The following is a 144179-nucleotide window of genomic DNA, read 5'->3' as shown; positions in this document are numbered from 1 at the left end:
GAGATTAGCTTCACAGATGTGAAGAGGCAATTGCAGTGGCAGCTTTCTGATCCCTGGGATCACAGTCTCGGTGGTGTGTTCTGTTCTTAAACTCAACACTTCCAGGGGGAGCTCCTGAATCCCCACCTTCCGACTGTGGTATTCCTCTGGCAGGACAGTTCAGTGGTGATGTTCTGGGGGTCACTGGAAAGGACCTAGCTTATTCCACTCTTATCAGCCTCCCCAACAATTCTGTAGGCACCCGATTCCCTGTATTAAATGCTCTTGTGGCAGTGGTTTGTTTCCTGCAGCTAAACTTTACTGATATAATTGAAAATATGGACTTTCAACATAGAGAAACTGCAAATCTTATTTTAGAATCATAAAAGTAATTTTATTTACTTTATTTAATCTATCCTATATACTGTGTGCTACCAAAGTAAGTGTTAAAGGGTTTAAAAATTGAGGATCATCTATGAGCTTCTCTTCCACATGTGCTAACAACTACTGGCACGTCAAAACATACACAGCAAACCAGGGGCAGCATGTTTAACTTTGTTTTTAAAGTTTATCCAGAACATAGAATGAGTGAATGAATAGGTATTGGGGATTATTTTCAATAACTAATATTGTTTTTTAACTAATGAAAGTGAAATTGCCTGGCAGGTGGGTAGTGGCTTATTCTACTCTCTAAGAAATGCCTGGTGACATCAATTACAAGGTCTGACAGAAACAACTAGGAGATTCCATGTTTCACTCTCCTCAACTCAGCAATCTGAAATGATTCTCAACAGGCTGGGAAACCCATTAAAACATCTCCTGGCACATAACAATAACAGGATCATTACCTTTCAATCATGGTGATACTGTGGGAGATGACAATTCTGGCTTTTGTCTCTTTTTACGTTGTTTGCAATGTGAATTTGACAGTGAGTGAGTAAAAGGGAACGCCACACGAGCAATTATAAATTATAGCCTTTGAGTACCACCGAGCACACACTTGATATGTTTGTTTCTGAGGCAGCATTTTATATTTATTTAATCCAGTGACATTTTTGTGTGTGCTTTTAGAAAAGAAACATTTGGAGGTGGTGGTGGATAAGAGGGCAAATGACTGAGAAGTCACAGCTCTCTGCAAACACAGACACACAAATTTACAATTATGTGGCAGACAACAAACAGCAACAAACATCTAATTCTGAGTTTTCAGAGATTTACTCAATATTAATGGGGTTGCCATTGAAGGCAGAATAAGGCAGAATTGCTTTGACTCTCAGGTCTATTAAAAACTGGTTGGAGCCTTCCAGTTCTTGACCATATGTGAATTATCCACTTGGTAGATTATTGTTTCCTTGAAATTCAGCCAGCATAGCCCCAAGTGACCTGTTCTGCCTAAGTTATATTTAGGAAACACTAACTTATTTAAACATAGACTATGCAAAACCTTTATAGGGTGAATATACCCAAGATAAAAAAAATATATATATATATACATACGTATATGTATATCTGTGTGTGTATAACATTTTTAAAACTAAAGGAAATGTTTTTTGGATCATCAAAAGTTTTGGAATTAAAATTTTTTTGAGCTGCCAGGGCCCTTAAAGTCTTCTTGTCCAAAAATTTCATTCATAGCTGAGAAAACAGGCGTAGTGAGGTTTACTGACTTGCCCAGAGTAACAGTTAATTGTGGAATTAAAATGTTTACATCATATCTTCCCTTCCATTAGCGTGCACATAAGTTTTTGGAAATATTTTTAGAATTCTCTGCAATATGGGGGAAATGATCCACACAGGAGCTCCCTAAGAACGGAGCTGGACTCCAGGGGTGATGGGTTAATGGAGTGTGTGGCTGGGGGAAAGGGCCTGCCAGGTGTTCCTTCACTCAGCTTTGTTGCCAGTACGACAACAAGTTTTCAGAATCTGTCCTCACTCTCTTATTCTACAGATCGCTCAGATTGCTTATTACTTTTGTGCTATCTCTTTCCTGCAAGTAAACCTTGTATAGCTCCCCTCAGTTGCCTTTTGTGAACTATGGAATCTTAGGGAGAAGCTAGACCTACAAGGAGTCTAGAGAGACAATGGCAGGCTAGCAGAGAGAATGCACTGCAGCCCCAGAAGGGGAGAGTAGAGTAAGGTTTGCAGTGTATATTTAATGCTGCTGAGCAGCTGGGTGCCAGGGATTGTGAGAATTTACACCACTAAAACTGCTCAACAGTGATTGGTGGGGCTCTCCTAGGAGTGAGCAGATGGAGAGAGAGGAATAACTGTCTATGCAGCTGGTGAATGAATTCCAGAAGCTCACCTCAGTACCACTGGCTGCCTTTCAGACTAAAGACCCACAACTGGGGGCTTCAATGTATTTGCAGATGTACTTAGATTTTAAAAGGAAGTCTGCAGCACCTCACATCCAGTAGGATGGCTACTATCCAAAAAAAGAAAAACAGAAAAAGAGAAAGGAAGGAAGAAAGAGAGAGAGAAAGAAAATAACAAGTGTGTTGGCGAGGATGTGGAGAACCTATAACTCTTGTGCACAGCTGTGGGAGTGTAAAATGACACATCCACACTGAAAACAGTGTGGTAGTTCCCCAAAAATTTTAAAATAAAATTACCACATGACCCAGCAATTCCATTTCTGGGTATATACCCAAAAGAAGTGAAAGCAAGGACTTGAACCTATGTTCATAGCAACATTACTCACAATAGCTAAAATGTGGAAACAATCCAAGTGTCCATCGACAGATGAATTGACAAACAGATGTGGTATATACATACAATGGAATATTATCCAGCCTTAAAAAGGAATTAAATTCTGACACATGCTATAACATGGATGAACCTTGAGGACATTAGGATAAGTAAAATACACCAGTCATAAAAGAACAAATACTGTGTGATTCCACTTATATGAGGTACCTAGAATACTCAAATCTTTAGAGACAGAAAGTAGAATGGTGATGGCCCAAAGGGCTAGGGTAAAGGGGAAATGGGGAGTTAGTGTTTAATAGGTACAGAGATTCAGTTTTACAATATGAAAACAGTTCTGAAGATGGTTGCACAAAAATGTGAATGTACTTAATGCCACTGAACTGTTAATATGGTAAGTTTTTGGTTCTATGTATTTTACAACAATTTTTTTAAAAAGGAAGTCTGCAGTATTCCTGCATTGTGTAAATTGAATTTGTAAATAATTTTTTTTAATTAGAAATGAAAATTGCAGCTTATCTGTCATTCATTCTCTTCTTTATTCCTCCCTTCTTTCCCTTCTTTTTCATGTCTCCTTCCTTCCTTCCTGCAAACATCTGTAAGCTACTTAACATGTGCTAAACATTGTTTGAGGCCCTGGGGGGCTCAGACAAAAGATACCATGCCCTGATCACAATGCAGCAGTGGGGAAGTGCCCCAGGTAAACAGACATTATCATGTGACCAAGGCTCGGATAGAGACGTGCTCAGATTGCCATGGGAGCTCAGAGAAGGGACACCTAACACATCCTTGGAGATGAAGAGGAAGCTTGCTGGAATTTGGAATTCCTAAGTAGCATCTTGAAGGGTAAATAGAAGTAGCCAGCTAAAGAAGGAAAAATCTGATCTGTCATGACAATATTAGTGATAGCATATGCTACAGTGAAAAAGCTACAATTCATGTATTAATTATCCAATTGGTGTTCATTATACACTAGGTGCCAGGCACAGTTCTATGTGCTGGAAATATGGAGATGAACAAGATTAAAGTCCCTCTGTCACGAAGATTAGGGGAGATAGCCAATGAATATATAGACAAGTAAATACATAGTATATCAGAGTATGGTAAATGTTCTGGAGAACAATAGGGCAGGGGAAAAAGAAAGGGAGGTTTGGGATGACGGAAAGAATGTCACTAATTTTTAGATGGTGGCTGGAGAAGCAGTCACTAATAGATTGGCATTTGAGCAGAGGACTAAAAGCAAGGGGGGAAGGAGCCCTGTGGGAAGATGTGGAGGCCAAGGGAATAGCAAGTGCTAAGTTCTTGAGGTGAGAACATGCCACATGTGTTAGGAGGACAGTGTGGCTGAAGTAGGAGGAGGGAAGGGAAGAGTACTGGGAGAGGAAAGGATGGGGGTTGGGAGGAGGACAGTGTTTCCATTATATAGGGCATTTGAGGCCATGATAAGGATGTTGGCATGTACAGTATGTAAGATGGAATCCATTAGCGGGCTCTGAATAGAGGAATGACATGACCTTACTCAGGTCTTAAAGGGATCATTTTGTCTGCTCTGTTGAGAAGACTGGAAGAGGCAAGGGTGGAAATGGTGTCACCAATTAGAAGACTATGGCAAGAATCCAGAAGAAATTGATTGGCTTGGACTGGATAGCAACAGGTGAAACTGTCATATTCTAGATATATTTTCTAGATATATATATATCTTGAAATGGCCATATTCTAGATATATTCTATTCTAGATAGATTGGATATCAGGTGTGAAAGAAAGCAAAATTGTCATGAGTGAGTCCCAAGTTGTTGGGCTGAACAACTAGAAGCATAGAGCTGCTATTTACTAAGGTTGGAAAACTGCTGGAGGAGCAGGTTTGGGGTGGGAGTAGGTGAGGAATCAGACATTTGGTTTTGGACACATCAAGTTCAAGTTTCTTGTTAGACATACGTGGAAATATCAACTAGCTGTTACATATAAAGATCCAGAGTTCAGGGGAGAAATACAGCTAAAGATGTAAACTGGAAGTTCTTGGCTTGTATCAGTTCAAAGCCATGATGGTGGATGACATTCCCCAGGGAGTTAGTGTAGATGTAGAAGATGTCTAATAACTGAGCCATGGGACACTTAGGGGTATTCCAATAGTCAAAGATCAGGGAAGTGAGGCAGAACCAGCAGAGAAGACTGAAAAGTAACAGGCACAGAGATAAAAGGAGAACTGAGATAGTCTTCGAAGTCTAGTGAAAAGATTTGTTTTGAGGAGGAGGGAGTGAATAATTGTGTCATGCTGATGACAGGTCAAGATTGATGAGGGCTGAGATTGGACCATTGGACTTAGCAGCATGGAGGTCAGTAGTGACCTTTTCAAGAGCTGCTTTGGTGTAGTGGTGGGAGTGAGTGCTTGGTTGGAGTGCAGCTGAGAGAAAACAGCTTTTAACTACTTGAATTTTCTATGCCTTGATTTCTTTATCTATAAAAAGGGTATGTTAGTACTTTCCATATGGAGTTGTAAAAATTAAAGGAAATAACATATCTTAAGTACCTAGTAAAGGTCTAGCATATATAAGTACTTAATAAGTACAGTTGCCCCTTGATTCCAGGACCCTCTGCAGCTTCCAAACTCCATGAATGTTGAAGTCCCTTATGTAAAATGGTGTAGTATTCACATATAATCTAGGCATATCCTCCCATATACTTTAAGTAATCTCTAGATTACTTATAATACCTAATACAATGTAAATGCTATGTAAATGGTTGCCAGCATGCAGCAAATTCAAGTTTTGCTTTTTGGAACTTTCTGGAATTAAAAAAAATTTTTTTTGACCTATGGTTGGTTGAATCTGCAGATGCAGAACACGCAGATATGGAGGGGTGACTATATTAGCTATTTTTATTATTTGTATTTATTTTATTTAATTTTTAAAAGATTTTTTGATGTGGACTATTTTTTTAAAGAATTTATTGAATTTGTTACAATATTGCTTCTGTTTTCTGTTTTGGTTTTTTGGCCACGAGGCATGTGGGATCTTAGTTCCCTGATCAGGGATCGAACCTGCACCCCCTGCATTGGAAGACAAACTCTTAACCACTGGACCACCAGGGAAGTCCCTATATTATTATTTTTAGATTTCAGCTATTCCAGGGAAAAAACAGACATTTACTTATCATCATGTTAAGTTAATCAACTTTTAAAAAAACTTAGATAAGAATTGACATAGTTAACTGACCATTTTTCTCTTTTTTATATTTCTTTTCTTTAAATACAGAGATAAAATGAGGGTATATAGGCAAATTCAAGAAAAGGGTGGGGGAGAAGGAGAGGAATTGCAGAAAGATACAAATAAAGGAGAGAGAAACACCTGAATGTTATTGGTGGGTATTTTTGTTTTAGTTTGTTTTTTAAGATGAGAGAAATAACTATGGATGGCAGAGTAAATTATCCAGTCGAGAGGGAAAAATTAATGATACAAGAAGGGGAGGGGATGTCTTTCAGAGGAAAAGAGGAATGGGATCTGGCACCCAAGTACAGAACTTGGCCTTAGGAATGTAGCCAATTGATCCATAACCAAAGGAGAGGCAGGGTCTACAGGTATAGATGAAGGTGACTGAATAGATGTAGACACTATATGGAATTTTTCTTCTTATGGTTTCTTTCTGCTTTTCTAGTAAGACATGAAGCAAGATCCTCATCTGAGAGGGAGGAGGGGCAAAGGTATTGGAGGTTTGAGAAGAAATGTGAAACGTAAGATAGTCATCTAAGAGATGAAGAAAATGAATATAATAAGTAAGGGTTAAGAGGGGCTAACTGGAAGTACTGAGGGCCTAATTAAGGTTGATGGTGAAAAATTTAAAGTGAAACCAGTCAGCATATTTCCCTGTTGTGTTTATGTGTGGATGGTGGTTCAGAGAAGGTGGGAAGTTGACATTATCAGGGTTAGGGTTTTGTCAGGTGAATCCAATGGAAGGAGAGAGGAGAAGAGATTAGATGGATATGCAAAGAGTGATTATAGGGCGGAACTATGTAACAAGGGTGGGAGAGCAGGGAGGTGAGGCCATGAGGAGGTGAGGGATCAGGAAATGGTGGTAGAATCCTGACAGAGTACTAGAGGGAGGGCATGGGAAAGTTGGCAGGTGGGCTCAGAGAGTAGGCTTCTTGAAATAGAGATGATAGAGAGGTTGTGGTTATTGGTAGCAACAAGACATGCTCGTGGAGGAGATGACTCAGGAAGTGTGGAGGACTAGACCATTGGAGGAAAAGAGAAGCAGAGATAAAAGCTTTGGAGAGGATCACCTGCATGTCTTCAAAATTACCCAGAATTAAGACAGGATTATCTTTGGAGAGTGTCAGTGAGACAGGAGCCAAACTTTTTTTTTTAACATCTTTATTGCGGTATAATTGCTTTACAATGGTGTGTTGGTTACTGCTGTATAACAAAGTGAATCAGCTATACATATACATATATCCCCATATCTCCTCCCTCTTGCGTCTCCCTCACACCCTCCCTATCCCACCCCTCTAGGTGGTCACAAAGCACCAAGCTGATCTCCCTGTGCTATGTGGCTGCTCCCCACTAGCTAGCTATTTTACACTTGGTAGTGTATATATGTCCATGCCACTCTCTCACTTCATCCCAGCTTACCCTTCCCACTCCCGTGTCCTCAAGTCCGTTCTCTACGTCTGCATCTTTATTCCTGTACTGCCCCTAGGTTCTTCAGAACCAATTTTTTTTTTTTTAGATTCCATATATATGTGTTAGCATACGGTATTTGTTTTTCTCTTTCTGACTTACTTCACTCTGTATGACAGACTCGAGGTCCATCCACCTCACTACAAACAACTCAATTTTGTTTCTCTTTATGGCTGAGTAATATTCCATTGTTTATATGTGCCACATCTTCTTTATCCATTCATCTGTCGATGGACACTTAGGTTGCTTCCATGTCCTGGTTATTGTAAATAGTGCTGCAATGAACATTATGGTACATGACTCTTTTTGAATTATGGGTTTCTCAGGGTATATGCCCAGTAATGGGATTGCTGGGTCGTATGGTAGTTCTATTTTTAGCTTTTTAAGGAACCTCCATACTGTTCTGACAGGAGCTAAACTTTTTGAAGAATTAGGGTGAGCGACCTGTAAAGAGGTTCAAACTTTGGGAGGGGGAGAGTTTAGGAAGAGGGAGGAACAGTGGTCTTAAATCAGCAATAAAGAGCTTGCAGATTGCCAATCCTACCTCTAGGCCCAACAGAACACTGGGATGTGGCAAAAAAAAAGCAGCCGTCACTAGAGAGAACTATAAAGAAAGCGGTGCTTCTGGGAACAAACCAGTTTTCATTCAGGTCAAGAAGGTGAAGGGAATATAAAGAATTTTGCTGATGATGGACCGGGAGTTCCAGGGGACACAATGGAAGTTTTCTTGTGTTGTAGAGGGGGAGCAGACAGGATCATATTTTAAAATATACAGAGTAGTATGGGCATGCAAGCTGGAAGATACAGTTCTGTCCTGTGGCGATCTGGATAAAGATGAGATTAGTGCTGATGGCCTTCCAGGTAGACTGTGGTAGTGAGGCTCTGACTCTGGTGTGGGAAGAGGAGATTATGGTCTTGACAGGAGCACAAAGGCTCTGAGCTCTGTTGTGGATGGTGAGGAAGAGGATGGGGGAGGTGTAGTGCTACCAGAAGCATGGGGCTATTACAGGAATCCAGACAAGGGATGATCATGGCTTGGGTTGTGGTAGTAAGAAGTAGCTAAAAAGAAATGTATTTTTGAGACAGAGTCCAGAAGAGTAGCTGATAGATTGGATTGATGGGGTAGGGGTGGGGGAGGAAACTGAGAGAAAGAGAAACAAGGATAGTTCCTATGTTTTGATCTGAAAGAGGTGGTATCATCTACTAAAATGTGGAAGACTTGGAAGGAGGAATGACATTAGGTGAATAAAGAAATCACTTTTCGATATGTTAAGTTTGAGTTGCCTATTTGACATTTAGATAGAAGTGGTGAGGAAGCTATTGGATATATGTCTGATGATGTGGGCAGTGGAGCTTGGTGACCTTGAACAAGGTATTTAATTTCTCTAAGCCTGTTTCTCAACTGGAAAATAGAAGTATGTATTATTATTATCTATGTGATGTGAGGGTTAAATATGGTAATACCATAAAGTGCTTAGGCTAGAGTTCAGCATTTGAAGCAATGCTCAGGAAATGTTTAATTATCCCCATTGAGAGAAAATGGAGGTCCTTCGAACTTAAAGTAAGTTTTCCAAAGCTGCTGAGTAGTGAGCCTTAGAGCTGGGACTTGAATACCAGTCCACACTCTTCCTATTCCACCAGTGACTCAATTAGATGTAATACTCATTGTCAAGCCTCTGCAGCCAGGGGTTAGAAGATTTTAGCTTAGTATTGAGGCAGGAGATAGATGGGCCCTAGGCTGAACAGTTTCTCCCCTGTGGACAGAAACCCCAAAATAGCAGAAACGCCATAAAAGCAGGATGATGGAGGAGGCTGGGCCCTGCCCAGATAAGAGATAAAAGACCACGTATTCCTCATTCTCAAAGTCAAGGAGACCTTCCCAACTACACATGTGCAGAAAGGCTCCTTGGAGGTCAAAAAGGGAAGGGGCGCCACCTCATAGTAAGTGATGTCAACTACCCATAGGCCTCTTCACTAGAATCCATCTTGGCTAAGAGATGCGCATGCACGCAGGGGAGGACCCCGAGATAAACCAAATACAGACTCAGAACCAGACAAAGCAACATGATTGGTCAAAGGAAACCTGGAAGAAATGCCCCATAAAAGTGATTCAAACTACCACAAGGGCGCGAATCTCTCTGAGCCCGCCGTGTGTCTATCCACAGGTACTCCTTTCCTCCTAATAAGCACTTTACTTCACTACTTTCCATCTCTATGTGGAAATTCATTTCTACACAGCTGACAGGCCAGGGCCTTGTCACTGGCCTCTGGTCCCTGGTGGTCTGGTGGCTAGGATTCAGTGCTCTCACTGCCACGGCCTGACCACAACCTCTGGCGGGGAACCGAAATCTTGCTTCAAGCCGCTGCAGGCGGAGGCCACCAAAGATCAGTATCAAATCCGATAAAGGGATATACCCCATTCTTACACTGCTTTCATATAAGGTGTCCCACTTTTTTCTCCATAGAGTTATGATATAGGGAGGGGAAAGCATAGACTGTGGAATCAGACAGACCTGGTTCAATCTCACATTATAAAATCAACGATACTCCAATAATTTTTTAAAAGTCTCACATAATTTTGCTCTTAGATTATTCAACACAATGGCAGATTCGGGGGGGGGTCATTTTTTTTAAAAAGAGGAAAATTATTAAGTGTTTATTCCTTAGCTTTCAGTAGCACCAAATTCCATCTGCATCAATACATACAGATGTATAAGTATAAACTACTCTTTTTTTAAATGTTCTTAAGTAACTAAAGCATCTACTTTTCCAGTTAGATAATTACCTCCCTGGTAATTACCATTTTCTAATACTAGTTCTAGACTATTCGCCTTTATATGTCAACTTTAGACATCCTGGAGTCTTGATAATTTTCTCTACCAAAGAGGAGAAGGAAAACAATCCTCTCAATGAGACTCACCACCACTACTCAACCAACCGTCAGAGAGAATCTGCCTCATTTTCCTGTGAAATAAGGCTTAGATCTCAGAAGATGACAGAGTTTACTCAGAACAGGAAATGAGCTCTTAGAGACCTTTGGGAATACTAATTGCAATGGATGAATAATTTATCTCTAACAGTCTTCAACAAATATTCATTGAGGGAAATCTTATCAAAATACTATAAATTCTTGCTTCTGGTTAATCCTGCCTACAGCTTGTTTAATAAATGGATTCAGCTTTAATAACTTCAGGAAAAGGAAGCTTATTTATTTAACCACTATCTCTTGTCTCTAGGATGCAAAGATGCAGGGATCTTGCTCTCAAGGCATACTCTGTCTAGTGGGGGATACAGCCAAGAAAACAAAAAGATACAGTAGAGACTGACACAGGGCATAACAGATGCTTAAGATGTAATAGGGGCAAGGCACAGAAGTGGGATCAGCCTCTGTGGGGATGAGGTTGCTGCCAGGGATCAATGAAGGCTTTCAGAGAATGGCATACCTATGTTGTAAAGGAAAGGCCTTAAAAACCTAACCTGACAAAACTTCCATTTTAAAACTGTTTTATTTAATAGAAATGTCTTTTTATAACTTTATTCACTACTCAACATTTACTGGGGACCTACTCTGTGCCAGGCAGTGGCCTAGGTCCTGAGAATACAGCAGTGAACTGGGCAGAACTTTGCTCAGTCTGGCAGAGACTGACACTAAGGAAATAACTGTAAGTGTGAAGAATGTTGTGAGAGAGAAAGAGCAAGATCTGTGGCAGAGGGGAACTGCCCCAACCCAGGTGAGAGACATGAGTACACAGCTGAGCACCTGGGTGTTTGCCTAGCTGGTGTGAGCCCTGTCTTCTCCTCAAAAGTAGAGTCATTCTCATGGTTTTTCTGAATCCCCTGCAGGACCTAGCCCAGGGCCAGGGGGTTGTAGTTAACAGCTCAAAACCCACTGCCTGACTAATTGGGTCTTTTTTATTCTTGGGAAGGCACTTCTGGATCTTCACCATTCTGAAAATAATCTATAGTTTTGTATTTAAGTGCCAGAGAGAGTTCTGATTAAATTCTACCAAATAGTTTTTACTAAGTGTTTATTAAAGTCTTGTCTGGTTAAGAAGAACATAAGACTATAGGTCCTGAGATGACTTAATTTCACATTGAGAAAAGTTCTGTGTTTGAAACTCTAACTCTAGCCAGCAATCTTACAAATGCCCATCACTGGTCAGGACACGATAATTATTCAGGGGAATTTTTAAGGAAGGTGGGTAAGAGGTGCCATCACCAGATGTCAAGGATGGTATTGATATATTACAGAAGCTCCTCAACTTACCAACTTCCACTTTACAAATCAGAAAGATAATAATCAAAGCCTGAGCCAGAGTATAAGCTGGTAAAGTCTGCCCCTAGAAGAGATGGCATTAATAGTAGCTAATATATGGTGGGCCTTTCAGGGCCTGCTACAGTTGTACACTTAGTAAATGCTTGTGAAATTCATTGAAAACAAAGTTAGCTTTCCAACCCCCAGATCTCAGAGGTCATTTCGTGTAGGCTTTGCCAACCAGTAGATCATAAAGTTTTGTCTGGTATCTTTAACCAAGATATTACCAAGATGAACTTTCACACTTTGTCAATAGCTCTGTTTTCCTGGAACCTCCATCAAGGAGGGTAGCTGTGTTGACAGCCCCACACCCACATCCCACTCTTACTCATCCCTACACTCATGATATGGCTTCACTGTCAGCCCCCCAGTCCCATCGGGACTTTAGGGTTACAAAGACACTAAAAAGTGGCAGAATAATGAGGGAACATTCTGGGGTGATGATAATGTTCTATACACCGAAAAGAGTGTGGGTTTTACATTTGCATATGTAAAGGCGTATGGTTTTGTCAAAACTCTGGAATGGTACACTATAGATTTGTGAATTCCATTGTATGCAGATTTTATCCAAAAGAACTGTAATAAAAAAAAAAAAAAAGGACTTCCCTGGTGGCGCAGTGGTTGAGAGTCCGCCTGCTGATGCAGGGGACATGGGTTCGTGCCCCAGTCTGGGAAGATCCCATGTGCCGCAGAGCGGCTAGGCCCGTGAGCCACGGCCGCTGAGCCTGCGTGTCCGGAGCCTGTGCTCCACAACGGGAGAGGCCACAACAGTGAGAGGCCCGCGTACCGCAAAAAAACAAAACAAAACAAAACAAAAACTCTAGTAAATGATATACATGCTGCTGAAGTGTTTCAAGATGAAGTATATGGATGTCTGTCAGTTTATCAAAAATATCAGATAGACTGATGGATAGACAGAGGGATAGGTAGACGGATAATTATGCAAGGAGGCAAATACGGTAAAAATGTTAATTGTAGAATCTAGGTAATTACATGGATGTCAATGTATAATTTGATTTTTCTGAAAATTTTTCATAGTAAATTTAAATAATTTATAATTATTTAATGATATGTAATAAATACTGGTAAAATAAATAAAAATTTTAAATTACTAACTAATAAAACATTTGAAATTTTTCATACTAAAATGTTGAGGGAGGAAAAAGTGGCAGAATAGTCCATCCTAGGTCAACCCAGTCTAGGAAACTAATGCTCAGAGAGTATGTCTGATCTATTATTCCATTATTTAAGATCCCCGAGGGCTCTCCATTCCCTGTACAATAAAATTGGAGCTCTTTGGCTTCGCACACAAGGCATTTCATAACCTGTCTGCTGACCAGCTCTCTGACCACATTTTCAATCCTCCAAGCATAAGAGCAGAGCTGTAATGACACATGTAGGCAACTGAGCCAGCTAATAATTTGGTGCTCCTTCAGTATGATATTTTTAAGCTAATTTTTACTTATCAAAGCAATATAAGTGCATAATTTAAAAGGTCAAGTAGCACCAAAACGCTTATAAAAAAACCCAACACAGCAGTATTTTCACATAGCTCTGTCCCCCCCGCCACCATCCTATTATCCAGAGACAATTTTTTTACAGCTTTTATATTGTTTCTATTTGCCTCCAAGTTTCTGGGTATGTGATTCTCTCTATTAATCAAGTTAGAGATTATCTATCAATTTCCTTTTTTCTTTCCACATAATTTTTTTTCTTTTTTCTTTTTCTTTTTTTAATATTTATTTATTTGTCTGTGCCAGGTCTTAGTTGTGGCATGCAGGATCTAGTTCCCTGACCAGGGATCGAACCCAGGTCCCCTGCATCGGGAGTGTGGAGTCTTAACCACTGGACCACCAGGGAAGTCCCTTGATTTCCTTTCACTGTGCGATTAGCACTCTTACTCTTCCCCTGCCCCTTCCTCCATCCTCCCAACACAGTTGTATCATACTTTTTTGTTAAACTCATATTCGGTGTTAATTAATATGACTGTAAGTATTGTTTTCTAGTGAGTCAAGAAGTGTATGATGATTGAATTTTCTTTCTTGTATATCTTTCAGTTTCTCTTGAAGTTGATAACTGCCTCTGTTTTTTCATTTGCCTAGATTTCATTGAACCAATCATAAGTGTTCCCATAGCAACCAACAGTTCTATAATATGCTTCTCACTAAACATTTTCACATGACCAAACCTGTTAGATAATCTGGTAGTTCTGTTTTGTTTCCCCAACAGCATCCTTCCTGGAGCCCTCTACTCCACTTAATTTACTCAGGTTACTTCTAGACCTACCACATCACCTAGTCTATCTGAGGTCTTCTGGGATGTCCTTTTGCTATCATCCTGGAGATACCCTTTGCCTCACTCCTGTGTTGGATCCTCTGTTCCTTGGATCCACTATGTTCTTTCCTGGTTTATTTCCGCATTTGGTGGAACATATCATCCAGTAATTTCTTGAGAAAGGATATGTGAAAGGAACATCTTTTTGAGATTTCGCATGTATGAAAATGCATATATATTATCCTCGCACATAATCAACGGTTTGCTTGGGTGGCTGGATCTAGAATTCTAGGTTTGAAAATAACTTTTATTCAGACTTTTAATGGTATTACTCCATTAGCTTCTAGCTGTCAATGTTGTTGTTGAGAAGTCCAGTGTTATTCTTTTACCCAGTCCTTTGGAATGATTTTTTTTTCTCTCTGAAAAGATTTTCCCCCTTCTATTATTGTTCTGGTTTGTAACTTCCATATTGGAGGTTCTCCTCGGATCTCCAGTGATCTTTGTCTATCTATTTGTAACTTAAAATGAGATACTTTAAAGCTGTTTGGAACTGTTCATACGAGGGTAGGCTTATCCTCTGGTGAACTGTAAAATGAGAAGGTGGCTAGCCAACTTTTTCATTTGGTATCCCTAAATTTTAGCATAGGTAGGTCTCTTTTTGGCTGGTGCTCAGTTTCTCCCATGGGAGGAGAGAAGAGTGGGAATGCTGCTAGAACCTGGTAGTAGGTCCTTCCCTCTTTTCAGATTCTAGCATCTCACTGCCAGCTCTCTCCTGTACCTGGTTTCCTGAGACTAGCTCAGCTTCTTGAGAGACCCTACTCTCATTTTTGAGGGTGGGGGAAACAGCCCCTGTAGAGTGGGTGGGAACTTAGAGGTCTAGCCATTCCTTATACACTCTTTTTTTTAAAGATTTTTTTTTGTATGGACCATTTTAAAAGTCTTTATTGAATTTGTTACAGTATTGCTTCTGTTTTATGTTTTTTGGTTTTCGGCTGTGAGGCATGTGGTATCTTAGCTCCCTAACCAGGGATCGAAACCACACCCCTGTGCTGGAAGGCGAAGTCTTAACCACCGGACCGCCAGGGCAGTCCCTCCTCACATACTCTTAAACAGTCCCTGCTCCACTCCTTTGCCTCACCTCTGCCTCACCTCTGCCTCACAGGCACCTGGTGCCAGCACCCCTGAGCCTTCCTGAAGTTGTGAGGAGTGAATCAGCTCCTTCTGGTTAACATGGCCCTGCACAGGAACTTCAGTTTGACCTGCTTTCTCTTTGGTTCAGAGTCACAGTTGTGTCCTAGTTTTACCAAAGATACACTCTATGTTCCTTATTCTTGTTTTTCTTATTGTTTAGGGGAATTTTCGAGAGAAAGGTGTAGGGGGCAGAACCATCTTTATTCTGTCATCTTAAAACTAGAAGTCTTCCAACTGGATATTTAGTGGGAAAAAAGCAAGTTTTTCCTTTACTCTCACACTGCTACCACACTCACACTTCTGATGCCAGGTGTGTGGGGTTCCCCTCACTCCACACACCAAGCAATTCTGTGATACTAGCTGGGTGTCCTACAATTTAACTCAATTCCAACACTGTCTACCTGGGATAGTATCAAATCCCACAAGTTAAGGGCTCAGTCCCACGGGACTGCCCCCCCCCCATTTCAGATGCTAATCACAAATAGTAAGTACCCATGATACCCACAATTTCTGTCCAACTTGGCTACAAATTGGAGATTCCCATGACCTCCTCTCCCTTGGATTCCATTATTTGCTAGAGTGGCTTACAGAACTCAGAGAAACACTAACTTATGTTTAACATTTTATTAGAGGATATGATAAAAAGATACAGATGAAGAGACATTCAATACATAGGGTCTGGGAGGGTCCCGAGAGCAGGAGTTTCTGTCTCCGTGGACTTGGGGTGCGCCACCTTCCTGGTACATGGATGTGTTCACTGACCTGGAAGTTCTCAGAACCCCATACTTTTGGGGGTTTTATGGAGACTTCATCACATAGGTATGATCAGTCATTAACTCCATTTCTAGCCCCTCTCCTCTCTGGAGAATGGGAGGTAGGGCTGAAAATTCCGATCTTCTAATCATGGCTTGGCCTTTCTGGTGACCAGTCCCTATCCAGGAGCCCATCAAGAGTTACCGTTATTACCCAGAAAATTCCAAGGGATATAGGAACTCTCTGTCAGGAACCAGGGTCAGAGACCGAATATTAGAACAAAAGATGCTCCTAGTACAATTATCACCTAGGAAATTACTAGGGTTTTACGAGCTCTGTGCCAGAAACTGGAGGCAGAGACTAATATACATATTTTCTATTACCTTACAGATATTCTTTATTATTTATTCAAGAAATTATTAGAGGAGAGGCTGCGGGGGCTGCATGGGAAAAGAGGACCAACAGTGAAAGAGATGCTAAGCTCTGCCTCTGTTAGTAAGTCTTACAAGTGGAACTAATTTAGGCCAAAGGGGAATGTACTGACTTATATAACCAAACCACTGAAAGGACAATGATGGCTGGATCTTACTAGAACTAGGCACTTGATCCTTTCAGGACTTTCTCTAGAGATAGCTACATTCAACAAGTGGTGGTGAATGACGTGCTCATACCTTGATATTAGCACCCACAGAGAGGAAAGAACTACTATCTATCACTCAGCTATTGGAAGAAAATATCTAGAGAAATTCTTTGACTGTCCCTGCTTGCATCATGAACTTGCCCCACAGTGGCCTGGGAAGCTCCATTTGGGAGAAATGAGGAGAAAAGTGGCAAGGGTCTAAAAGAAGGGGAAGCAACACCAATGTTCCCTGGGGGCATCATTGGTGTCCTGTATATTCACTGAACTGTTGACCTACAGCTCACCACTGCCCCTAAATGGGCTTCTCCTTTGACAAGGTACCCAGAAAACACAAGATCCATTTATTATCTCACTTCCTTCCCAAACTTCTATGAGCACCGACTATATGCCACTGGATACTGGGAATAAAAAGATGAATAAGACCCAGTTGCTGACCTCAAGGAGCTCACAGTCTAATTGTCAAGAGACTTATGTAAACAAACAATTGCAGGACAGTGCTGTGAGTGCAGCAATCCAGATGCTTAGAGAGAGAGAGAAGGCTGTAACTTCCTCTGCAGGAGCAGTATTTTGGAGTGGTGATACAAATTGGGTTTTGAAAAAACATAAATATGAGATCACCAGCAAAATAGGAAGAGGGAAGACATTCTAAGCAGAGGAAAAAGAATCATTTATTCATTTGTTCCAAAATATTTTTTGATTACCACTAGGTATCTTGTACTAGGTAGGCATTGGGGATACATTTCTGAACAAAATGGTTCTTGAAGTTTGTCCCTGCTCTTAAAGTTTGCAGTATGATTAAGTCAGACAATAAAATTATCAAATGAATAAATATCTAATTAAAAACTGTGTTAATCACCATGGAAAAAAAGTATAAGGTGCCATAAGAACCCAACAGGGTTCAGAGTGGGACAGGAATGTGGGGGGAGGGGTCACAGGATGCAGTATCAAGGACCCATGGCCATTTCCATGTGGCTGGATAGAAACGGAAGGTCTAGCTGTCTTGGACAAGGCAAGAAGTCCATTGCTCCCATTTTGCCCTTAGGCTGTTCCATATTCATAAATAGTTCTTCAAAACTCTTGGAAAGAGAATTAGGAATTCTAGAGTTTTTCTCTTCTTTCACCAAATTTATCTTATCTGAGAATTTCAAACTTCCATTTGAAAATTATGGATATTCTAGTCAGACCTAAGCTGTCATATTGCTGCCTGCTGCCTCCATCAACATGTCTGAGTCCATCTGGGGTTTCTCAAAATCCTTCAGTGGGTTTTCTTTTGTAGTTTTTGTTTTTTGTTTTTTGTTCTTTACTTTCTCCAAACAACTGTGTCATCAGCTGCCTTCTCCAATGTATGGTTTTTTTAAATTTAAGATTAATTTTTTATTTAAATATACATATCATACAAAAGTTTTATCTCATAAAAATATGCCCCATATTAAATAACTTTAAAGATACATAATTATTTATACATAATGCTTTCAATTTAGTTTATCCATTATTGTGAATCCTTTTGGTCCCTGAACTTAACTTGGGTTTCTTTTTCATTTTTTTGTTTTGTTTTGTTTTGTTTTTCGCTGCACAGCTTGTGGGATCTTAGTTCCCCAACCAAGGATTGAATCCAGGTTTTCAGCAGGGAAAGCACAGTGTTCTAACCACTGGACCACCAGGGAATTCCCCTGGAATTTACCTTTGTTTCCTCTCCTAAGGCTGGATGCAGCATACAACTGCCCCCATGGGGAGGAGCAAGAAATCAAGGGTACTAAGGAGACCAGTCTGAGTTATCACTGATGATGTCAAGAGGCACTCAGCAGAACTCATTTATGTTATTCAAACGTAAATGAGAAAATAAGCAATATGAGCAACCTTCAATAGGTTGTTCACATAAAGTATATTTCATATCACAAAAGATTTAAATACACCTAAGTTACTTAACTACTTCTGAGTCCTTTGAAGTAACGTCAATATTCCAATTTCCACATTTTGTTAAACTTTCTGTTGAATGTGTTAAGCACTCAACAATTGGGGATTTTTTTTTTATTAGTTTCTGCTTTATAACAAAGTGAATCAGTCATACATATACATCTGTTCCCACATCCCTTCCGTCATGCATCTCCCTCCCTCCCACCCTCCCCATCCCACCCCTCCAGGTGGTCACAAAGCACCGAGCTGATCTCCCTGTGCTCTGCGGCTGCCTCCCACTATCTATCTACCTTACGTTTGGTAGTCTATATATGTCCATGCCTCTCTTTCGCTTTGTCACAGCTTACCCTTCCCCCTCCCCATATCCTCAAGTCCATTCTCAAGTAGGTCTGTGTCTTTTTTTTTTTTTTTTTTTTTTTTTTTAAGTTTATTTATTTATTTTTTTAATTAGTTTCTGCTTTATAACAAAGTGAATCAGTCATACATATACATCTGTTCCCACATCCCTTCCCTCATGCATCTCCCTCCCTCCCACCCTCCCCATCCCACCCCTCCAGGCGGTCACAAAGCACCGAGCTGATCTCCCTGTGCTCTGCGGCTGCTTCCCACTATCTATCTACCTGACGTTTGGTAGTGTATACACGTCCATGCCTCTCTTTCGCCTTGTCACAGCCCACCCTTCCCCCTCCCCATATCCTCAAGTCCATTCTCAAGTAGGTCTGCGTCTTCATTCCCGTTTTGCCCCTAGGTTCTTCATGACATTTTTTTTTTAAATTCCGTATATATGTGTTAGCATACGGTATTTGTCTTTCTCTTTCTGACTAACTTCACTCTGTATGACAGACTCTAGGTCTATCCACCTCATTACAAATAGCTCAGTTTCGTTTCTTTTTATGGCTGAGTAATATTCCATTGTATATATGTGCCACATCTTCTTTATCCATTCATCCGATGATGGACACTTAGGTTGTTTCCAGCTCCGGGCTATTGTGAATAGAGCTGCAATGAACATTTTGGTACATGTCTCTTTTGGAATTATGGTTTTCTCAGGGTATATGCCCAGTAGTGGGATTGCTGGGTCATATGGTAGTTCTATTTGTAGTTTTTTAAGGAACCTCCATACTGTTCTCCATAGTGGCTGTACCAATTCACATTCCCACCAGCAGTGCAAGAGTGTTCCCTTTTCTCCACACCCTCTCCAGCATTTATTGTTTCTAGATTTCTTGATGATGGCCATTCTGACTGGTGTGAGATGATATCTCATTGTAGTTTTGATTTGCATTTCTCTAATGATTAATGATGTTGAGCATTCTTTCATGTGTTTGTTGGCAGTCTGTATATCTACTTTGGAGAAATGCCTATTTAAGTCTTCTGCCCATTTTTGGATTGGGTTGTTTGTTTTTTTTGATGTTGAGCTGCATGAGCTGTTTATAAATTTTGGAGATTAATCCTTTGTCAGTTGCTTCATTTGCAAATATTTTCTCCCATTCTGAGGGTTGTCTTTTGGTCTTGTTTATGGTTTCCTTTGCTGTGCAAAAGCTTTGAAGTTCCATTAGGTCCCATTTGTTTATTTTTGTTTTTATTTCCATTTCTCTAGGAGGTGGGTCCAAAAGGATCTTGCTGTGATTTATGTCATAGAGTGTTCTACCTATGTTTTCCTCTAAGAGTTTGATAGTTTCTGGCCTTACATTTAAGTCTTTAATCCATTTTGAGCTTATTTTTGTGTATGGTGCTAGGGAATGATCTAATCTCATACTTTTACATGTCCCTGTCCAGTTTTCCCAGCACCACTTATTGAAGAGGCTGTCCTTTCTCCACTGTACATTCCTGCCTCCTTTATCAAAGATAAGTTGGCCATATGTGCGTGGGTTTATCTCTGGGCTTTCTATCCTGATCCACTGATCTGTCTTTCTGTTTTTATGCCAGTACCAGACTGTCTTAATTACTGTAGCTTTGTAGTATAGTCTGAAGTCAGGGAGCCTGATTCCTCCAGCTCCGTTTTTTGTTCTCAAGATTGCTTTGGCTATTCGGGGCCTTTTGTTTTTCCAAACAAATTTTGAAATTTTTTGTTCTAGTTCTGTGAAAAATGCCAGTGGTAGTTTGATAGGGATTGCATTGAATCTGTAGATTGCTTTGGGTAGTAGAGTCATTTTCACAATATTGATTCTTCCAATCCAGGAGCATGGTATATCTCTCCATCTATTTGTATCATCTTTAATTTCTTTCATCAGTGTCTTATAATTTTCTGCATACAGGTCTTTTGTCTCCTTAGGTAGGTTTATTCCTAGATATTTTATTCTTTTTGTTGCAATGGTAAATGGGAGTGTTTTCTTGATTTCATTTTCAGATTTTTCATCATTATTGTACAGGAATGCCAGAGATTTCTGTACATTAATTTTGTATCCTGCTACTTTACCAAATTCATTGATTAGCTCTAGTAGTTTTTCGGTAGCATCTTTAGGATTCTCTATGTATAGTATCATGTCATCTGCAAACAGTGACAGCTTTACTTCTTCTTTTCCAATTTGGATTCCTTTTATTTCCTTTTCTTCTCTGATTGCTGTGGCTAAAACTTCCAAAACTATGTTGAATAAGAGTGGTGAGAGTGGGCAGCCTTGTCTTGTTCCTGATCTTAGTGGAAATGCTTTCAGTTTTTCACCATTGAGGACAATGTTGGCTTTGGGTTTGTCATATATGGCCTTTATTATGTTGAGGAAAGATCCCTCTATGCCTACTTTCTGCAGGGTTTTTATCATAAATGGATGTTGAATTTTGTCGAAAGCTTTCTCTGCATCTATTGAGATGATCATATGGTTTTTCTCCTTCAACTTGTTAATATGGTGTATCACATTGATTGATTTGCATATATTGAAGAATCCTTGCATTTCTGGAATAAACCCCACTTGATCATGGTGTATGATCCTTTTAATGTGCTGTTGGATTCTGTTTGCTAGTATTTTGTTGAGGATTTTTGCATCTATGTTCATCAGTGATATTGGCCTGTAGTTTTCTTTCTTTGTGACATCCTTGCCTGGTTTTGGTATCAAGGTGATGTCGGCCTCATAGAATGAGTTTGGGAGTGTTCCTCCCTCTGCTATATTTTGGAAGAGTTTGAGAAGGATAGGTGTTAGTTCTTCTCTAAATGTTTGATAGAATTCACCTGTGAAGCCATCTGGTCCTGGGCTTTTGTTTGTTGGAAGATTTTCAATCACAGTTTCAATTTCAGTGCTTGTGATTGGTCTATTCATATTTTCTATTTCTTCCTGAGTCAGTCTTGGCAGGTTGTGCATTTCTAAGAATTTGTCCATTTCTTCCAGGTTGTCCATTTTATTGGCATAGAGTTGCTTATAGTAATCTCTCATGATCTTTTGTATTTCTGCAGTGTCAGTTGTTACTTCTCCTTTTTCATTTCTAATTCTATTGATTTGAGTCTTCTCCCTTCTTTTCTTGATGAGTCTGGCTAATGGTTTGTCAATTTTGTTTATCTTCTCAAAGAACCAGCTTTTAGTTTGGTTGATCTTTGCTATCGTTTCCTTCATTTCTTTTTCATTTATTTCTGATCTGATCTTTATGATTTCTTTCCTTCTGCTAGCTTTGGGGGTTTTCTGTTCTTCTTTCTCTAATTGCTTTAGGTGCAGGGTCAGGTTGTTTACTCGAAATGCTTCCTGTTTCTTAAGGTGGGATTGTATTGCTATAAACTTCCCCCTTAGAACTGCTTTTGCTGCGTCCCATAGGTTTTGGGTCGTCGTGTCTCCATTGTCATTTGTTTCTAGGTATTTTTTAATTTCCTCTTTGATTTCTTCAGTGATCACTTCGTTATTGAGTAGTGTATTGTTTAGCCTCCATGTGTTTGTATTTTTTACACATCTTTTCCTGTAATTGATGTCTAGTCTCATAGCATTGTGGTCGGAAAAGATACTTGATACAATTTCAATTTTCTTAAATTTACCGAGGCTTGATTTGTGACCCAAGATATGATCTATCCTGGAGAATGTTCCATGAGCACTTGAGAAAAATGTGTATTCTGTTGTTTTTGGATGGAATGTCCTATAAATATCAATTAAGTCCATCTCGTTTAATGTGGGATATTTTTAAAGAGTTAATTTTGGATGCACTCTCTCTTCTACTATAAAAAATAATTAGTATTTTTTATTTCCATTTGGCAAATCAAAGCTGCCCATTTTTGTCCCTGTATGTGATATTATCAAGTTGTGGTGAGTCACTGGTCTATTCTGCAGAGCACTGGCTTCCTGGTTACACCAGGTTGAATTCCTCTGATTCATACTCTTTAACATCTGCAGTGTCCAGACTCACATTTAAAAGAGAACACTCAGAACAGCTTATCAAATGCTTCCCCTACAGATGATGTCCTAGGAGCACCCAGACCAGCTACCAAGGGTCCTCAGCAAAGTTGCTATGGTATGTCCTTAGTGCCTTCCCAAAGCCTACGGCTTTGCCTCTCCCCATGTCCTTTCTCCTCATTTGCAGTTTTCATGCTCTTAGTTCTAGTGAAGAACTCCTGAGGTGGCATGAAGGAGTCATTGAGAGAGATGAAGAGAAGCATCTTGGAGTGACACTGACAGTAAATGATTCTTTGGCTCTGGGAGTACTTGAAAGTCTACATGTCCACATCCAACTGTATTTACACATCTTGAAAGACAGGCCCTCAGGGAAGGAGGGGTGGGTCTGTGGAAAAAGATAAGGGAGGGAAGAGGTCCAGAAAGGAGGAGCTCAGATGAGAGCTCCACCCTCAGGAGCAGAAGGGGAGCCATCAACACTTCGAGTAGCAGATAAGGGTAAAGTTGGACAACGTGTAAGGTTTTTGGAGACTTCATAACTTCCTCATGTTGTTAATTTTTTTCTCCTTCTGTTTCCCCATGGTGACCCCAAGAAAACCCTTAAAACTGAAAGGGTCTGTGTACTTATTTTGGTGCACAGCAACACAGGGATACATCCCACTCCACATCCACTCTTGGAGAAAAATGAGAACCAAGAAATAGAGTAGTTGCTAACAGCTCAGAAAAGAAAAGCAAGCAAGCTGAATTTCTCAGATCTATGGGAAGGAGAAAAGAGGTTTAAGGGGTTGGGTCATAGAGTCTAACTGGGAAGAGAGCTGTAGAGTCCCCAGTAACCCTCCTCTTCCCATTGCCTGTCCCCCTCTAGTACTCTATGTTTTCAAATGTCCTTTCCTTCCTCATCCTTAATCCAAACTCCCACTTGGGCAAAAGAGGAAAAAGGAGTGCCTGGACCACCATGGTAAAATCGAGGAAGGCTTTGGAGAAGAGGAAGCCACATATGAGCTTCTTAATTTGGCATCATCTCTAACAGAATTCTTGTATGATTGCACTCTTCTGGGTCAGCATCCATGGGATATCCAGGGAAAATATCATTTTTCAAAAGGAATAGCTACTTTCTATTTAGAGCTTAAAAGGAGAATGTAGGGTAGAGCCAGTCCCAAGAGAAATATCCAGTGGAAGAATTCTTAGCGTCTCCTAGCTGCACTTCAGAAACCATGATTTCCTTGAATGTATTCCTGAATGTGATTATATTAGCTAGACACAGATGGCAAACATTTCATGTTAATGACTGTAATTTGTGTTCCTTTCACCTTGCCACTTATATCTGTTATTAGAAAATGAAGACCTCAATCAGCCCATTATAAGCAGGAGGTCCTTTTCTTCAACCCTCTAAATCCATCTCCAGACCTGGGTGTTCTTCTGATCTAACCGCACATGTTCCTTCCAATCTTCTAGGATGCCCTGTCATATGCATACTCAAGGGAGTCTTGAGTAGCACTCGGGCTGCATGCCATTTCCTAGCTCCTCTTCTCCTTGAGTTTGGGCTGATGGCTAAAAGGACCTACCCTTTGAGGGTAGGTCCTTATGGAGTTCTGGCTGTGAAGGTGGCCTCTGCAGTCTGACAGCCTGCAATAGAACACTTGCCCCCTTGACTAATAGCATTACCTTGAGCAAGTGTCTCAATTCCCAAAGCCTATAAAATGGGGATCACACACTTGACATGGCCAGCTGACAGTGCTACAGACTTGACTTTTGCGAAAATAACAACTGATACAATAATCCCTAGTTGGTATCTCATTTACACAGCAAAGACAACTGACAGTCCTCATCCTGAGTGGTCACTTCACCTAAGTGGGCAGAGAGCACTTCCATCCAGCCCAGCACTTATACAACACCTAATTGTTAAAGCCAGATAGTGCCCGCCAACCATAGACACTTCAAGGCTTTGTTTTCTTAATATGGAAGAAAGCTGGTTTGTGGTATTCAGTTTTAAAAGATGCGGTAGTCAACCCCAAAATGGCCCCCCAATGATCCACACCTCCAGGTATTCATGCCCTTGTATAATTCTTTCCTACTTTGCATCAGAGTTGGTCTATGTGATGAATTGACAGCAGAAGTGATGGGATGTCACTCTTGAGGCTAGATTATAAAAAACATGTGGCTTGCTCTCTCTTGGGTCAGTGGATGCCAGCCACCATGGCTTGAGGCAGCCATGTGAAGAGACTGATGAGGCAAGGAACTGAGGCTTCTTGCCAAGAGCCATGTATGTCAGCCATCTTGGAAGTGGATCCCCCAGTCCTGGTCAAGCCTTCAGATGACTGCAGCCCCAGCCAACATCTAGACTGCAACCTCATGAGAGACCCTAATCAGAACTATCCCTCGAAGCTGCCCAGATTCCTGACCCTCAGAAAGTATGAGATAATAAATGTTTATTGTTTTCAGCTGCTAAGTTTGAGGTAACTTGGGGAGGGGTGGTATATAGCAATACATAACTAATACCATACACTTTCTCTCTCTTGAACCTGAGCCCCCATAGTCAAATCTCTGTGCTATATTCCTGCCTAGCAGTAAAAAGAAACGTCCACTTAGAGCTTACTCTGTGGTATTAACAGTACCTATATGATCAGGTTGGGAGGACTGAGCAGGGTAATACATGTAAAGTGCTTAGTGTGAGCCTAGCATGTGGTAAGCACGCAACCAATCTAGTTATCACTATTCTGCAGAAACATAGGGTAGTTGCTGTAGATCTTGGTGTCTGGGACACTTAGGGCTTAGCATAATGAATGAGGACTTAAAGTTAAGGGTGCAGGGAAGGAACCCCTGAGGCACATTTTCCCACTTCTAGTAGCTCTTAGGGGTCAGCCCTTAAACTGCTGCAGCCAGGGTTCCTTCTGTGAGAGCAGGAGGGACAGATCAGAGGAGAGACATTCTTTTTGGCTGGCTCCTGAAGTGACTAAAGCAGTATGTTAAAAGATAGAAAAAGTTTATTAAGTGGAAAAAGAGAAAGAAAACAGGAGTGTAAGGGAGTGGATTCATCTTTTTCTGCTTCTTAATTTTGCCCAGGTACTACCTTGTTTATTTTCAGTTTCCACTGGGTTAAGTAGAAGTTCTGCTCAGAAATATTCCTTATTGTGCACAACTATGCACTCTGTAACTTAGAACAAAACACAGGTCCACTGTCTAGCATCTGCTCATGGCCCAGGCCATCTCTGGTATGAGCTGTACACAAATGTGATGGGCTCTGGGTGTTGCACACCAGGAGGCTTATCACTGGGTCATTTGTTCCTAGGGGAGACACATCAGAAGGGAAAGACAGTTTTTGAAAGACTAAGAATAAAGTGAAGAATATGAAGGACAAAGTGGAAGTTTGCCAATCAATGTGCCAAACTAAAGTGATTAGGCAGAAAAGAAACTGAAGGACAATTGAGAGCCAAGAGTGGTCAGAGACAGGTTAAAATAAAACGGGTCAGTTGGAGCAATCTTGGAACTAATTCTGTAAATGTGGCTCATACACTGAATCATTATCCTGAAATACCCTAGAGTATAAACTTCACGGTTTTTATCTGTTTCAATTACTATGATGTTCCTAGTGCCTACATCAGAGCTCAGCACATAGAAGGAGCTTGATAAATATTTGTTAAATAAGTGAATGACTACGACTAAACATAGCTCAACAAGAGGGGTAAATATAGAGAAACCTATTATTTAAGTATACACACAGATTTATTTCTCAAGTTAAACACTTTCGGTTTACACAGTTTTTCACTGATCTGCCTGATATTTCAGTCGTCAATGTGCATTATGCAGCTCACCAGGCTGCAAATTCTTGTCCCCAAACTTTGAGCTCCACTCACTTGTTAGACAAATTAGAAAGAATATTTTAGCTTTGTGGGTTACGGAAATAGGCAAGCTGGCTGTTTCAAATATGTTTTATGAGAAAAATATAGCTTGAGTTCATAGGTCAGTAACAACATATTAACATAGAATTAATTGTCCTATACTTACTTCGAGGATTGTAAGCTATATCTTTCAGGGGTAGAAATACACTCCCCTGCTCCCTGTGACCTACTGTTAGAGAAACTGCTTTGATAAGACAAACTGCTTCACTCAGCCTAAGGCTCTACAGGGTCACTGCATTACTGTCATTCCATTTGTACAAATAAAGAGGAAACCTAAAGAATTTTGATATCTTTTCTGTCACTTCTGGTATGAAAAAGGGAAACAAACTGCACTTATTTAACTAGGATCCTTTAGTCCTTCAGGATTTTGAATCATTTCAAAAGTCTCTTGAGAGGTAAACAAATCTCTCTACACAGAGATACTGGCAGCATAAAGTTCAGGTCAGAGTACATGTAGGAAAGACTCTCCACAGTTACTCACAAGTTTCATTGATTGTCTGTCCACAGCCAAATTGGTCTGAGCTTCCTCATAGCTCAACTTGGGAACAGTACAGTCATCCGGAGCCATTCTGTGCCAATGACAACCATCTGCTTCCCACGTGCCCTTTCTACTTGGACAAATAAAAACAATCACCCCACATGAAAACCCATTAATTCATATTTCTTCAAAGACACTTAGCCCCACCTCAGAACAGTAACACATCTGACAACCTTGGAAGTATTTAGAACGTCTGTGCATTTTCACAAGAAAAATACTCCTGGTTCCTTTTTTGGAGACTTTTATCTTCCCATCTGTCTGTAATTGGATTACTCAAATGATGTACAAAGACTGGGTAAACAATTATTTACTTGAGCCCTGGCTTATAGCACTAAGTTTTGACCATAGAGATACTGGTTTAAAAGGACACAGGATTTGTTATAATCCTATTATTATTTATGTTCACAACAGGTTTCCTTATCCTCATAGATAATCCACTCTTTAAGTATTAGGGATCTGAGAGTGGTAGATAAAAGAAGTGAACTGAATTCACTCATTCAACAAGTATTATTGTGCTTACTATATGTTGGCTTGGTAGCAGCACTGGGATACAGGGGTGATTATATATTTACTGAAGTTAGACACTGTGACTTTTTCACTTTTTCCCTCCTTCAGAAAGTACTTGTATCTATGTATCTATATATCAATTAATTAATTTTTACCATTATCTGCAGCATGGCACCAATTTGCACTATAATTATTTTTTAAGGGCAGTTTTATCATTTTTATGCTTTATGCATTATAAAGCTTGGACAGTTGGCCTGAGGCAAATGTATTTAGTTCTCTTTTCAGTCCAAGATTATTTTATCAAAACAAATAAAGCCAGGAAAACACCTTCTTTGAGAATCAATGTTACTGTTGTCACAGTACTATAAAATTTGCCACTTTAACACTATTGATGAAATAAATAACAATGGTTAAGTAGTAGCCAAGTTCCCAGAATTATAGAAGCCTGGGAATTGCTTAGACAAAAAGAGCAGGTGGTGAGAAAGCTCCAACATCAAAAAGAGAACCACAGGGCCTCCCTGGTGGCTCAGTGGTTGAGAGTCCGCCTGCCGATGCAGGGGATACGGGTTCGTGCCCCGGTCTGGGAGGATCCCATATGCTGCGGAGCGGCTGGGCCCGTGAGCCATGGCCGCTGAGCCTGCGCATCCGGAGCCTGTGCTCCGCAACGGGAGAGGCCACAACAGTGAGAGGCCCGCATACCGCAAAAAGAAAAAAAAAAAAAAAAAAAAGAGAACCACAAAGGCAAGCAAAGGTTTACAGCTTTGGCACTGCCCTGCCTTTGAGAAATCACTCTAGAGGGCAAAGGGCACTAGGGTGATTACTACTTTAAAATTAAAAGCATCCCTAGAGAAGGGGGTATGAGAGACAAACCTTATTATGCACATACACACACGTGTACATACATACACATACACATATGTGTATATGCCTACATATGTACATAAATATATAAAATAGTGTATATCTGAGGGAAAGTAATGGGGAAAAGTACAGGAATCAAAGAGAAACTATGTGAAACCCCTCCCACCCCAGGATTTTGAAAGGTTCTACTTGGCTTTTGAAGAATGTACCTCAGTGAAGGGGAGAGCAATCAGAAAGCACTCACACATGCTGAACCTGCTTTGTTTTTTCCTTTCTTTTAGTTTGCCTACCACTAAGCAGCAGAATGGGCTGGGAATTCTTTTTAGACAAATGGCAGTTTAGCCCCTGCTACTGCTGGAAAGTTAGTCATTTTAGAGTCCAAAGTCTGGGAGGGAAAGAAGTACCTCGGGTTTTCCTTAGGCCAACTATTAAAATGGAAGTTTCGTAAGAGCACAAACTTGCTCATAGCTATAAACCTGGCAGAAAGGACAGCACATAGTTGGCCCTCAAAAAATATTGTTAACTGAATAAATGGATGAATTAAAGGATCAGTGAATGAGATCAATGAGTACTGAGTGTTTTCCATATGCAGTGGAGAATACAGGAAATTATAAGACATAATTGCTGCCTTTAGGAAGCCTTGTAACCAGATAGGGACACAAAATTAACAATCATAAAGTAGTTGGAGGACAATACGCAATAGTAGCAATAAAACCACTATTGTTTTGACAAAATAATCTTGAAAGTTAGGTTATGAGTGGTTCAGTCTATAATGCTCCTAAATGGCTTGGAAAACAGAGAGATGATGCTGAGCTGGGCCTCAAATAATTGATAGGATTTAAATAACTGCCTGCTTACTAACCCCCCCAACTCCACTGGCATCTTGGGGGGTTTTGAGGCACATCCTCAGAACCTCTTGGGCTGGTTCATTCATTCATTCATTCATTCATTCATTTATTTGCCACGCTGTGCAGCTTGTGGGATCCTGGTTCCCCAACCAGGGATCGAACCCATGCCCCCTGCAGTGGAAGCATGGAGTCTTAACCATTGGACAGCCAGGGAACTCCCTTGGGCTGGTTAAAATAACTTAAATTTGTAAGAATGTGTTAAATTCATCTGTCAGGTCTACTTGCAAGTACAGCCCTGTTTTCATTAAGATTAGAGGAAAGAAGACAAAGGACGATTTTGTAAAATAAGTATGGTGACCGTATATTTGGAGATCCAACGCCATGTGAAACTGAGACTCCATAGAAAAACCTGTGCTCAATACATACTTGCACACTGTCTGATATGGATATCATGGCCCTCTTCTCACTCGTCACAGGGAATGTGTTATTGGTTACACAGTGGACTCTCGTTCTTTGCTTTAATTAGTACTTCAGGAAAGTTAGCTTTCAGAGATCTTTGCTGACAACTTAAAGACTGATTTGTCTTTAAGGCCTGTAAACTTGTCTCCTTTGTAGCTTAAAGTCAAAAGATCAATAGATCAAATGGATAAAAGTCATTTTGTTTGTCTAATCGAATGGAGTGAAGCTGTAAACTTGAAAAATATAGGATTCTACAGCTTCTCGGGGAGATTTTATGATACCACCCTACTAATGCTGCCACACTTATACCTACCTATGCTTTCCCAATTTTGCTTAATATTACTTTTTGCAGAAATGTGGTTGGATGGTAAAACATGTTTCTTTTTTACTTTGCTGGCCTCTCACTGCTTTCTTTCTATGCTGTTCTTAAATCAGGTTGCAGACGGAAATGTACGTTTGTCTATTAAGCCAAGAACAGGCTTTGCTGAATTTAATGGGAAAATGTGGTCACACTAGGTTTTTTGGAAGACACTGAGAAGTGTCCTGAAATGAAATCAGCATACAGCACAAGTCTCTACTAAAGCTCTTTATGTTTTGCACTGCTCTTAAAAAACAAAACAAAAACAAAAAGACAAACTTTTTATTGAAAAAACAAAACAGGTACAGAAAAACACACAAAACAAATATATAGTTTAATGAGTTATTACAGAGCAAACACTTTTGTAATCACCATCCAAGCCAAGAAATAGAGCTCTGCCAACTCTCACCCCCACCCAAAAGCCCCTCCATATACTCATTCCGATGATAACCTCCTCTCTCCACAAAAGTAGCCACCATTCCGAGCATTATAGCAATCATGGCTTTCTTTACAGTATTATCACCCCAGTGTAATAAGACATCCAAGTGTACATTCCTGGACTATTATTTAGTCTTATCTGCTAAGCAATGTTTTCTTTTAAGTCTCTTTTAATCTATAGGTTCCTCCTCCAATCCTTTTCTTTACACCCTGTTAAAGAACACAGATCACTTAACCTGTACACTCTCCTACACTCTAAATGCTGCTGACTGTACACCCATGGTTCAACAAGTTTCTCTGTCTTCATTTCCTTTATATTGGTTGCTGGATCCAGAGGCATGATTAGATTCAAGTCTTCCTCTGGGAAGACTAGGTGCTGTGGTCTGAATGTTTGTGTCCCCCCTAAATTCATATGTTGAAATCCTAACCCTCCAAAATGATGGTATTAATAGGTGGGGCCTTAGGGAGGTGATTAGGTCATGAGGGAGGAGGCTTCATGAATGGGATTAGAACTCTTATCAAAGAGATCCCACAGAGCTCCCTAGAGCCTTCCACCATGTGAGGATACAATGATAAGTCTGCAACCCAGAAGAGGGTTCTCACCCAACCATGCTGGCAGCCTCCAGAATTGTAAGCACTAAATTTATGCTGTTTATAAGCCATCCAGTCTGTGGTATTTTGTTATATTAGCCCCAGTGGACTAAGACAATAGATGATGATGTTTTCTTTCACCAGGAGGCACACATCTGGTTGTCTCTCCTTTTGTGACGTCAGCAGCATGTTGATGCTCAGTGACTATACCCATTAATTTGTTGAGGGTTGAAAAATGGTGATACTCTAAATCTGTTATTTCTTTTAAAATTATTAGCCAGAATGCTTTTATAAAAAGATGCTTCCCCTCATTTACTATTAAGAGACACAATGGCACTGTTCATATAGGAAAAGTAGGATAAATAGTTGATTCTTTTGCACTGTCAGTTTTCAAGACAGTGAATTAGCTCTCTATTGACCTCTACTTTAAGGAGGTTGACTACTTTAGTAGATATTAAAAATTATATTCTTTTCTTTAGGTTGGCTCCTAGGCCTTTGGCTATGACCCCAGTAAATCTTAATAACTTCTTCACTATCTAGTATAACAAGGCACTTGAAGTTTATCCTGTATATTTACTGCCTACTATAGGTTGAATTGTACCGCACCCCCTCCCCCATTTTTTATGTTGAAGTCCTAACCTCAGTACCTCAGAATGTGACTTTATTTGGAGATATGGTCTTTACAGAGGTGATTAAGCTAAAGTGAGGTCATTAGAGTGGGCCTTAATCTAATCTAACTAGTGTCCTTATGAAAAAAGGGGGAAATTTGGACAGAGAGACACATGTAGAGGTAAGACAATGTGAAGAAACATAGGGAAAAGATGGCCATCCACAAGCCAAGAGGGGAGGCCTGGAATAGATCCTTCCCTCATGACCCTCAGAAGGAACCAACCCTGCCAATACCTTGATTTCAGATTTCTAGCCTCCAGAACTGTGAGACAATATATTTCTCTTGCTTAAGTCACTCAGTTGTGGTATTTTGTTACAGCAGCCCTAGCAAACTAATACACTACCCAAGAGCTGAAAGCAGCCATTTCCCCGAGAAGCACAGGTTTCTTTTAGGGAGAAATGATATTTTCAAGATCACAATCTGGCTGCTATGTATGCTCATGACTACAGGATTTGTCACTGTTTCTAGGCCTCTTCAGTGGATGGAGACATGAAAAACCTTTCTATTATAAAACAACACACAGCTACAGAAAAACATATATTTTAAACATAAAATAACTCTAAGTTAATATTGATATTTTCAATTCAAATTCAGGACAGTAGATTTTTCTATGTAACCCCTCCTATATTTAGTCTTCCACACTGGAAATGCTGGTACTCAAGGGCAGAGGGTAAAATAGAATTCAAATATTCCATAACTGCTATTTATATTACCCTGCTTTATATACATCACAGGCTCAGAAAAACACAAATAGAATTACTGAGAACAGACAAAAATTTTTCCCATATTCCTCTCCCCATTCTCCTCCCAGTTTTAATAGTTGTACTGTATCTACATTGTCAGAGAGCCATTACATACCATACTCTCCCTTTTAATCCTTATTTAATCCTAGTCATACACATAATTATTTGTTTAATGCTCATTAGCAGGCCTAATAGCAATGTCTCTTTAGTCAGTTTGATTGTCCAAAGCTTGTTGTCTAATAGACTCCTCAGTGAGAAAATGAGAATGATATACTCAGAGTTCTTGCATGCTGATAAACACTTGTCTGTGCTTTTTATACTTGATGGTCAGCTTTGCAGTTTATCCTTGATTCTCATTTGTTTTCTTTGAGTGCCTTAAATATGTTATTCCATTTCTGTCTGGCATAAAGTGTTGACAAGTCTGATGATAATCTCATTGTGTTTGTCATATAAATCCCATGTTCCTTTTGCCTATATACCTAAAGGATTTTTTCCTTTTTTCTTTAAAGTCCAATAATTTTACTAAATTATGTCTTGGGGTTGTCCTGGTGAATACGCTCAGATACATGGTGCACTCTTTCAACATGTAATTTAAGTTCTTTTTTCTTTATTATTTCAGCAAAGTTTTCTTGAATTATGTTTTTTAGCATTTGACTTGTTCCTTCACTTTGATTTCTTTTTTGAGGACTTCCTTTTATCTTTATGTTGGATCTTTGTTGCCTTTAATTTGTCACTTTCTCTTGAATTGTTTCCAAATCTTTTAACTTCTTTTTCATTTGAAAAATTCTTACTCTTTTCATCTTTTATTTCCCTTAAGATATTATTTATATGTTCTCTTGTGTTCTTTTTAGTTAAGACTTCATTTCTAAAGTGATTTTTCTTTTATTTTTAATTTTACGTTTAAAATAAAATGTGATTTTTTTTCATGTCAATATCATTTAGATTATCTTTCTTAATACCTTTTAGATTATTGTCAAATTAAAGCTTATGGTCTCGATGTATTCTGTGGACACATGTTTCTGATGTCCTTTCACTGTTTGAAGTGATGTCATTCTGCTCCTTATTTTTCCTCCCCCTTTTTTGGTATAGTAACTAATTTATTGTCGATTTTTATGTGAAAAGAGATTTCTGAATTTTTAGAAGGAGGCATGGTTCAGGGTAGCTTTGCTAACCTCACAGAGCTCCCTCTTTTGTTTCCATGAAGGGTTAAAAAGTGTTAACTGCTTGCTTCCTGAGATTTCCTGCCAGTGGTTCTTCTCTTTCCTTTGTCTATATTGTCTTTATCTTGATTAATTTTGATTCTACTCTCAGAAGGCTGGGTCAGGCTCTATTCTGGAAGGGAGCCCTAGCTGGTAATTCCATAAGCTTATTGAGACCAATCTGTTCTACTCCTTCCATCCTCCCTGTAGGCCTCTCACATTCATCTGCCATTGGAGTAGGGGAAACACCTCCCAATTTCAACTGCTATTCACAAATTGGTGTTTTGCTTTTCCAGTAAATATCTATTGGCTATTTTTTCTACTCTGTTTTCAGGTGCATCAGAGGCCCTATTGCCTTCCTATGCTTTCTCCCACACAAATGGAAGGTCTTGTGGATTTTGGTGGCTTGTTCTCATTTGCTTGTAGTGTGGGTTTTCTGGGGATACCTTATCACCTAATTTTATGGCAAATGTTTTTGGTTTTGCTATCTAGTGGCTCTAGGTATTATAATATGGGGATTTGGAAAGATTAAAAAACTATGTCACTGCTGCCATCATCCCAGAATCTTCTCATTCTTAAAACATTTTTAAATGTATATTTAAAGCACAACAAGGGGGCTTCCCTGGTGGCGCAGTGGTTGAGAGTCTGCCTGCCGATGCAGGGGACACGGGTTCGAGCCCTGGTCTGGGAGGATCCCACATGCCGCGGAGCAACTGGGCCCGTGAGTCACAATTGCTGAGCCTGCGCGTCTGGAGCCTGTGCTCCGTAGCGGGAGAGGCTGTGATAGTGAGAGGCCCGCGCACCGCGATGAAGAGTGGCCCCCACTTGCCGCAGCTGGAGAAAGCCCTCACACAGAAACGAAGACCCAACACAGCCAAAAATAAATAAAAAATTAAAAAAAAAAAAAGAAATAAAGCACAACAATATTGTCCAGCACACAGCCCATAATAAGATGGTGTCTTGACCCAGCAGGTTGCATCAGAGATCTTAGAGCTAGACAGAGCTTCAAGGAATCATCTGGTCCAGCACCCTGTGGTCAGGCAAGAAAAGCATCATCCTAAATTCAGAATAGGTAGCAGTAGCACTCCAAAATTAAGCACAAAGTGGAACCTACTATTTAGTAGCTTTAAATTTTGATGTTTTCTTATAGTGTTCATATAAAAATCTAAATATATAAATACCTACCACAGAATATTATTCATTCAAACTAAAATAAACTTCAACATACAAACAATTCAACAGTGCAAACAGCAGGTTTATGTTACATTGGGTATGGATGAGTGTTAAAATGTCTGTATTGGTTATAGTCGTGAATTGGAAATATTAATTTAAAATAGCTATTTAAACCAAATCTGAAAATCAGCTAAGAGTAACATCCAATTCAATCAGTTCGTGAATAGCTTTTTGAGTGATCCAGAATATTTTAATGCAAATTCTTGTGAATTAACTGGGGAATAAAATCTCTGGTGATGGTAAAATATTGAATTAATGATAGAAGGATCTTTTTTTAAAAAGAAAGACAGCTCTCCATAATAACAAAAAGAAGTAACTTTAATACAAGATGAAAATAACCTAAAAGCAAACAGAACATGTCATTAATAGAGTCCTTCATTATCTAGCATAGCCTGTAATAGAGAAAATGGCAAGTATAATTCTGTTATCTTACCATAGGCAGTACACACACACTGTAAAATCCATTTCTTCATTTTCTGGTTGAAAAGATCATTGTAGAAAAGGAGTGCCAGGGAGTGGAGGTCATGCTGATTTATTGGCAATTAAACCTGCAGGATTTCTGCACTCCCTTCAAAACAAAGTATCTGAGCCTATTCAGCCAGGATGATTATATAGTGGGCTATCTACTAAAACCCAGGAGTCTTTCTGTTAGTGCACAACAAATACAATTGACTTGTCTGTACTTAGAAGATTACTGCTATTTTCTGTGCAGATTCATGTTGTATTTTCCTCAAATAGCCTAAGCCCAAAGAATTACCTTGTTCATCAGTTTAATAAGCAGACTCTTACCAAGTGGTATATAATTCTGCTTGGGTGTATAAGAACTTTGGTACAAATAAAAATATGGACTCATTTAAAGCAAGGGAATGTATTACTGAATCAATATAATCTCTCTATGGTGCCTCAGCCCCAGCTTAATGAAATATTTGAGATAATATTTTGAGGGTTTGATGCTTATTATGGACTGAATGTTTGTGTCCCCCCAAAATTCATGTTGAAATTCTAACTCCTAAAGTGACAACATTAGCCAGTGGGACCTTTGGGAGATAATTAGGTCATGAGGGTGGAGCTTTCATGAATGGGATCAGTGCCCTTATAAAAGGGACCCCAAAGAGCTCCCTTGCCCCTTCTGCTGTATGAAGATACAATAAGAAGTCAGCAGTCTGCAACCCAGAAGAGGGCTCTCACCAGAACCTTTCCATGCTGGCACCCTGATCTTGGAGTTCCATCCTCCAAAAGTGTGAGAAATAAATTTCTGTTGTTTATAAGCCACCCAATCCTTGATACTTTGTTATAGCAGCCCAAACTAAGACAATACTAGTGCATATTAACTGGCTTTTATCCATTCCATGTCTAGATACAACCCAGGTTACCTAGGCTAGCTGTTTAGACCATGGATGCCATTTATATACAAACATTCCCACTTGTCCTACAGATGGTGATAGGTAGGCTTAGGTGCTAGGAATGAATCTCAGCAACACAGGTAGGCGAGAAAGAGAAGGAAGGTAGGAATAGTTAGTTGAGAGTGGGGAAAAGTGATCAGGTTAACATTTCTGCCTCTGCCCAACCTCATTATACCTGAATTGCTTCTACTCCTTAGGAATAGGAATATGGCCACTGTACGTTGTACCATATAGGATCTGCCTCAGGCACTTGCCTGCCTCCACCATTCCTACTTTCTCTTCCTCCCTACTGGCCTGTATTGCTAAGGTCTCAATTATTCATCCATTCATTTCATTCATTCATTCATTCAGTAAATATTTATTGAGACTTTAATATACACCAGTTACTATTCTAGGCCCTTGCAAAATAGCATGGCTCTGTAATGCATCTGTTTTTAAAAGTTGTTTTCATTTATAAAACTTTAAATAAAAATGATATATCTATTTTAAAAAATATAGAAAATGAAGAAGAAAATTTAATCTGCATTATAATCTCAACAAATACTATTAAGCATTTCACTGTGTATCTTTTTGGTCTTTTTACCTCTTCTAATGTTTTTAAGTTGAAACATTACAGGCATACAAAATGTTAGAGATCAACAAAATAAGCACCTATGGACCTATTACACCATTTAAAAAATAAATTATTACACAAATTGTTGAAGGCCCTTTCCCAGTTGTATTAAACTTTGTCACTGTCAGGGGTTACCACTATCATGAAGGTTATTTTTATTTTTTACCACACTGACAGGTAGTATTGTAGTATATTTTTACTACATATATGTGACATATAGGACTGTTTTGCATGTTTTTAAAACTTTATATGAATATCATTCTGAATATACTCTGCAATTTGCTTTTATCCCATATCATTGTTTTTGAGTTTTATTCATGTTTGTGTATATAGCTCCATTTCATTGATTTTAACTGTTGTATCATAGATATTCCAGGATGAATATGCTGCATTCTTTTTACTCATTTTCCTATAAACTGATGTGTAAGTTGGCTCTAATATCTTGTTGTTAAAAACATGCAATGACCATTCTATTCATATCCCCTTGAGCACATAAGGGGGAATTTCTCTGGGATATATACCTAGGAATAAAATTGTTGGAACAAAGGCTGCAAATTATCTGGATATTACCAAATGGCTCTTCAGAGTGGTTGTATTAACTTATACCTACCACTAATATAAGTGTAATGTACTCTTAAAGTGTAAAGAAATATAGCCATACTCACACTCATGCACATATTGTATATATATGGGTGCGGATGTTATATGTATATATCAGGACTCAGAAGATCCAAGCCTGGATATTCCCACCTGGTTCTCTTTCCTTCTCTTCTTTGCCCTGATCCAATTTCTCTCACCTCCCTGGCCTTCAAGGCCCTGCTCCAGTCCCTCAGGAGGCCTTCCTTATCAACACCCCTCTCCAAACCCTGACTTCCTGAGGCAGCGCCTCACATATACTCAGCATCTATGATGGGTATTTAGTGTTTCAGAGGTCTATGCTCTAGCTCCACATCATATAATCAGCTCCTCAAAGGCAGGAGCCATTCTGAAGATTTATCAGCACCTTCCAGAATCCAGTGCCACATTCATAATGGGTTCTTGAAGAGATTGGTGAATTGTTGTTAGACTGAAGTCAGTTTCCTTTTGAAACCAAGCAGGACCCTGTGGGGCCCTCCCTGGTACAAAAGACTTTCTGTGTCCAACATTTCTTGTTTGTGGGAAAAAGGCTTCCAACCTCCTAGACCTTCCCTGAGTTCCAAAGGGCAGATTCAAATGGTTACTAATTAGGAAAGTAAGGGAATGCAGAAACAAAAGAAAAGCAGTCAAGAAACAATAGTGCAGCTATGGGGCAGGGTTCTGGTTCCTCCTCGGGGTGGGGGGGGGATACGTATAGCAATCTGATATTTATCTCTGAGTTCCTATAGGAACTAAGGCCCCCCAGGTGGAGGATGGTAACTTCAGGCTGAGCATAAGCACAGGGAATCCAGACTGGTTGGAATCAGAAGGGGGATGATTGAGATTCCTGGAACACCACCCTGTTAACTTACCACCAACCAATCAGAGGAAGGTCATACACCCTGTAGCCCTCCCCGCAAATTTTGCCTATAAAAACTCTCCCCCAAAGACCGTCACGGAGTTTGGGCTTTTTGAGCACAAGCAGCCTGTTCCCCTTGCAATAAACCTTTCTCTGCTCCAAACTTCAATGTTTTGGTTGGTTTGGCCTCACCATATGTTAGGCACATGAACTTGGGTTGAATAACACTTTTCGTCCCCTAGAGAGGTCAGATTATATTCTTGGAGTGACTTTCTAGGAACAGCTATCCTCCCCAACTTTGGTGATAACCAGTTAAGATGCAGATCCACACACCTATGGCTCCAATAATTTCATTCCCCTGTGTATATCTTAGAGAAATGCCCTCATTTTTCTTACATTCCTCCTCTTACTAAATTCTCAATGAAAGCAACAAATACAGGCTAATCTTCTTGAATCCACTACAAGTGATAAACTATTCTTTGAAAACCATAGCTACATAGAGGTAAGCATATACAAGTTCACAGTTCATCTTTGTTCAACTTAGAAGAAATCTATACTGAGAGTTTTTAGCCTGGTCAGTTACCCAAGCACATTCGATTCTTAGTCCTGGGTCTTTGAAAAGTCTTCACTCTCCTTCTGTTCTCTATTTCTAGCTATCTTCTAGTCTTCTCCCCCTGTGTCCTGAGCAATATGCCTTTTTTGCCATGTCTACTCCCAAAACTTGTTGTGTTTCCCTCCACAGGGTATCAAATTTTTAGATTTGTTTTTTTATCAGAATTTACTGAACCTTCTTTTTTTTGTTTGTTTTTGTTTTTGTTTTGTTTTTACTTTTTTTGGCCACATCATGCAGCATGTGGGATCTTAGTTCCCCTACCAGGGGTCGAACCTGTGCCCCCTGCAGTGGAAGTGAAGAGTCTTAACTGCTGGACTGCCAGGAGAGTCCCTGAACCTTCTTTCATTCTGACAGCAGCATGATGTAGTGAAAAGAAAGCAGACTTTGAAATGGATAGAACTCTTCAAATTCTTTGTACAAGTGAATCTCCACTCTATCACTTTATCGTGTTCAGCAAGTTATTAAACCTCCACCATTTTTCAGGTGGGGAAGTTGGTACCTCTGTCTCACAGCTGCTGAGAGGATGAAATAGGACAACATAGGTTAAGTGTGTTTACCATAGTGTCCTGCATATAGTAGGTGCTTGGTAACTCTTAGTGTCATTCTTCTTATTCTCCTTCCTCCCTCTTGTCTTCATTCCAGAAATTCTATTACTACTAATTAATTATTTTAGACTCCTAACTGACAGATATTTTAAGTCCCTTGTCCACTGTAAAGGAGTGTATTAGGCACTTTGTCCCAGGAGAGAGAAATCTGATGCAAACCTGTTACCCAGGTATATAGTGGGGCACTGAAATGGACACTCTTTCATCTAACCAAAACAATCTTACCAGCTGGGCTAAGGGACCTAATGAATATTTGCTTGTCTCCTAAAAGGAAAGAAATGTTTCTCTCCATGTATATTTTATACATATGTATTATATATATAATTTCCAATAAATATATACAATTGTCCAATAAATACACCTATATATATCTATACCTACATCTATATATCTATATCTATATCTATCTCCTTACACTGGTTTTCTTATACACATACTGTCTTAGTCCATTCAAGCAGCTATAACAGAATACCATAGACTGGGTAGCTTGAAGAACAGAAATTTATTTCTCATGGTTCTGAAGGCTAGGAATTCCAAAATCTAGGTGCTAGTAGATTCAGTGTCTGGTAAGAGCCCACTTCCTGTCTCATAGACCACCATATTATTATTGCTGTGTCCTCACATGGCCAAAGAGGGTAGGCAGCCCTCTGGAGGTCTCTTTTATAAGGGCACTAATCCCATTAATGAGGGCTTCGCCCTCATGACCTAATTACCTCCCTGAGTCCCCACCTCCAAAATACCATCATACTGGAGATTAGGTTTCAGTGTATGAATTTTCAGGGGACACATTCAGTCTTTAGCACATACAAAAAGCAATGGCATCATTACACCAGAGATATCCTGCCTCTCTCCACAGTTAATGTGCTTTTTACTACAGGCCTTCTAAAATATTTTTAGACTATTTTAGAATAACATGTTATTACTTAGAATATTTAATTACTTTTTTTAATAATAAAAATCTCGAGGGACTTCCCTGGTGGCACAGTGGTTAAGAATCCACCTGCCAATACGGGGGACATGGGTTCGAGCCCTGGTCTGGAAAGATCCCACAGGCCATGGAACAACTAAGCCTATGCACCACAACTGAGCCTGTGCTCTAGAGCCCATGAGCCACAACTACCGAGCCCACATGCTGCAACTACTGAAGCCCATGCTCCTAGAGCTCATGTTCCGCAACAAGAGAAGACACTCCAAGGAGAAGCCCACGCACCACAGTGAAGAGTAGCCCCCGCTCACCTCAACTAGAGAAAGCCCACGCGCAGCATCGAAGACCCAATGCAGCCATAAGTAAATAAATAAATTTATTTTTTAAAAAAATCTTGATACCAGTAAGATTGCCTCAACACAGTGCAGTTAATTTCCTTCCTATGTGTATCCATAAAGTAAATTCTTTGAAGGGTAAGCAGCTAGAAAAGAGCTAGTTCATTCTGAATTAGTTAAAAGCTATTGGAAAGTCTCAGCCACACTTTAACTTATCAAAGTAAAAGAGCTATCCTAGATCACCGCAGGACTAGATAACTTGAGACTAAGAAAAAAAGAATCATTCATTAGGAAGTGTGAGAAATGTCTTAGGGTTGATTTTGTTTAAATGCCAACGTGAATTGATCATTAGCATTAGCGAGAGCCGTGCAAATAACACCACCTAAGAGGCTAAACCAACATGGAATTGTTTCAGAGCAATTAATTCACTTCCAAGCTTCTTGTATTAACATCACCTTATTTCCCTAGTGTAGATAGACAATTTGTTTTAAAAGTCAATGAAAAATTGTGATATTCTGCCAACAAGATTACAAGAGTGAAAAAACAACCCCCTAGTCAAATGCAAATTGTAGTCATATTAGTATGCTAATGAGCTAAGTGATAAACTGTGGGTCAAATTTCCTCCTCTTCAGCTTAAATAGCACTTGAAAAGGTTTATTTTCTAAATGTTTGGGAAACCTAGGAGAAGCAACAATTAAGGTTTATTACATGAATATTATCTGTTCAGCGATATGAAAAATTAATAGATGGGACTAAATTAAAATGAGACATAATTCTTCCTAGTGATTTACAGGTTATTGAGAAGCATGGCTTAAAGGAAGCATACGTAACTATTCTAAATTTGGAGTGAAGTCTTTTCGAAATTTCTTATTTAACAATTAAATTAAAAAGGTCTGTTTTGTCTGTTTTGAAAGGAGATATGTTATCATGAGAAGGAATGTCTAGAGATGTAAATTTCTCTTTCTTGACCACTTATCAAAGAAGACTTTCTGGATTGAACCTACTCCCATCACCAGATTTCACCCTCTCACAAAGCAGTTATGTGCTTTTATACAATTTTTCTATAAATATTCACTACCTTTTATATATTTGTGTTCATTTTATAAGTTCCTTAAAATCCATAGCAAGTCTGATTGTATTTTGCAGCATCCAACTCAGCTCCTTGTCTGAAGACCACGCTCGGGAAAGCCAGGTGAAGACCCAAGAGGGCCAGAAGGTGAGGTGGTAAGAGCCTGAAAATGGGGTCACATGGATGCCGCTTCTTTTCTGTGTACCCATGTCCTTTTATCTTCTCTTCCACTTTTGCAAGCTGGGCAAGTTACAAAATCTCCCTGGGCCTCAACTTTTACGATTCTAAGAGGGAGATGATAAAGCTTTATGTCCAAGGCAGTGGTCTGAACCTTGGCTGCACAATGGAATCACCTGGAGAACTTTAAAAATACTGATGACGGGGTCCGATCCCCAGAGCTTTTAACTTCATCGGTATGGTTTTTGCCAGGGTATAGGGAGTTTTAAAACTCTCTAGGTGATTGTAATGTACAGATGAGGTCAAGAACCACTGCTCCAAGTGCGTTAAAAGAATTAAATAAAACAAAGAAAAATAGTACCTGATATGTAATAGATCAAAAATCATTTGTTTTCTTTTTTCTTCTGTTGGTTTTTCTGTTTGTACTGGTAATTGTATTTGTTCCTGGCTGGAAGCTAAGGGACAGAGGGAGAATTTCATTCAAAGATTTGTTTTATTTTATTTTATTTTATTTATTTATTTATTTATTTTTTTGTGGTATGCGGGCCTCTCACTGTTGTGGCCTCTCCCGTTGTGGAGCACAGGCTCCGGACGCTCAGGCTCAGCAGCCATGGCTCACGGGCCCAGCCGCTCTGCAGCATGTGGGATCTTCCCGGACCGGGGCACGAACCCGTGTCCCCTGCATCAGCAGGCGGACTCTCAACCACTGCGCCACCAGGGAAGCCCTGTTTTATTTTTTTTTAACTTTTTATTTTGAAATAATTTTAAATTTACAGAAGAGTTGCAAGAACAGTACAAAGAATTCTCATGTACCCTTCACCCAGATTCACCAATTGTTAACAATTAATTACATTTGCTCTCATTTTTAAAAAAATTTTATTTATTTATTTTTGGCTGCATTGGGTGTTCATTGTTGCCACGGGCTTTCTCTAGTTGCGGCAAGTGGGGGCTACTCTTTGTTGTGGTGCCCGGGCTTCTCATTGCGGTGGCTTCCCTTGTTGCGGAGCAGGGGATCTTGGCGTGCAGGCTTCAGTCGCTGTGGCTCGTGGGCTCTAGAGTGCAGGTTCAGTCGTTGTGGTGCACGGGTTTAGTTGCTCCGCGGCATGTGGGATCTTCCCGGACCAGGGATCGAACCTGTGTCCCCTGCATTGGCAGGCAGATTCTTAACCACTGTGCCACCAGGGAAGCCCCTGCTCTCACTCTTCCACATTCTCTTTATACATACAATTTTTTTTCCTGAACCAGTTGAGAGGTAGTTGCAGAAAACATGCAACTTCACCCTAAAGAGCATATATTTATTAAGAACAAAGGCATTCTCCTACATAACCACAGGACAATTATTTGGAACGTTTAATATTGATACAATACTCTTATCTAATCTACAGGCCATATGTAATTTCTCCAATTTTCCTTATGTCCTTATGGCATCTCTCCCATGCCCTCCACTGCCACATTCAGGATCCAATCCAGGATCATGCATTACAGTTGGTTGTCATGCTTTTTTAGTTTCTTTTAATCTGACATAATACCTTCTGCCTTTCATGATATTGACATTTTTGGAAACGTACAGGCTAGTTGTTTTGTATCCCATGCCATCTTTTTTGTAAGTATTTATTTAATGATTTTTAGTAAATATATAGAGTTGTGTAGCCATCACCACAATCCATTGTTATAACATGTCCATCACCCACCAAAAATTCCCTTTTCCCCACCCCCACAGCCTTAAGTAACCACTAACCTACTTTCTGTTTCTATAATTTTGTGTTTTCAGAATGTCAAATAATAGAAACATACAGAATGTGGTCTTTTATGCCTGACTTCTTATACTTAGCCTAAAGTGTTTGAGGTTCATCCATTTGTAGCATATCCCTGTAGTTTGTTCCTTTTTATTGCTGAATAGTACCATTGTATGGATGTACCACATTGGTTGCAGCTTCTAAGATGGCCCTCAATGATCCCTGCCTCCTGGTTTTCATGCCCCTGTGTAATTCTTTCCCATTGAGTATGGGCTGGACCTAGCAACTCACTCCTAATGAACAGAATGTAGTGGGCTGTCACTCCTGAGATTAGGTTAAAATCTAATTAGGTTAGAATTTAAAATAAAAAGACTATGGTTTCCATCTTGGGGGCTCTCATTCTCTCTCTCTTTCTTGAATCCCTCATTCTGAGCTGCCATGTTGTGAGCAGCCCACACAGCGAGGTCCACATAGCAAGGAACTGATGTTTCTGGCCAATAGCCAATGAGAACCTGTGGCCTGCTAACACCACATGAGTGAGCATGGAAGCAGATACCCCTCCTCTGCAGTTGAGTCTTCAGATGAGACTGCAGCCCTGGCCAGCACCTTGACTGCAACCTTAGGAGAGACTAAGCTAGAGTTACCAACAAAGCAAGATCCAGATTCCTGACCCTTTGATTTCTCACAAGAATGGTGAGAAAATAAACATTTGTTGTTTTTAGCCACTACGTTTTGGGGTGATTTGGTCATAGCAATAGATAACCAATATATCACATTTTGTTTATCCATTCGCCAGTTGATGGACATTTGGATTGTTTCTAGGTTTTGGCTCTTATGAATAATATTGCCATGAACATTCACATGCATGTCTCAAAGGACTTTTCTTAGGGACTTCCCTGGCGGTCCAGTGGTGAAGACTTTGCACTTCCACTGCAGGGGGCACAGGTTCGATCCCTGGTCAGGGAACTAAGATCCTGCATGCCATACGGAACAGTCAAAAATTTTTTTAAATAAAAATAATAAATAAAAAGGACTCTTCTTATGGCACCAAGTTCACCTGGCTTGTACTATTCCTACAGTTCCAAATACAATTTTGGTTTTTAAAAAATTTCCTTGCTTAAAGCAGTCTCTTATCTTATCAAATAAAATTGTGCAATTTATCACCTATGCCCTTCAGTAATATTTTAAGTCAGAATACAGTATGTTGGAGAAATGAATTGACTTAACTTTAAAAACCATTAGGGTCCAATCTATACTAACTACCTCCTGATAATCAGATAATTAATGTTTCAGGAATTAAAATATAATTTAGGGATAGCAGTGACTATTTGTTTTCTTTTATTTTATGCTAGATATGTGTATAGGGTAAAGAATAGTTTTGTGTCCTGGAAGATTTAGGGTCATTCTTTTGCCACTTACTTGCTCTCCAAAGCACACGCCTCTTAAAAAAAATTTTTTTTAATCTACTATTCCTGCACAGTGGTACCTGAACTCCTTTAATTCTTAACTAAAGATACAGTTACCATGACAATGTGTTCAGTATTTTCTTTGCATAGCCAAGATGTGGACCATTTTCTAATAGTTAGTACCTAATGAATCCTTACCATGTGCTGGCACTGTTCTAAACCCTTCATATACATTCCGCTTCTTTTAATCCTCACAATGATCTTAATCATCACAACTCCATGAGGTAAGTACTCCTAACAGGATGAACCCTTTGCACAATTCTAGGTGATGCTATTCATGTTGTAGTCTATATGAATGGGATTCCTGGAATTGTATAGTGCTAGGCTGTCTACTGGTATTATCTATTAGACTATCTACTTTACAGATGAAGAGGCAGAGAAAGGTTAAGTATCTTGCCCAAGTTTACCCACTTTGTAAGTGGCAGAGCAAGGATTTGCATCTAGGTTATCCGGCTTCATCCAGGGTATGAACTCATAACTATTGCACTCTTCTGAAGAATCTTAATTTTTGGTTTAAAAAAAAAAGTCATGTTAGCTATGGTCATCTTAGATGATTATTTCTAGGGCATTGTTTCTCAAGGAGTGGTCCTTGGACCAGGAATATCAGCATCATCTGGGAGCTTGTTAGAAATGTGAATTATAAAGCCCCACCCCCATCCCAGATATATTGAATCAGAAATTCTGGGATGGGACCCAGCAATCTGTGCTTTAACAAGCCTCCAGCTGATTCTGATGCACGCTCAAATTTGAGAACTACTGTTTTAGGAAATAACTTAGTTTTTTTTTTTTTTTTTTTTTTTTTTTTTTTTTTTTTGCTGTACGCGGGCCTCTCACTGCTGTGGCCTCTCCCGTTGCGGAGCACAGGCTCCGGACACACAGGCTCCGCGGCCATGGCTCGCGGGCCCAGCCGCTCCGCGGCATGTGGGATCTTCCGGGATAGGGGCACGAACCCGTGTCCCCTACATCGGCAGGCGGACTCTCAACCACTGCGCCACCAGGGAAGCCCACTTAGTTTTTTTAAAAGGAAAAAGTATTTTAAATTTTTTTCTATTTGTTTTAGAACAAGTTTTATTTCAAGTAACCTACTCAAATTAGTTCAAGTGTTTATTATACTCTTGATGTGTGATTTAAGAAATACTGATCTTACAGAATTCAATGAGAAAGCAAGGGTGGGAACAGGGCAGTCACCTTTTCCAGCTCCCCTATGAAAATGATGCAGCTAACCACTCCCTAGGTTTCTGTGTCTCCTCTCAAATGTTCAAAAAGGAGGATTTGATTGGTTTAGCTACAAAACAGGGTGCATCTCCTTGGGCCAGCCAAGTGTCTGCCCTTTGCTTACTTGCCTAAGTCCAGGGGAGGGGTGGGATCACATTGTACAAACAGGCCAGCAAGGGCTCTACTGTGATGGAGGCAAGAGTCAGAATCTTTTAGAAATACAGGATGGGTAGAATCAATTATCTGCATCCCTAACACACAACTTATGTTTAAAATTATATGGTAAAAAGAAAAGAATGCATTTAATTCCATCACATTTGTTATTGAACAAGTGGCATTTGACATTCTTAATTGGTTTGGGAAAAGAAGAAGATATGGGCCTGGCTAGAGAGCACAAGCCCAATGCAGAGCAGCAGTGGGTGAGATTCAATGAATTTCTCCATTAAGGGGCAACACAGACACCCAAGAAACATCTAGTAATAATTAAATAAAATAATAGGGCTTCCCTGGTGGTGCAGTGGTTGAGAATCCGCCTGCCAATGCACGGGACGTGGGTTCGTGCCCTGGTCTGGGAGGATCCCACATGCCACAGAGCAGCTGGGCACCGTGAGCCATGGCTGCTGAGTTTGCGCAACTGGAGCCTGTCCTCCACAACGGGAGAGGCCACAACAGTGAGAGGCCCGCGTACCACAAAAAATAAATAAATAAAATAAAATAAATAAAATAAAATAATAAAAAGGAAAATTATTTCCTATGCCCAATTAATGGAATTAAGGTTAGCATTTTTTTCTCTTATGAGATCTGAAGATATTTTATAACAGAATGTGAAATACAGTATTTATTGATGAGAAAATAAAGCCGATGGTAGTTCAGACTTGTTTAAAGTGACATCGGGACTTCCCTGGTGGTACAGTGGTCAAGAATCTGCCTGCCAATGCAGGGGACACAAGTTCAATCCCCGGTCCAGGAAGACCCCATGTGCCGCGGAGCAATTAAGCCCATGTGCCACAGCTACTGAGCCTGCGCTCTAGAACTCGCGAGCCACAACTACTGAAGCCCACACACCCTAGAGCCCACGCACTGCAACTACTGAGCCTGTATGCTGTGACTACTGACGCCTGCACGCCTAGAGCCTGTGCTCTGCAACAAGAGGAGCCACTGCAATGAGAAGCCCATGCACTGCAACGAAGAGTAGCCTCCACTTGCTGCAACTAGAGAAAGCCCTCGCACAGCAATGAAGACCCAACACAGGCAAAAAATAATAAATAAATAAAGTGACATCATCATTGACGGAATTATTCATTGTATCCAGCTATTTCCTGAACAGTGTATATAACCTTTGAATAAATGACTGGGACTATTGTGGCTGCCCTTTTTCTACTATGTTGCCATCTCCCCAGCCACAGTTGATTGGATCAGAGGTAGACATCTGACTAAGGAGAAAAAAGCCATTTCAGCCAATAAGATTTTCTATCTCAATACTTTAATAGCTGAGGCACATTAATTGGTAGAGCACTAGAACAAAGGTCTCTAAATCTTGATACTGAAAGTGCCAAAATGTATTGATTCCTGTCCTTCCTATGGCTTAGTTGTTCCTGGTTTCTTTGGGAACTGCAAAATGTTGTTTTTATAATACAACTCTTTTAAAAATAACATATGATTTAACAACACCTATATAGATGGTAAAATCTGTAAAGAATAACAAGAGAATGGTTTTCTCAAAAAAGCAGTATAACAGTTACCTCTGCAGGGGAGGGAGAGAGATGTGTTCAGAGAGGTGCAAACAAGGGGCTTCTAAGGTATGGAAGTTTTCTCTTTCTTAGTCTGGGTGGTGGTTACTTTATAGTTATTTTTAATATGTATTCACACATGTATATTTTTTACATTTTTGTTCTACATGACACAACTTCTCAAAAAGAAAAAAGAATTTTTACTTGAGTAAATTCAGTACGTTTCTATTCATTTCATGCAAATATGCTCCAAGACCCATAGTTATTAAAAATAGTTTAGGGCTTCCCTGGTGGCGCAGTGGTTGAGTCCGCCTGCCGATGCCGGGGACAGGGGTTCGTGCCGCGGTCCGGGAGGATCCCACATGCCGCGGAGCGGCTGGGCCCGTTAGCCATGGCCGCTGGGCCTGCGCGTCCGGAGCCTGTGCTTCGCAGCGGGAGGGGCCACAACAGTGAGAGGCCCGCGTACCGCAAAAAAAAAAAAAAAGTTTAATAGTAGTAGTATTCATTCAAATAAATAAAGTGTGTGTGTGTGTGTTTATGTGTGTGTGTTTGTATGTGTGTGTTTAAAGCATGCTATTCAAACTTCATTGGATTCCAGGGTTGGAAGAAACCTGAGAAATTTTCTAGTTACTTGAAGGTCTTTATTTAACAAAGATAAAACTAAGAACCAGAAAAGTTAAATAACTTGTCCATTTTCTTCTTCTATCTCAGAATCCTGGGTTCTTTCTACTAAGCTATACCACTTCCCTAACAAAAGAAGAGACAGCAAATGCACATTTCAAAGATTCAATTTTTTAAATTTTTCCGCTGCGTTGGGTCTGTTGCTGCACGTGGACTTTCTTTAGTTGCAGCGAGCAGGGGCTACTCTTGGTTTTGGTGTGTGGGCTTCTTATTGCAGTGGCTTCTCTTGTTGCAGAGCATGGGCTCTAGCACATGGGCTTCAGTAGTTGTGGTGCACAGACTCAGTAGTTGTGGCTCGTGGGCTTAGTTGCTCCGCATCATGTGGGATCCTCCCGGACCAGGGATCGAACCTGTGTCCCCTGCACTGGCAAGCAGACTCCTAACCACTGCTCCACCAGGGAAGTCCCCTCAATCATTTTTAATGCTTATTTTATTCTTAGAAGACTTGTATGCCTCAGAACTGAAAATAAATTCTCCTATGTCATATAATATCTATACAGAAGCAACATTTTATCATGGTTGCTGGATATCAAGAACATCCAGAAAAGAAATTACTGCAATTTAAAATGAAATATTACTGACAACTACTAAATTTTCTTCCCTGCTTATTAACTTTAAATCATATAATAAAGTGAATTTAACGATATGGTGATTCTTATGGGTATGGGAAAAACTGATTCCCCTTTGCTAAACCCATCACAGGTAACTGAAGATTAATAATATGTGTTGTAAAAACTGGCTTATTTTCACGAATGAAAGAGACATCACCATGTCTGATGTTATAACCTGTTACTTAGAAAGGAAAAGAAGTGGAATGCATACAGACAGGACTGGCCACATTATCTGCAGGGCCCAGTAAAAAATGAAAATATAGTGCCTTGTTCAAAAAGCAGAAACATTGCCAAAATACTGTAATATTAAAGATACCAAAATATAAAACATTCTGCTTTCTTCTTCTCTCTCAACTCATCATGGTGTTTTGTATTTGCTACTTAATGTCCTGTTTCCTTGCACGGGGATACTTTCAAGGTGCCTCTCAAAGGCACCCCGGGGTACCATTCCACAAATGTGTGTACTCACCATCCACCAGCTGCCAAGTTCACCTCTTTTTTTTTTTAACATCTTTATTGGAGTATAATTGCTTTACAATGGTGTGTTAGTTTCTGCTTTATAACAAAGTGAATCAGTTATACATATACATATATCCCCATATCTCTTCCCTCTTGCATCTCCCTCCCTCCCATCCTCTATCCCACCCCTCTAGGTGGTCACAAAGCACTGAGCTGATCTCCCTGTGCTATGCAGCTGCTTCCTACTAGTTATCTATTTTACATTTGGTAGTGTATATATGTCCATGCCACTCTCTCACTTTGTCCCAGCTTACCCTTCCCACTCCCTGAGTCTTCAAGTCCATTCTCAAGTAGGTCTGCGTCTTTATTCCCATCTTGCCCCTAGGTTCTTCATGACCATTTTTTTTTTTTAGATTGCATACATATATGTTAGCATACGGTATTTGTTTTTCTCTTTCTGACTTACTTCTCTCTGTATGACAGACTCGAGGTCCATCCACCTCACTACAAATAACTCAATTTCATTTCCCTTCATGGCTGAGTAATATCCCATTGTATCTATGTGCCACATCTTCTTTATCCATTCATCTGCCTATGGACACTTAGATTGCTTCCATGTCCTGGCTATTGTAAATAGTACTGCAATGAACATTGTGGTACATGACTCTTTGAATTATGGTTTTCTCAGGGTATATGTCCAGTAGTGGGATTGCTGGGTCGTATGGTAGTTCTGTTTTTAGTTTCCTAAGGAACCTCCATACTGTTCTCCATAGTGGCTGTATCAATTTACATTCCCACCAACAGTGCAAGAGGGTTCCCTTTTCTCCACACCCTCTCCAGCATTTATTGTTTGTAGATTTTTTTATTACGGCCATGCTGACAGGTGTGAGGTGATATCTCATTGTAGTTTTCACTCGCATTTCTCTAATGATTAATGATGTTGAGCATTCTTTCATGTGCTGCTGGCAATCTGTATATCTTTGGAGAAATGTCTTTTTAGGTTTTCTGCCCATTTTTGGATTGGGTTGTTTGTTTTTTTGATATTGAGCTGCATGAGCTGCTTGTAAATTTTGGAGATTAATCCTTTGTCAGTTGCTTCATTTGCAAATATTTTCTCCCATTCTGAGGGTTGTCTTTTTGTCTTGTTTATGGTTTCCTTTGCTGTGCAAAAGATTTTAAGTTTCATCACATCCCATTTGTTTATTTTTGTTTTTATTTCCATTTCTCTAGGAGGTGGGTCACAAAGGATCTTGCTGTGATTTATGTCATAGAGTGTTCTACCTATGTTTTTCTCTAAGAGCAAGTTCACCTCTTGCCAGCTGCAGGACCTATGCACTGTGCCCTGGACAGGGGCAAGAAGTCAACCTCCCTTCCCATGGCCCACCACCTTAACCCATGGCAGACGGGCAATCCCCAAAGGATTGCAACCTCCACTCCAAGAGGCACTTGGTACCTTGATGGGGGTACCGAGAGCTTGCCCCTGCCAAAACACCCACCAAATGCACTGTGGTGCTGCCAGCCTGGAGCAGGGGTGGCCACTGTCATGCCTGCCCCAAGATGTTGCAGGTGCATGCTGGTAGAATGAAACCTCCATCATTTCCCCATGACCCAGTTGCCACTCTAGGTAAGGGCAAAGAGGAGGGCAGGTCATCATAACTATGAATATTTTCCTTTTGCCTTTTCTTTCAAGGCTCTGTTCACTTTTTATCAAAGAAGCTAATTAACCTCAACAAGTATGTTAATGAAAAGTGGGATGGACCCTACCAAAATCTCCCTGCCTAGGCAACATTTAAACATTTAAAACAGATATTTTGGGGAGACAGACTCCTAAACCAAAAGGAGGGTCGTATGGTAGTTTTTTGAATTTGGAATCTCTTTAATACTCTCTGCCTTCCCTAAACATTCGCCTTATTTATCAAGAACCATTTTCACAACTGCAGTATTTAATTTTGAAGAAACTATTAGATAGCCTGGTGCTGCAGATAAATTTGTTTTACTCTTCCATCAGTGGAAAAGAAAACAGTTTTCTCTAGCTTCACACGTGCAATCCTTTTAGGCAATTTCTAAAATTGAAGTAGGTTGACTTTTCAGTTGTTTATTTAAAAATAATGTTAGACATGAAGAGGTTTAGAAAATGTTGAACTATTTTGTGTGGGTTGGGAAGTAGCAGAGCCAGGATTCAAACCTGAGCCTGTCTAAATCTAGGGCTTTTAAAAACTGCACACACTGTCTCTTCACTTCACTGCTAAATAAAAAGGAAAATGGCATTTTAGCACTTTCTTGTTCCTGAGAATTACTGAAGCTTCAGATTTGCCTCTGTCTTAGTTCATTTCAGCTGCAACAACAAAATATGATAGACTGGGTGGCTTACAAAACAACATTTACTTCTCACGGTTCTGGAGTCTGGGAAGTCACACAGTTTGGTGTCGGTGAGAATCCTGGTTCACAGACTACCATCTTCTCACTGTAATCTGACATGGCAGAAGGGGCAAGGGAGCTCTGAGGGGTCTTTTATAAGGGTACTTAATCCCATTCCTTAGGGCTCTACTCTCATGACCTAATCATGTGTCAAATTTCTCACCTCCTAAAACCACCTCCTAAAACCATCACATTGGGCATTAGGGGTCAAATAGATGAATTAGGGGGGACACAGACATCAGCCCATAGCAGCTTCTTTTGTTAGCAATCAGTGTAGTTTTAAATGTGGCCATATTTTAATGGAGTTTCATTGGTCACATTCTGAGCCTGAGTTTCCCCATCTTTAAGCTGAGAGAAGGGATCTAGATCAGTGATTTTCAAGTCTTTAAAAATTCCAGCTCTCTCTTAGCTAGTGGGAAGCAGTCGCATAGCACAGGGAGATCAGCTCTGTGCTTTGTGACCACCTGGAGGGGTGGGATAGGGAGGGTGGGAGGGAGGGAGACGCAAGAGGGAAGAGATATGGGAACATATGTATATGTATAACTGATTCACTTTGTTATAAAGCAGAAACTAACACACCATTGTAAAGCAATTATAGTCCAATAAAGATGTACAAAAAAAAAGAATTATTAGAGACATGCAAATTTAACCTACAAAAAGGTATCACCTCACACTAGCTTGAATGGCCATCAGAAAAAAATGTCTGCAGACAATAAATGCTGAATGCGTTTCCGAGAGTGGGTACCCTCCTGTGCTGCTGCTGGGATGTAAACTGGTAACAGCCACTAATCAGAACAGAATGAAGGTGCCTTTAAAAGTTAACAATTGAGCTACCATATGATTCTGCCAAACCACTAATGGGCCTATAACCTGAGAAGACCAGAATTCAGCAAGACACAGGCACCCAAATGTGCACTGCAGCGATATTTACTATAGTCAGACATGGATGCAACCAAAATGTCCATGTACAGATGAATGGACAAAGAAGAAGTGGTACACGTACACAATGGAATATTACCCATGGAAAAGAGGAAACAATGTCTTTTGCAGCACCACATATGAGCCTAGAGATAATCATACTATGTAAAGTAAGTCAGAAAGAGAAAGAAAATATCCGATGATATCATTTACTGGTGTTATCTAAAAACTGATACCCATGAACATATTTCCACAGAGAAAGACCCATACAGACTTAGAAAAAGGTGAAAGTAATGGAAAGATTAGGATGCTGGGGTTAATATATATTTAATAATACATATAAAATATATAATGAAGAAGGACCTACTGCATGCCAAGGGAGGTCTACTCAACACTCTGTAATGACCAACATGGGAAAGAATGTAAACCTGATTAGATATACGTATATGTATGAATGAATCAGATTCTGTACACCTAGAACAAACAGAACATTGCAATCAAATTTACTCTGATAAGAAGTAAAAATTAAATTAAACAAGAAAAAAAATTTCAGCTCTCTCAAGGCAGGACATATCCTATCACTAACAGGGATTTATTGTAGTAGACGTTCTCAATGAGGTGGAAGTGGAAGAGGGCCTGGGAGTTTGACAGAGTCTGGCCCTGAAGATTCTAATTTTACTTCCACTCATTCTGTTAAATCAGTGGTTTTCAAACTGTGTTCTGGAGGAACATTGGCTGGAAATGCCTGGGCTTTTCCAGTGCTTCTCTGCCTGTCAGTATCCACCCATCTTCAACCAGAGAAGGTCCACTTTGATTGATAGAGTTGAGCTCCATATAAGATTTCACTAAAATAAAAGAAAACCACAACTGTTCTACTTAGAATGGTCTGAAAACTACTGTTCTAATTCAGTGCTTCTCATACGTTAATGTGTGGATGAATCAGCTGTGCAATCTTTAAAAATGCAGATTCTTAATCAGTGGGTCTGGGGTGGGGCCTGAGAGTCTGAATTTCTAATAAACTCCCTGGTGATGCCAGTGCTGCTGAGTGAGCTCAGCTCACACTTTGAGTAGCAAGGCCTAGAATGAGCTCTAAGATTGTTTAAACTTTAATAGTTTTTCTACTCAACCCAAAAGACTGCTTATGAAAGGTCTTCCCCACAGTGATCTATCTGTCTCATTCTCTCAGTGCCTCTTCTCTCTCTCCCTCTTTTGAAAGGTAAATGTTTAACCTTCTGGACACACATTTAAAAATCTTTGCTTGTACAGTGAACATTGTGCCTCAGCCAGTTCATCTCAGCAAGAGCTAACTATGGAGGGTCAGGGAAATTTGCCACAAGTGAGTTATTTATAGGTAGTTTCTATGACATGCCCTCCTAAATTTAGCATCTTAATGAACTTCTCCAGATTAAGGAGTAACTGTCTTGCACTCTCCCACACTTTGTGTAAAAAATTTAGCGCATACTTAGACTGATTATCTTCTTTCCTGTGTTAGAACATTCAAACAGTTCTTTTCTCAAAATACTTCCTAGGCTGCCTTTGCTTCACATTATCCTTTTTCTGCAGGGGGGCGGGGCATGGTTATCCCCTTTCAGAACTTTGTTACCAGAGCTGACCCTGCCCTTCTCAAGCCTCTACACAGCCCTATGACTCCACATCCAACTGTCTGATGCAGGGGTCAGCAAACTTTTTCTTAAAAGATCTAGATAGTACATATTTGGGGATTTGTGGTCCATAGGTTCTCAGCTGCAACTACTCAACTCTGTCCTCGTAAATGCCAAAGCAGCCATAGACAATATGTAAATGAACGTGTTTGGCTGTGTTCTGTTACAACTTTATTTATATAAGTGGAAGTCAGGCCAGATTCCCCCCACACCACCCTGCCCCCAGGTTGTAGTTTGCTGACCCCTGATCTACATGCTTGTTGAAATAATACCAGTCAGACTACAACCCCTGGGAATTTGGAATTGCGACCCTGAGGCTGAGTTAAGTAAAAACTGTGGGTTGCTAAGCAGGAAAGTTGGGCAAACTGGATGGGGGCCAGTGGTGGATAGCTGGGATCATTATTTGGGACAGTCATAGGCCACATGCAAGCAAAAAACAAGCAGAAAAGCCAATCTGCAGAGCGAATGAAGCAGGCATATGAAGAAACACCAAGACTAGAGACCATAAGATAAGAGAGAGAAGGGGGCGAAGAGGAGTTCTTGTAAAGTTGGCTGTGCTTCCCACAGTTGTGTCTCACGTAATCCCTGCCTATTTTTACATTCGTTCCTCCTTCCCTTTAGCCAGCAGGCATGAATTCTGTTTCTTGCAACTAGATAACCCCGAACTCGATCAACCTTTTATACTCTAGCCATTCCAAATAACTGGCAATTCTTGGACTTGAACAGTCACTTCTCACACAACCAGGCTTTGCTAGGTGCAGGGCCACTGCCCACTCCCACACTGCCACTTCTATTCTGTAGTCTTTTCTTTTGTCATAGTTTGCTCAGGTATCATCTGTGGCTGAGTTAGGACTCAGTTCCCACTGCTCCTTATGTAAAGCTCTATCGCTGCACTTACAATACCACATTATATTTTCTGATTTGCTGGTCTGTAACTTTTTTTTTTTTTTGGCCATCCTCACAAAATGTATTTATTCATATTTTTTCTTATTAGTCACCCATTTAATACACATCAGTATATACATGTCAATCCCAATCGCCCAATTCATCACACCACCACCTCCACCCCTCCACCACTTTCCCCGCTTGGTGTCCATACGTTTGTTCTCTACTTCCGTGTCTCAATTTCTGCTCTGCAAACCGGTTCATCTGTACCATTTTCTAGGTTCCACATATATGCATTAATATACGATACTTGTTTTTCTCTTTCTGACTTACTTCACTCCGTATGACAGTCTCTAGATCCATCCACATCTCTACATATGACCCAATTTCGTTCCTTTTATGGCTGAGTAATATTCCACTGTATATATGTACCACAACTTCTTCATCCATTCATCTGTCGATGGGCATTTAGGTTGCTTCCATGACCTGGCTACTGTAAATAGTGCTGCAATGAACACTGGGGTGCATGTGTCTTTTTGAATTATGGTTTTCTCTGGGTATATGACCAGTAGTGGGATTGCTGGGTCATATGGTAATTCTATTTTTAGATTTTTAGGGAACCTCCATACTGTTCTCCATAGTGGCTGTATCAATTTACATAACCACCAACAGTGCAAGAGGGTTCCCTTTTCTCCACACCCTCTCCAGCCTTTGTTGTTTGTAGATTTTCTGATGATGCCCATTCTAAGTGGTGTGAGGTGATACCTCATTGTAGTTTTGATTTGCATTTCTCTAATAATTAGTGATGTTGAGTAGCTTTTCATGTGCTTCTTGGCCATCTGTGTGTCTTCTTTGGAGAAATGTCTATTTAGGTATTCTGCCCATTTTTGATTGGGTTGTTTTTTGTTTCGTTTTTGGTTTCTTTTCTTTGTTTTTCTAATTTATTTATTTATTTATGTTTGGCTGCATTGGGTCTTCGTTGCTATGTGCGGGCTTTTCTCTGGTTGCGTCGAGCAGGGCCACTCTTTGTTGCAGTGCATGGGCTTCTCATTGTGGTGGCTTCTCTTGTTGCGGAGCATGGGCTCTAGGCACGTGGGCTTCAGTAGTTGTGGCACACAGGTTCAGTAGTTGTGGCTTGCGGGCTCTAGAGCTCAGGCTCAGTAATTGTGGTGCACAGGCTTAGTTGCTCCATGGCATGTGGGATATTCCCGGAGCAGGGCTCGAACCTGTGTCCCCTGCATTGGCAGGCAGATTCTTAACCACTGTGCCACCAGGGAAGTCCTTGGGTTGTTTGTTTTTTAAATATTGAGCTGCATGAGCTGTTTATATATTTTGGAGATTAATCCTTTGTCCGTCGATTCATTTGCAAATATTTTTTCCCATTCTGATGCTTGTCTTTTCGTCTTGTTTGTAGTTTACTTTGCTTTGCAAAAGCTTTGAAGTTTCATTAGGTCCCATTTCTTTATTTTTGCTTTTATTTTCATTACTCTAGGAGGTGGATAAAAAAGATCTTGCTGTGATTTATGTCAAAGGGTGTTCTTCCTATGTTTTCCTCTAAGAGTTTTATGGTGTCTGGTCTTATATTTAGGTCTCTAATCCATTTTGAGCTTATTTTTGTGTATAGTGTTAGGGAGTGTTCTAATTTCATTCTTTTACATTTGCTGTCCAGTTTTCCCAGCACCACTTATTGAAGAGACTGTCTTTTTTCCATTGTATATCCTTGCCTCCTTTGCCATAGATTAGTTAACCATATGTGTGTGGGTTTAGTTCTGGGTTTTCTAGCCTGTTCCATTGATCTATATTTCTGTTTTTGTGCCAGTACCATATTGTCTTGATTACTGTAGCTTTGTAATATAGTCTGAAGTCAGGGAGCCTGATTCCTCCAGCTCTGTTTTTTTCCGTCAAGACTGCTTTGGCTATTTGGGGTCTTTTGTGTTTCCATACAAATTTAAAAATTTTTTTGTTCTAGTTCTGTGAAAAATGCCACTGGTAATTTGATGGGGATTGCATTGAATCTGTAAATTGCTTTGGGTAGTATAGTCATTTTCACAATATTGATTCTTCCACTCCAAGAACATGGTATATCTCTCCATCTGTTGATATCATCTTTAATTTCTTTCATCAGTGTCTTATAATTTTCTGCATACAGGTCTTTTGTCTCCCTAGGTAGGTTTATTCCTAGGTATTTTATTCTTTTTGTTGCAAGGGTAAATGGGAGTGTTTCCTTAATTTCTCCTTCAGATTTTTCATCTTTAGTATATAGGAATTCAAGAGATTTCTGTGCGTTAATTTTGTATCCTGCAACTTTACCAAAATCATTGATTAGCTCTAGTAGTTTTCTGGTGGCATCTTTAGCATTCTCTATGTATAGTATCATGTCATCTGCAAACAGTGACAGTTTTACTTCTTCTTTTCCAATTTGTACTCCTTTTATTTCTTTTTCTTCTCTGGTTGCCGTGGCTTGGACTTCCAAAACTATGCTGAATAATAGTGGCGAGAGTGGACATCCTTGTATTGTTCCTGATCCTAGAGGAAATGCTTTCAGTTTTTCACCATTTAGAATGACGTTTGCTGTGGGTTTGTTGTATATGGCCTTTATTATATTGAAGTAGTTTCCCTCTATGCCCACTTTCTGGAGAGTTTTTTTATCATAACTGGGTATTGAATTTTGTTAAAAGATTTTTCTGCATCTATGAAGATGATCATACGGTTTTTATTCTTCAGTTTGTTAATATGGTATATCACATTGATTGATTTGTGTATATTGAAGAATCTTTGCATCCCTGGGATAAATCCCACTTGACCATGGTGTATTATCCTTTTAATGTGTTGTTGGATTTTGTTTGCTAGTATTTTGTTGAGGATTTTTGCATCTATATTCATCAGTGATATTGGTCTGTAATTTTCTTTTTTTGTAGTATCTTTGTCTGGTTTGGGTATCAGCGTGGTGGTGGCCTCATAGCATGAGTTTGGGAGTGTCCTTCCTCTGTAATTTTTTGGAAGAGTTTGAGAAGGATGGGTGTTAGCTCTTCTCTAAATGTTTGATAGAACTCACCTGTGAAGCCATCTGGTCCTGGACTTTTGTTTGTTGGAAGATTTTAAACCACAGTTTCAATTTCATTACCTGTGATTTGTCTTTTCATATTTTCTATTTCTTCCTGGTTCAGTCTTGGAAGGTTACACTTTTCTAAGAATTTGTCCATTTCTTCCAGGTTGTCCATTTTATTGGCATAGAGTTGCTTTTAGTAGTCTCTTAGTATGCTTTGTATTTCTGCCGTGTCTGTTGTAACTTCTCCTTTTTCATTTCTAATTTAATGATTTCAGTTCTCTCCCTCTTTTTCTTGATGAGTCTGGCTAATGGTTTATCAATTTTGTTTATCTTCTCAATGAACCAGCTTTTAGTTTTATTGATCTTTGCTATTGTTTTCTTTATTTGTACTTCATTTATTTCTGCTCTGATCTTTATGATTTCTTTCCTTCTGCTAACTTTAGGTTTTGTTTGCTCTTCTTTCTCTAGTTCTTTTAGGTGTAAGGTTAGATTGTTTATTTGAGATTTTTCTTGTTTCTTGAGGTAGGCTTGTAGAGCTATAAACTTCTTAGAACTGCTTTCCTGAATCCCATAGGTTTTGGATTGTCGTGTTTTCATTGTCATTTGTCTCTAGGTATTTTTTAATTTCCTCTTTGATTTCTTCAGTGATCTCTTGGTTATATAGTAATGTATTGTTTAGCCTCCATGTGTTTGTGTTTTTTACATTTTTTCCCTGTAATTAATTTCTAATCTCATAGCGTTGTGGTCAGAAAAGATGCTTGATATGATTTGTTTTCTTAAATTTACTGAGGCTTGATTTGTGACCCAAGATGTGATCTTTCCTGGAGAATGTTCCATGCGCACTTGAGAAGAAAGTGTAATCTGCTGTTTTTGGATGGAATGTCCTATAAATATCAATGAAGTCCATCTTGTTTAATGTATCATTTAAAGCTTGTTTCCTTATTAATTTTCTGTTTGGATGATCTGTCCATTGGTGTAAGTGAGATGTTAAAGTCCCCCATTATGATTGTGTTACTGTCAATTTCCTCTTTCAGAGCTGTTAGCAGTTGCCTTATGTATTGAGGTGCTCCTATGTTGGGTGCATATATATTTATAATTGTATATCTTCTTCTTGGATTGATCCCTTGATTATTATGTAGTGTCCTCCCTTGTCTCTTGTAACATTCTTTATATTAAAGTCTATTTTATCTGATATGAATATTGCTACTCCAGTTTTCTTTTGATTTTCATTTGCATGGAATATCTTTTTCCATCCCTTCACTTTCAGTCCATATGTGTCCCTAGGTCTGAAGTGGGTCTCTTGTAGACAGCATATATATGGGTCTTGTTTTTGTATCCATTCAGCATGCCTGTGTCTTTTGGTTGGAGCATTCAATCCATTCATGTTTAAGGTAATTATGGATATGTATGCTCCTATTATCATTTTCTTAATTGTTTTGGGTTTGTTTTTGTAGGTTCTTTTCTTCTTTTGTGTTTCCCACTTAGAGAAGTTCCCTTAGCATTTGTGGTAGAGCTGGTTTGGTGGTGCTGAAGTCTCTTAGCTTTTGCTTGTCTGTAAAGCTTTTGATTTCTCCATCGAATCTGAATGAGATCCTTGCTGGGTAGAGTAATCTTGGTTGTAGGTTATTCCCTTTCATCACTTTAAGTATATCATGCCACTCCCTTCTGGCTTGTAGAGTTTCTGCTGAGAAATCACCTGTAAACCTTATGGGAATTCCCTTGTATGTTATTTGTCATTTTCCCCTTGCTGCTTTCAATAATTTTTCTTTGTCTTTAATTTTTGCCAATTAGATTACTATGTGTCTCGGCGTGTTTCTCCTTGGGTTTATCCTGTATGGGACTCTCTGCACTTCCTGGACTTGGGTGGGTATTTCTTTTCCCATGTTAGAGAAGTTTTCGACTATAATCTCTTCAAATATTTTCTCAGTCCCTTTCTCTCTCTCTTCTTCTGGGACCCCTATAATGCGAATGTTGTTGCGTTTAATGTTGTCCCAGAGATTTCTTAGGCTGTCTTCATTTCTTTTCATTCTTTTTTCTTTATTCTGTTCTGCAGCAGTGAATTCCACCATTCTGTCTTCCAGGTTACTTATCCAGTCTTCTGCCTCAGTTATTCTGCTATTGATTCCTTCTAGTGTAGTTTTCATTTCAGTTATTGTATTGTTCATCTCTGTTTGTTTGTTCTTTAATTCTTCTAGATCTTTGTTAAACATTTCTTGCACCTCCTCAATCTTTGCCTCCATTCTTTTTCCGAGGTCCTGGATCATCTTCATTATCATTATTGTGAATCCTTTTTCTGGAATATTGACTATCTCCATTTTATTTAGTTGGTTTTCTGGGCTTTTATCTTGTTCCTTCACCTGGTACATAGCCCTTTGCCTTTTTCATCTTGTCTGTCTTTCTGTGAATGTGGTTTTTGTTCAACAGCCTGCTGGATTATAGTTCTTCTTGCTTCTGCTGTCTGCCCTCTCTGGTCCATAATTTTAACTATAGCTTTCATCTCTGTGCTAAGTACAGTGCCTGGCACATAGTAGGAACTGAATATGCTTACTTAATGAATGAGGTAAAGGTACACATTTGTAAACAGATCTGTAAAATACAAATGTGTTCCAAACAGGTGATATGTTCCAAAAGGGATCCTTGGATGTCTCTTCCAGCTTCATGAGCCCAAACAGAAATAAAATAAGTGTTGAATTTGTTCATATGTAAAGGATTATAGAAATGGACTCAATATGCTGTTACATTCAACTTAGCTAGAAGTGTTGTTCAAACCTATATTCTTACTGAACTTTTTCTCTGCCTATTTTATCAGTAACAGAATACATTAACATCTCCCACTAAAATTGTCAATTTTTATTCTTCCTTGTCATTTTGTAATTTTTGCTTTATGTACCATGAGGTTATGTTATTAGAACAATACAAATTTAGAATTTTAAAAATCTTCCTGGCCAATTAAATCTTTACCATTATGAAGAGTCTCCCTTTATCTCTAGCACTACTTTTTGTTTTAGAGCCTACTTAATCTATTCCAGCTTTCTTTTGGTAGTATTGCATGGTTTAGTTTTTTCCATCTCTTTTCTTTTGAACTTTCTGTATTTTTATAGTTTAGATATGTCCCTTGTAAACAGCATGTAGTTGGATTTTGAATTTTTGTCCAATCTGATAGTCTGTGCTAGCTGGTTACATGGACCAGTGGCCCCAGGTTCATCACACCTCCTAATATTTATGTCCTTAAATACTTCCCTCCCCTTGACTCTGGGATGGACCTGTAATTTGCTATACAGTAGAATGTGGCAGAAGTGACAATGTGCTAGTTCCAAGCCTAACCCTTTTGGAAGCCCTGAGTGTGTATATAAGAAGTCTGCCTATCTCCCTGGAGAGACTACATGGAGAGGCACATGGAAAGGAAGAAGTCATGAAACTATTTGTACAAAAATCAAAGAATCCAATCAACGGTGAGAACCAATGTCCTATACATATGATCTCAGTCAAGCTGGTCCAGCTAACACTCACCATTGGAGCCATGCTAACTGATGTGCCAGACATGAGAGTAAATCTATCTGGGATGCTTTAGCCCCAGCAGAAAATCACCCAGAGATGACATAAGCCACTCCCTTTGCATCCTATGCAAGTTCCTGACCCATAGCATCATGAAATATTGGTAAAATGGTGGTAAAGTTATTAAATTTGGGGGTAGTTTCTTGCACAGCAATAGGAAACCAAGGGAGACCTTCAAGATGGTGAAGGAGTAATATGTGGAGATCACCTTCCTCCCCACAAATACATCAGAAAAACATCTACATGTGGAACAACTCCTACAAAACACCTACTGAATGCTGGCAGAAGACCTGAGACTTCCCAAAAGGCAAGAAACTCCCCATGTACCTGGGTAGGGCAAAAGAAAAAACAGAGACAAAAGAATAGGGACAGGACCTGAACCTCTGGGAGGGAGCTGTGAAGGAGGAAAAGTTTCCACACACTAGGAAGCCCCTTCACTTGCGGAGATGAGGGGTGGCGGCGGGGAAGATTTGGAGCCATGGAGGAGAGCGCAGCAATAGAGGTGAAGAGGACAAAGCAGAGAGATTCCTGCACAGAGGATCGGTGCCAACCAGCACTCACCAGACTGAGAGGCTTGTCTGCTCACCCACCAGGACGGGTGGTGGCTGGGAGCTGAGGCTCTGGCTTCGGAGGTCAGATCCCAGGGAGAGGACTGGGGTTGGCCACATCAACACAGCCTGAAGGGGGCTGGTGCACCACAGCTAGCCGGGAGGGAGTCCAGGAAAAAGTCTGGACCTGCCTAAGAGGCAAGAGACCATTGTTTCGGGGTGCACGAGGAGAGGTGATTCAGAGCACCACCTAAACAAGCTCCAGAGACGGGCATGAGCCACAGCTATCAGCACAGACTCCAGAGACGAGCATGAAACGCTAAGGCTGCTGGTGCAGCCACCAAGAAGCATGTGTGCAAGCACAGGCCACTCTCCACACCTCCCCTCCCAGGAGCCTGTGTAACTAACCACTGCCAGGGTCTTGTTATCCAGGGACAACTGACCCGGGAGAACACAAGGCGCACCTCAGGCTGTTGCAATGTCATGTCTGCCTCTGCCGCCGCAGGCTCACTCCACATTCTGTATCCCTCCCTCCCTCCAGATTGAGTGAGCCAGAGCCCCCTAATCAGCTGTTCCTTTAACCCTGTTCTGTCTGAGCGAAGAACAGACGCCCTCAGGAGACCTACACGCAGAGGCGTGGCCAAGTCCAAAGCTGAACCCCAGGAGCTGTGCGAACAAAGAAGAGAAAGGGAAATATCTCCCAGCAGCCTCAGGAGCAGCAGATTAAAGCCACACACACAATCAACTTGATGTACCCTGCATCTCTGGAATACCTGCATAGACAATGAATTATCCCAAAATTGAGGTGGTGGACTTAGGGAGCAGCTGTAGACGTGGGGTTTGCTTTCTGCAACTAATTTGTGTTTGGTTTTATGTTTATCTTACTTTAGTATTTAGAGTTTACTATAATTGGTAGATTTGTTTACTGATTTAGTTGCTCTCTTTTTTCTTTATGTATAGATATATGTATATTTTCCTTTTTCTGTTTTTGTGACTGTGTATATGTTTGCTTCTTTGTATGATTTTGTCTGTATAGCTTTACTTTTACCATTTCTCCTAGGGTCCTGTCTGTCCATATTTCTTGTTTTTTTGTTTGTTTGTTTGCTTTAGTATAGTTTTACTGCTATTTATCATTGGTGGATTTCTTTTTTGGTTTGGTTGCTCTGTTCTTTTTTTCTTTCTTTGTTTTCTTTTTATTACTTTTAAATTTTTTTATTAAAAAATTTTTTTTAAATAACTTCAATTTATTTTATTTTTTTTCTTTCTCTCTTTATTTTTTCTCCCTTTTCTTCTGAGCCATTTGGTTGACAGGGTCTTGGTGCTCCAGATGGGTGTCAGGCCTGTGCCTCTGAGGTGGGAGAACCGAGTTGAGGACACTGATCCACCAAAGAGCACCGAGCCCCACCAGTTCAGGACACTGGTGCACCAAAGACCTCACACGGCAAAAGCTATCCCAGGTATCTCCGTCTCAATGCTAAGACCCAGCTCCACTCAACGACCAGCAAGCTACAGTGCTGGACACCCTATGCCAAACAACTAGCAAGACAGGAACACAACCTAACCCATTAGCAGAGAGGCAGCCTAAAATCATAATAAGTCCACAGACACCCCAAAACACACCACCAGATGTGGACCTGCCCACAAGAAACACAACATCCAGCCTCATCCACCAGAACACAGGCACTAGTCCCCTCCACCAGGAAACCTACACAAACCACTGAACCAACCTTAGCCACTGGGGACAGAAACCAAAAACAACGGGAACTATGAACCTGCAGCCTGCAGAAAAGAGACCCCAAACACAGTAAGATAAGCAAAATGAGAAGACAGAAAAACACACAGCAGATGAAGGAGCAAGATAAAAACCCACCAGACCTAACAAATGAAGAGGAAATAGGCAGTCCACCTGAAAAAGAATTCAGAATAATGATAGTAAAGATGATCCAAAACCTTGGAAATGGAAGAGCGAAAATGCAAGAAACATTTAACAAGGACCTAGAAGAACTAAAGATGAAACAAGCAATGACGAACAACACAATAAATGAAATTAAAAATACTCTAGAAGGGATCAATAGCAGAATAACTGAGGCAGAAGGACGGATAATTGACATGGAAGATAAAATAGTGGAAATAACTACTGCAGAGCAGAATAAATAAAAAAGCATGAAAAGAACTGAGGACAGTCTCAGAGACCTCTGGGACAACATTGAACTCACCAACATTCGAATTATAGGGGTTCCAGAAGAAGAAGAGAAAAAGAAAGGGACTGAGAAAATATTTGAAGAGATTATAGTTGAAAACTTCCCTAATATGGGAAAGGAAATAGTTAATCAAGTCCAGGAAGCACAGAGAGTCCCATACAGGATAAATCCAAGGAGAAACATGCCAAGACACATATTAATCAAACTGTCAAAAATTAAATACAAAGAAAATATATTGAAAGCAGCAAGGGAAAAACAACAAATAACACAAAAGGGAATCCCCATCAGGTTAACAGCTGATCTTTCAGCAGAAACTCTGCAAGCCAGAAGGGACTGGCAGGACATATTTAAACTGATGAATGAGAGAAACCTACAACCAAGATTACTCTACCCAGCAAGGATCTCATTCAGATTTCATGGAAAATTAAAACCTTTACAGACAAGCAAAAGCTGAGACAGTTCAGCACCACCAAACCAGCTTTACAACAAATGCTAAACGAACTTCTCTAGGCAAGAAACACAAGAGAAGGAAAGGACCTGCAATAACAAATACAAAACAATTAAGAAAATAGGAATAAGAACATACATATCGATAATTACCTTAAATGTAAATGGATTAAATGCTCCCACCAAAAGACACAGACTGGCTGAATGGATACAAAAACAAGACCCATATATATGCTGTCTACAAGAGACCCACTTCAGACCTAGAGACACATACAGACTGAAAGTAAGGGGATGGAAAAAGATATCCCATGCAAATGGAAACCAAAAGAAAGCTGGAGTAGCAATTCTCATATCAGACAAAATAGACTTTAAAATAAAGACTATTAGAAGAGACAAAGAAGGACACTACAGAATGATCAAGGGATCGATCCAAGAAGAAGATATAACAATTGTAAATATTTAAGCACACAACATAGGAGCACCTCAATACATAAGGCAAATACTAACAGCCATAAAAGGGGAAATTGACAGTAACACATTCATAGTAGGGGACTTTAACACCCCACTTTTACCAATGGACAGATCATCCAAAATGAAAATAAATAAGGAAACAAAAGCTTTAAATGATACATTAAACAAGATGGACTTAATAGATATTTATAGGACATTCCATCCAAAAACAACAGAATACACATTTTTCTCAAGTGCTCATGGAACATTCTCCAGGATAGATCACATCTTGGGTCACAAATCAAGCCTTGGTAAATTTGAGATAATTGAAATCGTATCAAGTATCTTTTCCGACCACAGCGCTACAAGACTAGATATCAATTACAGGAAAAGATCTGTAAAAAATACAAACACATGGAGGCTAAACAATACACTACCTAATAACGAAGTGGTCACTGAAGAAATCAAAGAGGAAATCAAAAAATACCTAGAAACAAATGACAATGGAGACACGATGACACAAAACCTATGGGATGCAGCAAAAGCAGTTCTAAGAGGGAAGTTTATAGCAATAGAATCCTACCTTAAGAAACAGGAAACATGTCGAATAAACAACCTAAGCTTTCTCTAAAGCAGTTAGAGAAAGAAGAATAAAGAAACCTCAAAGTTAGCAAAAGGAAAGAAATCATAAAGATCAGAGCAGAAATAAATGAAAAAGACATGAAGGAAACGATAGCAAAAGATCAATAAAACTAAAAGTTGGTTCTTTGAGAAGATAAACAAAATTGATAAACCATTAGCCAGACTCATCAAGAAAAAAAAGGAGAAGATTCAAATCAATAGAATTAGAAATGAAAAAGGAGAAGTAACAACTGACACTACAGAAATACAAAAGATCATGAGAGATTACTACAAGCAACTCTATGGCAAGAAAATGGACAACCTGGAAGAAATGGACAAATTCTTAGAAATGCACAACCTGCCAAGACTGAATCAGGAAGAAATAGAAAATATGAACAGACCAATCACAAGCACTGAAATTGAAACTGTGATTGAAAATCTTCCAACAAACAAAAGCCCAGGACCAGATGGCTTCACAGGCGAATTCTATCAAACATTTAGAGAAAAGCTAACACCTATCCTTCTCAAACTCTTCCAAAATATAGCAGAGGGAGGAACACTCCCAAACTCATTCTACGAGGCCACCATCACCCTGATACCAAAACCAGTCACGGATGTCACAAAGAAAGAAAACTACAGGCCAATATCACTGATGAACATAGATGCAAAAATCCTCAACAAAATACTAGCAAACAGAATCCAAAAGCACATTAAAAGGATCATACACCATGATCAAGTGGGGTTTATTCCAGGAATGCAAGGATTCTTCAGTATACACAAATCAATCAACGTGATACACCATATTAACAAACTGAAGGAGAAAAACCATATGATCATCTCAATAGATGCAGAGAAAGCTTTCGACAAAATTCAACACCCATTTATGATAAAAACCCTGCAGAAAGTAGGCATAGAGGGAACTTTCCTCAACATAATAAAGGTCATATATGACAAACCCACAGCCAACATCATCCTCAATGGTGAAAAACTGAAAGCATTTCCACTAAGATCAGGAACAAGACAAGGCTGCCCACTCTCACCACTCTTATTCAACATAGTTTTGGAAGTTTTAGCCACAGCAATCAGAGAAGAAAAGGAAATAAAAGGAATCCAAATCGGAAAAGAAGAAGTAAAGCTGTCACTGTTTGCAGATGACATGATACTATACATAGAGAATCCTAAAGATGCTACCAGGAAACTACTGGAGCTAATCAATGAATTTGGTAAAGTAGCAGGGTACAAAATTAATGCACAGAAATCTCTGGCATTCCTATACACTAATGATGAAAAATCTGAAAGTGAAATCAAGAAAACACTCCCATTTACCATTGCAACAAAAAGAATAAAGTATCTAGGAAGAAACCTACCTAAGGAGACAAAAGACCTGTATGCAGAAAATTATAAGACACTAATGAAAGAAATTAAAGATGATACAATTAGATGGAGATATATACCATGTTCTTGGATTGGAAGAATCAACATTGTGAAAATGACTCTACTACCCAAAGCAATCTACAGATTCAATGCAATCCCTATCAAACTACCACTGGCATTTTTCACAGAACTAGAACAAAAAATTTCACAATTTGTATGGAAACACAAAAGACCCCGAATAGCCAAAGCAATCTTGAGAACGAAAAACGGAGCTGGAGGAATCAGGCTCCCTGACTTCAGAGTATACTACAAAGCTACAGTAATCAAGAGCGTATGGTACTGGCACAAAAACAGAAAGATAGATCAATGGAACAGGATAGAAAGCCCAGAGATAAACCCATGCACATATGGTCACCTTATCTTTGATAAAGGATGCAGGAATGTACAGTGGAGAAAGGACAGCCTCTTCAATAAGTGGTGCTGGGAAAACTGGACAGGGACATGTAAAAGTATGAGATTAGATCACTCCCTAACACCATACACAAAAATAAGCTCAAAATGGATTAAAGACCTAAATGTAAGGCCAGAAACTATCAAACTCTTAGAGGAAAACATAGGCAGAACACTCTATGACATAAATCACAGCAAGATCCTTTTTGACCCACCTCCTAGAGAAATGGAAATAAATACAAAAATAAACAAATGGGACCCTAATGAAACTTCAAAGCTTTGGCACAGCAAAGGAAACCATAAAGAAGACCAAAAGACAACCCTCAGAATGGGAGAAAATATTTGCAAATGAAGCAACTGACAAAGGATTAATCTCCAAAATTTACAAGGAGCTCATGCAGGTCAATAACAAAAAAAGAAGCAACCCAATCCAAAAATGGGCAGAAGACCTAAATAGACATTTCTCCAAAGAAGATATACAGACTGCCAACAAACACATGAAAGAATGCTCAACATCATTAATCATTAGAGAAATGCAAATCAAAACTACAATAAGATATCATCTCACACCAGTCAGAATGGCCATCATCAAAAAATCTAGAAACTGTAAATGTTGAGAGGGTTTGGAGAAAAGGGAACACTCTTGCACTGCTGGTGGGAATGTGAATTGGTACAGCCACTATGGAGAACAGTATGGAGGTTCCTTAAAAAACTACAAATAGAACTACCATATGACCCAGCAGTCCCACTACTGGGCATATACCCTGAGAAAACCATAATTCAAAAAGAGTCATGTACCAAAATGTTCATTGCAGCTCTATTTACAATAGTCAGGAGATGGAAACAACCTTAGTGTCCATTATTGGATGAATGGATAAAGAAGATGTGGCACATATATACAGTGGAATATTACTCAGCCATAAATAGAAATGAAATTGAGGTATTTGTAATGAGGTGGATGGACCTAGAGTCTATCATACAGAGTGAAGTAAGTCAGAAAGAGAAAAACAAATACCGTATGCTAACACATATATATGGAATTTAAGAAAAAAAATGTCATGGAGAACCTAGAGGTAAGACAGGAATAAAGACACAGACCTACTAGAGAATGGACTTGAGGATATGGGGAGGGGGAAGGGTAAGCGGTGACTAAGCAAGAGAGTGGCATGGACATATATACACTACCAAACGTAAAATAGATAGCTAGTGGGAAGCAGCCGCATAGCACAGGGAGATCAGCTCGGTGCTTTGTGACCACCTAGAGGGGTGGGATAGGGAGGCTGGGAGGGAGAGAGACGCAAGAGGGAAGAGATATGGGAACATATGTATATGTACAACTGATTCACTTTGTTATAAAGCAGAAACTAACACACCATTGTAAAGCAAGTATACTTCAATAAAGATGTAAAAAAATAAACAAATAAATAAGAATAATTATAAAGTACATAACCAACAAGGATAGTATAGTAAAAATAAATAAATGAATAAAAATAAAGTCTTAAAGTCTTAAAAAATATATTATTTCTGCCCAATACTGTCTTTTCTTTCCTTCTGGAATTCCATGCACGTGCATATTAAAGTTTATCACTGTATCGTCTACATGCTTTCCCTGTGTTCTGTATTTTCCATCCTTTTTATTCTTTGTGCTTCATTCTGAGCATTTTTTTCTGACTTATCTTTTAGTTCCCTAATTTTATATCTGTGTCTAATATGTTATTATACCCATCACTGAGTTATTTTCAGTTAGTGAAGTTTTGGGTTCTAAAATTTTTATCTGATTCTTTTTTCAAGTTTCTATTTATCTGCCTAAATTACTAATCTTGTGTTTTATTTATTTATATATAGTAAGCATTGTTATTTTTAAATCTATGTTTGATAATTTCACTCTCTGAACTCCTTTTGGGTCTGTTTTTGTTCTCTGTTGCTTCTGTTGATTTTCTTTCCTTTTATGACTTACTTTTAATTGTACACTAGACTTTGTATTTGCAAAATTGTTAGTAGAAATCACTTCAGGCCCTGCATGATATTACTTTACTCCAGGAAGGATTTTAGTTTGCCTCCACCAAGGGCTTGTGGGTATTAGCTCAAGGGAATTATCCTAATCCACTCTCAGGGTTGAGATGTTTTGAAAATGAGATGTCACCTATTTATTTCTAGGATGTAGCCATTTGGATTCCTAGTACAAAGCAAGGGAGTTTCAACAGAGCTCTCCTGCTGCCTCCTTAGCACACCCCGAATTCCAATCACTGTCCCTCATCCCTGCTCATCCTCTCAGCAACCTTCTATGGATTTGATAAATGGACATCCCTGGGCCTCCATCATTCCTCAGATCCATGGCCTGGTAATTCCTATCTTGTTAGCTCTCTGATGCCTTTGAATTGATTTTTAAATATTTTGTTGAGTTTTTCTAGTCTCCTCAGTAGGAGGATTGGTCCAAATTAATCCCAATACCAGGGCTTATACAAATGTAGCTATGATTGAACATAGGTAGTTGTGTTTTTTGTTGTTGTTGTTGTTTTTGCAGTACGCGGGTCTCTCACCGTTGTGGCCTCTTCCATTGTGGAGCACAGGCTCCGGACGCGCAGGCCCAGCGGCCATGGCTCACAGGCCCAGCCACTCCATGGCACACGGGATCCTCCCGGACCGGAGCACGAACCCGCAACCCCCGCATCGGCAGGTGGACTCCCAACCATTGCGCCACCAGGGAAGCCCTAGGTAGTTGTTTTTAAGAAGGAATTTGAAAACGATGCTTAAAGGAAAAAAGAATTAAGACTTTCATTCACAATCTTTTGAGTCTAAGTGGCAGCTCAGTATTTAGGAATGTTGTATCCTAGTTCTAATATCATGTGAGGAAAGTTACTTCTTTTATTGACAAATACTATTGAACATACTCTTGGTTCCGAAAGCTATTCTAAGAAATTACATTATAAGGATGAAAAAGACATGATCACTGACCTCAGGGGGCTTGAAGTCTAGATTCCGTGTTGGTAAACCGGTTACTTTTGGACGCATCAATTCATGACCAAAAAGTCTTTTGTTAAATACACATGATACAATGATAAATACATTTAACATTTAAACATGTATATTTGAGTTCCTATCATTTTTCAACCTAAACATGAGGGCATTTTAAACAATATATTTTCTAATGCATTTGTCTTGTAGTAAAGTTTACTAATGAGTACGTTCTTTTAAAGTATTTTGGAGAAAGAAGAATACAAGCTTCGGAACTTCCTTGGTGGTGCAGTGGTTAAGAATCCACCTGCCAATGCAGGGCACACAGGTTCCAGCCCTGGTCCGGGAAGATCCCACATGCTGTGGAGCGACTAAGCCCGTGTGCCACAACTACTGAGCCTGTGCTCTAGAGCCCGCGAGCCACAACTACTGAGCCTGCATGCCTCAACTACTGAAGCTCACGTGCCTAGAGCCCGTGCTTGGCAAAAAGAGAAGCCACCACAATGAGAAGCCCACACACCACAACGAAGAGTAGCCCCCACTCGCCACAACTAGAGAAAGCCTGTGCGCATCAACAAAGACCCAACGCAGCCAAAAACAAATAATAAATAAATAAATAAATTTTTTTTAAAAAAAAAGAATACAAGCTTTGCAGGAGATCTTAAACGCCAGGATCCTTTTTTTCCTAAAGAGTTAGGCTCTGGTTTCCTAGACTTTTTACTCTTGTAAACTCCTGGGAAAAAGCTACTCACTGTGAAACATCATTATTTTTAATCAGAGCTTTTCCTTGGTAGGTATTCAAAGCCCTCTAAAATAGCCTCTAAGTATAAAAGTGTCCCTGGACTCTGAACTGTGTGACAGATTTCCTAAGAGACCTGAGCCTTACCGCAGAGATTATTTAAATGTGCCAGGCTCTCTGGGGTGAATCAGTCAGTAGAGAGGACCAGCAGAGAAAGCTTAGTGGATGCGGATGCAGTAGATCATTATTTGACCATGGACAAGTTACACCACTTTTCTGGATTTGTTTTCCCACCCATGATAGATTGGGCTCCTAGATGATATATGTCTAAAGTATATATAACTTCCAGTTCTCAAATTCTGCAATTCTTCTGGAATTGAGGAGGATTGTTTTGTCACCTGAGTTTAAAATAGATTAGAAGGAAAAACAGAAACTAAAGTTCCATATATCAAGTAAGACACTAATGCAATAATCTATAAGGAGATGAAGACCTATGTTAGTGGCCACCATGACAATGACCAGCAGAGGTAAAACAAGACTGAGGTCTGAGGAGACTGTCGCTCTCCAGAAGCCACCTTCTCTCAAACTTTCTTCCTTCTTACCTCTTCTCCCTTTCTGCTACACTGTTCCTCTAGAAACTTCCTTGACTTTGTCCACATGAGGGGGGTAACAGTGATTGAGCTTAAGGGAGAAAGTGAAGCAACTCTTGCTTCAAATGAAGCAACTCTTGCTTCAACTGAAGCACATTGTACAATTTACCTTGTGGTCTCTCTGAATGCAGCCACGAGGCCCTCCAGGACAGGGTAATGAAAAACAAATGGAACTAGTAGATGACTGGACAAATCGTATAAACAGTGTTTTCATCTGTGGAATGAGGGGATGAAACTTCCATTTTTGTTATTATATATTGTGATTCCTATAATTCTTCTGTATCTCTGTCACCCCCATAGCTTGACTTGTTTAATTGTCAGTAGGCAGCTTGTTTCATATTCTGCCCACTTTATACTTAGAGCCTGGCACATATACAGTTAACATTCATTCTTCAGGAAGGAAATGAACTTCTGTTGGCACCTACTATGCCTCAGTCACTGTCCAGGTCTCTTTCATATACCCTTTAAAAAAAAATCTATTCAACACATTTGTGAGATAGGTATCACTACTCTAGTTTTTGAAGATATAGACATAGGAATTCAGAGATTTAATTATCAGGATCAAAATGATAGCAGTAAAATGGAGCCTTAGTTTTGTCACTTACCCTCTATTTGACAGGTTATTTTTCTATGCCTCAGTTTCCTCATCTGTAAAGTTGGAATTAGTAAGAGTTAGGATAGGGTTGGCAGACTTAGCAAAAAAAAATAAAATAAAAAAAATAAACTAGGAAGTATTTCCCAAATGGAACATTCTTATGCTGAAATTCAGATTTAGCTGGGCACACCTTATTTTATCTGGCAATGCTATTTTAGCACTATGGTTACGACAATGCATGTAAAGAACTTAGCCCAGCCCATATCACTTAGTGAGCGCCCAGTATATGCTTATTAAATTTTGGATCTGATTCCTAAGTCTTTTTTTTTTTCTTTTTTACCTCAGACACGTTGAGCTTAGTTTCCACATAAAATTTCAGTCAAGCGAGGGTGATACTACTTTAAGTTTCTATTAGTTCTTTATCGTTCCTAAAGCTCTTTCAAAGCCTGGCCAGCGGCGGAAAGCTCCTGAGGAAACCCATAACAGCTCGGGCTTTTGAGGAACGTCGCTGCAGTCGCAGCACAGGCTCCGCAAACGGACCAGCCGGGCGGCCACCCGTCGCTCCGCCCAGCCTCGTCCCGCCTCCGCCCCATCTCGGCCACTCAGCGGCCTCGCCGCGCCCCGCCGCATTCCTATAGGTCCTTCGCGGGGCAAGCGAGGCCTTTCCATTTTCCCGCCTTCCTCAGCCCCTCCTCAGCCCGAAACCCGACTGGCCCACAACGTCTCCGCCCTGCTTTCCGTGCGAGCCCCGCCCTTCCGGACACCGCATCCCCCTTCCACCCACACCCGCCGCCTGGGCAGCCTACCGGGTCCCAGGCCTGGCCCCCCGGTAGGAGGTGGGAGGGGACAGGGAGGGACGGGCGGAGCCCCCCTTCCAAGGGGTCGCTGGAGGCGGGGACCGGAGGGAGGGGCGGGGCTCATTTCCTTGGCGCCGCGTTGCCATGGCAGCGGGGGAGGGCGGAGGGAGGGGAGGAAGAGAGCCGGAGGGGGATGTGGTACTGCCGCGGCCGCCACCGCAGCTGCCGGTGCTTACTCGTTGCCGCGTCTTCCCGGAGGCGGCTACTGGAAGCCGCCGGGAGCAGCTGCGGTGCTCTGCCATATTGTGTCTTCCCCTGCTCGTTCCTCACCCCTCCGCTGCGGCGGCCGAGCTGACGGTGAGTCCCGGGAGGAGCGGTGCCCTCCCCAGCCGGCGCCGCCCGGCGTCTGCGCTCCGGGCAGCGCGTGCGGCGGGCGCCGGGCGTGGGGCGCTGAGGCGGCTGTCCCGTGACGGGCCCGGACATTTTTGTCCTGTGAGGGATTGGCGCTGGCGCGGGGGTCTCCCCTGCGCGCGCCTTGGGTGGCGTGTGGGCTCCCGGCGGGGTGGCGAACTGAGGGTAGTGCGGCCCCGTGAGGAGTTAGGAGTTTTTCCTGAGGGGTGTAATGACCGCCCGGGACCGGGTGTCGCGCGGCGGAAACCGCGGCAAGGGGTGCCGGCTCTTCAGAAAGGCTCGGAGGTAGCCCCGAGGACGCTTAGGGCTCGACTCGGGACGAATCTGCCGTTGGGGGAAGCGCCCCAAGCCCGTCGGGAGTCTTTGCAGCACACACGCACCCCTCCCCCCGCCCCCGGCATAAAGTGCAGCGAGACGTGCGGGGCGTGGAGCCCTCGCCCGGCCTCGGGCGGACTGGCTGGGCCCGGCCAAATAGTGCCCGGGGAGGCTCCGGGCGCGGCCGGCAGTGAACTTCGATCAGCGGGGCGTCTGGGTGTTGGGGGTGGGCAGGGGCGGGCCCCGGATGTGGGGGTGGCCGACCCAGGCACCCTCTGGCCCCTCCTCCAGCGGGCGCCCGGGGGGCCTCCGAGGGTGGCTGTCTTGGTGGGATGGGAGTTAGTGTTTCAGCGCTGCAATATGGACACTTCCTGTTCGCTGCTTCTCTTGGGCCCTTGGTTATCTCTGCCCTTACCGGGAAGGTGAAAGGTCGTGTGGGCGTGTGCGAGGCCCTTCAGCCTTCTGAGTTCGCCCCATCGCAACAGCAGCGAGGCTGGAACCCGGGAGGACGTGGGAGTCAGGGGAAAGCGGCCCATGTGCGTAGTGCTCCATCTTACCCAACTCCACCCCATTGCCCCTTTGCAGAATGCCTCTGTTCCCATCGCAGCTTACGGGAGTTGGCGTGTCTTAATTCACTGGGGGCGTACTCTCGGGATCTTCCGGGACCTGATTTCTGCTTTAAAGCCTCTTTAAAGCAGCCTCTGTACTTGGTTTTCTCCTTACAGAAAAAAGTCTTAGCGTGCAAAGAAACGACACATACTTTATTTCTTCTACCCCAACTCCGAGGTTGTGGGAGGAGGTTATTATTTCCAGGTTGGTTTACGCTGTTAATCTTGTCTTCTGATTGTGACAGCCACGTGGCCCGTTGAGTGTAACTGAGCGCCCTAGCGCAGCTAGGGCTGAGGCTTCACTGGTAGCCAGGGGGCTTTGTAACCATGCAGTAGCTTTGCATCCACATGCATTTTGGTGTTTTCTGAGATGGGGAAGTGGAAAAAGCTGAACCGTTCATGTCTATCTCTGTTCCAACCGAATGGAAGACTTTGTTTTCAGGCAGTCCTTGTAAGGTATATATTGACATTTTTGCTTTCTGCTGTTTTGATGATTTATCTTTAAAATCTAAGCAGCAGTGTTAGGTACCATTAAGGAGTGATGGGGAATAGAAGAGTACATTATGGAGTTTCTCAACTTTGGAAAAAGATCGTTTGAATTTCAGAGTCGTTAATGAAAGTTTCTGATGTAATCAGAAATAATCACATTCTGCAGGATTTCTTTTTGATAGTTTCATAAAAATCTCAGTTTTTCTCTTTTTACATAAAAATTGTGATCTGAAAAGATATAAATATATCACCAGTGAAAATACTTGTTTAGGGATAAATAAATACTTGTTTGATCTGTGCATGGGCACTTAAGCTTTTTTAAGGAAAAGTATTAACAGTTCATATAAATGTTAACATCAACAGATATTAAGGGAATGAAATTAAAGTTTTAGAATATATAAAAGTAAAGGGTCAAGGGCTGAAGATCAAAAAATTAATAAAAAGTAAAATAAACAAAATGAAATAATTTTAAATAAATTATTCTAAAGTAAGATAAAAAAGGTTGAAGATAAACTTTTGGAGAGTTTGGAATTTTTAGAATTTAAGAACTACATACAATCATTGGTTATTAGTGCATCATGTTTCATTTTGTAAATGTTTTGGTGAATTTGAATTATTTCTGTAACATGTTTTTATTTGAATCAGTTTTACTTGAAGAGTGCTAAACCACAGAAAACACTTAGAATGTTTAAAAGAACTGTGTGGAGAAGTTACAGTAGTACCATTAGAATTTTAATTCTAATTCTAATTCAGTGAAGCTAATAGTTAAAAAGATTGGAGAGGCTTAGGTGCTGAAAAGATAATGCAATTGAGAAATGAATATGTGTGCTGACCACTGAAAGCAGTGCATAGTTGAGAAAGAAAACTAAATGAGGTGAAGAAATACTTATATAAAGCAGGAAGCACTGAAAACATATGCTGGGAGATAGCTACATTATTTGTTATGGGATCCGACTATCAAATAAAACTTTAAAAAGTGCCATCCAAACAAGGATTAATCTTGTTCTTATGGCAGCTTGTATGTGTGTGCCTTGCTTTTAGATCGTTGTCATTTTAGTAAGTGGGTCTTGCATAAAAGTCCTCCAAAAACAAAGGTTTGAGGGCCCAATTCTTTGCTGATTTTTTTTTTTTTAATTTTTAATTTTTGGCTGTGTGAGGTCTTCGTTGCGGCCCGCAGGCTTCTCTCTAGTGTGGTGTTCGGGTTTTCTCTCTCTAGTTGTGGCACACTGGCTTAGTTACCCGACGGCATGTGGGATCTTAGTTCCCTGACCAGGGATCAAACCTGGGTCCCCTGCATTGGAAGGCGGATTCTTTACCACTGGACCACCAGGGAAGTCCCTTTGCTGATTTCTTAGGGAAGAAAAAGTGTTCTAATATTTGATCCCTATTCTTGGGTTGAAGAGACATCATTAATATATGTGAAAAAAAGTTTACAATGTGAGATGATATAGACAGGGGAGGCTTCTTGAAGAAAGTAAGGCTTTTGTTTTCAAAAGTCTAACCTCATGTCACTCCCATTAGATTAATTTTCCTAAAGGTTATATCACTAACAACCAAAACACCTTATATCAAGCATAATACCAAATTTCTTCTCAAGATTTTTCAAACTTTGGTCCCAGTCTTCTCCCTTCTTATCTTCCACTGACGTACAGGAACTGTTCATTATTCACTACTTCAACATGGTATAACAATTTACTACTTTTAACATTTGCTGATACAACATTTTTCTGTTGGAAATGCACCTGCACACATCCTCTTAACTGTTGAAGATCTTCTCAAACTTGAGGCTTGGTTAAAATCTTGATTGCCCTGCTAGCCTTAGAATCATAGAATTTTAGACCTGTCTTCCACCTCTCCAACTGAAATTCTTTTCTCTAATAGCATATTATTCTGTTGGGTTGTAGCATTTTATACTGCCTTGTTTTTATTTAATAAATATTTTTTGAGCACCTACCATGTGCCAGGCATTGTTACAGTAACTGAGGCTACAGCCTTGAATAAGACAAATTCCCATATTCTTTTTTATCTTTTTAGGTTTTATCACCCCAAGAAAACCCAGAGGAGTCTTTTTCCCCCCACCTCAGGTATATGTTATATGCTTAGTGAGTATTTGATTATTTTCTGAGTAAAGGAAAGGCAGCACTTATGAGGTGGAGAGATGGATGGAAAGGTCTTTCTTTATAAGTGAAGGGTACAAAGGAATAACCAATTATGGATGGGCTTGAAAACATCACTTTTGAATTTAAGCATGGTTTAATGCCAAAAAAAAAAAAAGTGGCATTTAAGCTTCGGCATGATAGGATAAAATCCTTATTTGAGGAAGGTTCATTTGACAGCAGTGTGCAGGACTAATTATTGACTATGGGAAGGAAAGAGATCTATTAAAGGACAAATTAGTAACTTTGAGAAGGAGGTTTGGCAGGGGAGCATAATCAAGAAGATGGTGAGTTTAGTTGGAGTGTTAGGTGAGTGGGAGATATCAAGGTGAATATAACCTTTAATGACTAGAGATTAGAGCTGTGAGATAATCCATTCAATATAGAGGTGACAGCTAATGTTACAATTTTTTGTTATAGAGTTAGTAATTGAAGTGTTGAGGCCTAAGAATGATGCTTTGGGAAACAAGAATAAGGGGCATCTGCTTTGGTCATATGTGACTTCATAATTAATACTGTAGACTTGTTCAGTAACTTAATTTCCACTCTATGAATGAGTGCTACCAAATATATGGGAACCAAAAGAATGTTTATCATCATTCACTTCCAAAGGATTTTGATTCATATATTTCTTATTCCCCTTACCCTAACTTTTTAAATTTAAATAAACATTTAATTTTAGAATAGTTTTACAGTTACAGAAAAGTAGCAAGATAGTAGAGTATACCTCACCCAGTTTACCCTATTGTTAACATCTTACAGTGGTACAGTTGTCACAACTAAGGAAACAAAATTGCTACTTTACTATTAACTAAATTGCATACTTTATTCAGATTTCATTAGTTTTTCCCTAGTGTCCTTTTTCTGTTCCAGAATTCTAGTTACTCAAATTTTTCTTATTTCTGATGATTGTGACAGTTTTTAGGAGTACTAGTCAGAAATCTTATAGAATGTCCCTCAGTTGAGATTTATCTAACATTTTCCTCATGATTAGACTGGGGTTAGAGTTTTAGGGAGGAAGACAACAGAGGTGAAGTGCCATTTTCTTCACAGCATATTAAGGGTATATACTAAGAACATAAAATTGATATAATGTTAACAAACGTTGATCACCTGTTTGAGGTCTTTGTTGGGTTTCACTCCCCACCCAATCATACTCTTTGGAATCAAGTTTCCAAGCACAGCTCATGCTCAAGGCCTTGACCTAATTTTAATTCATGTATTTTTTTATTTCCCTCAACCTAATTTTCTTGTCCATAAATAAACATTAAACTTGGACAAATATTCATTGAGCATCTTCTGTATTTAAGTGCTAAGGATATAGTGGTGAGCAAGAGACATCATTTCTACTCTTTTGGAGTCTGCCTGATGTGAACATAAAATAAATAGAATTTATCCCCTCACCTACATAGGTATTATTTCACTGACAGTTGTAAGCATAGTATTACTGTAAGCCTAAAAGGCTAAATAAAGTTCTTAAGTAGCCATTTAGAAAATATGCTGTTATCAAAAAGATTAAATATATATACCATTAAAATAACCATCTTGGATGGTTAAGGGAACATGGATAAGGGAAAATTACTTTGATTCTCTCCAAGTAGATGTATTACTGTTTAATTAGCAGAATAGTTTAATTATTGTTAATTATCTTCGTATCTTATAAAGTTTGCAGGTTGTATAAGAACATTCTTGGCTTCTTGATTGTATTTCAGAGGCATTTGGTGCTTTTGCTACTTACAGGTTTTTTTCTAAGAAGTGGTTTGAAAGACGTGTTGAATAAGAATTTCAGTTAATTTTTTCTACTTAACTGGGTTAACTAAAAGCACTGTTACTTTGGACTCTTATTGAAATTCTCCCTAAAATGTATTATTAATACATTTACACTTTTCACATTTCATAGTGCTCAGCCCACTGAGCATAATTTAATATTTAAATTAGAATTTTGACACAGAGAACAGTTATTTTGAGTTTTTATATAACCTTGGAGGTAGAGAGTTGAGGAAATTGATAAACTTACATCCTTGTGGTTTGTTTATCTTAAAAGAGGAAATACAGGAAAACAGGAAGAGATTTCTTGTAAATTGAGATTTTACTGTTCCTTCTGCCTGCCCTATGCCTCTGTCCAACTCCTCCATCCTTAAAAGTTCAATTTAAATTCTACCTCTGTGCTGATTGAGCAACATTTATTAATAATCATGGCAACAATTACTACCTTTTATCAGGTGCCTACTATGTTCTGGCATGGCATTATACTAGACACATGAGTATATAATTTAATTCTCCAAAACAACTGTGCAGGACATATTTTATTATAAAGAAACAGAAGTTATGTAAATGCAGACCTGGGTGTTTGAGCCCAGGTCTGTCAGATTTTTAAATTTCATATTCTTTGTGCTGTGACCTGAAGTCTTTGAAAAATGGATATTTGCCAGGATGAGATACTTCTTTCCCAGGAAAAAGTAAGGAAGAATACAGGGTAAAGAGAGCAAACTAATATTTATAGAATGCCTATTCTGTGACATGAATGCCACTACTTTATTGTCATAGTGAATTAAGTAAGTGGTGTTATTCCTTGGGATGTAAGGGTGTTAAGTCATTTGTCAGAGATTGCATAAGAAAGTTGGTAGGTGATGGGTCTGCTTGACTTCAAAACCTTATTAGTCTTTTACTTTTCTAGTACAGGATGCTGCTATTTTCATTCACTTAAACATTTGCTTACTAAATGTTATGGTCTGCAGTAGAGCATAAAAATGAATGTATTTTTGTTCTGCCTACAAGGATTTATATTCTAGTACAATATTTCTTAAATGGATGATAGAGAATCAACATAGTAAATTGTGACCAACATCTCTTAAATACAATCAAATAGAAAATTTCAGTGTGTTATATGTGGTAAGGGTAAAAGTGCTATTTCATTTTGTTTCCGTTACATATGTTAAGTGTATCATGGATCTCTTATAAAAATATACTTCTTATTGTGGGATAGCATCAAAAGTTTGAAAACTGCTTGTCTAGTGGCTGAGTTGGAAAGATAAGCAAATAATTATGAATAATCAGAAATAGCAAGTAAGTTCTATAATAGGGCTCTAAATAGGATGCTAAGGAAGCATGATTGGAAAAAATTGTATAATTCAAGGAAGGCTCCTAGAGAGATGACTTTGAGTCTCTCTGAAACATGGGGTGGAGAGCCTAAAATACATCTAAAAGCATGAAGAAGTTAAAGAGCATTGTATATTCAGGAAGCTTGGGGTTGTGTGAAATAGGTGCAAACAGGAGCCAGATTTTTTGTGGAATTTGTAGGCCACCGTACTAAAGATTGTAGATTTTATTAGGCCCATGGTTTTTCTGGAGTCTCATGGCATTCTTTTGCTAAAGAACAGATACATTTGTGCATTTGATTCTATCATACAATCTAGAAACAATTTTAGGAATAGAAAATTTGACCATATAGCACGTTATGTAGTATAAAATGGTGGGTATGAGCACAACTTTTGGTAAAAACAATCACAACCAAAAAAAGATTAAGCCGTTTTGAGGCTACGATCAAATGTTCTTTTCTACTTTTTCTTGCATTTTTGCTATTGCTAGCAGACTAATGGTAGCAGGTGCTAAAGTTTGAAGAAAACTTTATAAGAGAAAATTGTTCATTTTTTTCCTTTGAATTGGAAGACAGCCATTATTCAATTTTGAGGACAGTAGGGACCTTCTATTATAATATTAATAACAGACCATTTCTGTAAGCCACAGTTTGCAACCTTTACCTACAGCTGTGTTTTGTTTGGCCTGGAATATTAAAAAAATTTTTTTTGCGTATTTGCCAACATTTAAATATTGGTACATTTCACACAAAAATCTAGAGTTCTTTTGTCCCTTGAAAAATTGAACATCGTGGCAGCATTGGTTTCATGGGTTGATTGGGTGAAGCTTATAAGCAGCTGCCCTCTTTTGGCAGTCTCCATCATTCTCTGTTGTCTTACAGCAGACCAGCTTCACTTGTTTGTTGCCTGCCTGGTTCTTGTTAGGCTTTTGAATTGTCTGCTGTGTACTGTTATTTTGTGAAGTATTTTAAAAGGGGGATTTGGGGTCTTTGAAAGATCATTCTGCCAGTATTGTAGAAGATGGATTGGAGGAATATGAGATGCATCTGGTTAGAATTTTAATGCAGGTGGGATGCCCTTTTCTTCTTCTGAACCCATATTACTTTGTACCTTTCTCAAAACACTTACTATATATAGCTTCCTCTTATATGTGTTACATATCTCTTCAACTAAATTGTAAACACCTCGTAATAACATGTGCTGAGTGAATGCTTGTTGAATTTAATTATATTTATTTTTAAGAAGACAATGTTTGTTTGTCTCAAAGGTGAGTTTTCTTGGCAGTTTTAGAGTACCTCTTAACTGAAAAAAATCTTTTACAAATTTTAAGTATTAGTTGAAATTTATTCTAAGAATGAGTAAATGTCAAACACTTTTAAACCATGTGTTACACGTGAAAAACAGAACAGGTATGTTCTGTATAATAAGATGGTGGACTTTTAATTCATTGTCCTGTTTGCCAAACATCGGGATGAAACACTGTGGGAAACTTGTCTCTTGGTTTGCCGTGTAATTTTTTTAAGTCATTTTGAAGATTATTCCAAGAGCTTTTTGTTACTATGTTTTCTACTGATAGCTAGAAGTAGTTTTAAATTAATACCATTTATGGTTTTTTATTTTCTAAATTTTTAAAATGCTTTTTACTGTAAAGTAAAATGTAGATGCAGAAAACCACACAAGAAATGTGCAGCTTAGTGAATTATTCTAAGGCCAACCCTCATGTAACCATCCTCAAGGTTAAGGAATAGAATTTTGCCAGCCACCTTAGAAGCCCTTTCGAGTGCCTCTTCCAAAATATAACTCCCTTCCTTCAAAAACTAACCACTAGGGCTTCCCTGGTGGCGCAGTGGTTGAGAGTCCGCCTGCCGATGCAGGGGACACGGGTTCGTGCCCCGGTCCGGGAAGATCCCACATGCCGCGGAGCGGCTGGGCCCATGAGCCATGGCCACTGAGCCTGCGCATCCGGAGCCTGTGCTCCGCAATGGGAGAGGCCACAATAGTGAGAGGCCCGCGTACCGGAAAACAAACAAACAAACAAAAAAACTAATCACTATTCTAACTTTTTTGAAAATCCCTTAAGTTTCTTTTTGGTTTTATTACCCAAGTATGTGTCCTTAGACAGTGTGGTTAGCCTGCTTGCACCCTTCCTCTCTCCCTTCCTCTTTATTTCTTTCTGATTAAGTTTTCTTCCTTTTTACCCTTTGTTTCTCTTAAGGCTTTATCTTATATGTTTATTTTTTCTTGTAGTCCTTTAAGTCTTCATTTCTGAAATGGTTTTTTTTCCCTTTTATTTCAGATTCTTTCTTGAGCTCTGTCACTTTATTTCTGAGCTTTTCTTTTTTTAATTTTTTAATTTTATTTATTTTTTTATACAGCAGGTTCTTATTAGTTATCTGTTTTTTACATATTAGTGTATACATGTCAATCCCAATCTCTCATTCATCACACCACCACCACCACACACACACACACCCGCCACTTTCCTGAGCTTTTCTAATTCTAATTTTTTTTCATGTCTTACGTAATTTTTTTAAGCTCTTTTTGAAATAGAAGCTCATTTTTGTCTCTCCTGTGAGCATATCTTTCTGGCATGCTTTCATTGTAGGATATTTTATTCCCTGTTTTTTCTTTTATATCTTTATTTTATTTACTTATTTATTTTACTGTGGTAAGAACATTTAACACGAGATCTACCCTCTTAAAATTTTAAGTGTATAATACAGTATTGTTAACTATAGGAAATGTGTTGTACAGCAGATCTCTAAATAAAACATATTCACCTCGTGAAATGGAAACTTTTACCCATGGAACACTCCCATTTCCCCCTCTGCCCTGCTTCTCTGAGTTTAACTGTTTTTCTTTTTTTTAAATATTTATTTTATTTATGTATTTAGGCTGTGCTGGGTCTTAGCTGTAGCACGCGGGATCCTTGTTGCAACATGCAGGCTTCTTCAGTTGCAGCATGCGGGCTTCTTAGTTGCGGCATGCAGGCTTCTTAGTTGTAACATGAGAACTCTTAGTTGTGGCATGCATGTGGGATCTAGTTCCCTGGCCAGGGATCGAACCCAGGCCCCCTGCATTGGGAGCGTGGGGTCTTATCCACTGGACCACTGGGGAAGTCCTGAGTTTAACTATTTTTCTGTTTCTCTTTCCTTATTGTAACTTTGTATGATCTTCAACCCTCAACACTTTTCATCATTTCTTTTTATGAAACTAGTTTTCTTGAACTTGTAGGAGGAGGCTTGGTTCCGATAGCTCTTTTAACTTCACAGTCCTCTGTTTTTTGTTTTTATCCATCGTTTAAAAAATGGTGGATGGCTTTCAGAGATTTTCTGGCTCTTTCTACTCTTTCTGGCACTTATATCTGGACCCTCTTTCCTTAATCTTGTTTTTCCCTATCCTGCTCAATTTTGTTTCTATTCCCAGTACTTCCTCTTAAGTCTAGGGTCTGTCTTGGAAGAGAGCCCCAAAGGCCAAGTTTTGAGAGCACAAAGGGACTAGATTGTTCCATGCCTGTAGGTCTTACTGTAGACCCCTTGCACTTACCCACTTTTGGAATAGCTTCAGCTTCTGTTCACAAACTGTCTCTCAGTACTTTCCAGGGAATACCTTTTGGCTGTTTTGTGTTTCTGTTCTCAAGTCCCTCAGACACCTCATTGCTTCCCTCTATTTTCTCTCACTTAGACACTGATAGAAAATAAGTCTGTGGGCTGTTGGTCGTTTGTTTACGTCCTTGTATTTTGAGGTTTGCAGGGAGACTTTGTTAAATAGTTTTATTGTAGTTATTACCCATGGGTTTGGGGTTTACTCCATAGCTGCTCTGCCTGTTTTTATGTGAAGATTTGCAAGGAATCAAAAATTTGCTGCCACAACAGCTGCCATCTTCCCAAAATCATCTTCCTGATAAGTTTAATTCAGGGAGTGGTCACGTCTTTTTTTCCTAAAATCTTGACAAAAAACTTTCATTTCTTCTGAAATTATTGCCACTTAATGCCGTCCACTGATTGTATATAGATGTCACAAAATTCTGAACCTGTTGTTTTGCCCTGATTATTTCTTCATAGTTAAGAGAGCCTTTAAGAATCTATTAAAGATCCTTTGGGAAGTTGTGAAAGGGTCATGGGATTGTCTTTCTGTTGCACATATACAAGTGTTAGTGCTTTGACTTTTAATGCTTTAGCTTTTTCCAATATTCAGAAGCTAACCTACATTGTGTACACCTAGGACCATTCTTAAATTACGGAGAAAAAATTGGGTTTAATAACAAGAATCAGATGCATGAAAGTAAATAATTGCAGTGTGAGACATACCCTTCTAGACATGGATTCTAGTACTGTGGGAACACAGAGTAGGAACTTTCCCCAATGAGTGGGATTGAGTGAGGTGGATTTTATAGTCATAATGGAGTCTTATTAATGGTGTGTCAGTACCTTTAACAACTCATTATCTCTGTTTTTTTCAAACTTTTCCTTTAGTAGTTCTTCATACACATGGATTAGCATTAGGCATTCTTTAATTACAACTTCAAAAGAGCATGTTGTTCAGATGAAATTAAAATAATTGATGTTTAAAAGTTTCCTTTTGTGATAAAACTATTTTCCAAATATTTCTGAAGTAGAGAACTGAAATTTAGGAAGTGAAAAGATCACAGAGCAGAATGGAACATAGTATCTAACATAATATTCTTTACTTGAAAGTTAATTGCTCAGTAAATATTTTTTTAATGAATATCATATTTCACCCTTCAACTTTTTGTTCCATATAGTTTGATTAAAATGTCTCCTTTGTTTAATTGAAAAAAACTTATCATGCAGTATAATTTGAGTATAATTTTACCTTTGTGTTTCTTGTCTAGTTCGCAGCAAGTTAGAGCCAGGTTGTACTTGCTTGAAGTATTCTGCTTAGGTGTGTTGAACCCATTGTTTCCTAGTCTCCTCTGGTTTTTTATTTAGTCTGGATTAAATACTTTATAATATAGAACTTTAGTGTTTATAAAGTGATTTCATGTCAACTGTTTCTTTTGAGCTGTTGACACAAATAACTACTGTAAAAAGAGGACATATAAATGCAATTGGAACATTGTGAGAGAGATTGAAAATCCCTAAGAGAAGTTCAGGTGGGAATGACATGCGGGAGTTGTCATTAAATGAGGCCTTAAATATTAGGGTTTTGACTGATTGGTGGTAGGGAGGGTAGACAATCCTGATGTTTAGAATAGCGGGAGCAAGCATATAGAGAAATGTGCAGGAAGTATTTGAACAGGTTTGTCTAGTTTGGACTAACTTCATATGGAAGAGCATTAGGTTGAGGATGTATTGATAGATACTGAGTCAGATATATTGACGATAGTATGTAGCTTTTTTTGTTGTTGTTCTTATGAAGCAATCTAGGTAGGATGACAGCTAGTATACTAGTGAAGAGCATGAGCTCTGGAGTCACATTATTCCCTGAGCTTATATCCCAGTTGTGCCACTTCAAGATTTGTGATGTGGGCACACTATTTAATCTCTCTGCATCTGTTTCCACATAAAATGGACACTGATAATAGCAGTTGCCTGGTAGAGTTGTTACAAAGATTAAAAGAGTTAATACTAGTAAAACACCTGGTATCAATAAGCATTCAATGAATTTTTTTATGTAAGAAAGTACTAGCTCTCATTTACATAAATTATGTGTACATAATTTATACACACACTCACACATGTTGGAAATGTACATACAAGTAGGAAAGGTAGGTCTTACCATGTATATATCTACAGGAAAGCTAGTAATATTTGAATTTCAGGGGTTTTTTGTTTGTTTGTTTTGCGGTACGCGGGCCTCTCACTGTTGTGGCCTCTCCCGTTGCGGAGCACAGGCTCCGGACGCGCAGGCTCAGCGGCCGTGGCTCACGGGCCCAGCCGCTCTGCGGCACGTGGGATCTTCCTGGACCGGGGCACGAACCCATGTCCTCTGCATCGGCAGGCGGACTCTCAACCACTGCGCCACCAGGGAAGCCCTGAATTTCAGTTTTTAATAGCACTTAGATTATTGTAGAACAAAAGTTCAACCATCTCAGTTTATAGATGTCACAGTTATGTAGTAGCAGAGCTGGAACCAAGATCTGTTAGACAGTAAATATTTGAGCAGTAAACAAAACAGACAACTGTTTTGTCTGCCATTATGGAGCTTTCAGTCAGTTAGGAAAGATGCGTATTGAGCCATCTCAGGTGTGCCAAATGTTATTAAAAAGTATAGGCAATTATGGAAGAAAAGAACTTGGGGCCCTCTGTAGTCTGGGATGTTAGAGAAAGTCTCTAAAGATTTTTAAGCTGAAATACGAATGATAGCCATTAGCCAGGGCTAGGTGAAATGTACATACAAGTAAGAATGAAATGAAGAGTATTTTAGGCAAAGATAGTAGCATTTGTAAAGACCCTGAGGGAGGAGGAGAAAGCATGGCCTATTCAGACATCTCAAGTGGGGAGAACAAGGGAGAGTGGCAAAAGATAAGGCCAGAGATGTTAGACAGGGGCTAAGTTAGGCAGAGTCTCGTACACCATGTTAAGGCCTTTGGACTTTGACCTAAGGGTCCCTTTGATGGATTAAGCAAGAAAGGGACATTTTCAGTTTTGCATTTTTTAAGATTATGCTATATTATAGAGAACAAATTAGGAGCATCAGGCATAGATGCAGGGGGACTAATTTAGGAAGATAGTATCAGAGCCACTGTGTATGTTTGTGCAGAACACAAACCGTAGCGGGTACCATTCATGTAGACTACCATTGCAGTGGTCTAGATGAGAGATGATGTTGACCTGGACTATAGTTGTGACTGTGAAGGTGGAGAAAGATGGGCAGATTTCAGGTTTAACAACTCCAAAATCTATCTCCAGACCAAACCTCTCTCCTGAACTTTAGATCACATATATCCCAAACGCCCACTCTGCTTAAGTATCTCACAAGTATCTCCAACTCAACAGGTCAAAACAAAAAAAAAACACACACACACACACACACACACATATCACCACAAACATTGATCTACCTCCAAGAAGAAAAACAGCCATATTCTCTTTCAGTATTCTCTATATAGTATTATCAAATGGAACTAACATCCACTCAGTTGCTGATTCTATCTACTAGTAGTGACAACTAGCTGTAAATAGCTGCAGTTGATGTGGCTACTTAGAATTCGGGTTTTATATTCCATGTAAGTTTATTTAGAAACTTGAATGATTATTACATATAAGTATTACTACTTTCTAAAATGCTCTGGAGATAGTCTATTTAATAACATATACTTTCTAAAAAATAAATTTATTTATTTATTTTTGTCTGTGTTGGGTCTTCTTTGCTGCGGGTGGGCTTTCTCTAGTTACGGCGAGCGGAGACTTCTCTTGTTGTGGTGGCTTCTCTTGTTGCGGATCACGGGCTGCAGGCACACGGGCTTCAGTACTTGTGGCATGCGGGCTCAGTAGTTGTGGCTTGCAGGCTCTAGAGCGCAGGCTCAGTAGTTGTGGCTCACAGGCTTAGTTGCTCTGCGCCATGTGGGATCTTCCTAGACCAGGGCTCAAACCCATGTTCCCTGCATTGGCAGGCAGATTCTTAACCACTGTGCCACCAGGGAAATACCAATAATATATACCTTTAATAATTTTTAGCATAAATATATTTTACTTAAGTAAGTGTTCATATAGGGTTAGTTTAGTCCTATTTTAAAGAAGACTTAATTCTGTGTTAAGTTAATCATGCTTTTGTATTGTTTTTAGAAGTACATATAAAATCAGTATATTAAATCAACCAGTATACAGTCTTAAGTTTTAATCTTGGTTTCCAAATTTGATATGGGGGTTATTAGTAAGGTAGGATATCACTGTCTGCCTTTATTAAATTTATTTTGATCATGAATGTGCTTTTAAAAGATTCTTATTTTCAGTGGAACAATTCACTGTAGATTTACTGCATGGCTGACTAATTATAGCTTATGTTCAAGGCACTGAAAACCATATTACACATAAATAAATTTTGGTGATAAAGAATACCACCTGTTTGTATTCACATGCCAACAAAATTTATCTTTGTACTTTAGGACACTAGATCTGTTGATTTTCAGGTTTCTGTAACTTTGTTCCTTTCAAAATAACTTTTCAAGTACAGTTACAAGGCTATCAAAAAACCAAAGTGCTGTTTGGCTAACTGGTCACTATATGGTTTGTAGCACAGGTGACATTACTTCTAATTCTAGATGGTAAGGATATTTCTCTCCATTTGTGGTTTGTTTGTTTGTTTTTCTATACTGTCAGTTTTTTTCAGCCTTTAACACATTTTGGTTCAGATATGGCATTGATTGCAGTCCCAAAGATTAAGAAGATGGGTTTTCTCAGCTAGATTTACTCTGAAAGCTAGTAGTGCTTTTTTTCTATCACTATGTTTAATAACATGTAAGGTAAACTACTGCTATGTTTTAGATACTAATAGAAGTTTACAAATTATTTTGTCATCAACTTTTAAAAAACATTTATTAGAAATAGCTATTTTTCTCGACAGAGAAAACAATTTTCACTCAATTTAGATCTCTTGTGGTACTATTTTTTGAAACCAGTATTTCTCTGTATGAAAGGCAGGGTTATGTGCTAGGGAATTCATTGTTAAAAAAAAAAGTATTTGGTCTTTATACGGAAAATATCATGTTTGTTTACTGGTTAGAAGCAATTTTTTTTTTAACTTGTAAAGCTATTGCTTCATTTTAACTTCTGCAAGAAACAAATGAACAACTGAGACTTTTTTGGAGGGTGGGGGGAGACAAGTGCTGTAACAGTGTGTAGGGAACCTCTATATACTGTATGCAAGTAGCACAAAATTGTTTAGGTAGACATGGCATTTGAACCATGGTTTACACAATGTATTTGGGCAAGTTAACTTAGGAGAAAAGTGGATTCAGTGGAAGATTACCACAACAGATCCCACTCCCCTCCCCAATTTTAGTGTTTTCTGCTTTTAGCACGAGTTGGGGAAAGTTTTTTTTCCCCCACTCAATTTTTTTTTTTTTTTTTTTTCGGTAGGCGGGCCTCTCACTATTGTGGCCTCTCCCATTGCGGAGCACAGGCTCCGGACACGCAGGCTCAGCGGCCATGGCTCACAGGCTTAGCCACTCCGCAGCATGTGGATCTTCCCGGACCGGGGCACGAACCCGTGTCCCCTGCATCGGCAGGCGGACTCTCAACCACTGCGCCACCAGGGAAGCGCCCCCCACGCACACACACTCAATTTTATTTTATTTTTTTTACCGCTATTTGAAAAACTGTTTCTCTATGAGACAAATCTTTGACCCTTTTTGTATTCTGCGTCCTTCCCTCCCTTTCCCTTTCTTGACTGGAAAATGCAGCTGCACACATTTCTTGTTTTAGAGACAATGGACCACATGCTGTGTCACCTAAATCTATGACCAACAGGCAGTTTTATCCCTAAGAGCTCATAATGCTTCAGTTGTCCTGGATACATGACATCATGTAGCATTATAATCAAACATACATCTTTTTGCAGTAGTACTTTTGGGATTTGAATCTACCCTCTAATCTCAATATTGGATTTTATGCGATGGACAGTATTTATAATAGAGAACCTTAAAACAAAGAATGTATTGTAGGAAAGGTTGTGAGTTCCTTTTATATGGCTTAATTTTCTTACCTCAGGGTTACCAAAGTTATCAGATAATTTGAGTTAATAGAATATCTTTAAAGTTCTAGTGTTAAATTTGTTACACAAAGCCTTGCAAATAGTATGTGCTCAATAAGTGTTACACTATTATCACTACCAATGTGATAAATTAACAAGAAAATTGTTTTCCTTATTTAAAAATGAGGAACTCTTAAGATTTTGAAAATAATTAGTATCTGTAAACTGCTAAAATATTTTGTTGAGCTTATAAGCTTATTATACTGCTGAATAAATCTAAGAAGTATAGTACTGACGGGCTTCCCTGGTGTCGCAGTGGTTGAGAATCTGCCTGCCAATGCAGGGGACACGGGTTCGAGCCCTGGTCTGGGAAGATCCCACATGCCACGGAGCAACTGGGCCCGTGAGCCACAATTACTGAGCCTGCGCATCTGGAGCCTGTGCTCCGCAACAAGAGAGGTCGTGATAGTAAGAGGCCCGCGCACCGCGATGAAGAGCGGCCTCCGCTTACCACAACTAGAGAAAGCCTCGCACAGAAACGAAGACCCAACACAGCCATAAATAAATAAATAAATAATTTAAAAGAAAAAGAAAAAAAATAGTACTGTGGCTTCCAGTCTTGAGTTATGGTACGTTTTATAATTAATTAATAAAAATGGTTTATTCCTAAGGAGGTGAAGGTGAGGAAAGGAGGGGGAAATTGAACGGAAATTCCTTTTATTATATAGTAAATCTTAATCAGAGACAAAGCTTAAATTACAGTAAAGAATTGAAGTAATTGCCAGGCAGTTCTGATAAAATTCACAAACATTTTGGATTTCTATGTATGCCTTAACTCTGTAGTAGATTTTTTTTTCCTATGGAAAACATTGTTTAGTCATATGAGCTAAGTGAATGACAGCCTGTTTCCCCTTGCTAGGGTTGTCTTAGCCTGTCAAATGGTTTTTTGTTTTTTGTTTTTTTTTTAGTTTCTGCTTTATAACAAAGTGAGTCAGTCATACATATACATCTGTTCCCACATCCCTTCCCTCTTGCGTCTCCCTCCCTCCCACCCGCCCTATCCCACCCCTCCAGGCAGTCACCAAGCACCAAGCTGATCTCCCTGTGCTCTGCGGCTTTTTATATTGGTTACTTTAAAGTGATTGGATAGGAAAACAACAAATCTGAGAAGGGGGTTACTCTTTTCACACTTCTAGATTGTTTAATTTACTGATGACATTAAGTTCTTGGTGAGAGATAAAATAGCAAGTCAATAGAAATAGTTTCCAGATGTCTTAAGACCATGTAAAAAAGCATAATTAGAAATTGTAAATATATATAATTAAATATAACCAAATATCATACTCATTTGTCACGTGCTTCAGGAATTTAGATGTTTAAAGTATTTATAATGAGACTGACTTTAAATAGGAAACTAGACTAGTAGGGTGAAGATGGTGAGAAACAACTGTATCTGTAGGTCAGATGCTGCCATATAGTTCCAGATTAATCATCCCGTGCTTTAAGTCTTCTTTGGGGCTTCTCAGTACGATTGCTCAAGAGCTGGTTTCAACTTCTTTCCAATTCTAGTAGAACATAACAGATGGCATGCTTCCTTTTTAGTCCAGTGTAGTAAAATTTTTTTAGAAACAGCAAAATTGATTTTCCTCATTTATCCTTTCTGTGTAATGAGGACAGAAATATTCAATGATTGGCTCAAAGGTGCAGGGAAGAAATAAATTGGAATAAATTTCCTTTGAGATATCAAAAATTAACTATTATTTTTTTTTTTTTTTTTTTTTTTTTTTTCGGTACGTGGGCCTCTCACTGTTGTGGCCTCTCCCATTGCGGAGCACAGGCTCCAGACGCGCAGGCTCAGCGGCCATGGCTCACGGGCCTAGCCGCTCCGCAGCATGTGGGATCTTCCCGGACTGGGGCACGAACCCGTGTCCCCTGCATTGGCAGGCGGACTCGCAACCACTGCGCCACCAGGGAAGCCCTATTATTTTATTTTGATGTCTTTTTTCAGTGCTATTTTTCATTTCCTAAAAGGAATTCTTAAATAATATTATGGATTAAATCTAAATTTGTAACAATTAAAAAAGTATCTTGCAAACAGTAACTGACAGATTTAGGGTTCTAAGAACTATGATACAGGTAAGGTAAAAACAGTTAAAGTTGAAAAGTGTAACATGAAGAAATTCAATAATATAATTTGAAAAACACTTTTTTAAAGTATTAAACACATTAGTAGAACTGAATTAATTGCAATTATTTCTTATTTGCTATGGATTTATATTACTAAGGTACACATTAAAAAACTTTTATGTTCATGAGAACTGCTGGACTGAGAGCCTGATTTTTGGGGGTTGTTAAATTTTATATACATGAGTCTATTTTTAAGGTACTGTAGATGTTATCCTGAAATTTACAGTATAAGTAATATAAGTAATATCTTAAAGAAATTATTTTGAATATTTTAACTTGGTAAGAATTCTGTAGATTCATGATAGATTCTGAACTAGTCAGATACAAATAAATATAACTATATATGTAGATATTTATATTCCTGTCCTGTTTTGATTATAGCATTATATTTGCCACTGTATCTTTTTGTTATTGAGAATATCATTACTAGTGAAAACTCAACAATTTCAGAGGTAATGTAGTTATTTTTTTTATATAAATTCTTTTGTTAAAATGTTAGCATTAGGCAGCTGTTAATAAAGGAACTTAAAATCTTTTGGGGCCATTAATAACAAAAAACTAAAAAAAGTTCTGAAAGTTTGTATGGTTTAAATGCTTTTAGATTATTAAACTAGAAAGATTTGAAGAAATGTTCTGTCATGTGGTATGATTGGTAAAAGACTGACATACATAAAGTTCATGGAAACAGAATAAGGAAGTGAAATTCACATCATAAAGAAAATGATGAAACTGTTATTGCAGCACTCTTCTGAGAAGTCCTAATTTCTGCCTCACCAGAGGGTGTCATTGGTCATAAAGGAGGCCCATCCTTAATACTAGAATTTTTTTAAAATTTCTTCAAAACACAAAGTATAGTTACTGATTTTATACCCTAATATTTTTGTATTCGAGAGATATAACATTTATAAATCTACTACTATAGGAAGAAAGCTAATAATAATTGAAAAATTAATAACAGTAATAATAATTACCATCTCATTGGCTAGTATTTGTTGTGTACTTATTCTCTACCTTTGTTCTAAGTGCTTTATATTTATTCTCATTTAATTTGTACTAAAAATCTTATGAAAGTAGATACTGTTAGAATTCTTCATTGATAGGTCTTATAGCCTGTTGAATAGCAGACCTGGGATTTGAACCCAGGCAATATCTCTTCACAGCTCATGCTCTTTAACCCTCTGCTTCACTGCCACCAGATGTGATTCTAATGTTAATAATAATGATTTAGATTTCACTTTTATGACTTTATAATATGAAATTGCCTTATGTTTCACAATTGTAACTTCAAGTGTACTGCCTCCCCAACTTTCTGTATAGTACCTTCTAGTATTACATATATATATTCCTTTCTCAAGGAAGAAGCCTTTCATTTTATAGTTGTACACTTTTACCATAGAATCTAACACCTGTGACAACGGAGCCATGAGTGTAGTAGGAGTAAAAGGTTTCTTCTTGAAGCGTCTTAGAAAAGGACAAGGAGAGATTATTCTGAATAGTGTATCTCTTATACTTCGCTTTCTCTATCTTTTATCCACATTACCAGATGTAGAGATATTTTAATCATCCGATATAGCTTATATGTTAGCTTTGGAATATATTTTAAATTCCTATATACATTTAGATATTTCTGACATTTTAGAATTTATAATACATTTCCTGGTTATCAGGAGATTGCTTATTCTGTATCCTCAACTATTAAACTACAAGTAGACAAAAAAGGGTTCCTAAGTATTTGGGGAAAAAATTACAAAGTTGATGCATTAAATTCATGCACCTTAAGGTGAACTCTTTACCATTATCATATCTTATATGAAATTCTAATGAAATTTATCTGGCTTTCCAGTCTATAGCAGATAATGCTTCTATAATTGTATTTCCATGTTTTAGAAATCCAAAATGCTCCGAAAGCCAAAAGTTTTCTCTTTAACCCATGTAGTGTTAAAACATGATCTGAACTGATATAAGACTATCGATGGTCTTTATTTACTCCCTTCTTACTGTGAATATCCATTTTTCTGCAGAAACATTAACATTTTTATTATGGGGTCCTGCCTCAGACTTCACTGACACACTGTATAACGTATCACATGTGCATTGTAGTCCCTCTCTAACATCCAGAATATTCTGAATTCTGAAATATATCTGCCCTCAAGGATTTTAAGTAAGGGATCATATACCTGTATAATCAGGTACAGTGACTACAGTACAACTGAGGCCTAGGATATAGAACTAGGAAGATTAATCCAGTAACTCAAGCATAGCAAATGTGAGACCTTTGAGTGTGAAGCAGTATTTGTAACTGGAATAATATATGGATCCCTTTTAAAGAAAATAATTATATATCCCATTTTTAGAATCACTGACTTTAGTTTCTGAAGTAAGTTTATTTTTAAGTCTTTCGGTTTTTTCTTTATATTGTTATTGAAATGAAAACAAAAATGAAAATTTGCAAAACTTGTGGCCCCCAGAGTTTATCCATGGCACACACTTATTGAGAAACACTGAGAAAGTGGCAAATACTCCTATATACTTGAGCAATCCCTGTAAGTATTATTCTTTACCAAATCTTTGTTTATAATAGCCTGAATCATAGTTAAGGGGTTAAAATACCTTTCCTATATTTAAAGTATGATTTTTTAAAGGGATGAGAAGAAGTACCCTCTTGAAAAAAAAATGTACACACAATTTTTGATTACCACCTTTCACCTCCAAGGAAATGTCTTCTACCTACTGCCAGTTGGGAATCACTGTCATAACAAGCAACTCTTAGTGATAGGTGTAAGTGAAATTCCTCAAGTGTGTGGAGGCAGAAGAAACTTAAGAACCAGTGCTCTAAAGTACAGGGTAATGTAAGTTAGAGAAGAACCAGTGCTCTAAAATATGGGATAATGTATGTTAGAGATATTGCCATCAGAAACTAATGTAAACATCCGTTTCCAGCGGCATGGGGAACTAAGTACCTGGACTAGCCTTTCTGCTGAAAACAATTTAAAATGCTGGACAAAATACATCAGTGCTCTGGCACAAAAGTAAAGAATATTTAGACTGAACACTAATTGGAAACCCAGTGAGGTAAGCTGAGTACTGAAGCTGGCTGTTGCCTTGAGGGTATTTACCAAATCAAGTGAGCTTCGGTTTTCCTGGCCTTTTGGGGGCTCAGGGATCAGGAAGCAAAACCCAGAGCCATCAAAGTAAAACATTTAGCAGTCTTCTCCAGTAATAGCCCTTTTCCATAGGGGTATATACCTTCTAGGTGTAAGAGTGATCTAGAAATTCTTTCCCAACAAAGAACATTATCTTTCTATACTATTGCTGCTAACAGGAAAAATAAAAAATCTCTACTGAAAACTTGTTACCACAAACCAGCCCTCACACTGGTTTGCAGCCTGAATTCACACTAGACCTCAAGCTAAGAATTTTATTTTATTTTTTGTTTGTTTTGTTTTGTTTTAATATTTATTTATTTATTTTTGGCTGCCTTGGGTCTTAGTTGCAGCATGGGGGATCCTCCGTTGCGGCGAGCAGGCTTCTCTCTAATTGTGGCACGTGGGCTCCAGAGCACATGGACTCTAGTTGCAGCACACAGGCTCTCCAGTTGTGGCACACAGGCTTAGTTGCCCAGTGGTATGTGGAATCTTAGTTCCCTGACCAGGGATTGAACCCATATCCCCTGCATTGGAAGGTGGATTCTTAACCACTGGACCACCAGGGAAGTCCCCTCTGCCCTATTCTTTTCTCTCTTTGCTTTTCTTACCTTTTTCCACTTCCTCACCTTCTATACTTTGCATTTGAATTCTATTCTAAGAATTTAAAATGATCCTGGATTGTTACTACTCCCAGGGGCCTGACAGAAGCAGCACAAATCATCATTGTCAAAGAATTCCTGTTGGTAAAGTTATAATGAAAATGAGTTGCTTAAAATAAAAATTTACAAGCCATCTGAGTAAACAGGGCACAATGTAAGAGAATCAGTAGAATCAGACCTACAAATGGTTCACATCTTGGAATTATCAGATGTAAAATATAAAATAATTATATTTAATATGTTCAATGAAAGCTTAAAAACGAGGAAAAGAGCAAACAGACATTTTGTATTAGAATCAGAAGTTATAGAACTGAAAATATACAGTAACTGAAATTAGAATTCAAGGAATAGACAAAAGCAAATAGACCCCATTGAAGAAAAAAATGATACAATAAAAGATAAACGTGGGACTTCCCTGGTGACACAGTGGTTAAGAATCCAGTGGTTAAGATTAGTGGAGCAACTAAGCTTATGCACCACAACTGCTGAGCCTGCACTCTAGAGCCCACGAGCCACAACTACTGAGCCCGCGAGCCACAACTATTGAAGCCCGTGTGCCTAGAGCCCATGTTCCACAACAAGAGAAGCCACTGCAATGAGAAGCCTGTGCACCGCAACGAAGAGTAGCCCCTGCTCGCCGCAACAAGAGAAAGCCTGCGCAGCAACGAGGACCCAACGCAGCCAAAAATAAATAAATAAATTTAAATAAACAAATAAATAAATATTCCGATTACATCATTTAAAAAAAAGATAAACCTGAAGAAATCCAGAATGCAGTACAGAGAGACAATAAAGTGGAAAATATAAAAGAGGTTAATAAAGGGGAAATTTTTGATAGAAAACACAAAACACTTTCAAAGGATTATCAGGTTTCAATAACAATAATGGAAATAGAGATCATGAAATGATATACTCAGTGAAAATAAATCTAGAAGCTGTGACCTACTCTAGATCAACCCAGAATTCTATAGCTAGCAAAAAATAACTTTCAAGAACAAGGGTGAAATAAAGACATGCTCAGAGAAATCTGAAAGTTCACTAGCAGACCACTTTTTTTTAACTGAAGTATAGTTGATTTACAGTGTTGTGTTAATTTCTGCTTTTTAGCAAAGTGATTCAGTTACATGTATTCTTTTTCATATTCTTTTCCATTATGGTTTATCACAGGATATTGAATATAGTTCCCTGTGCTGTATATAGTAGGACCTTGTTTATCCATTCTATATGTAATACTTTGCATCTGCTAACCCCAAACTCCCACTCCATCGCTCCCCCATCCCCCTAGCAGACTTTTTTTTTTTTTTTTTTTTTTGACTTACGCGGTCCTCTCACCATTGTGGCCTCTCCCGCTGTGGAGCACAGGCTCCAGACGCGCAGGCCCAGTGGCCATGGCTCACGGGCCCAGCCGCTCCGCGGCATGTGGGATCCTCCCGCACTGGGACACGAACCCGTGTTCCCCGCATCGGCAGTCGGACTCCCAACCACTGCGCCACCAGGGAAGCCCCAGACCATTTTAAGTAGAAGGAAAATAATCATTGAAAGTCTGAGATTCAAAAAGGAATGATGATCAAAGCCAGTGATAAGTGTATGTTAATAAAGTGTAAGTTAATTTTTAAAAAACTGTATAAACAATAATAATAGTGCCTTATGGGATTAAAAAAACTGAAATAACAGTCGTTTTAGTTATTTACTAATTGTCAGTTTATTCTGTAAACTGGGGGGAGGTGATTGGAGCTAGTATCCAAAAGATCTTTTTATTACTCAGGAGAAGATTAAAAGTAACTTTGGATTTTGATGAGTATGTGTGATAAAAATGTTATGGTAACAGGCTTAATTGGTAAAGAGAGCAGACCAAAAAAAAAAAATCAGGAATATAGAAAACTTAATGTAATTAACAAGCGTGATCCAACAGACATATATTGCACCCAATCACTGTGGAAACATCAGCTGAATTATGAAAATCAACCACATACTGGACCATCTAGTAAGTTTCAACAGATTTCAAAGGATTAGTATCCTATAGATCAGTTCATTTGTTAGAAATCAGTAAGAAGAAAAATCACATGGAAATTAAGATATATTCTTCTAAATAACTCACGTATGAAAGAAGAAATGTTAATTGAGCTTGGACTGCCCATTGTCTGGGAGATGTTAGGTCATCCCTCAATTTTGTTTGTGGCAAACACAACCCTGAGAAATGGCCCACATAAAGGCCTTTCAGTCTTGGCATACCTGGTGAGAATGTTAGAGATGCTAAGGGCCAATGATGAATTGGTTCTCCCAGCAGGAAAGAGAAAACTTTTAACAAATAATGCTGGAACAGATGTGTATCCATATGTAAAAAAATGAAATTGAGTAAAAAATACATACATAACTTTTTTTATGAATTGAAGACTTAATGTGAAAGGTAAAAACTAATACATTTAGAAGACAGTATTGGATAAAAGCTCTATGAATATGGTGTACAGAAGGAATTCTTTTTTTTTTTTTAATAAATTTTATTTATTTTTGGCTGTGTTGGGTCTTCATTGCTGCGCGTGGGCTTTCTCTAGTTGCGGTGAGCGGGGGCTACTATTTGTTGCAGTGCGCGGGCTTCTCATTGCAGCGGCTTCTCTTGTTGCGGAGCATGGGCTCTAGGCATGCAGGCTTCAGTAGTTGTGGCACGCGGGCTCAGTAGTTAGGCTCGTGGGCTCTAGAGCACAGGCTCAGTAGTTGTGGTGCATGGGCTTAGTTGCTCTGCGGCATGTGGGATCTTCCTGGACCAGTGCTCGAACCCGTGTCCCCTGCACTGGCAGGCGGATTCTTAACCACTGCGCCACCAGGGAAGTCCCCAGAAGGAATTCTTAAATGAGAAACAAACTATGGTAACCATAAAGAAAAGGGTTAATCCACCCTATTAAAGTTAAGAACTTTTTCATTAATAGGCAACTAATAAAAAGACAAGCCATCTAAATAGGGAAAGATATTTGCATCACATATAAGGATTGGTATCCAAACAATACAAAGACTTCAATAGACACTTAATAGAAGAGGGAATCTAAATGGCATATATATATATATATGTATGTTTGCCATATATATACACTTTTAGGTTTCTTTTGTATATGAAGAGATATTCAACCCCATTACTTATATGGGAGATGCAAATTAAACCACAAGGAGTTACAACTTCATAGCCATCAGGTTGGCAAAAAAAATTTTTTTGATGAGTACATGGAGCAAACAAAATACACATACATTCCTGGTAGCAATTTGTCATTATCAGTTAAAATTGAAGAAAAGAATACTCTGTGACCCAATAAGTCCACTCCTTCACATATATTCTGCTTTTAGAATTTCAGAAAACTTATTTACAGTTGTGTTCCAAGGGATATGAACAAGGATGTCCATAACAATACTACTTGTAATAGCCCCAAACATAAACATAAATAAATGTTCTTAAGAGTATAATAAATTGTGTTATGTTCATAAAGTAGAATATAAGTCATCTGTAAAAAGAATGAATTACTTCTGCGATAATGTTAATGAATTTGGTGGGGGGAAAAACAACTTTCAGTACAACTCAATTTTACATGATGTGTGAAAAACTTAGAGGGCTAAATAATATAATATTTAAGGATTCTAACTATAAAGGAAAAATTTGTTTGCTTAATCTTTGATACAATCAATTAAAAATGTGGATAAAATCTATGTGGTTTTAACTAACATTTTGTGTTTAGGAGGTTCCTTAGTTATTTCGGGTTAAAAAAAGCTATCACTGTGACACCTCTAATACCTTGTAATTTGGCACCTTGTACCTTAGATGACACTGAAAATTCTCTGCCTTAGTTTCCCTTCTCTAACTTACTCTCTGTCAAGCATTTCCTCTCAGACCAGTGTTAATACAAACCTAAGCAAAAGTGCTCTCTAACCTTTTGAGAGGTGATCTGAGAATTCCAATATGGAATCTTATTATATTTTTCTTGCCCTGGAGTTGCGTGTCATTGTAGCATTGAACATAATATTCAGACATGCAGTTCTCTGTTGGACAGCTTTGGAGATGCATGAGCTGCATAGCTGTGGGAAAAAATGGTGCATTTTAATCCTGAGCTGTCTTCACAAGATGCTGCCATGGCCGTCGTACAGTGAAGCTCTAGACAGGGGCTCCAGAGTGTTTGTACTGGGTTTATTTGAACTCTCCGCTTTGAAAATTCTCCTTGTGAGAGGAAATTCTGTCCTTTCCTGAAATGTAGATTTGGAGTCTTGACACAAATGTGTACTTTGCTAAATTGTCTTGTACATTTACATGCCTTTTTTTGTAGCAATGTCTTGGTTTTGGAAATCTATTTGTAGTGGATGTATTCATTATTTGGGTTATGTTATTTATACACCTAAGAAATTAGGATACATTTTCATATCCCACATTTTATTTTCTAGGCCTTAAGTGCCTATTTTGAGTGACATTTATTATGTGTAACAGTTATATTTGGTTTGTTGAAGTGTTGTTTTTAAAAGATTACTAAAAGGAAATGTTATCAATACATGGGTAGCCCAGATTTCCTTTTATTTCTTTACTTATTTTGCTTTATGAAGCAAACTTCCATGCACATTATTAATTATCTGCTATTGAATGCTTTCAGTTCATTTTAAGAAGTAGTTTCATAAAAATTTAAAACTGAAAGTTTTCTTGATTTTGGTGTAAAATATACAGACCTTTCTGTTGTAATGTTACATATTATGTGTTTCTGAAAACACTGAAATTGTGCACAGCTGATGGGTCGCACCCAAAACATGCAAAGCTTTGTAATCAGAACACTAATAAAAATAAATCTTAATAAGAATACTAGAATATTTTAAAAGATATATTAACTGTTACATATAAAGAAATACTACAGTCGACTTAAGGTTAAAAAAAAGAGATGAAGGTAGCCTGGTGGAAGGGTGTTCAAGGAAGGGTTGAAGCTACAGGGTTATGGAGGCCAGAGTAAAATGCATAAAGATTTGCAGAGAAGAGTTCATTAAGTATTTTCAAGACAATGCGTGTGACCAGGCTGTGCCAAGAGGAAGAACATGGGTTGAATGAGAATTGTGTACAGTACTGTATTTTCAGCAGCTTGCTGCTTTCCACTGTGTTAGCTTGTTTGGGGTTCAGCTCTTATTATTTAGTAGTGCAAAGACATAGGCTGGGAAAAATCATGTACAAACAAACCAGTGTGACTTTCACATTGTACTAAAGTCTTTCCCCTACTTACCAGTGAACTAATTTGTGTTACAGAAAAGCTTAATAACAAAATAAACTGCTAAGAATGAGAGGTGGCTTCTGTTTTTGACTAGAGGTCTTTGATCAGCCTGTGACCTTTTTGTAATTTTGTTTCTTGTGAAATGGAAATACAACTAAAAAATAGTCTAACACAGTCTTTTCCCCCTTGAGTATATTGTTTTAACTTTAAACTGTAAAAATAATAAACACCTTAAAGAAAAACCGGAAAATATAACAAAGAAAAAAATTACCAAGTTACTAATATAAGGCACTGTTAGCTTTTTGTATATTTTCTACTTTTTCATCAGTTTTTAATAAGCTTTTTTGTTTACTTCACAATCTTCAAGACAGTCATTTTTAACGACTACTAAATATTAAATAGATGTGCTTTTACTTAGCTATTTCTCTATAATAAAATATGTAAGCTGGGGCTTCCCTGGTGGCGCAGTGGTTGAGAGTCTGCTTGCAGATGCAAGGGACACAGGTTCGTGTCCCGGTCCGGGAAGATCCCACATTCCGACCACAACAGTGAGAGGCCTGCGTATTGCAAAAAAAAAAAAAAAAAAAAAAAAAAAAAAAAAATATATATATATATATATATATATATATATGTAAGCTGTTTATAGTTTTACTGTTATCGTTCATAATTCTTGGATGAACAGGCGTGTGTGTGTGTGTGTGTAAAAGAGAGAAAAAGGAGAGAGGGAGAGAATATTTTCCCCTACATAGGATTATTTCACGGAATTATTGGGTCAAAGAATATGACATTTTTAATGATTCTTGGTACATACTGCCAGCTTGCTTTCCAAAATGGCCCTAGGTCCTTGCCCAAAATTGTGTATTATATATTTTTTAAACTTGATAATGGGCAACAATAGATATTATTATTTGTATTACTAGTATCTGTGCTTATCAGCCACTATGCTAAGTACATTACCATATTTAATGTCACATTTTTGTTTTGGTTTGCATTTCTTTAATCATCAATGAAGCTGAATGTTTTCTAATATATTTGTTTGCTATTTATATACTTATTTGTAAGAAAAGATCATTTGCCTATTTATTATGGTGGATTTAGTGTTCTAAGTGGATGGTGTTCTAAAGTATTCTACAAGGATAGTTTAGAAACAGCTTTTTTCTTTCGTTGAAAATACAGTAAGCATTAAAACCTTACTAAGAGAATGTCAGCCTTTCATCGTCAGTATTTGATTTTTTAACTTTGCTTGGCTATACGCTTTGTGTAATCTTTGGCACATTTGCTGCCATAGTATTGTCTTACATCTGAAAGTAATGGGATTTTATTCTAAACTTGTAATTCAGAGGAATAGTACATTTGCAGCCATTTGAATTAGTTTCTGATGAGACTATTTGTCAACAGTATCTGTTTTAAGTAATATTGCTAAAAATATATGTTCCTTAAGAAATAGAGTGTATTCTAATGGACAAAAAAACTTGAATCTTGAATTCAGCCTGGCTTGTAATTTTGGCTCCACTTTTTATTAGCTTTAGAATGGTAGGCAAATTACTTACTGCACTTCCATTTCCTCATTCATAACAGTGATTTCAGTTTTCCGATTGTTACTAGTGAGGATGTTTCCTAGCATTAATGATTTGTTTCTAAAATAAAATAGCTCTTAAAAGTAGGTAGGGGCTTCCCTGGTGGTGCAGTGGTTGAGAGTCCGCCTGCCGATGCAGGGGATGCGGGTTGCGGCTGGGCCCGTGAGCCATGGCCGCTGAGCCTGTGTGTCCGGAGCCTATGCTCTGCAACGGGAGAGGCTAATTATAAGTTCATTTCAGTTTGAAATAATTATAATTTGAGTCCCTGCTCATGCCCAACATTTTGTTATGATGTATTAGGAATACAAAAGCAAAAGGCTCTTACCTCTTAAGGGATTCACAGTCAAGAAAGGACCATACATAGAACTAAGTAGTAGTGTAAGTAGAGATAATGCATTTTAAAGCCCATAACATAGTGCCTGTAATATAATAAAATCTCAGTAAATGTTAGCCACTGCTATTTAGTTACTCTCTAATTTCTATATGTAATTGAAGATAAATGAATATAGGTGAAAAGGCAGAAGTGGACCATTAGAAATTAGTTATTCCTCTTTGAACACTGGGTGCTGAGAGTGTTTTCTGTTTGTTTTTTGTTGTTTAAAGGAAGCAAGACTTTCTTTAACCAATGAATTCTCAACCACTACATTTAAAAAATTCTCTAAGGGCAGAGACTATGATGGAAAAAATGAATAAGTTGGTCAGTTACATAGGACAGAATATCATCTCTGAAATATGTTGTGTACACATATGTGCACATGTGCATATGTTTATGTGTGCTTTTCTTAATTGATAAAAATAGAAACCAAATTTATTGTAATTTGAACTTTTCCTTTTTACAGTGTCTTAGCATGTCAAGTTATAGGTATAGATGAGAGAGATAGGAACTGGATAGAGAGAGAACAGTGAAAAGATTTTAAATGGATAGGATTGGGTCATTGGTATTCATAGGTGATATGTATACATATACTGTTACTGGGATAATATAGTGGCTAGAGTTTTGTTTCTGAGGTTAGTCTGCCTGGGCTTAAGTTCTGGTGCTTCCAGTTACCAGCCAGGCAGTCTCGAACAGGATGGTTAACCCCTCTGCATCATTTTCCCCAATACTATTGGGTTAATAGTAGTGCCTACTTTATAGAGTTTAATTGATAGTTAATTGAGATACAATATGTGGTACTTAGTACAATGGCTTACTCCCAAAATATTAATTGATGGATGCTATTGATAATTGTGTGTTCTGAGACTACATCTAATAGCTAACAGAATCCAGATAGACTGTTCTGCATCCAAAACTGACCAGTTTTCATAATTCTTAGAGTAACCTGCCAGCTATGTTTTAAATAAAATAAAATCCTGGGGGTACTTCTGTTATTTCACTTATGTAAGCATAAGAAGTTTGAATAGAATAATAGAAGATATAGGGGGTTTTTCACAGAATTCAGAAATGGAGGAAATGAGGTACCTTGAGGAACCATGGAAAATGAATTAAATAGCACATTAGTTCTGTCACTTTCCTTTTTGGTCAGTTATTCTCCCATAATAAGATTTTGAATTGAAGTACGTTTCAAAAGCAAAACAAAAGTCATTGAGAAAATAGAAATAAAAAAGGATCGTTTAGAAACAGCTTTTTTTTCTCCCCTTGAAAATACAGTGACAGTTCAGAATTTACTAAGAGAATGTCAACCTCTCACTGTCAGTACTTGATGAGATAATATAGAAGGAAGAGTTAAAAATACTGGAATTTAGGGCTTCCCTGGTGGCGCAGTGGTTGAGAGTCCGCCTGCCGATGCAGGGTACGCGGATTCATGTCCTAGTCTGGGAAGATCCCACATGCCGCGGAGCGGCTGGGCCTGTGAGCCATGGCCGCTGAGCCTGCGCGTCCGGAGCCTGTGCTCCGCAAAGGGAGAGGCCACAACAGTCAGGGGCCCGCGTACCGCAAAAAAAAAAAAAAAAAAAAAAACTGGAATTTACAAATAAATAATAAATTTATAGTAAATATAATTTTGCTAGTAACGAATTTAGTGATTAAGGAATGTTATCTTTTTAGTATGATATACTATAAAAATATTAGAAATTATTTATGGTATTTCAGATTTGAGGAAAGTTTATCTGGAATTATTATTTGAGCTTTATTTTAAATTTGGTTATTGTTTGTATTGAGCCATATGTATGACTGTTAATTACAGTGAAGTCATAGATCCATAAGATGAATAGATTATAGAGTTTTATAATTCAAAGAAATAATCTGTTCATTTTTAATAACAGCAAACATTACTTATTAGGTAGTTACTATGGCCTAGGGACTTTAATAAGTATTCAAAATACATTATTTAATTCTGTTAATATCACCTGTACATATTGTGCTATAGTGCTGCATTTTATTTGCAGTCATTTCAAATAACATGAAATAAGTTCTGTACCCTGTATAGTAACCTTTAGCATCTTTGTTATACAAATATTGTGCTTAAATATTATGTGGGATATTGATTGCAAAATTTCTCTGATTTGGGGGTGTTTAAATATGTATTTCCTTCTTCCATGAGTTTACGAATCTTAAGTATTACATTGACTGATAATTGTTTCTTTTGTTGCAGAACTGTAAGAGTAAATGGGTCCAATAATTGGAATGACTCCAGAAAAGAGAGCTGAAACTCCAGGAGCTGAAAAGGTTGCAGGATTAAGCCAGATTTACAAAATGGGAAGCTTGCCTGAAGCTGTTGATGCTGCCAGGCCAAAGGCCACTCTAGTGAACAGTGAGTCAGCAGATGATGAACTCACAAACTTGAACTGGCTTCACGAAAGTACTAATCTCCTAACAAACTTCAGCTTTGGAAGTGAGGGTCTTCCAATTGTTAGTCCATTGTATGACATAGAGGGAGATGATGTGCCATCCTTAGGACCGTCGTGCTATCAGAACCCAGAAAAAAAATCAGCAACTTCAAAACCCCCATACTCCTTTAGTCTTCTCATTTATATGGCTATTGAACACTCTCCAAATAAATGTTTGCCTGTCAAAGAAATTTATAGCTGGATACTGAACCGCTTCCCATATTTTGCAACTGCACCAACAGGCTGGAAGAATTCTGTTCGACATAATCTGTCCCTGAATAAATGTTTTCAGAAAGTGGAAAGAAGCCATGGCAAGGTCAGTGTTTATGAACATTGCTATATTTAGGGAGGTGGGGGAGAATTAACATGGAGATCTTAACATATGAGGAAATCAAAGGAAGACAAAAAATAGTCAATCAGATTACTTCAACTCGAGGTTAATTATATTCACCGTTTGCCTTCATTTGAGAAGTTTTTAAATTTCTTCAGTATTGATAGAAACTAGCAGAATTATTTTCAGTCTACTATAGGTACATAAATTAGGGTTTATTTATTATTATTTTCTCTTTTTTTAAAACTTTTAATAATTAAAGTATAGTTAATATACAATGTTGTGTTAGTTTCAGGTGTACAGCAAAGTGATTCAGTTATAATTAGTTTTTTTAATGTTCTAACTTTCTATTCTTAGTTTCTATAATGTTCTTGTCACTATATTTATGTATTATTCTTATTTATTCAACGTGACCATCTCTGCCTTATAATTGGAGTGTGGATCATTTACATTAATGTAATTGATATGGTTGGATTTAAATCTGTCATTACGTTATTTTTTTTCTATTTGCTGTATCTGTTCTTTTTTCCTTTTCTCCACTTTTCTTGCCTTTTTGTCAATTGAGTATTTTTTATGATTCAATTTTATCTCTTCTATTGCCTTACTAGCTACTCTTTTTTTTTTAAACTCGTTGCTATACAGTTTTCAGTATATATTTTTAATTTATCACAGTCTACCTTCAAATAATTTTAATTCACTTATTATCTGGCCTTTTACAGAAAAAGTTGACTAATCCTGATGCCCTATCTGGATCAATTCCTTTTTCCCAAGAAGTTGATTTAACATTTCTTATAGTTTGGGTCTACTAGCAATGAAATATTTTTTTAACCTTTTGGTGGGGGATGGGTATGGAATTCTAGGTTGACAGGGTTTTTTTAAAGTACTTTAAAGACATTACTCTCTTCTGGCTTGCATAGTTTCTGAAGAGAGGTCTGTTACGATTCTTATCTTTGTTGTTCTGTTTGTAATTTTTTTTTCTTACTATCTGTCTTCAAGATTTTTCTCTTTATCACTACTTTTTAGTAGTTTGATTATGATGTGCCTAGGTGTGTTCTTTATTTTTATCCTGCATTGGTTTTTCAGAGGTTCTTGGATCTGTGGTTTGTTGTCATTCATTAAACTTAGACATTTTTTTCCTCATTATCTCTTCACATATTTCTTGTGGTTCACCATCTACTTCTGGGCTCCAAGTAAAAATATATTAGACCATTTGCTATTGTCTCACCTGTTGGTTGCTCTGTCCCTCTTCCTACTCTTTTCTTTCTTTGTTTCAGTTTGGATAATTTCTATTGATCCTTCTATAGTTTGTGGGGGTTTTCTTTTGAATATTTGAATTTTATTTTATTTATTTTTTATACAGCAGGTTCTTATTAGTTATCTGTTTTATACATATTCGTGTATATATGTCAATCCCAATCTCCCGATCTTTCTATAGTTTTATTCTTTCCTCTATTGTGTTCATTCTGCTGATTAGCCTGATAAAGTTGTCTTCATATTTTTAAGTATTTTCATTTGCCTTTTAAAAAATAGTCACCATCTTTTTGTTAAAATTTCCCACTAGATCTTTAAGCATATTAATCATAGTTATAGTGTCTGTCTGATAACTTTAATATCTGGTCCATCTCTGGGTCTGGTTTTGTTGATTGTTTAGCTCCTGCTTTTGTGTGTTGCATAATTTGGGATTAAGTGGCAGCCATTGCTTGTTAAAGAATGGTAGAGACTGAGGTAAATAATATTTCTATCCAGAAATAGATATTCCTCTACTTCTGTCACGTTGTTAGTATGAACAGGTATTGGTCAATCTAGTAAATAATTGAACTGGGTTTGGGTTTTGTGGTTGTCATAGTTACCTTCAGTGTACCATAGTCTTCACATTCCTACAGAGATGGACTGTTGATACTTTGTACTTAGTGTGAGGCCTGGAATGTCAGGTGATTTTTCTCAGCATTTCTGCTCCAACTCCATCTTTCAGTTTGTGACACATTTAGAGGTGAGAGGAGTTGAATATTTCTCTCTGTACTCTTGCCCCTTCCTTAGCAATAGATTGCTCTTGCTTGTTACTTGGTGCAAAGTTCTTAGTGTGAACAGGGTGGGTTTCTCGGTTCTTCTGCTCCAGTTTTAGTCTTAAGCAGACTCTGTACACCTGTGCCTCAAGAGTGGGACTTTCCTTGTCTCCTCCACGAGCAGACAGTCTCTCCCATTTACTCAGAGTGGAGTCTAGAGCTGCACTCATCAATAGCCAATTACCTACATATGGCTAGTGGTTGGCATATTGGATAGCACAAGATAGGATATTTCTGTCATTGTATAAATTCCTACTGGACAGCACTGTTCCAGCACTCAGGCCAATTTCTTGCTCATTCCCATCATGGTGAGTAGATGTTGCCTAATATTAGTGGGAAGTTCTAGGTACAAGTGAGTGACCATTTCCCAGCAGCAGCAGATCTCTGCTTTGTATCTTTAAAGGATTTGGGCATGAACAGATTTCCTGCCCTTCTAATGGCATGTAGTATTGAATACATTGCCTAGTGTCAGTAAAATGTGAGGATAGCTGGGTTTTGTACTTTTCTCCCAACAGCAGCCATCCTTTCCCGGGGACTGAGGTGAGGAGTGTACTTTGCTTCTTTCTCAGTGGCAGACTGCTTTTGCTTCGTATGGAGCTTTGTCCAGGGTTTAGGCAGGTTTTGTGCCTCTGCCACAGTGACACCTGATCTCACCTTATGCTCATTCAGGGCCTGGAGCATGAATGGGCTTTGCCTGATATCTTTGCTCCAGCCTCAGACCGTGGTAGGTTCTGCACATCTGTCTCCATCTCCAAGGGTGTCTTCCTTCGGTCTCCTGCCTGCCTACAGTTTTGAGTATTTTTTTTTCTTGCCTTTTATTGTGACTGCCACTTCTTCCATGCTCTACCAAATGTGAAACTGTTCATATGTTTCGTCTCTCCTCACAGGACCTGTCATACTTCAAAATTCAATTATTTCTGTTGTCTTGCAGTCTTAGATCTCAGATAGGCTCATAAAAAATTATGGTTATATAGGCTATTTTGTTTTTTAATTTTTTTAAAAAAAATTAATTAAAAAAAATTTTTTTGGCTGTGTTGTGTCTTCGTTGCTACACATGGTCTTTCTCTAGTTGCGGCAAGCAGGGGCTACTCTTCGTTGCAGTGCGCAGGCTTCTCATTGTGGTGCCTTCTCTTGTTGCGGAGCATGGGCTCTAGTCGTGTGGACTTCAGTAGTTGTGGCACACCGGCTCAGTAGCTGTGGCTCGCGGACTCTAGAGCTCAGGCTCAGTAGTTGTGGCGCATGGGCTTAGTTGCTCCGCAGCATGGGGATCTTCCTGGTCCAGGCTCGAACCCGTGTCCCCTGCATTGGCAGGCGGATTCTTAACCACTGCACCACCAGGGAAGTCCTGTTTTTTTCTGGTTAGGCTGGAAGTGATGTTCTTTTATGGCTTTCTATACCCCAAGTGGTAGCAGAAATCTCCTATTCTTATTTAGAATAAAAGTTAAAAGGACAAGTACTTATATTTTTTGGTAACTGAAGGATTTTATAGGACAGTGCTGTTCAAACTTGAATGTACCTACTGATCATCTGGGAATCTTGTTAAAATACTGATTCTGCTTCAGCAAATCTAGGATGGGGACTGAGGCTCTTTCATTTCTAACAGGCTCCCGGGTGATCCTGATGCCTCTAATCCATGGACACACCCTGGGTAGCAAGACATTTGGACACATCATCATCTTAGAACTAACTTAAAGGAGCTTATTAGTTATCTATTGCTATGTAATAAATTGCTGTGTAACACATTCTCTACTACACATGGAATATTTATGAAGGCCTACTATGTGGTTAGGCCATTAAACAAAGCCTTAGCAATTTCAAAGGATCAGTCTCTGTTACAGCCAGCCTCCAAGATGGCCCCCAAATGAGCCCCACCTTCTGGTATTTGTGCCCTTGTGTAGTCCCCTCCAATACTGCGTAGGGCTGACTCGTGTAACCAAGAGGATATTGTGGAAATGATGGAGTGTGCCTTTTGAATCCAGGTTATAAAAGACATTATGGTTTCCATCTTGGATTCTTGGCTGATTAGTTCTGTGGGAAGTCAGCTGCTATATCATACAGACACTTAAATAGCCCTGTGGAGAGGCCCCTGTGGCATGGAAATGAGGCCTCCTTCCAATAGCCATATGAGTGAGCCATTTTGGAAGCAGATCCCCCTGCCCCAGTCAAACTTTCCTTTCAGATGACTGAAAGCATTGGAAATTTTGGATGTATCCTTTCCACCATGCATTGTAAGATTTTATTTTTTGAACTGTATCCTTAATTCTTTTCTAGTTTTAGACCTATTGTGTTTATGCTTATGATGGGATGTAAAAGGGGAACTGTCTACTAGATATTTAGAAATATGATACAGGAATGGTAGTGACATTATGGTATTAAAGCTCTAAGTTTAAAAGCCCTCAGCACTGATTTTCAGTAGAAGAGTATAGGAAAAGTATGGTATAATGGAAGCCAGGGAGAGTCAGTTTACGTGTGAATGAGCAACAGTGTCAAATGCTGCAAAAAAAACTTGAAAATGATTAGCTAAGAAGTGATTGAGACAAATAGCAGCCAAAAGATTAGAATTAAAAATATATGAACAGTGGTTATTTCTATTGTGGCCACTTTCGAGCTACCAACATTATGTCATTAAATGCGAAGTGGATAGGGGATGTTTACAGTCAGCAGCACACCGCTGTATGTAAGGAACACATACAATCCAATAAGAAAAAGAAAACCTGATAGGAAAATTGACAAGAATATGAACAGGGGGTTCACAGAGGAGGAAATACACATGGCCATAAACATATGCAGAGATGTTCATCCTCTCTAGCAATCAGGGACATACAAATTAAAAGAACAAAAAAACAGTTTTTACCCATTAGATTGCAAAATTTTTTAATGTTTTATTAGTTGAGGATATGGGGAAATAAATCAATATCAATAGTTTCTCACCATTAATAGGAGTGTAAATTAGTATGACCATTCATGAGGGCAACTTGGCAGTAGTTATTAGAATTAGAAACGTGCGTATCCTTTGATCTAATGGATCAGATGCGGATTTCTCCCCTTAAGTAAAACTCATACTTGCACACAAAGAGATGCATTCAATGTATAAGAATATTCATTGTGGTAAAGTTCTAGAACAATATGTCTAATGTGGTATAATTTGTATTAGTGATCAAAAGTGATTTGTTCTTGTCCCTAATTTTTAATTGTATGCATTATTTATATAATTAACCTGAGCGTTTTTGAATCTTTAGAGAAAGAAAGGAGTTAAGGAAGTGAAAGCTAGTGAATGAGAAAACATACAGTCCAGATTTCAGGGAGAGTGTGATAAAGAGAAAGAAATTATCTTATGAGCTAATAAAGAATATGAGACTAAATACAGAAATTATAATACATTGGCACAAAAATTAGCCAGCTATTGCCACAGGTCGGGGTGAGAGGGAAGGAACTGGTAGGTGATGGTCTTCACGAAAATCAATGGATCACTTTACTTAAATGTCTGAAATTTGGCCAGAAAGTGATACATTCAAGTGGGATTGGGAAGGCTTGTGAATTTCTTTTTTTTTAATTTATAAAATACTTCTTGAATCAATGCCTCAAAATGACAGTATTTCTCTTCCAATCGGCAAAAGGCAAGCAAGTTATACTTACTTCCATTAGATGCTAGAACTGAATTTGGCAACCTTGAAAGCACTTTTCTGATGAAAGCTGTTATCTAGAGATGGTAATCTCACAAAAGAAGACAAGATTGACAAAGGTCCAGGTCAAACTACAAATTGTTATTGATACCCAGCCAACTGGTATAGCAGTTTCCTATCCTCATCCATACCATAGTTACCACTCTCAAAAGATGGGTCTAAAAATCTTGGCTTGGCATTTATCTGTCTCAGAATTTTAAAATTACAAAAGCTAGACATGGTGGGTTTTTTGTTTTTTTGTTTTTTGTTTTTGTTTTTTTGTTTTTATTTGTTTTTATGTCTTAAATGTTAACACTGAAGTCTTAAATCTGCTTTTCTAACTTTTTGTAAAAGCCAAACTAAAACAGTTAATGGAGACTTTAACTGGGAAACATGAAATTAGAAGTTTTCCCTGGTTTAGTACAATTTTAGTCTGTACGTTTTTGTAGCCGTGATTTGCTTCAATAGCTAAATCCCAAGAAAGGAAGTCATGCAAGCCACCATAAAAGCTCACACTATAAGCAAGAGTTATGAATGCCCTTTTAAATTTAGTGGTTTTAAAAACCACTGGAAAAGGTAGTCAAGGGGAGAAACTATTAAAATGTACAGGGCAGGTACATAAAAACATTTCAGGAATAGGGAACATTGTTTCTTCTCCCAGTTTCCTTTACAACTTCCATTAAGATAAATCTTTTAAAATTTCAATTCTTAATATATTCCTCATTTCTTCAAAAGCTTCTGTGGTTCTTTACCAAATAAGTCCAGAAGCCTTAGAGTTCCAAAATGCAAAACAGTACATGAGAGAATGCACATTTCCTGTTTCCATTGCACAAAAAATGTGTCTTGTAATAGGCAAATTTATTTTTAAACAATACTTCTAAAACTCTTTATTACTTGTGTTCCATCATCTAAGCACAACTTAATAAAGAAGCAAAGTTTTTAAGTGAGACTTAGATTACAAATAAGTTTTTTGCTCTAGACTCTAACACATAGATTAGCAAATACATAATTTTATCTTGTTACTGATAGTTAGTGAACAGACCCAGTGAACGGAAGTGCTGCCATGGTAACATAAACCAGACTGTTATTTGGAGAACTTACTCAAGACACTTAACTGCCCTGAACTACAAGTTTTCAGTACTAGTTCTTCCAATTTGCTGTTTCAAAGAAATAGCAGTTCTGAAAAGATCAAAATAATTTGCAGTTCTCTCACAAGAGAATTTTAAAAGTAGATTTGAACTAAACAGCTTCTAGGAGTATAATCTCAGGAATACCAAGATAGAACATGGTTAGAATTATTAAAATAATTGTCTTAGTCAATATATGAAAAATAATTCATGCATATCTTTTCTGTATGAAACTGAAGTGGTTTTGGGGCAAAGGATGTTGTGGGTGCTAACATTTTAAAGTTTTATTTCCCAATCTTCAAAACACATTTACCACTTAGGCCAAGTGACTGAAAATATATCTAATTTAAGATGTTCCATCACTTAATTCAAAACTACATTTGTAAAATTTGACTTCCTTTGGAAAAAAATTAAAATTTCAGATACTTGTTTAGTGTACTTCATGTGATATCTTGCTGCTGTAGGCCAGAAAAAGTTTCACCTGATAGTATGGTATGTTTCTTACTATATTACAGTGTGATTTGACACCCATGGTTTTTCTTTTCCAATACATTTAAGTTGCTAGGATGTTAAAAACTGCCTTATACTCAATTACCATACTTTTCCTCAGACAAGAATGTTTTTCCTTTATCAATTTAATTCATCTCTTTTTTTTTCTAACTTTTGTCTCTTCAGAATTAATTGATTTTTGTTCTTATTGTTGATGTTTTTAAAAACTCCCTCATCTCTTAGAAGAGGAGTAGGAATATATTGTTATTAAGCCATATGCACTTACTATTGATATATGCCAATTTCAGTATAATCTCTTAGTGTTCACTTAGTTTGCAGCTCTATGTCGCTTACATATAAATTACCTTATTTGACTCTCATCACAACTCAATGAAGTGGCCTGTTTTTTTAATTCTACAGATAAAATATGAGAGGACACTCTTAGAGATTAAGTGATTTGTCCACTATCAAGTAGCCAATCAATAAGCAATGATTAGCACCTCAGTTTGAAAACATGTGAAACAGTATTCTTGCCATTATGCCATTCTGCTATAATAGTTACCACATGATATTTAGAGATAAAAAAGCCTCAATAATAGGCTAATGTTACCTTGAAAAAGAGTTCAGGAAATGGAAGCACCCTGGAATTTATCACATTAAATCTTCAGCAATGATAATAGCTTATATCATATAGGATTTTATACAAGCAAAAAGGAGTAGGGGAATAGGACACAGGTCAGTTTTATTGTTGTCTATATAATTGTTAATGTTGTGAAGTGTAATTCAAATTTTAAGAAAGGTTTTTTTAGATGTTGGGGGTAGGAGTTTATTAATTAATTTATTTATTTTTGCTGTGTTGAGTCTTCGTTTCTGTGCGAGGGCTTTCTCTAGTTGTGGCAAGCGGGGGCCACTCTTCATCGCGGTGCGCGGGCCTCTCTTGTTGCGGAGCACAGGCTCCAAATGCGCAGGCTCAGTAGTTGTGGCTCACGGGCCTAGTTGCTCCACAGCATGTGGGATCCTCCCAGACCAGGGCTCGAACCCATGTTCCCTGCATTAGCAGGAAGACTCTCAACCACTGTGCCACCAGGGAAGCCCCAAGAAAGGGTTTTTGAAATAGCAAAGGTGTAATATAATAACAAAAATTAGTAACAGTTTGAATCTCACTAATCTTGTGAGTTAGTTCTGAGGAAGTTTTGTACATCATGGTGGGAGGGGGTCAGGTTATACCTTATATTTAATTTTTGACATTTGTATCTTCAAGAGATTAAATATCTTCAAAAATATTTATTGAAATTTAGTATAAGTAACTAGCGGAATAGAAACAAAAACAAATTTGCATGCTATTAGACTGGAAGAAACAGGAACAATTTTTAAAACTACAAAGAAAATGAACATAAAATATAACAATAGTAGTAGCCAATGTTTGAGTGCTTTTGTGTCTGGTAGGTACTGTTTTATATATATTTTGAACATACTAATATACAGAGAACATAGACATTTTTCTAAAGGTTACACAGCTGTTAAGTGACAGAGCCAGGATTCCAAAATAGGTTTTCTTCCTCCAAGGCTTGTACTCTTAACTTCTGTACAAGTAGTGTTTAGCTCTGGGGCAGTGTGGGATGAATTTGCAATTGGACCTCCTCTTTGCATGGCTATAGGGTTTTGTATGTAAGCTGTAGGTAGATGTGGTACATTTGTAGGGATGTGCATCTAGTCAGACTGTTCAGGATGTATAGGTAGGGATGGATGTTCAGCTAAAGAAGTAGGAAAGATACATCCTGAAGGAAGAGTTTGCAGGTGATCTTACAGCTCCTGAAGTCCTTCAGTTATTTAGTTTGACTAGCTCGCCTAGTGTGTGTGGCATTTGACCATACCCACTTAGTTTTTATATAACTGTGTTTCTTATACCTTTTATTTACTAGATAATCTGTAATTGTAGTTTGGATATCTTTTTAATACAAGAGTGTTTATAAATTTCCAAGTGGTCAGAGAATTTTGTTGTTGGGATATTTTTTTTTCTTTTTATGCTACAGTGATCTTTAAAGGGTAATTTATTTTTCTTCATGGTCCAATCAATGTTTGTAGTTTTTTCTGTTAATATTTGAAAAGTATACTCTCCAAGAATTCATTAATTACATCAGTGTTTTTCATAGGTGTTCCACAGAGCACTAGCTTCCTCAGATGTTTCCTGGGAGAAAGAGGTTCTGTGTCAAATAACTTTGGGAAACTTCTTAAAACAGGTTTAATTAAAGCAGGACTGTTTAGGACCCTTAATCTGCTAATATGTAATGTAACCTTCTAAGAAGGAAAGAGGTAAAATACTCAGCATTTTTCAAACCTATTTGAAGGAATTATCTGATAGCCTGGCCTCTCCCCTTGCACATTAGATCATTTTCGTGAGATTCTTCAGGTATGTTGTCTACTTACCTTCCTGGTAAGCTGTTCCTTCATATTCGGGGAATTGTGGAGCAGGTAAGCCAGTCTTTCAGGCACCTGCCATTTGCAATTTAGTGGGCACTTCTGTTATATTTTCTCTAGTTTCCAGAAATCATACAAATTGTATTATTTTTAGATTCTAATGACTATTTCCATGAAATCTGGGCTCGTGTGTCCATTACCATATTATCCAGAAGTTCCTCGAATGTTGTAACTTAACCATCTTGAGGGAAGCGTTGATACTTCTTCCTCTTTTTTATCTTTTACAGGAGTCTTTTCCATGCCTCAGTTTTTGACTTAACTACTCTCTGAGACTTTTGCCATCTTTTCATTAAATTGTTTGCCTTGAATATAAACAGTTTAAATGGGAAACTAAACACTAGTGTTAATGCCATAAAAAATAAAGTTATTTTTATATGCATCACCTAATATATTGTTTAGCACTTTTGGGAGAATGACACTACCTAATCTTTTCTTTCTTTAACAGTAATGATAAGGGGTAACATTTGTTGACATCTTAGCATGTGGAGGGCCACCTTGTACAGCCCTTCATGCTGTTCTCTGCACAGCTTGGTGTTGTATCATTCTCACAGAATGTGATGTGAATGCCATGTCCTAGAGTTGTACAGTCCTGTGGCCCTATGTGCCATGCAATGTGCAGAGTACTTTATGCATAATGTAATCCATAGAACAAACCTATGAGGTAGGTACTGTTATTATCCATACCTTACAAATAAGGGAATAATGGCCCAGAGAAATAGAGGTTAGTTAACCTTCCTAAAATTACACAGCGGGTCAATGGCAGGGCAGGGGATAGGAACCCAGGCAGTCTGCCTCTGGGGCTTTTAGTCACACAGTCCATTCCTAGCAAATTTACTTCAACTTTTGCATTGTATTCAAAAGGTAATATTGGGGTTTTTTCCCCACACACATTTATTAAAACATTCAGACACTGATTTTGTGTGTCTTAAAGTTCCAGGTTACTAATTCTTATATATTTTATTCTAGGTTAATGGAAAAGGCTCCTTATGGTGCGTTGATCCAGAATATAAACCCAACCTTATGCAAGCACTGAAGAAGCAACCTTTTCCCTCAAAATCAACATTTTACAGCCCTCCTGCATCACCACAAAGGTACATGATCTAACATGTAAATGTCAGCTGTGATATATAAGATTTCATTATATGAGATGGAGAAACTTAGAGTTGTAGTGTTTTTGTGTTTTTTAATTATATAGAGATTTATGAATAAGACATTAGCGTAAGGCATTTTTACTTATAGTCTAACTTACTAGGAAACAGGATGTTGGATAAGTGAGAACATAAATTCTGGAAAATGTAGTTAATAATATTCTAACTAATCTCTAAAGACAGTGATAATATGATTTCAGGTATAACCTGAAACCTTTTTGTAAAGGTTAAACCATTTAAATTGTCTGCAGTGCTAATGCTGACCTGAAGACATGGGCAAGTAAAAGTATATTTAAAAATTTTTAAATAAGGTGATTAAATTTGTCATTGCAGCATTTTTATATACATATTTATATTTCTTTTTCTATTTTAAGTTTTTTTCCTTCACAACATGTTTAATATTAGAAAATTATGTTCAAGTCTCAAATTTTTAAATGTTGTCAAGTAAAATAATGCTTTGGAGTTTTTTATTTGTTTTGTTTCTGCTGATAAATATAATTATGATTTTCCTTGGCTTCTGTTTTCTCAGTGATCAAATTGATCTTATAGCTCAATTTGATCTTATAGCTTTCCAATTTTAAGTTAAATCTGAAAATGATATGATGTCCTTAAATCTGATTGTTTCCTTTTCTTAAAGAAACCTTCAGAATCTTTTTTTAAAATTCTATTACATATATTCATTTTAGTTAAAAATGACAGATTTTGTCAAGATACTTTTAAGGGTAGTCTATAAAAAGTTTTTTAAGCTTTTTAATAAAATAATACATGGCAATTTTGAAACATACACAAAAGTAGGGAGAAAGAGTGAACTCCCATTTGCAACAGTTATCAACATTTCATGTGTTTACTTTCTTTAAGTATTATTAGATGACTTTTAGAGGAGTGTTTATAGCTGAGATACAGTTAAAAAAATTAGTAAGACTAAAGTTGAAATGTCAGCAATATATATACATGTGTACTCATTGAGATTTAAGCTTATCTACCGTATTAGTAGATTAGAAGGATCATTGTAAGAAGAACTGGTTTATCCTTATGAAATGAAACCTAGAAAAGACGTTATCAGAGTTTATATTCTCATTGTTTGGGAGTTGATACCTTCTTTAATGTTGGTGCTTATGAGATGTCCTAGTTAAAAAAAATAATAGTTTAGAAACTAATGGTAAGTTCTGCTGATGGTCCTTTCATGTTTTATTTAGCAATGTTATTTTTTATTAAAATTAAATGGGAGAATTGGCACTCTTTTTCATATACCATCAAAAATACACTTTCCTGTGCCTTTGATATGATGTATTTTCATGTTTATATTTTTTAGCTTTATCATATGTTTATATGTTAAATAAAGCTGATTTTGTGGTTTAAAAACAGGTAGATAAAACAGCATAAAGATTATAATCTTGACTTTAAAACATTACCTTAATATTTTTAGAAACATTTTCTCTTTATCATTGTTTGGCAAAATGACAGTTCCATCTGACACGACATTGTGTAGCCCTTTCATGTCATAATTGGTAAGTCTGAGGAAGAGAATGATCTATAGAATATGTAAAACTGTGACTAAGAAATAGACTTTTAATTTGGTTAGCAAAACAGATTTTTTTTTAAATACTATCAAAAATTCCAAAGAAGAGAAATAGTTTGTCCCAAAAATGTCTTAATTTTTGGAACTAAAAAAACAAAAACAAGAAAAAAACCACTCGTCTTTTTTCATGAATATAGAAAGTTTAATTTGATACCGATATTTATTGATTAGGAACTTATCTGTTTTTTGTCATCACCATACAGTCTTCCTTAAACATTGTTTTGATAAACACTTTATTTCTATAGTAACACCTGTATTAATATCATATCAAACTTAGGCATCCAATACAAAATCAAACAATAACTATTACGTATTGTCTATTGTTCCGGGCATTTTAAATTCATTATTCTTATTTAATTATCACAGCAACCCTATGTGGGAGGTTTAATTATTCCTGTTTTACAGATGAAGAAACTAAAAGATTAATTATTTTGCCTAAGAACCCCCAAGTAGTTGTGATTTAAACTTGGATCTTATGCTCTTTCTGCTTTGGCAGACTCTTCCTAAACTGAATAGTATTAGCAAAGAAAACAAGGTAAAAATAGTTTGTGTTTTTTATTGTACAAATTAGTTGTATTTGTAACTAAGTTCTATAAAATGTGAAATAAAGATCTTTTATAAGTATGCTTGTCTTATCTCTTTTTCAGTGGTTCCTTATCACCTCACTACTTAAGCTCTGTACTCAAGCAGAACCAGGTGCGAACTCTCAAAGGTATGTGAAAGATCAGTATTTTAAATCATAAAAACTCAGATCAAAAATCAGAATTTTTGTTTAATTATTTTTTAATTATAAAAGTATTAAATGTTCATTGTAGAAGTTTTGGAAAATAAACACATTTATAAAAAAGAAACTAAAACTTACCCTTTATTCTGCTGTTAACTTTTTAATTGGGGTATACTTGATGGTATACTTGATATTATATGTTTCAGGTGTACAACATAGTGATTCACAATTTTTTAAGGTATACTCCATTGATAGTTATTATAAAATATTGACTCTATTCCCTGTGTTGTACAACATATCCTTAAAGCTTATTTCTTTTATGCATAGTGGTTTGTACCTCTTAATCCCCTACCCCTATCTATCTTGCACCTCTGCTGTTCACATTTTAATATAATTGCTTTGGTCCTTTTTATGCCTTTCACATGAGTAGATATGTTTGCGTGCATGCACATACATGCACATACACCCCCCACCTCCCACACACACTTTTTCTCCACTGGGATTATACTGTGTATACTGTTTTATATCCCTGTTTTCATTTCCTTTCATGTATACTTTTCCTTGAAAATAGGGAAATATTTCTTAGAAATGCCCGCAATAGAGAATTATCTTTTTAAGTCTGTCAGACTAGAATAGAGGTTGACAAACTATGTCCCATGGGCCAAATCTGGCCTGCCACCTGTTTTTGTACGGCCTTTGAGTTAGGGATGGTTTTACGTATTTCTTTTATAGGTTAAGTGTAAAGAACTATAATTTAGAAAGCAATAAGTTAACTTTTAGAATTTTGTAGACTTTTAAAAAGTAGGTCAAAATTCTGAAATTGCAGTTTCCCCCCCCTGCTCATAGTTAGTATTACAGGTTAGTGATATATTAACATAAGTTTTCCATTTTCCTGTTACCTGCATGAGTAAATGTGCTCTCTTTACATTTAGGTATTGCTGAAACTTCCTTTATCTTTTTATTGCCTCAGTGAGTTCTGACCCTTAGTCTTTTAAGCTTAGTTCATATACGCATTTTGAGAACATTTTCTCCTTTGAATTCTGGGGTTTATTTGGAATTTCTTCTTGCTCTTGTTCTATTCCATCCAAATTCTTCTTCTTCCTTTGGGGAGCAGCTTCCACAACTAGAGCATAGGTACTTCTTCATCTAATGAGTTTACATCTCTCGTGACTGCTAACACCTTACTTCCCTCCATCTCTATCATTGTGAGTCTTAGGCCTATTCCCTTTCTAGTAATTCACTTGGTGGGGAGGGTGATTGGCATTCTGTCAACCAGTGCAAGTCTATCCTGGAATAGAATACACAATTCTCATGAGTTTTAACAGGAAAACGTAATACCACACAAAAACTTAAGAAAATTTATAATTAAATCAGGTTGCTCTAGCACATATTCATAGACTTCTGAGGAAATTTGCTTTTTCATAACTCTTGATATTATTTCTAGGGTAAAGTTTGAAAAATACAACGATAAATCGATTAAACATTCAACTGTTTATTCTACAAGTACTTTTTGAATTCCTCCATTGTGCCAAGCATTGAACTGGGTGCTTTGGGATATGCAGAGATGAAAGAGACCCAGGCCCTACTCTCAGAAAACATACAGTTTAATTGAAGAAGGTTGACTAGAATTATGCAGAGTACATTGGGAGAAAAGGAAGTGGGTGGCAAATTAAGCTTAGAGGTGGGTCAGGAAAGGCCTCTTAGAGAAGAAACTGTGATGCTTGAGCTCTGGGCCTCAGAAGTTGGGAGGATATTTCTGGGTAGAGGTGTGGTGGAGGACAGTTGCTGGGAACTGCAGGTCGGTAAGTATGGCTGAAACCTCAGAGCATAGAAGAGGACCAGGTAGCCTCGGTCCAGTGGCTGTAGATGTGATCGTTTAGTGTGGGCAAGGCAAATGAAGAAGTTTAAGCAGGCATTAGCCAAATCAAGGAGAGCTTATTTAGCATAATGAGTTTGAACTTCTTCCTATAACTATAACATTAGTTCGCATTGAGTTCCTGACTGTGGTGTTTCGCATGCATTACAGCAACTCTTTGAGGTATTGTTACCCTCTCTTACAAATAAGGAAACTGAACTTTGGAGAGATTAAGTAACTTTCTCAAAGTCACACAACTAGTAAATGGTATAGAAGGAACTCTGATTTCAGAGCCTGCACTCCTACCAGATATTAGGCGTTGGAGGAACTGCTGAAGGTCTTTAAAGAATGAGATGATATTGTCAGTTTTGTGTTTTGTAAAGATCACTGAAGTTTCATTGTTGGCTCCAGTATTAGAATCCAATATAAGATTCATCTGTCACTTCACAGAATCGTCTTTTTTAAAGTCTAATCTTTTTTGCTCATCTTGCTAATAGCTATTTTACAGTATTGTATAGCGGGCAGCAGGAGGCACAGGAATCTCATACTGAGATAGCAAAACAAAACCTGTTTTTGTCAATATTTGGTGTGGGTTTGGAGTAAATTCATCTGTTTAAAAATATTTAACGAGCGCACTTGTGTGCTGGGCACTGTTCTAGGCCCCAAGGATATATCAGTGAACAAAGAAGACAAAAACAGAACTATATTCTAGTTAGTAAATTTTAGTATTTATACTTGAGCACTAGCATACTACAAGGAAATATGAAACTTAGACAGTTAATGATGAAGTTAGGGGCTAAGTGCATATCTAAGTTCAAATTTAAGGTTACAAATTAGCATAATTTTTATCTTAATTGAAATGAAAGTAAACTGGTGGTCCAAGCAGCTTAAAGTCTTAGTAATTTTTTGAAATCGCTCTCCTACTTTAAAGAATCACGAGAAACAGCTTCTCTGTTTGGAGGCTCTGTAAATGTGTATATTGGTTTTGATAAAGGCAGTAAATCCTAGTATATTTATTACTTAGCTTATAACCATTTAAATTCTGCCTCTGGTTCTCATATCATTCCTTAAGCAAATGGACTGAGAATCAGATGATAGAAACTTATTTGTCTTATTATAACTCTCACATAGTTAAGACTGATGTCTTTTAAATTTTTTTCTCAATTATTATTAATAATTTCTTAGCATCAAGGCTAAGAAAATATAAACCAGGAGGCATAAATTAACACTTTTTAGGGAGATTTATTTGAACCAGTTATTAAATCAGTAGCATATTTTGAACTCCAGTCAGAACTATGAAGGATAAAAAGGGAAGTAATATGACTTTTAACTAAGTTGTTGTTGTTATTGTTTAACTCACTGTTTTGATGGCTCTAATGACAAATGACTGTAAACTAGAAGTGAATTATAGGATTAAACTAAATAGTGTCAGAGAAAATATATACAAAAGACTTTATAAACGAACCAAATTTTCATTCTTCATGAACTGAATATGTTAAATAATATAGCTAATAGTATGTTTATTAAAACCACAGCGCCATCTTTAAAACAGCATGAAGTACTTACTAATGAAAAAAAGCATTATGAAGTGTGTTCAGTTGTGACAATAAACAAATAAGTCTTAAGTTTAATTTTAATACCAAAACTGATTTGGTACTGTAAATAAAAATTGTTTGTAAAATCTACACAGACAGTTTTTGTTCCAAGAAGTTCAAGATTGTATTGATAACCAGGTGTTCTTGATTACCGAGTGTCTGCGATCATTTCTCTGGTGCTTATTTTAACACTGAAGTTAAACTTTTTTTTAGTTAATTGGCAAGGCATTGTGGGAAGCATACTTAGCAAATGGTCTGAACCAAACAAATCAGATGTAGATAAAATCCTTTTGCAAAGAAGTTTTTGCAAAGAAGTAATTTCATGTGGGAAAATTCAAATTAATTTGCCTGTAACAAATTCCTACAAGAAATAAGGGTATTTAAGGAACACTTTTCCTATCATTCTACTATTACAGAAACAGTACCTAATTTTTTTATTATTTTAAGAAAGGAAATGGTATTCATGCAGCTTTCTTATTTTGTCAGGATAAGTCTCTTAATCAATTTTCTTTAGTTTTAGGTATTGTATTTCAGAAATTAAGAATGTTTTATAGGTGCTTCATTTATGAGATTAATAAATTTCCTGAAATTGTTTCCTCATTATAATGCATTTCAGTATTCGATTCTCTCCCTCACTACCACTCCCTTTTTTTTTTTAAATAAAGTTGGAAACAAGGTAGATATTTAATTATTTCATGGAGCAGGAGTCTCTCTATTAGTATAATGCCATGCAAGTTGTGCCCTGCACAAGGACACCTGGCTGAGGCAGTGAATGGGCTTTGAAATCAGCCCGCACTCCAGTCCCCAAGCTGTGTGCCTTGGTATAGGGAAACATTCACCTGGAGGCAAGGTTGTTTTGTTTTTTTTTTTTTCCAGTTCACACAGATATACAATATGGGCTATAGCTGTACTTTTTTTTCTTCAAAGACATGTTAGAATACTGAACTCTATCATATTGTAGTCAGGTCTCATTCTGAAAGATAGGAATTGCAGAGGTCTTTGTTTTGCTAGCCTCTGTGGCTGTGGCATGTGGGAATCACTGATTCAAATTCTTTTTAACTTGCTGTTTTTTTCTGCCTGAAATGCTTTTCCTTTGGATGTCTTCATGGTTTCATTCTCTCACCTCCCTGAGGTTTTTGCTCAACTGTTACCTCTCCTTGAGGCCTTCCCTAACCTCTACTTAAAATTGCAACCACCTTTCCCCTCATTCTCTGTCTCCCTTCCCCCTTAATTCTTCTCCCTAGTGTTTTTCACTCTGATATACTGTATTTCTTTGTGTTATGAGAGGTTAGGGATTTTCCTGTTTTGTTTTCTGCTATGTTCTCACAGCCTAGAATGATGTCAGCCTCATAACAGGACACTCTATTGAATGAATAACAGAATAGAGAATTTCCAGTATACTCGGTAATTTTCTACAAAATTTCCTACTCTAATTATAGATGCTTAGTAAGTATTAAGGGATGATGATAGAGTACAAATTGAAGGCCTGGGTTCTGGAGGTAGACTGCACAGGTTTAAATCCCACCTCTGTTGTTCTTCGAGGCCCATCTTTGTCCATTTTCTAAGTTAATAATACTTAGAACATGCCAAGGACTCTGTAATTTGGTGGTAATCAGCTTAATCTAAGGAAAGGAGGGAGGGCAAAGATGTAATATATTCTTTACACATTTATCAAGGAACCACTATTTGTTCCAGGCATTATGGAACATAAAGAGGATAGGACATGATTCCTGTCTTAAGGAAGCTGACAGTCTATTTGGAAAGACATTGATCTAGAGACTCTGATTCATGAGATCACATTTTATTCAAGGGAAAAGAGTATATAGTATTATGTGCTCCTTCATAGCAACAATCTTCTGATTTACTTAAGCCTGTTTATTAAGGTCAAAAACATTTCCTGCCTTCACAGAGTTTATGGTCAAGATGAGGAGAAAGCAAGTCACTATCGTCATGAATTTATTATCAAAAATAACTTTATAATTAGATATTACAAGTAAAATGCAAAACTTTGGGGTAATAAAAATTTTCCAGCTTTGAGATATAGAAATGGGGGATTTCATATCAGTCTTGTTTTAAACTTATTCTTTACAACCTAAAATTTATAAACATTTTCTAACTTTTCCTTCACATTTTAGAGTATACCATTTTACTTTTATTCAGTCACGATTGTTCAGACTAACAGAGATGGCCAAGATGGAGAGGGGTGAACTTTTAGTACAGAAGTAGGTATGAGAGCATAATGACCTCTGGAATAGAACCTGCTGATTTTACCAGCCTTTTAAAACCCATTTTTCTTATAGAATATCCATAATTATGTTAGCTCTTGAGTATTATATAAATCTGTAGTACTTGTAGGCTTGTATATAATTAAGACTAAAGTATTAATATTTTTGTGTTTTCTTGGCTAATTTAATCTGTTTAAGGGCAATCCTTATTGAAATGCAGGTCAGGTTCTTATTTTCATTGTGAATAATTAAAGAAGAGAACTTTCATTATCTCTAGTACCTCTTAATTCTCCTTTATAATAGACTCTGTTTTATAAAGAACATGAATATTATCACTCTTTTCCTTTTTCAGAATCTGATATTGACGCTGCCACTGCAATGATGCTTTTAAATACTTCTATAGAACAAGGAATTTTGGAATGTAAGCAATCATGCTTTTCTTTTTAAAATACATTTTTTGTGAGTGCCTTTCAAATGTCATTTTTTTAAAAAATATTTATTTATTTGGCTGCTCCAGGTCTTAGTTGCAGCACGCGGGATCTTCGCTGTGGCATGCAGGCTCTTTTAGTTGCAGCATGTGGTCTCTTTAGTTGTGGCATGCGGCGTCTTTTAGTTGCGGCATGTGGGATCTAGTTCCCTGACCAGAGATAGAACCCGGGCCCCCTGCATTGGGAGCACGGAGTCTTAACCACTGGACCACCAGGGAAGTCCCTCAAATGTCATTTAGAATGCAAAATATTTCACTGTTACAGGCAGAATTACTTCTTTCTAACTAGATTGTGTTTTCATCTGAATAACTTAGTTTCTGTTTTATTATATTTCTTTTAATTTATGTGAGCAATTGAGAGATCGAGGTTAATGCTGTGATAGATCTTGTTACATTGACCAAGAAATGAAGAAATAAATGGCATACTTAGAAATTAAGCTTGCAGATTTAAAAGTAAAAATGAAAGCTATGAATAAAAAAACACAGAAAAGTATGTTTATAACCTTGAAATGGAAAAAGCCTTTTTTGAGATGAGATGCAAAATGCAAAATCCATAAAAGCTGTGTAAATTTAATTAAACATCAAAATTTTAGAGTTCTGACAACAGCAGATATCTTTAAGCATAACACTGGGACAACATATTTCTTCACTTTATATAACAGACAAAGGAATAATATTGAGTATACATGTGTGTATAAAAAAGATTTTATAAGTAAGAAATAAGGAAACAGTTCAACAGAAAAGTCAGCAAAATATATGAATAGGTGGGCCTCAGAGGAAGAAATATATAGATGGACAACACACATTTGAAAAGATGCGGCTTCTCTAGAAATCAGGGAGATGCAAAATGAAACGATATTGAGATACTATCTTTTTTGTCCATGAGATTATGAAAAATTAAAATGATTGATAATATTAGGGGTTAAGTATAAGAAGTGGGTATTGTCATACACTGTAGAATATAAATTGGTAGAACCATTTTGGAAGGCAGTTTGGAAATACCAATTAAAACTTAAAATGTGTATATTCTTTTACTTGTTAATTGTATTTCTTGTTATCTCTCCTAGAAAAATATTGCGTATGTGTAAGAAAAGGCGTGTGGATAGATTTTCATTGCAGTATTATTTGTAATAGTGGAAAACTGGCAACAACCTAAATATCAATAAGTAAATGGTTAGCTAACCAGTGGCACATTGATATTGAGGCATTCTGTGCAAGCAGCTCAAAGTAATTATATTGTCCATGGAAAGGTCAAGACATACCATTAAGTGGTTTAAAACTGTTTCACATTAATATCTACAGGATGATATGGTCTGCATAAAATTTAAAAATCCACAAAACATTACCAATCTAAAGCACTTATTCAGGAGTGATATAGTAGTTTTAAATGGCCTGTTTCTGCAATCAAATGCATTTGATTTATTGATGGAAGCTTTATTTTCCACAGGTGAGAAGCCTCTTCCTCTTAAAACAGCAGTGCAAAAAAAAAGGAGTTATAGCAATGCATTTAATCATTCCAGTGCTATGCGATTACACGAGAGTGATTCTTTAGCCACCAGCATTGATCCAAAAGAAGACCACAATTACAGTGCAAGTAGCATGACAGCACAGCGTTGTGCATCCAGGTCTAGTGTGTCTTCCCTGTCTTCTGTGGATGAGGTATATGAATTTATCCCAAAGAGTAGCCATGTAGGAAGTGATGGCAGTGAAGGATTTCACAGTGAAGAAGATACAGACGTTGATTATGAAGATGATCCTCTTGGAGACAGTGGCTATGCATCACAGGCTTGTGCAGATACCTCTGGAAAAGGGCAGCCAGACAAAAAGATGCTAAAACAGTCGTGTCAAGAAATTGATGAGGAGCTCAAAGAGGCAGCTGGATCTCTGCTCCACCTTGCTGGAATTCGTACATGTCTAGGTTCCCTAATAAGTACTGCAAAGACACAAAATCAAAAGCAACGGAAGAAATAAAAATACTTATTGGTGTGAAATTATTTTTAAATGTGGCAATACTCTTCTACTTAATTCTTTACAAGGGATATCAAAGCCATAATGGACTTCTTTTGTTTCAGGGTGGGGGAGGGGTGCTAATTACCTGTTTATTTCTAAACATTTTTGTTTTTTAAATTTTTATTAAATAATTGCTGTTAGGATCATGCCCAATCATAAATATGATGTGAAGTCCTAAAAGCATAATTTCTGTTATAAGTGTGAAACCCCAGCCTTTGTCTTAAACTTGTAGGGAAAATCTTTTATTCTATTAATGTGTCCAAATATAAGAATTGGCAACTCTGTAACATATTTTTTTCATTTACTCTTCCAATCTGTAATTAATTATAGTTGCTGATCCAGCTAAAAATTTTGCTGCTTTCTTTCTCACATACTCCTCTCTTGACACAATGCAATCCAATAGGATGAGATTTCAATTTTTTATTTTGTCGTAATTTTTGTTTTTTGTTTTTTGGGTTTTTTTTTATGCGGTACACGGGCCTCTCACCATCGTGGCCTCTCCCGTTGCGGAGCACAGGCTCCAGACACGCAGGCTCAGCGGCCATGGCTCACGGGCCCAGCCGCTCCGCGGCATGTGGAATCTTCCCGGACCGGGGCACGAACCCGTGTCCCCTGCATCGGCAGGCGAACTCCCAACCACTGTGCCACCAGGGAAGCCCAATTTTTGTTTTTAATTATTTTTTGTTGACACATGAACAAAGTTGAATATAAATTGGAAAAGATCCTAGATGTCTAGAAAGTTCCTTTTGGATACATAGGCAGTATAGCAAAAATTCTAAGATTTAGAAAAGGCAATTTTGTGATGTAATTTCATTTAAGAACACTCTAATTCCTATTACAATATTATCTGAAATTTTTTAACTTCCCAGATATTGCATAGCATTTATTGGAGCCATTTCTTCTTTCCCAAAGTGCTTTGCAACCATTGTTTAAATTTTAGCCACTGTCTTTGTTGAGGAGAAACTATCCAATGAGAGGATATAGCCATAGAGTGTATTAGGAAGTTAACACCCATTTTGTCACACTTCTGTAATAAGAGGATCTTTCATTTGCTTGTTAAATGTGCTGCATTCTGAGATTCTTGTAGTACAAATGGACTGTAATCTAATATAAACATTTTGAATACATATTACTTATGTTATTGTAAATAAAGGTAGATCATTTAGGAAAAAACTTCTGCCCAAACTTTGTATGAATTAAATTTGTATGTGCACCCAGTTAAGTTAAAGGATTTAACAAAACCATAGAGACAAAATGCCTTCGTGGATTTCAAAATTCGTATAAAATTAAATCTTATATAATACATCCTTTTGAGGAGGCAGTGTAATACCTATTATGTGCCATTAAATCCATGCTAAAAGATTTTGTTACTGTTCAAAATGTGTATTGACCAAGGCCTTTTTCAGTATTTGAACAAATCTGCTTGTATGATACATTTTTTCATATCATTTATATAATGTGACTATGTCATTCAAAAGGAACAAGGGATACTAATAAAACTAATTCACTATATATTTTTTTACAACGGCAGAAGCAACTTTCCAAAAGTTCAGTCTTATCTCATGCTACATCCTGTTTCATAGACAATGACCTTGTTTTCATTTTCTGATAATTTCATATATACATATACATACAGACATATACATACATACACACATAAGCTCACGATTTTGGTTTGTTACTTTCAGCTACTTCTATGACGATAAAGCATTTTCTTGGATTTTTTTTAAACAAACATTTTTAACTTGTAGAGTTTATTTGGGCAAAACTGAAACAAGAAGCATAATGAAAACGTCTTTTTCAGTTGGCAAGACTTTAAGCCAGGGATAACAACATTAATATTACCTGTCCTGTTCCCATGTTAATTGTAATTGAACCTGGATAGCCACATTGATAGAATCGGTGCTGTTGAAAAATAGTAATCTTTCAATTCGTTGATAATGAATAAGTGTGCAGGATGAGGTATTGGATTTTTTTGTTCTTCATATATGTCACATCTTCTACAGAAAATGGCTAACCCAAGTTAACATCTTTTACTGTAGACAGTGACTATAACACCAAAAATTGTTTTTACCATGGTATAAGTAGTACCCAGATTATAAAAATCATTTTAATAACAAAATGTTTTTAAGCTATTTACTGTGGCCCTCTGGATAGACCTTATTAACAATGTTTTAATGATCTGGTTCCAGTTTATCTTGTTCAACTGAAATTCTGTACCACAAGTGTTCTGTCTGGTTCCTGTCCATTAGATAATTAGTATTTGTGAAGTAAAGAAGAATAAGATAAGGGGAGGGAGAGTCCTTCCCAGTTCAAATAGAGATCTTCAGAGTTATTTTTGTCTTAATATAAATAGCAATAACTCTTTAAACTTGATTTTCTCTCCCTCTTCATTGTACTCTTCCCACAAATTTAAAAGTTAAAAGTTCTATTCATCACTAGCAAGGTCAATAAACTTTCACACTAAAACCTAACAGGAAGAAGTTATAGGATATTTTTTATTGAATTCTTATATAGAATTCAGTGCATCACTTTCCATGTGCTGATTTACCAAGGCAGTTATTTTTAAGGTGAAGAACCTTTTTAATTATGGTCCCCCATTAGTACTTCCATAGATATCCCATTCCTCAGGTTTGTTGAGATAAAAACATGGCTAATAACCACCCAGTTAAGGAAAGTCATTTCAAGTCCTATGGACTGGAACTTGTATTTCTAAGAATATATTACTAGCAAATTTTACTATAATAAAAACAACTTGGTGGGCCTCCCTGGTGGCGCAGTGGTTGAGAGTCCGCCTGCCGATGCAGGGGATACGGGTTCGTGCCCCGGTCTGGGAGGATCCCATATGCCGCGGAGCGGCTGGGCCCGTGAGCCATGGCCGCTGGGCCTGCGCGTCCGGAGCCTGTGCTCCGCAACGGGAGAGGCCACAACAGTGAGAGGCCCGCATACCGCAAAAAGAAAAAAAAAAAAAAAAAAAAAAAAAAAAAAAAAAACAACTTGGCAATCCTGGAGAGATTTTATATTTTAAAACTGTGACTTAAACTAACATATAATTTGCCTTGCATCAATATAAATTGTTACAACCAATTCCAGTTTATAATAGATCCCTAGTAAAGTTTTAACAGTTTATCTTTCACATCCCAAATAGAACCAGTGTTTCATGAATATGTATTTTTGAAGTTTATTTGTGCAATATATTACTAAGTTAGTTCATGTTTTATTTTACTTTTCAAATTCAGAGGAAGTATTACATGGAGAAGCTAATTATTGGTGGATCACCTCCTTTTTTCCACCTTTGAGCCTTTCATGTCCTCCTTGTAACCAATGTGACTTCTCTTAACTCAGATTCCTTTGTATATAGTAAAGTTTAGAATATATATATTTTTTCTTTTGCTACTTTCTGAGGCATTATGTAAAGTGTCATACTGGGTCGTCAGTTAAATATATGTTAGCACGAATTCAAAACTAGAGAAAGTTTTAAGGGGGGGAAATGTGTGTGTCTTGGTAGACCAGGAGGCCTTTCCCAGCAATTTAAGCAACAGGTGTGAATACTTCACAAATCTGTGAAGACTATTGTCTTAAATACTACAGTAACTTAACAACCTTTTGTGAAGACCGTAGCATTTAATTAAGAAACTTTGAGGCTTTCTAGTTTACATATATTTTATAGTTTTTTGTTAGTTTGAAAAGTTATATAAGCTTTGATTTAAACAAAGTTTGCTTTAGTATGTTAATGATGTAGTCAAAATATTTATTGAAAGACAAAGTAGAGTATTTTAATGTTATACCTGCCATTTTTTTAAAAGCACATTTTTTGCATCTAACTGCCAGTGCCATTGTCAAAACTTGTTTTTAAAATTGTACATTTCTTATTAAACTAAGTGCTTAACTTTAAAGTATTATGTTGCCATTATATAGTGTATAAAAATGTATAATTGCCAATTCATTGTAACTATTTATTTTTAAGTGAAAGTGTAAGAATGCTTTCTGATTCAAGAAATTTGAGTTATTAAACTGTCCTTATCCTCTTTTCTAATGTAGCATAAAAATTACCCTGAGTTTGAGTTATAATTGCCAGTAAGTAGATGACCAGTCCAAATGAACCACTTCTCAGTTGCGTCTTTGCTCATATTAAAAACAACTTAACAAATGTTTAGTTTTTGTATCTAATCTCTGATTATTAAATTGTTTATAAAGTTTATTTTTACCAAAGAGATGCAATTCATTATGATAAAGTATTACAGAATAAACCTTGTTTTATAACATACTTGTACTTACTCTGTCCTTTGGGGGTTGGTAGTATAGATGTAGGTGATTCATACTCCTACACACACACACACTGACACACTCTTTCTATTCCAGTGTTACAAAGTTGGAGTCATGCAGATGAAGAATAAAAGTTTTAATTTCAGAAATTTTTAAAGGCTGTTTTTTGAAAGTATTCTTTTTCCTGATTTTTATATGTCATCTTAATCATTGAAAGCTAAAATAGTGTGAATTACATTATTCTCTTCCTGAAGCTGAACTTTTCCTGTTCGTATATATAATTAGATATTTTGAAATATAACTAAGAAAAATTGAGTAGAATATGTAATTATTAAGGCTATTTCTGAGAATTCCCTGGCGGTCCAGTGGTTAGGACTGTGCACTCTCACTGCTGAGGGCCTGGGCTCAGTGCCTGGTCAGGGAACTAAGATCCCACAAGCCACACGGCACGGCCGAAAAAAAAAAGACTATTTCTAAATACAGTTGACCCTTGAACAACGTGGAGGTTAATTCACATATAACGTATAGTCAGCTCTCTATCTTCAGTTCCTCCGCAAAGGCAGATTCAACCAACCGTGGACTGTGTAGTATTGTAGTACCTTCTATTGAAAAATATCCAAGTATGAGTAGACTCTCGAAGTTCAAACCCACTTTACTCAAGGGTCAACTGTACAGTAGTTTTACTTCAAAAATACCCATAATAACCACCTGTTAAAAATTGGGCATCCATTGTAAAATGGAATAATCTACAACCAATATTTTGATTTTAATTCCCCCTGTCACTTTGAAGTTCTGTGCTGGTCATTTAAATGGTAGTATCTACCTAGAGTTGTGTATTCAAAATGAGTTGGTGAGACAGCCATATTGATTTTAAACTCCCTTTGAAATCCAGATTCATTTAAAAATAGCCATTTGGCATTCATGTATTTGTCCCTTTAAAGTGAATCTTATTCTCACTATTAGATTCACCACTTTCTCACTCATACAGGTTCTGAGCTAGTATAATTTTTATACACCATTTTTAGAAAAATATTAAAATATAGGTTAAAACATGTTTAGTCTTTTCCTCAAGAATTTCAGGACATGGATTTTTTTTTTTTTTTTTTGAAATGAAGCTAGCAAAAAGTACAAAAATTTAGATATAAAAGTGTTGAGAATCTTTAAGAATGAAAATAATTACTAATCTTAGAAATAGCCATATTAATATGCTCCATGAAATTTTAAGTAGAGGAATGTTTAGACGCTGTCATCCTCTAAATTAAAATAGCCATGTGCTACACAGAGAATATAACATATTTAAGGATAGTTTGTGTTCCAAAAGATTGTTGGAAAACTAGAAACTCTTCAGTGAACTTCAGGGCAAGTTATGTACCTCATAATATAGTGGATAAACAACAATCCCTCCTTAACTGAAAGTGATTCTTACACAGAAATTTTGTTTAGGTGGATTTTCTTCCATTATAGATTTTCCTTAACCGTGAGGTTTTGGTTCAAGTTAATACTTAACAAATCCACCTTGTTGGGAAATTTTAATAATAGAGGAAACTAGGAGTTGTGCAGGAAAGAAAGATTGTAAAAATTATTAATTTAGGGGAGATTTAAGAACCTGAAGCAAAATTGCTATCTGCTGGTTGAGAGTTTGAAATAGAGACTGCAGCCAGATTAAAGTACTCTGCAGTCGGGAATTCCCTGGCGGTCCAGTGGTTAGGACTTGGTGTTTTAAGCGAGGCTAAATAAATAAAGTCCTCTGCCATGGGACTAAATTCATGTGATAATCCTGTATATTGAGACGAATTGACAAAAAGTTGCACACGCTTTGTGAACTGAACATCTTTTCACTGAAGTATTTCAATGCTTAATCCCAAGCACTGGGTTTTAAGTGTTGGACATACAATACACACTAAGAAGAAAAATAGACAATCCCTCTCTTAAAAATGTAAACACAATTGTGAATTGTGATTGCCATAAAAGAAGAAAATAAGGAGCTCTCAAAATATATAACATTTAATCTGGGGTTTCAGGGGAGGTTACCCTGAGGAATGTAATTTAAGCTGAAATCTGAAAGAAGCAGATAATTTGGGAATGAAAGCATGGCAAATTCTTCTGGGCAAGGATAACAGCATTCACTAAGAACCCTGTGATTGGAGGAAACATGAGATTTTCAGTGAACTAACAGGCTAGTCTTACAAAGCAAAAGAGCTGGGGCCAAACTTTGCAAAGCCATGTGAGTCAAAGATTAGGGCTTTTATTTTAAGTACCTAGGGAAGCCGATGAAGGTGTATGTGGTTTAAGAAATCACCCTAACACTTTATGGGTTTTTTCCCCCAATTTTATTCCACGACATGGTTTTCTCCCCCCCCCTCTTTTTTTGTATTGGAGTATAGTTGATTTACAATGTTTCAGGTGTATAGCAAAGAGATTCAATTATATGTATATAACTGAATATATATATATATATATATATACACACTTTTCAGATTCTTTTCCATTATAGGTTATTACAATATTTTGAATACAGTTCCCTGTGCTATACAATAGGTCCTCATTGTTTAACCCCGACACTTTGACTTGCAGCCATAATGAAGTAACAGGGTCAGATTTAAGCTCCTCTGTAAACAACCAGAAAACTGGGCAAAATATATGAAATATTTTTGACGCGATCAATAAGAGTGATATAATTCTAGCCAGATTAATTAATGGGAAAAAAAAGAAGACACAAATTAGCAAAATCAGAAATGAAATGAGACATAAGGACAGATCCTACAGGTATTAAAAGGATAATAAAAGAGTACTATTAAGACCGTTAAGCCAATACATTCAACTTAGATGAAATGAACAGATTTTTCTGAAGTATAATTGACTTACAATATTATATTAGTTTCAAGTGTACAGCATAGCATGGTGATTCAATATTTTTATACATTACAAAATGATTACCATGATAAGTCTAGTTACCATCTGTCACCATACAAAGTTATTACGATATTACTATATTCCCTATGCTGTACATTACATCCCTGTGACTTACTTATTTTACAACTAAAGTTTGTATCTCTTAATCTCCCTCACCTATTTCACTCATTTCTCCCATCCCACCTCCCCTCTGGCAACAACCAGTTTGTTCTATATACGTATCTATGAATCTATTTCTGTTTTGTTACATTTGTTTTGATTTTTAGATTCCACATATAAGTGAAATCATACTGTATTTGTCTTTGTTTTATTTCATTTAGCATAATACACTTTAGGTCCACCCATATTGTTACAGGCTGCAAGATTTCATTTTTCATGGCATATATATATAGATAGGTAGATATATGTGTGTGTGTGTGTGTGTGTGTATGTATACCACATCTTTATTCATCTATCAGTGGACACTTAGGTTGCTTCCATATCTTGGCTATTTTAAATAATGCTGCAATGAAAATAGAGATTAATATATGTTTTTGAATTCGTGTTTTTGTTTTCTTCAGATAAATACCCAGAAGTGGAAATGCTGGATTATGGTAGTTCTAGTTTTAATATTTTGAGGAATCTCCATACTGTTTTCCATATTGGCTGTACCAATTTATATGCCCACAAATAGCACAAGGGTTCCCTTTCATCTACATCCTTCCCAACACCTGTCTTTTATTGTCTTTTTGATAGTAGCTTTTCTGACAGGTGTAAGGTGGTATCTCTCTGTGGTTTTGATTTACATTTCCATTATGATATTGATGTTGAGCACCTTTTCACGTGTCTGTTGCCATCTGTATGTCTTCTTTGGGAAAATGTCTATTCAGGTCCTCTACCCATTTTTCAGTCAGGTTGTTTGTTTTTTTGATGTTGACTTGTATGAGTCCTCTACATTTTGAATAGTAACCCCTTATCAGTTATATCATTTGCAAATATTTTCTTCTATTCAGAAGGCTGTTTTATCATTTGTTAATAGTTTCTTCACTGTGCAAAAGCTTTTTAGTTTGATGGAGTCCCTTTTGTTTATTTTTGTGCTTATTTCCCTTGCCTGAGGGGAAAAATATTGCTAAGACAAATGTCAAAGAGCATATTACTAAGCTTTCTTCTAAGAATTTTATGGCCTCAGGTGTTACATTTAAGTCTTTAATCCATTTTGAGTTTATCTTTGTATATCGTGTGAGAAAGTAGTCCAGTTTGATTCTTTTGCATGTAGCTGCCCAGTTTTCCCAACACCATTTATTGAAGAGGCTGTCTTTTTCCCATTGTGTGTTCTTGATTCTTTGTCATAGATTAATTGATATTATAAGCATGGGTTTATTTCTGGGCTCTCTGTTCTCTTCCACTGATGTATATGTCTGTTTTTGCACCAGTACTATACTGTTTTGTTTACTGTAACTTTGTAGTATACCTTGAAATCAAATAGCATAATACTTCCAGCTTTGTTCTTCTTTCTCAAGATTATTTTGGTAAGACAGGGTCTTTTGTGTTTCAGTTCAAAGTACTTGTTTTAGTTCTGAGAAAAATGCATTGATATTGTGATAGGATTGCATAGAATCTGAAAGATTGCCCGGGGAATTCAGTCATTTTAGCAATATTAATTCTTCCAGTCCATGAGCATGGAATATTTGTTTGTGTTATGTTCAATTTCTTTCATCAATGTCTCATAGTTCTCCCAGTACGGGTCTTTTACCTCCTTAGTTAGATTTATTCCTAGGTACTTTATTCTTTTTGATGTAGTTGTAAGTGTTGGCTGTAGGTTTGTCATATATGACTTAATAAAAGTCATATGTTCAGTTATGTTCCTTCTATACCCACTTCACTGAGAGTTTTTATCATAAATGATATTGAATTTTGTCAGAAGTTTTTCTGCATCTATTGAGATGATCATATAATTTTTATTCTTCAATTTGTTAATATGGTGTATCACATTGATTGATTTGAGATATTGAACCATCCTTTCATTCCTGCGATAAATCCCACTTGATCATGGTGTAGGATCCTTTTAATGTATTGTTGAGTTCAGTTTGTTAATACTTTGTTGAGGATTTTTGAATTTATGTTCTTGTGTTGGCTTGTAATTTTCTTTTTTTTGTAGTACCTTTGTCTGGTATCAGAGTGATGTTGGCCTCAAAGAATGAGTTTAGAAGCATTCCTTTCTCTGCAATTTTTTGGAATAGTTTGACAAGGATAGGTATTAACTCCTTTAAATATTTGGTAGAATTCACCTGTGAAGCCATCTGAAACGTCCTGGATGTTTGCTTGTTGGGAGTGTTTAAATTACTGATTAAATTTCATTAGTGATAATCAGTCTGTTCATATTTTCTATTTCTTCCAGATTCAGTCTTGGGAGGTTATACATTTCTAGGAATCTGTTCATTTCTTCTAGGTTGTCCATTTTATTGGTGTATAATTGTTCATAGTAATCTCTTATGATCCTTTTTATTTCTGTGGTGTCAGTTGTAAGTTCCCTTTCATTTCTGATTTTATTTATTTGAGACTGTTCTCTTTTTTTCTTGATAAATCTGGCTAAAAGTTTATCTATTTTGTTTATCTTTTCAAAGAACCAGATCTTAGTTTTCTTCATCTTTTCTATTGTTTTTTAGTCTCTATTTCACTTATTTGTGCTATGATCTTTATTACTTCTTTTCTTCTAACTTTGGGTTTTGTTTGTTCTTTTTCTAGTTCCTTTACGTGTAAGTTTAGGTTATATGAGATTTTTTGTTTGTTTATTGGGGTAGGCTTGTATCACTATAAACCGACCATAAATAATATATAATATAATATACATACAATGTATATACATACCATAATGCATACCATATTTTGTTTACCTATTCATCTGTTAATGAATATTTGAATTGTTTCTACCTGTTGGGTCTTATGCATAATGCTGCTGTGAACATTGGTGCACAAGTATCTGTTTAAATACCTACTTTCAATTTTGGGAGGTATATACCTAGAAGTAGAATTACCAGATGATATGATAATTCTGTGTTCAGTTTTTTTGTGGAACCATGATACTGTTTTCTACAGCAGCTGTACCCTTTTACATTCCCACAGCAATGCTCAAGTGTCCAATTTTTCCATATCCCCTCCAACACTTGTTCTTTTCTTCCTTTCTCCCTCTCTCTCTCTCTCTCTCTCTCATAATAGTAATCCTAAATCATCCTAACGGAGGTGAAGTAGGGTGTCTCACGCTTTCCCATGTCCAGCAAACAGAGGCACTGACAATCTTTTCTTCCAGACTATATTTTCAAGGATATTTTTATAGTGGATGACTGTGGAAGATGGATATAGTGTCTCCCTTCAGAGTAGAGGACAGGTTTGTTAGCGGTCCAGCATAATAAAGAGAATGGCTCCCTTTGGGGCAAAGGTCAGACACATTTGCTTGCAGCCTTTATAAAATATTAGGGTTTCCTAAGCAGCATCCACCTGGGCTGCTCTGCACAGCCCCATGGGAAAACAGACCCAAAGTGACTGTGACGCTCATGTTGCTTGCTGTACTGTAAGTAATAAATTTCTTTGTCTCTGACCCAGGAGTCTCATGTTTTCTGCCAGCATCCATGAAACTGTAGCAGGTAAGCTTGTTAGCTTGAAAGTACTGTAAAAGCTCACATCCTTCACAGTTCTTGATATTCTTCTGCCTGATAAAAGGCATCTCTGAAAAATCTACAGCAAACATCGTATCGAATGGTGAGAGGCTGACTACTTCCCCTTTAATTATGAATAAGCCAAGGGTGTCCCCTCTCATTACTTCTATATTTTACTGGACCTCCTTGCCACTTTGGTAAGGCCAAAAAATAAAATAGAAGGAGGAGGGGCGGGGTGGGATAACTAAAAGGCATAGAACTTGGAATGGTAGAAATAAAGTCACCTTTATTTCCAGACAACATGATTGTGTATATAAAAAATCCTAAGAAATCTACAAAAGGCTACTAGAACTAATAAATTTAACAAGGCCACAGGATACTAGGTTGAATGATTTATAAAAATCTATTGTACTCCAATATAGTAGCAGCAAACTTCTGGAAGATGAAATATTTTAAAATACTATTTATATTAGTATGCAAGAAATGAAATACAAAGGAGAAAATTTAACAAAACATGTGCAAGACCTGTGCAATGAAAACTATAAACCCTAGCTGAGAGAACTTAAGAACATCTAAATAAATGGACAGATACACTGTGTTCATGGATCCAAAGACTTAAATATTGTTAAGATGTCAATTCTCTCCAAATTTATCTACACATTCAATTCAGTCCCAATCAAAATCTAGCAGGCTCTTTTGAGGAAATTCGCATGCTGATTCTAAAATGTATATGGAAATGCAAATGACTTAGAATAACCAAAAGCATTTTTTAAAAAGAGTTGAATGGCTTATACTACCTGATTTCAAATTTCACTATAAAGTTATAATAAACACAGTATGGTTTAATATATATATTTCAATGAAACAGAATAGTCCAGGAAGAAAATCCACATTATATGAGCAGTTGGCTTTTTTTTTTTTTTTTTTTTTTTTTGCGGTATGCGGGCCTCTCACTGTTGTGGCCTCTCCTGTCGTGGAGCACAGGCTCTGGACATGCAGGCTCAGCGGCCATGGCTCATGGGCCCAGCTGCTCCGCGGCATGTGGGATCCTCCCGGACCAGGGCCCGAACCCACGTCCCGTGCATCGGCAGGCGGACTCTCAACCACTGCGCCACCAGGGAAGCCCAAGCAGTTGATTTTTGACAAAGATGCCAAGTTAATTCAAAGGACTAAGGATAATTTTTTTTTAAATGGTGCTGGACAATTGTATATACATGTGGAAAACGATGAATCTTGACTTATCTCTCACCATACATGAAAATTTATTTAAAATCAATATCACTGACCTAAATGTTAAAGCTAACTATAAAACTTTTAGAAGAAAACACAGAGGAAAACCTTTTTGACTTCAGATCAAGCAAAGATTTCTTAGATAAAACACACGAAACACAAACCATAAGAGAAAAAAATTTATAAACTGATCCTCATCAAAATTAAAAACTCTTGCTCTCCAAAAGACACCATTAAGAAAATGAAAGAGCAAACAACATACTGGGAGAAAATATTCACAACATGTATATCTGACAAAGGATTGTATTCAGAATATTAAAAAAACTCCTATAAGTCAATATTAAAGAGACATAAACCGAGCAAAAAACAGGTAAAGATTTGAACAGACTGTTAACCCAAAATATATATGAATAGCAGATAAGACCACAGAAAGATGCTCAACATCATTAGTCATCAGAGAAATGCATACTAAAACCCCAATGAGATACTACTACACATCCAATAGACTGTCTAAAATTAGAAGGATTGACAATACAAGTGAATTTTAAAATGTGAAGCAATTATAAATCTCATGGTTGCTGGTGGGAATATAAAGTAACACAGACACTTTGAAAAACAGTTCAGCAGTTTCTTATAAAGTTAGACATACACTTATTATATAGCCTGGTGTACTAGTCTATTAGGTCTGTTTGCTACAATAAACTGCCACTGACTGGATGGCTTAAGAAACAAACATTTATTTTCTCACAGTTCTGGAGGCAAGAAGTCCAAGATAGAGGTGTGGGCAGGGTGGGTGGAGTGAGAGCTAAAACACATACACAGACATTGGGGAGAAAAGCTCCTTGACCTTCTAACTTGTTTTAGCAAACCCAAAATAAGTTGTCCTATTTGAACTGCAGAGTAAAGGAGTTAATAAAAATTTGTTGGGGGCTCCCCTGGTGGCGCAGTGGTTGAGAGTCCGCCTGCTGATGCAGGGGACACGGGTTCGTGCCCCGGTCCGGGAGGATCCCACATGCCGCGGAGCGGCTGGGCCCGTGAGCCATGGCTGCTGAGCCTGCGCGTCCGGAGCCTGTGCTCCGTAACGGGAGAGGCCACAACAGTGAGAGGCCCGTGTACCGCAAAAAAAAAAAAAAAAAAAAAAAATTTGTTGGTAAGGAACAGATGATAAACTGAAATACATTCAACAGATTCTATTACTTTCAGAGCTGAGAGTTGAATAAAGACACTTCAAGTCAGACGGATGACTCCCATACAAAATATGAGATGGATCGGAGAGAAAGAAATATTCTCTGAGGAGGGTTGGATAGGTGTGGAAAATCAGTTGCTGGGAGTTCAATGGTTTTTTAATTGTAATTAAATTAAGAACTACCTGAATCTGATTTAGTCATCTATGAAGGGTATTATCTGGAATGCTATAACTACTACTTAATGAGTTTTCTACTTGACAGGCATGGCAAGTACTAAGCCAAGCATTTAGATATTGTTTGTTATTCCATTTAATCCTCACATCAACTCTTTGAGGTCAATGAGGTAAATTATTTATAGACGAAGAAATCCACACTCAAGGAGCTTAAATTGCCAATAGTTACACCATCTGGTAAATGGTTAAAAAAAACCAAGCCTGGTTCCTAAATTTGTGCTTTAACTACCCGGCTTTTCTGCCTCTGGTTTATAGGACCAACCAAGCCCAAGAAGAATGATTGGCGTTTTATTCATGTATTCAACAAATCTTTGCCGAGGCCCTCGTGGTTCTGCAGTGAGCAAAACAGATGAAAGTCTCTGCCCTCATGGAGCTTACATTCTAGTGGGAGGAGACTGGCAAAATAAAAATTTGAAACAAAATACGGGGAGTGATAGTGCTCTGAAGAGAAACAGGGGAGGAAGAGGAGAGGTGACAGCTGCTGTGTGGTCAGGCCACCCAAGATGGCTGTTCCCTTGCTCTCCACACATCCCCTGCTCAAGCAGTGTGTTCTTCACCTATATCCTAGTCACATGACTGGCCTTCCTACATACTTGCCCCCGGCCCAGCTAGTGATCGTTCTAACTTTAGATCAGACCGTCTCCGCTGGGATAACTTATCAAAGGGGTGATGAGGGGCATCCCCCTCTGCTAGTTTCCCTAGTAACTAATGAGCCAACATGACGTCATTTCCCCTATAACTGGTAACCTCCCCCTCCCACCAAGAGTGGAGACTGCCGCCATGTCCTGCCAACTGTCTGCTGCACACGGTGGGGCATTGCTTCAGGACCTTGTTTCAGAAGTGTAAGCTCCCAAATCCATTAAACCATAGATGTCTCTGTTGCTGACTCCAGGCTCTTTCTCCGATCTTGAAACTAGGCAAGTACAGGGCTTGCAGGCCTGCAGGGTGCAGCCCAACAGTTGCTGTTTTAGATGGGGAGGACCTCTTACCTAGGTGGCTCTGAGCAGGGATTAGAATGATGTGCGGGAACAACATACACAAATACCCAGAGGAAGGGATCAGTGAAGGCTAAAGTAGAGGCTGCAGCTATTTGATGTTTCTACAGCATTAGCAAGAGGAATAGCTATTTGCCTGGAGCATCCAGTGCAAAGGAAAGACTGGTAGGAGCTGAGGCCTGTGAAGTATTCAGGTACCAGGGACCATGTCTTGCAGAGTTCTGTGGCCACCACAGTAAGAACTTAGAATCCAAGATCTGCGAGTAATGTAATCAAATTATTGATATTTTTCTAAGGATTGCTACCACACCTTGAGATTTAGAGATTGTGCATAGCAAAGCTTAAATCCAAAATCTTAATTACCTTCTGACAAAACAGGACATCCTCTACATTATCACCTGTTACAGTTACCCTTCAAGCCAAAATAACTCCAAAACCAAGAAATGTATGTAAATCCAGGAAGTTAAGATAGTAGTGTTTCTCTAAACTGGCACATATATTACTGTATCTTATTAACAAGTTGTTTCATAGGGTAAAAATCTTACCTCTTCTCATTATTATAAGGCTACATTACTGCAAAGTCTATTAAAATACATCATTATTACTTTTAAATATAATTGGATCTAAGCCACCCAAGTTTTTTTATGGCATTAAGGGAATAGAGAGGAATAATTTTATAATTAGCCTATCTGAGAGGTTTCATTAAGTAATTCAAGCATTCCCTTAAGATCTTGTTTACAGTATTAAATCTCTTACTAGGTAGAGTAAAAGTAAATATAAAACTGAATCTTGACCAAATTATAGCACTGTCAGTTCTACAACAGCCTAATCCACCGTTACCAAGTAAACACTTTAAGAACCGAGATGTTTGGTATCTTTCTAGTCAAATGAGCAAGAACCATGTTGCAGCAGAATTTGCCCCTCACATCTATTAAGATTTCATTTAAAAGAACTCCCACCCACTTTCTGCTTTCACTTACACACCAATCTGAATTCTTAAAGGAAATTGTATTACAAATGAAATTGGTTTTTCCTGAAAATAAGTGTTTGATGATAATTCTGAGACTAAATATTTCCTTGTAACTTGAT

General features: G+C 38.0%; 1 protein-coding gene across 3 annotated transcripts; it reads left to right on the top strand.

Annotated features, from left to right (window-relative positions):
- The first annotated feature begins 74781 nt into the window (after positions 1–74781).
- On the top strand, positions 74782–142367 carry FOXN2 (forkhead box N2). 3 transcript variants are annotated; one of them, XM_081253954.1, is made up of 6 exons: positions 74782–74870; positions 106627–107177; positions 117978–118102; positions 120386–120450; positions 126490–126558; positions 142351–142367. In XM_081253954.1, coding segments are annotated over exons 2-6 (798 nt in total). In that variant the 5' UTR covers positions 74782–74870; positions 106627–106640; the 3' UTR covers positions 142353–142367. The 3 variants fall into 3 exon arrangements, with proteins under 3 accessions (XP_081110080.1, XP_081110078.1, XP_081110079.1); XM_081253952.1 differs by lacking the exon at positions 142351–142367 and adding an exon at positions 128072–131387; XM_081253953.1 differs by lacking the exons at positions 126490–126558; positions 142351–142367 and adding an exon at positions 128072–131387.
- The last annotated feature ends 1812 nt before the right edge of the window (positions 142368–144179 follow it).

Source organism: Mesoplodon bidens (assembly GCF_964165515.1).
Source record: "Mesoplodon bidens genome assembly, chromosome: 14".
In the NCBI taxonomy this organism is placed as follows: Eukaryota; Metazoa; Chordata; class Mammalia; order Artiodactyla; family Ziphiidae; genus Mesoplodon; species Mesoplodon bidens.
Note: the sequence above shows the minus strand (reverse complement) of the source record. Positions and strands in the feature narration are given on the sequence as shown.

Bases quoted from the DNA above. Each gene is read 5' to 3' on its own strand.
- FOXN2 (XM_081253952.1), top strand. From the start codon at position 106,641: ATGGGTCCAATAATTGGAATGACTCCAGAAAAGAGAGCTGAAACTCCA. The intron at 118,103-120,385 runs GTACATGATCTA...TCTCTTTTTCAG, and splicing joins CCTCCTGCATCACCACAAAG to TGGTTCCTTATCACCTCACT. The intron at 126,559-128,071 runs GTAAGCAATCAT...TATTTTCCACAG, and splicing joins AGAACAAGGAATTTTGGAAT to GTGAGAAGCCTCTTCCTCTT.